The sequence below is a fragment of the Lactuca sativa genome, chromosome 7 (assembly GCF_002870075.4).
Source record: "Lactuca sativa cultivar Salinas chromosome 7, Lsat_Salinas_v11, whole genome shotgun sequence".
Lineage (NCBI taxonomy): Eukaryota > Viridiplantae > Streptophyta > Magnoliopsida > Asterales > Asteraceae > Lactuca > Lactuca sativa.
In genome coordinates this window covers 43,871,103-44,015,281 of record NC_056629.2, presented here as the reverse complement: position 1 = coordinate 44,015,281, position 144,179 = coordinate 43,871,103, and the positions used below count along the sequence as shown (strand labels likewise).

Genomic DNA, 144,179 nt, shown 5'->3' with positions numbered 1-144,179 from the left:
TTTTTTGTTAAATCGTATCCAAGAACTTGATGAAATTTTAATAAACCATTATATATTCTTTTTTAAATTCTAAATGTTATTAGGCTCAACAACTCGTGGGGTCAACAATACTTGTATTAGATGAAGATAGACCAGAGTTGGAAGAAGGCGACTTTTATGCACGTGATCTTGTTGGCATGAGAGTTACTCTTCAGGTATTTGATTATAATTATCTCATGTCAATTTTTAATAGTGGGAAATGGAATGATTTTTTTAATATATTCCTTTCTTTCCATTTTAGGAAACTGGTGAACCAGTGGGAACTGTTGTGAATGTTTTCGACAATGGAGGAAGTGATCTCTTACAAGTTAAGCTTAATTCATCTTTAGATATAATAGACAAAAATGGAAAGATAAAATCAGAAGCACCTCTTGTGTGGGTCCCATTTGTCGAAGCAATTGTTCCTCATGTTGATATGATAAAACGAGAAATGACGATTACGCCCCCTAAGGGACTCCTTGAATTAAATGTAAGGTCTGATGAAAGGTCAAAGAAAGAACGCCGACAACTTGTGAGTCAAACTTTTCTATCTTTCTATTGTTTTTTCAGATTCTTTATTTGGGATTTCTCATATTAATTGTTTTTTCAGGAATGGAAAGATAGGAAAAAGTTTCAGAAAAGGGTTATAGCAGCAAAAAAGAAACTGTGTGAAATGGAACAGAAGCATGTTTTTGAGGGGTTTAGATATGGAGAGAAGTCTCAAGGGAGTTTATTAGCTGAACAGATTGTTGGTGTTAACTCCCAACTGCTTCAAGTAGCATTAAAGACTATTGAGACACCTTCTGACAGGTGGCATTTCTCCGAGTTCTTAGCAGCATATAATAAAGAAACAACAAGACATGTTTTCAAGGTTTCAAAAGGGTGTCTTGTTAGTGAAGATAAGGAGTATACAAGTTCCAAGATAACAGAGAGGCGTAAGGCTCTGATATCCAATGGCAAAGTTGCAAATATTTTGGTTGTTGAGGGTAAAACTTCTGAATCTGAAGGGACTGATAGATTTATCCAAAGATTAGTCGAGGTAATACTACTAGGATTCGTTGACTTTTGAGGTCAAACACACTATGAAGTTGTTCTTTTCGCATTAAACTAAAAAAAAACACTCATATAGTCATATACATATGATCCTAATGATTAAAATTTTGTGTTTGCAGATGGAAAGCCATGGAACCACACCTTTGATTCTGGTTTGTCCTATTAACAAAATGGAAACATTTCAAAACTTGATGACAGATAATGACTACTTTGGCTTTGATCCTGAAAAGGTTATAGAATTCTTCTCTATTCATTACTAAAATTTTTCAATTTACCTTGAAAATTTTGTTATGTTTCTAATTATGGTTGAAAACTGATAACCAACATTTTACTTTCAGGTTTGGATTTTGGAAGAAGAAAAGTTACCAGTTGTAAGCTCTTCACATGGTAAACACAAGATCTTGATGAAATCCCCATGGGAAATACTCCAAACGCCAGTTGGATCTGGTGGTGTCATTAGCTTACTTTCATCACACAATAGCTTAGAGTCTCTTGCTACAATGGGTGTTGAGTATATTGAGGTAACACACATCTTTTAATAGTCTTTAAGTCTAAGAAACACTTGTATCCCAGTAACTAAAAAAGAAACAACACCTCTCTCGTGGGATTTATTTATTTATTTTAAATAAATTCTATCCTTTTGCAGATTTCTAGTGTAGATCAAAGATATATTGGTGGGGAGGATCTTGTTGGTTTGGTGGATTCAAGTGAAGCTGATGTTGGGATAAAAACCTTTGGTGGCATCAATGACGTTGATGATATTTTCAACATGGTATTTTCTATAAAATATATAACACAATTGACAAAAAATATCAACAAGTTGCTATTTGATGCTGTTTTGAGGCCAAACCAACACGTGGAGATGGCTGACAAAGAATGGGTGGATATAACACCTTCAACACATAACTCGTATGAGTTTCGTTCTTCAATTTATACTTGTTTAAAAGGTTGTTCTTTTGATAAAGTTTGTGTAATGGAGGTTGTGGATTAGATTTACATGATAATATCTAAAACCCTTTTGTTGTATTAAGTCAATAGTCACACTAAATATATTTCTACAACCCATATATTAATTGAAAATGGCAATTGTATCTACTTCACATATAAAAAACCAAATCCCCTACATACACACACACACACACAAGAACAATCATTCATCATGCCATCATCCTAATCGCTCAATATATCATCATGAAGATGATGATGATCCATGGATTTCATTCAAATTTTTGGTCTTGTTTGTTGACCTTGTTATTGGGTCAATGGCACACATTCAATCTCTATGACTATCTCACCACTCTCAACATTTTGCAATTTTAGAGAAACCTCTTGTTTTGCCTTTCTTTCTGCCAGTTTGACCACACCATTCTTGTTGACATTCGGCTTGTCTTTGTCTTCTGCCAACTTCTTTTCAGCTTCATTTGCATTACCATTCTCCAAAGCTTTTGCAGCAGAGACTAATGCTTCAATATCAACCTCAGCCTCACCCATATAATCATCCGTTGTAAACTTATCCTTATCAAAAACAACCTACAAAAAAAAATGGAAAAATTCTTACACAAAAATTGATTTTAGTTTGTTGTAATAAGAAATGAAAATAGGATGCTGTAATTAACAAAACAATGAAAGTATGTTGCTATATTTGACTTTACCACTTTCAAAGGCGGAATGTCATCAGGAATCGACAACATTAACTTTTCATTCCAAACAGGATTGAGGTTGTTCTTTATAACGCGTGTCTTCACTGACTGCACCCAAAACATAATTATTATTATTATTAAGGCATTGTACTTATAAAAAATTTCTTATTAGGACAATGTATTTGAAATTATAATGTTGTGATAGGAAGAAATGAAAGTAGGATTTTGTAATAAAAAAAGTTCATAAGGTTTTAGGCTTACTTGGTTTCCTAAACAGAGCATAACATAAGGATCACTACTCCTGACATCTCTGATAACAAGATCAATGCCTCTGACCACATTGACTTTTATCAAACCAACAAATTCCACCATACCTGCCTATAAACAAACATATCACACATCAGACAAATAACTTCATCAACAGTTTTCTAATGCAGAAGGGCATTCATGTCTTTTACACCTTTTTGAGTGCGACAAAAAATTGCTAGTCAGTATCAATATCAGTATGTGTATCAGGGTGAGTGTGATTACCGTTGAGTTACTTTTTCTGGCGGGCTTTACTTCAGCATCTTTTCTTTTCCTGGTGTTGAGAAAAGCTTGGCTAATGTTATGCATACACATACTGTTTAAATACTTCTTCTCCACTACAGAATTTAAGCCTGCAGAACTGCAGTTCAAAGCTGCTGGATTGAATGGGCAAGACAACTGTTCCTCCATGTTCAAAAACTGTTGCATTACATACTTTCTCCTGTATATATACAGATAAAGCTTTCAATAGTAGAACCAGTTTTATTAGGGCTAAATAGATACCAATGTATTATTTCTTATTAGGGCATTGTACTTTGAAAACTTCACCTGTTCTTATAATAAATATGAAAGTACAATGTCCTAATAGAAAATATTTGGTTTCCCTTTAGTTTACCTGATAAAATCAGAACGGTCTTCTATAGAAGAGTCTGGTTGTGGTTTTCTACGGTTTTCTGGAATGCTGTCTTCATATTTTGAATTTACTGCTTCATTTCCACCAAGTTTTATCACATTATCAACATCTTCTTCTGTCCACTCGTCTAGATTCACTGACAATATCTGTGCCAAAAACTTTATAGTTAGTTTATATAATTGATTATGATCAACAGGTAAAATGAAATTCAGATAATTTAAAAAATAGAAGATATGAAATGATTAATTACTACACCTTTGATATATGCACTCCGAGGCTTCTATGTACTCCTGAACACTTAATGCACACAAATGCTCCAAGATTTGCAGATCTAGTCACACCCACAAGGTCGAATTTTTAGTTGGAGAAAAAACAAAAATACAAAGTTAAGATCATAGAGTGTTTAAGAAATGATCAATCAAATTCAAAACCTCATTATTTTATATGCGGGATGAAAATTTTTGTATTGATAAATATTCAAGCTTAGGACTTACACCCATTTTGGACTTGGAGATCCACAATCTGCACATAACTCATTACCAGATTCAGATGAAAAACTTGCTAGCCTCTTTTTTGCAGCTGATGAATCTGACATTACAAAAAAAAAAAGTATGAATATGATATGTAAATGAATCATTAATGATTTATAATAAAAAATTAAACTTACTGGAGGATGATGTCTGTTCATCTGATTCATCGTTCCAGTTTTCTTTTGTATCTATATGTAAGAGGTCATAGAGGCAAGTTGCTGCAATAATAAGTGAACAAATCAGATTCAGAGGTAAAGCTTTAACAGCCTACTAAAAAGTCAAAATAGCACCAAGTCAAACAAAGCATAAACATAATTGTTCGTTTTTCATCATCAAATTGTTGGTCCTCTTGGAAAGGAATTGATTATGAATATAAGGGAACATTAATTGTTCTTATTGTGTTGGCATAACCCTAAAATCATACACAAAATAAGCTGCAAAGCTCAAGGAAAGAAGACGACTCGGTTATTACCTGATACTTGGTCGACATCCTTCTTCTCCTGATTCTTGGCAGACATTCTTTCTCAGCAATTAAAAGATAGAAACAAATGTGTAAACATTTGATCTCTCTGCATTTTTATCTGCATTATACGTAAATATTAATTTCACAATTCACCGAATCCCCTTCTGCAGAGGTTCATTTACCGTTCCCGATGACCACATATCAGCATCATATAACAAATGTGATAGGTTTTGGAGATTGAATTCGGAGGGAGATGATGATGATGATCCACAGGTCAAAATATTAAAAATTCGCAAGAAATTTGGACTTTTGGTGATTATACATCAAGATTTTTGAAGAACTTTTGCTACTTGTGAAATAAGCGTCGGAAATTATTGGGAAAAAAAAGTCAAAATTTGGACGAACAAAACCTAATTGTTGTTGGGTTTTGAAAGAAGAAGTTATTTCGGTAGTTGATGGATTGCATGTTGGGGGAAGATTTCGTGGTGTCTCCGCTGTTGGCTTGTCTTTATCATCTAGAAATTACATGTATTAACTTCAAGATTGTCTATATGGCAAATACACCCCTTACACACATGGTTAATATCATAAAATGACAATAAATAGTATTAAAAACAAGTTTGTTTTATGGGTCTATCTTCTAATTCTAGTCAATATGTCAATGGATTTTTTTTGGATTCTCATTACTATCATTGAAGTGTATTTCAACCGTATAATTCTGCCATATTGAATGACACAATGGATATCATATAAGCGTATGATATACATAAATTAACAAAATTTGTCAATATTACAGTTGACGCAACGTATGATTCAGTCGCAATTTAACGGCTTAAAATCACAACCATAATAGTGTAAGAAGAACCCAAAATTATTCGGACACGATGAAAAGATGACTGGCTTAAAGAGCATATATGTAAAGACCTTTTTGGTATCGTGCTTAATAGATTGTTATATAATTTAAAGTTGGATTGTTGCCCCTATGTTTCTCATACTTCCACTCATTTATGAACTTACGGGTCAGTTGCCCGACTCAATCCACACCATTTTGAGTTTAATATACGAGACCACTTAGCATCCATCATGATGTCTTGTTGTTAATAGTTAGGGAGGTAATGAGTACTATCTTTACTTTAGCTTTAAATAAAGACAACTTGGTGAATCGGTTGTCTTATATATTTTTTGTAGAAAGTATAATGCTCCTTTAGTGGAGATACCAATCGCTTGTCTTATAAATTTACAATTTTTAGAAAGATTTAATGCTCCTTTAGTGGAGACATCCTCTTACTTTTTCAACACTGGTGGAGAAATAACCTATCAAAAGTTTCCAATCTCATTAAACATCAATCATGAAGAACTAAAATGGTTTGCATAATTGCACTATCCATTAAGGAGTTATCTTTTCTAATATTTGGGAGTCTTTATTTCCTTATATCCAAGACCAAGGGGAAATGTGTTTTATTTTTGTCCTTTTATTATGTTATTTAATTCCTTCATATTTTTAATGTAATATATTTGAATAAATTTAACGACTAACACACCCACATCCACTAATTTTTTTTTTGTCTACAACGGTACCTGAACTCTCAACCCATTAAGAAAGGAACACATTTTCAACACTTTGATACCGGTAAACCAAAAACCCTTTGGTATACATGACACTGTCAGTAGATGTTTTCACCGACAAGTTGTTCGTCTTTGCTTTGGGAAATAAGAGTTTTCACCATTTTACTTTTAAAAATATCACTTTGACCCCTTCATTTTTTACTATCGACAATTTGCATCCTTCCAGAGGTTTTGGATTGAAGACTTTATGAATCAAGTGCTTAATGGGATATTCCATGCATTAAAGTTGTCATTAAGGACATTGGACTTGAGGTCTTGTCTTAGAGTGATGTCTCCATGGATAAAGTTGGAAACTTTATCCATTTAGACCTTGGGTTGAACCAGATCTGAGCTTTGGAGCTCATGGGATAAATGGTAAATGGCTTAACCCATTAAGCTGGGATAACCAGTTTTAACGACATGACCTCCTTACTGTCATGACGTAAGGACTGGGTTTTCCCGATTATTTTGGATTGATTTCCGTCACGATGTGATGACCTGTACATCACGATGTGACGACGGGTGGATTGAGATCAAGTTGATTCATGACTGATTTGGCCCGGGTCAAGTCCGTTTCCTACAACGTGAGGGTCAACTAATGGAAGAAGTTGATCGTAGTTAACTTGTTGAATTGGTTTGACTTCGGTCAAATGGCTAGTTTAGAGGTTAGACTAAGGTGCGACCTTGTTTGATTCAACATGTAGGTCATAACATTGTTCGTGTGGCAGTGAGCTGTGTTATTAGCTGATTTCGGGAGATTGGTAAGTCTTCTCACTATACTATATAGGATGCTAGTTGTCTTTATGACTCTCGCATTGTATACTGGGTTAGGCACATTTTTATGTATATTGGGCTGGGCCCATTTCTATGTATGTTGGGCTGGGCCCATTTTCATATTGGGTTGGGGCCATTTTCATGTTGAGTTGGACCCATTTGTATGTATGCTGGGTTGGTCCCATTATATGTTGGGCTGGGCCCATTTATATGATATGTGGTATTTTGGGGAACTCACTAAGCTTTATGGTTACGGTTTGTGGTTTGAATATTTTCAGGTACTTCCAGTTCTAAAAGGAAGGGACCGACTTGTGTAACGTCCCAAAAACCATGATAAATTTTTTCATTTTTATAAAAATTCCCATAAAACCATAAGATAGTAGACCATTGTTTTAAAATCAAATTCATAGAATCAGAATATCAAAAATCTCTCAAAACATAAATCAGCAGGAGGATGTGTACGATCACGCATTCGTCTTCCCACAATCAACAATGGTACTTGAAAAACATTTATAAACATCTAGGTAAACACAAAGTTTAGTGAGTTCCCCCAAAATACCACATACCAAACAAGTAATGGGCACAACCTAACATACATGCTTTCAGGCCCAGCCAATGCTTTAAGGCCAAACCATATAATCGGGCCCATCCCAAATAATCAGGCCCAACCATACAATCGAGTTCACCTTATATAATTAGGCCCAACCTATCATGCATACGCATGAAAGAGTTACAAAGACATACTAGCATCTTATAGTACAGTGAGAAGACTCACCTCACAACTATCAGATATCCATACTAATGGGTTTTGAGCATAATAAACAATCATATGTGTGCATGCAACCCTAAATAATTTGATCCACGTTTTCTCTAATTGAACATACAAATTGAACAACAAAGTAGAAACCCTAGTATACTAGTATATAATCAAAATACAAAATAAGGGTTAAGAAAACCGTACTTCAATTGTTATGTAGTAAAAACAATGAAAACCTTGTGTTGCTGAAGCCTTGAGAGCAATCGGCACAAATGTCGTGCCTCTAATGGTTCACACCCAACACTAGTAAAGGAAGAATGATTGAGAAAGAGGAAAAGGATTCAAAATTTCGGCTAGGCCTTCCAAAGAACAGGATGGCCAAAATCCATAGGGTATATCCCTATTTATAGTGCAGTCAGGAAACCCTAGATAAGCCCAAATCCAAGATTATCTTAAACCGGGTAATTATCCACTTTCCTGATTATCTATTAGGGATTATTCTAGAAACCCTTAGGCATCAAGAAATCATCCAATCCCAATGGAAAAACCGTCCATAGCCTATAAAGGGTTCTAGATGCCTCTTGCTCAACTATTGAGCAATTACAATTCAGTCCCTACACTTTTAATTTATTCCTATAATCACGAAATTAATTCCAATTAATTTCTGATTAAATATTAATTAAATATGATCATTTCTAATTAATATATTATTCTCATAATATATTAAGAATCATTTATTTCAATTTATTAATCAAATAATAAATTCAACCCCTCTCTTCAAAATCATATGTCCAGTTGCTAATTTTGAGGGCAACCTAAAAGGACTGTGCTACTATCAATTTAAGTATATATATCAATTATAGTTATGGACTTAGACACCTAGTCCAACACATACAACTCATTAGAAGTCAAGCACCGACACTACAAGTCACCTATTCATAAAATAGAGACAAATCCTCAATCTAGGATCTTAATTTCCCCAAGTTGACCAAAAAGTCAATGGTCAAAGGTCACTCAGTCGGTCGCCACGACATGGCCAAGCTTCTACCACTTCGTGGGGACTACAAGACAAAAAGTTGAAATTTAGAGCACCGCCAAGCTGTGGGCCTTCTTGGCCATGTCGTGGTCTTTGGCAGAGTACCCATTTTCTTCATTAAGAACTTAATTCCTAAAGACCAAGGCTCATAACATCAGATCTGTTAAGTAATAGCTTCATAATGGATAAAGTTTCCAACTTTATCCATTAGGGTGATCCAAACAACCAAGATCTAAACTTTTAGTCTCAAAGGGACCAAAAATGCATCCTTCTCAACTTAATCCATTAAGTCCAAGCTTCCAACCCTTAGATCTAATTCCTTATAATGTCTAAATGGATAAAGAATTAAAATCCTAGAAGCTCCAAACAAGCAAGATCTAAAATCCTAGATCATAAGATGTCCAAAACACACCTTTCTTCATGCATGGAGTAAAGAGAGCTCTTGCATACCCTCTCTACTCCACCAAATGACCAGATATGAACCCAAGAATTAGTCAAAAGATCAAGAGTTCTCCACACTCTATGGAACAAACCTCAAATGGGACCAAAACTCAATAAAATGAACCAAAACACAAAATACACCTAGATCCAAGGATGAAATGCAATAAAGCTTGGAGCTTAATGACTTACAAAGGTCCCAAGGAATGCTTGTATGCTTCCGGATTTCGGTCCGATGTCGGGCGATGACCGAGGAATGTTTATATGTTTATGTTATGTGATTATTTATGTGTACTTTCTGATATGTATATATGTATATCGAGCTTTGCTCGATGCTGGGTGGGGCCCGATGCCGGATTTCGGTCCGATGTCGGGCGGGCCCAATGCTGGACATTGTCTGATGCTGGGCAGGGCCCGATGAAGCAGGCAAGGCCCATGATATGTTATTATGTGACTATGTGATTATGTGTATGGTATGTGGTAGTTTGGGCAGACTCACTAAGCTTCGTGATTACAGTTTTCAATTTTGATTTCAGGTAGCAAATGGAAGAACTCGGGATGACTACAGTGCACACACCATTATGTTTAGCCCGGGATGTTTTTACTCTGATATATTGATATGAGTTTTGATACGATGTTTGAGATACTATGATTTACAATTTTATGAGAGGATTTTTGATAACTATGGTATTATTTAGTAATTTAAAATGAAATTTTTGGTCATGATTTCTGGGATGTTACATAAAGTATTTACCAATTTCAATCTTATGAAACTCCTAGACCTTTTGAGATTCATTGAACTATTCAATTTCATGTTTAATCTTGATTATGCTCTAACTTTGTGACTGGGATGTCGAGGATCACAAGCGAGATGTGAATAACCATGCAAATTAGCTTGGTACTCTCGATATCATTTATCATCTAATTAATGTGTCGGTTAGCCACACACACTCCATTAATCAATGATAATTTACGAGACACCAATTGCCAACAATATTAGTCCCACATTAGTGTGTCGGTTAACCACACACGCTTCACTAACGACTAATAAGGTGCAATGTGCAATTTCATGGGTTAGCATCAAATTCACATTTTTCCTAAAGTAACTAAGAATGAGATTTTAGAAAATGGTTTAGTTACTTTATCATTATACTTTTAATTAGGATTAATTGTCTTATCGAACCCGTTCGGCTATTACCCTCCACCATACAAGAGAGTGGTGGGTAAGAATGGATACCCAATGACGATCATTTTACAATCGCTTCCTTAAACTCCCTTTATATTATGGCTTCGTGAATGAGGCGTACTAGCGGTTCGACTGACTTTTCTTATACATATAATATATATTAAACTCTTAATTATATATATATATATATATATATATATATATATATATATATATATATATATATATATATATAGTATAAGGTGAATTTTAAACATTTTTAAAATTCCAAGGGTTTAATCTTTTAATAAATTAAACTTTTAATTTAATTAAATTTAAACCAGTTTATGGATTTATTAATTATCTTTTAATTAATCACTTAATTAAATGTATAAAATCCATGAGGATGTTGTAACATCCGGATTCCCAGGTATCCTATTTTGTTCTTTTATTTTTGGGAATTGTGAGGAGACTCGGCGAGTTGGCGTCTAAACTCGCCGAGTATGGTCGCGGATTCGTATGCGAGTTCACAGCTGGACTCGGCGAGTTCAGGAGTGGACTCGGCGAGTCCATGCTGTTTAATGAAACCCTAATTTCCAGGGTTTGAGACCTATTTAAAGGCCCTTAGGGCCGCCATTTGCGGCCACCAACCCCCAGAGAGAAACCTTAAGAGATCTAGAGCATTTGTGAGGAAGGAGAGGCCATTCTTGGTCCTTTTGTGGGTGTTTTTGCAAGAAGGAGGTGACCAAGGCAAGAGGAGGCTGAAGGAGGAGCGATTATGGTGATTTATGAGTTCTTAGAGATCATATTGAGGTATTTTGCTCGGACCTTCTTCAGTTTTGATGTTGATTCTTAGGGTTAGGGTTTTCTAACCCTTTTAGAGGATGAATAAGTGGAGCATTTGGTCCCTTCTCGAGTCTATGTTCTGGATCTGGACCCAAAGAGGTCCATAGACCTTAACCCTTGGAGCTTTATGAGTTATTTTGGGAGCCATGAGCTTGGGATGTCATTTTTGGGGATAAATCACCAAGTTAGACCATTTAGATGTTATATGAGTGTCAAGGTCTGGACTTTACGTGATTATCATGCTTGGGAAGGCCAGATCTATGAATGTATGGAACAAATCTGACCTCAGGAGGCCTATGGAGTTTGTGCATGGCATGAACTCGCCGAGTCCGAAGAACAGACTCGGCGAGTAGGATGAGGGTTTCCAGTAAATCACTTAGTGAGTGGACTTGCCGATTTGGGGAATATCTCGGTGAGTCAGGGGGACTGGAGTTCAAGGCGGAAGTCGCCGAGTTGTTCTTGAGACTCAGCGAGTTGAGTCGGGGTGGACCCGCGATTCATGCCAGGTGGAACTCGTCGAGTCAGGGGAAGTACTCGACGTGCCAAGAAAGGGACTAAGAGAGTTAGTGGACACGTGTAGACTTGCCGAGTCGCCCTAGTGCACTCCACGAGTCGGGTCAAAGTTTGACCGTTGACCTTGTTGACTTTTAGGGTTGAGTATAGTTGTATTTATGAGAGTATTACTTTATGTGATTAGGCGGAGGCTAGATCACATTTCTTCCAAGTCAGATATTTACCGAGGCACCGAGGTGAGTCTTCTCACTATACATTACCTAGAGTGGTATTATGCGATGACCAGAGGGTCTTATGTGTTATGTATGAGATTATGCGCTATGTGATATATGTATGTTGTATGATGATATAGACCGGACCGGAGGGTCCAACGAGCTATGACCGGACCAGAGGGTCCAACGAGCTACGGGACTGGAGGGTCCCACTGAGACACATTGACCGGAGGGTCGTATTATAGCCTCGAGTGGCGTATGTGTTGTATGCGATATTTTGGAGAACTCACTAAGCATTTATGCTTACAGTTGCCATGTTATGTGTTTCAGGTACCAGTGATGAGCGCGGGAAGGCGCCGACATGATTCGTACACACACATTGGAGTTTATATATTTTCTGTATCTTGGGGTTTTGTACTGATACAATGTTTTTAAAATGAATGTGACTGATATTTTATGGTTTTCAAAAGTGAAAAATTGTTTCAAATTTTTAGTGTTACAGATATATTTTAAACTTTTCAAAATACTAAGGTTTTTAATCTTTTAAATTTTCGAAATTAAAAACAATTTTAATTAAATTTAAAATAAATTTGATTTAATAATTATCTATTAATTAAAACTTTTAATTAATTTATTAAATCATTTAAGGATTATCCAATTAAATTAATCAAATTAATTTAACCTAATACCTATCCCTTAGATCTCGAAAATATGGGAGGGATCTTACAAAATCTTCCAATTATCTTAATAAACAAGAACAAGATAATTACCAAAAATAAAAAATCCCACAAAATCTCGGGATGTCATGTTCCGATACAGGCCAAAATCATAAACAGTACAAAATAGATCTTACAACAGTTATTTACAACTACTGGTCTATAATCCAAAATATCTTGATAAATCATCCAACTTATGCTCTGGTGCCACTACCTATAATACAAAGAAAACTGAGTGGGTCAGGCTTGGGAGCGTGGTGAACATATAGGGTTTTGAACCCACAAAAAATAATTATATTAATTTCATCAACCAACAATAACACAATTACTCATTCCCGTTATCCTCACTTTACGTCCCTAAAACAACTATCACAAGGGACTTAGCCTAAGGATTTTCATAGGGGCGACATGATGTGTGTAAAACGAACTAGTTTTAATCCTAACAAACTCAAATGTAAACAAACACACGCAGGCAGTGTACCTATCGATAGTAGTTTAGTTTAAGCAAGTAGGGTATCGAACACAGGGAATGGTAACAATCAAATTAAGTACTAGTATTACCTAATTAAAAACAATTAATAAAAGAGAGGGTTTCTCTAGTTTTGCAAGACTAGAAACTTAATCAATCAATTAACTTTCAAACAAAGACAATTAACAACTAAGAAGAACAAGAAAGGACAACTAGATTCAATGATAAAAGAGACTTCTGCTTAGATTCGATTCACTTATTCATATGGTTGATTTCGTGGCAGGTGCAATGAATTAATATGTCAATGGTTACTGATTCCTAATGTGATTGGGTTCATGTTCATTATTACCAATCCTTTAGTAGACAAGTTAATTCAAACATTGATCAAGTGATTAACTTAACAAGTTTCCTAGTGTTCAATTCGTATCAAGCAAGACTTATAATAATAAATAATCAAATTTGTTCAATTCAATCAACTCATGTATAGATGTTCATCACACATGCTTACACATTGATTTACATATTTTATAGTTAACCCTAGTTTCATATTCACTATTCCTAGGCATACAATCTTATATTCATAAAACTATATGAATCAAGTAATCAAGAAGATATTCATGCAACTCAATCACTTATTTGTTAACTAAAAACATTTATCATCAATACATAAGGATCTTTAATAAGCTTAACAAGATGAATAACCAAATTAATATCAATTCAACCACTCAATCAAACCATGTTCATAAGATTATCTCATCCAAACAGAAGTAAAAAGCTTTTAGCTCATATCTACAACAAGTAATAACCTAAAATCAAAATCTAATGATTCAAACATGGTTCAAAACAAAGATTAAGAAAAGAAAAATGATTATTTGCCTTTGATTCTCTTTGAAATTGTTTCTTAGGTTGAAATCTCGAAAATAATAGCTCCAAGAACCCTTTTGATCTTCAAGAATCGCAGCTAGCCTCCAGCCAAAGTTAGGGTTCGGGCCTATAAGTTATCTATTTATAGTTTCCAAAAATCGACCCAACTCGTCGAGTTTTTGAGAATAACTCGACGAGTTTCTCTAAAAATTCGCGTGTTCAGCATGTACGGCAAGGCATCCTTAAATCTAGAATATTCTAATAAACTCGTCGAGTTTATGGTAAAAACTCGTCGAGTTTCTTCTTTTATTTAGCTCCTTTTTTTAATCCTTGATCTCCAAGCTTCCAATCACTCAATCCTCTTCCTTTTTCATCCAAGCATGTCTTTTATTGCTGAAATTGAAATATTAAGCTAATTAAGTACCTTTTGTTCATTAAATGATATAAAATCAACAATAATTACTAAAATAATGAATGATTTCTATGACTAAATAAGCTCATATCACGACAACACTGCTTTGGGGGTTTCCCTGCAATTTATGTCAAATAAGGCAACAATGTGGGGGATGGAGTACAACAATTGAACACCCAAGTTCAATAACACCTACAGGTGGCGTGCCTGCCATCGTTCCACTGGACTGTCTAGAAGATTATGTGGTCGTCATCTAAACTCCGCTAGATGACTGAATCAACTACAACATCGAGGCCTCCCATCATTTTATTTAATCACACATCAACTATCTACCCATGTTTCACCCAACATATGTAACATCCCCTTTTTCACGGCCAGAAAAGACCGATTTATGCTTTGTTTTTAAATCAGAGTAATCGTTTAAAGAAAACTGTTGCGGAATTTGTTCCCAGAAAACATGATAAATACTTTATCAAAGCATTTCCGAAGAAATGTATTTTATTCATTTTAAAACATTTGAGATGTCTTGGTTAATATAGACACATAAGCATAAACAAAACTTAGATTTATTTACACTAATGATTTTCATCTCCTTTAATCTCTCAGTGAAATATGTCTTCGTATAGATACCTGTGATACAAAGAAAACCGAGTGGGTCACGCTTTGGAGCCTGGTGAGCATATAGGGTTTTCAACCCATAATGTTATATATATATATATATATATATATATATATATATATATATATATATATATATATATATATATATATAAGCAACTCTTATCCCACCCTGTCGATCCTCACGACGACGCGATCTATACTCTTGTATCTAAAATTTATCTCTTTACATAATCCATACTCACGGATGTAAAACTAACCTCTCTACCTAATCCATACTCCCGGATCTGGTATATCTGATCCATACTACCGGATCAATAATTGGGGCTATTCCATACTCTCGGACTAGGGACAATTAACTATGTCTTAATCAATACTCCCAGATTAATAACAAGTTTATCTCGTTTATTGACAGTATCGTTTTCGAGACCCCTCTCGCAATACATGTCAATGGGTTTTTAGAGTACACCAGTGAACATCAAGTTCTCAACACCTACAAGTTGTGAGCTTGCTAGTGTTTCACTAGACTGTCTAGAATAGTTTGTGGCTGTCATCCCTACTCCGCTGAATGACGGGGCCATCACTTGGGTAAAGGTTTCACTCATTTTCACTTTTCACCCTCATCTCAAGATCTATATTACCTCTTTGTCTCATCATCCAGCTCATCTTTTATCACACACCAACTATTTCATCTATTCATGTCCTACCCAACATATTTGTAGAGATAAAATACATATACGGTTTAACTCATTTAAAACCCTATATAAAACACTTATTCAACAACCATATCAAGTAAACAAACGATGTATAAACATATAGCACGTATTTGATAGCAAATACTTCATATCTATGCGGTAGAAGAAAGTAACTACACACTCACATGATTAGACGATGCTCAGACAACACTACGACTCTTAAAATAATATTTTTCGATGAAACCGGGATATCTTCACGAAAACCGGGCTTCTCGTGGGCAGAGTTTCGGCTCGAAACTCTTTTCTCCTCGGGATCTTTGAGGCTTCGGGACTCGCTTCGGGTGTCGGGATGATACCGGGGCTTTGGGGGTACTTCAAGACGGCTAGAGAGAGTATCAGGAGTGGGAGAGTGGGGAATTAGCAACCATGGCCGATTGCCTTTCAACTTCTATTTATAGGGCTGAAAATCTATGCTCACGTTGTGAGCTCGATAGGTCATGGCGTTCGTCATGTCCACTTGCCCCTGGAAGGTGTCCATCACCTGCTCACATCGTGAACACCGTGCTCACGTCGTGAGCTCTAACATAGGGGTTGAAGTTCGTACCCCGAACTTCATAAATTCATATATTTCGCATACAATCTCCGTTTTCGACGTTATTTATATGCACGCGTAGGTGAGATTACGTTCTACAACTCTCGTTTAGACTCCGTCGACTAACTTTGATTTTAACTTTTTTTATATTATTTTTAGTAGGCCAGGACAGAAAAACTCCGTTAGAAATTCATAACTTCTTCATCTGACGTCCGTTTTCGTCTGTCTTTTTACCGTTGGACTACTATTAACGAGATCTTCGATTCTCGTTTAAATTGTTTCGGCTAGAAACCACTCGATCTCAAATTCGAACTTTGGGTTGCATACCGCTAAGTCGAAACTTCGAAAAATCATAACTTCCTCATATGAAGTCGGATTTAAACGTTCTTTTTATGCACGCTCTCGGTTTAACGTAGTCTACGACTTTCGTTTAAATCACTAAAGCTAAATATCACTCTATCGTAATTCACTATTTACGTCACACAGTGTCGTATCAGTTCTGTCACGAAACTTCGACAGGTCACAACTTCTTCGTTATTACTCGGATTTCGGTAATTCTTTATATATCTGGAATCCTTGTCACGACCACTACAACCTAGTTAAGATTATTCATTCTAAATAATCTTTTATCAAAAAGTCACTTTTGATGTTTATCGTCTCTAAATTGACTAGCCCGGATCTACGGGCGTTACAACATAAATGTAGATAAAAATACAAATACAGCGTAAAACGTGTATAAAACATTCATTCAACACTTATTTCAAATAAACAAATAATATATAAACACATAGCACGTATTTTATAGAGAATACTTCGTATCTATGTGTTAGAACAAAATGAATATACACTTACTTGATAAGACGATGCTCAGACAACACTACGACTCTTAAAGAAATATTCTTCGATGAAATCGGGATGTTTTCTCAAAAACCGGGCTTCACCCGGGCAGAGTTTCGGCTCAAACACTCTTTCTCTCGGGATCTTCGGGGCCTCGGGACTTGCTTCGGGGCTTCGGGATGATATTGGGACTTCGGGGGTATTTCTTGCGAAGCAGAATAAATTTTAAGGGGTGAAGGATGGAAAATTAGCAACCATAAACGGCTGGACTCGCATCCTATTTATAGGAGGAGTCTAGCCTTCGGTACGCAGGGTGTTCCTACGAGGGACGTAGCGCGTTCCGGAACGCCGGGCGTTCCTTCGGACGTAGCGCGTAAGAGCGGGGAGAGGTCCTCTATCCGATGCCAACTTGTGTCAGCTACGACGTGGCTCATCCGAGGCCGAGCAAAACGAACGTGGGGAGTTCCCCTTCTGAACGAGGGGCGTTCCCCCTTCGGATAAGCTTCGAATTTTTATTTATATTTATTTAAAAACTTCAAAATTTCATATCTTTTGCATTCAAGCTCCGTTTTTTACGTTCTTTATATCTACGCGTAGGAAAGGGTAAGAAAAGAATACGATGGAAAAAATACAAGAACTTAAATTGAAATAATAGTAAAAAAAAGGACTTGTGTTGGATTGGCACTGCATATATACTAAAATTTTTAGTTTCTAAATAAAGAAGAAGTAGAAAAAGGATTTATGCAATCAATAGTATATTGAATTAATATAAGTCGAATAAAGAACTTCGATTCCTTGTGTCTTACTTGGTATTAGAATTTAGAATTCGAATGAAAACCACCCGATTGTAGGCAAGAATTTTTGATTTTGTGAGGATCAATCAAATAAGGTTTTCGTTAGAAAAAGATTCTATAAAAGAAATGATAAATAGATACTAATAGAGCAAGAAAAGAAGGAAGAGACTATGCTCTACAACTTTCGTTTAGACTCCGTTGGCTAATTTTGAATTTATTTTTCTTATATTATTTTTAGTAGGCCGGGACAGGAAAATCCGTTATAAATTCATAACTTCTTCATCCGACGTCCGTTTTCGTCTGTCTTTTTACCGTTGAACTACTATTAATGAGATCTTCGATTCTCGTTTAGATTGTCTCGACTAGAAATCACTCGATCTCATATTCGAACTTTGGGTTGCATACTGCTAAGTCGTAACTTCGAAAAATCATAACTCCCTTATACGAAGTCAGATTTAGACGTTCTTTTCATACACGCTCTTGGTTTAACGTATTCTATGGATTTCGTTTAGATCGCTAAGGCTAAAAATCGCTCTATCGTAAATTCACTATTTACGTCACGCAATGTCGTACCGGTTTTGTCGCGAAACTTCGACATGTCATAACTTCTTTATCATAACTCGAATTTCGGCATTATTTATATATCCAGAATCCTTGTCTTGACCACTACCTCTTTATGTACAAATATCGGGTTTATCTAACATTGTATTATGACGCTAATTTTTATCCTTAATTCATTTAAGTCACACAATTAAGAACAAAACACATAATACCCAAATAATACATTTTTATTATTTCAAAACGAGTTTCAAAGGTTAACCTAGACTATTACATCATCATTAATGCCTGGTCAAGAAACACGGGCGTTACATGCCATAATTTCAAAAATCCGTAGGGTTAGGAAACCCTAATTTTTGAATCTCGAGGGACAAGGGAAAGGGTTTTAGGGTTTTGGAAACCCTAATTGCAAAAATTCCAAGCCTAATGGGTTTAATTGCCATAAACCCTAATTGGTCAAATTCAATAGAAAACAAGCCAAGTCTCTGATACCACTGATGGGTTTTGAGCATAACAAATAATCTCTATGTGTTCATGAGACCCTGATATGTAGGGTCTATGTTTTCACTATTGGACATGCAAGTATTGAGCACAAAATAATAAATCCTAGGAGGCATCTAATATTTTCGAAAATAAGAATAAACTAGGGTTTAGATACATACCTTTAAGATTGTTATAGTAAAAAATCTTGAATCCTTGCTTGAAAGACCTTTGGTAGCAAGCGCCATAAGTGTCACGCCTCTAATGGTTCACAAAAAAACGTAGCAACCAAGGAAAACTATCTATATATATATATATATATATATATATATATATATATATATATATATATATATATATATATAGAGAGAGAGAGAGAGAGAGAGAGAGAGAGAGAGATAGAGAAAGAGAGAGAGAGAGAGAGAGAGAGAGAGAGAGGGAAGAAGCCAAGATTTCGTCCAAGGCACTTAGAAAGAAGGCTTAGACGAAATTCAACCCTAAGGATAGTTTATATAGGTGTTAGGAATGTATTCGATACGACAAGTATCTCCAAGATAACCCTAATCTCTTAACTTCATCCCTAAGGCATCCAAGACACCCTTAGAGCCCAAGGAAACCCTAGAGACACTCTAGATTTCGTTCCCCCTCTTTGGGGAGGTTCTAGAATTGCCTAATGCTTAAGTATTGAGGATTGTCACCTTTAGTCCTTGTACTTTTAATTAATTCATTTAACCCCAAAATTATTTCCAAATTAATTTCTGATTAAATATTAATTAAATAATATGATTTATAATTAATATATTATTTTCATAATACATTAATAAATCATTTATTTCAATTTATTAACCAAATAATAAATTCATCCTTCTCTCTCTAAAAGTTATCCTATTCAATTGTCAGGTTTGAAGGCAACCCAAAAGGATTGTGCTACCATCAATTAAAGTAGATACTAATTATATTTATGGGCTTAAACACCTAATCTAACATTAATAACATACGTATGGTCTTATGTTCATGTTCAATAGCCATAAAGGTAAGTTAACATAACAAATAACATCAAGTGGTACACATATTTGGTTGTTCCATAACAATATTAGTGTTCAAAAAGACTTATGCATGAATTGAAATAAAGAATTCCTGAACCTTATCATACTTCTCAAAGCTTGTCATATCATCTACTAAGGATCTCTTGTAAGAATAGCCGCTAACACTCTCTTTTATAAGATAAACAATGCCAAATCCCTAACTCAATGAGGTGTATCGTATCTCATTGGTTGTTGTGTGACAACAAGATTAATTGAAAATGTTTCTTGGAAGTTTGAACTATTGGAAATGGTGTCCATTTTCATTCTAAACTGACTGTAATCAAGCAAAATAATATTCAATTTAATAGGGAACCAACTCCCAACGAATCCCTAAGGGTTGTGACTTCCTTGCTACACGTATAGGTTCTGTGCTTTCAATAGTATGGGCCCATACTAACTTCCATACCTACCCATATTTGTCTCAAGGACCATCACAACGCCCTGACAATGTACATAAGTTTAGGCGAGCACTCAATCCTCACTCCTAGAGGAAGGCTAAATATCCCACAACTGGCCGACTGAGCCCGTACAACTCATCTATGAAACTTCCACCAACCCTGTAGCACTCGTGTATGCTAGCCATACATAACATTGGACCCTATAGACATTCGAATATTCGATCTTACCCTAAGCCCTTCATTAGACAAGAACATGTAATAAGGCTAAACCAAACATTCTCAGGCTATAAGATCTTAGTTATATACAACCGTGATGCATACACTAAGCAACCACAATAATGATGTCAACTTCATATAAGGAAAACCCTAGGCTATAAGGCATCATATAATCAGACAATTCTATCATGCAATTCCAGAAGATCCCTAACCTATCACTAGCATGTTGTTCTAACATATCACAATATCAAATAACAGTAGGGTATTTTGGGGTCTACTTACTGGCTCCTACTGATCGTACACTTCACATCCTCCTTTAGTATTTTGAAAACCATTTGAAAATCTTTTCCTTAGTTTGATACTGGATTCAAATGAATGTTCATCCAATTCACTCAAACCAAGGCTCTGATACCAACTTGTAACATCCATAAAATTCATAAAAATTTAAAACTTTTTCAAACATCTAAAAGCCATTAGTTATTAAAATGTTTTTAAAATAGTTTCATATCAGAGAAACCCATAAATCAAAATCATAAAATGTGAGGAGGTGCACGATCAAACCTTCGCCTTCCCGCGATCATCCGAATTACCTGAAAAAAAAATCCAAAACTGTAAGCCCGAAGCTTAGTGAGTTCCCCCAAAATACCAACACCATACAAACCAGAACAATATCATAACAAACAACATGCATATAGAGTCTTCAGTATGACTGGACTGCCTCATCGGACTTCAGTCTATCTGGCCCACTCTTAGAACCTTCAGCATGTTTGGACTGTCATACTGGGCCTTCAGCCTATCTGGACCGTTCTCCGGGTCTTCGGCCTGACTGGTACTCCCCGATGGGACTTTAGTCTATCCAGGCCGCCCTGGGTCTGTTGGCCTAGAGCATAAAACAGGACCGCCTGAACCCACCCGCAAACACACAGTCAACACATAGATATCAAATGTTAGCTAGCACGTACACACAGTCATACAGATCTAATAGATCACTAATCATAACATCATCCTATATACCATGATACAAATCTAAAAAATCACCAAGCATATTACCATCCTATATACCAGGATACAGATCCAACAGATCACTAAGCATATCACCATGAAATAACCAGGATAACAATCCAAAAAGAGCTGGCATTAGTGCCTTTGAACTTGTTACTATAGTGAGGAAACTCACCTCACAAGTAGTGCTGAACCAATAAAATTGAATCCCAACTCACAGCTCCGAAATCAACTGCCTTTAATCACCATATGACTAATTCTATCAAAATCCCAAATTACCGAAATACCCTCAGAAGTCAAACTTGGTCAACCATGGTCAAAGTCAAAGTCAACAGTCCATGTTGGCCCAACTCGTTGAGTGCATCTACTGACTCGTTGAGTTCCTTCATATCCCAGAAGATCGTGAAAAGCTTGAGAAAACTCGCCGAGTTACCAGAGCAACTTGTCGAGTTCTTCAGTGTTTAGAAAACCGGGAAAAGTGTAACGCCCGTAGATTAGGGCTAGTCAATTTAGAGACGATAAGCGTCAAAAATGACTTTTGATGGAAGATTATTTAGAAGGAGTAATCTTAACTAAGTTGTAGTATATGTTACAAGGATTCTGTATATATAAAGAACGTCGAAATCCGAGTTATAACGAAGAAGTTATGATCTGTCGAAGTTTCGCGACAAAACCGACACGACGCTGAGTGACGTAAAATGTGAAATTATGTTAGATTTATTTCTAGCCTTAGTGATCTAAACGAAAGTCGTAGAGTTCGTTAAACCGAGAGCGTGCATAAAAAGAATGTCCAAATCTGACTTCGTATGAGGAAGTTATGATTTTTCTAAATTTCGAATTAGCAGTATGCAGCCCAAAACTCGAATTCGAGATCAAGTGATTTCTAGCCGAAACAATATAAATGAGAATCAAAGATCTCGTTGATAGTAGTCCAACGGTAAAAAGACAGACGAAAACGGACGTCGGATGAAGAAGTTATGAATTTATAACGGAGTTTTCCTATCCCGGCCTACTAAAAATAAATAATAAAAATAAATTCAAAATTAGCCGACAGAGTCTAAACGAAAGTTGTAGAGCGTAGTCTCACCTACGCTTGGATATAAAACGTCGAAAACGGAGTTCGTATGAGAAAGATATGAATTTTTGAAGTTTATTAAATAATTAAAATATTTAATTTAAATATAAAATCCGATATTATCCGAAGGGGGGGAGTCATCAGACTTATCCGAGTTACGCCCAGCATAACTGGAGTATGCCCAGCGTACCCATATGCATGAACTGAAATGGGCCACGTCGACCTGACCCAATACTCGAGTGCATGCATTCGTAAGCGATGATGACTCCGGCCTGATCCGAAGCGTACGCCCAGCATAACCGAAGTACGCCCAACGTTAAAGCTGACAAAAACTGACCCAACCCACTAACCCAACCCGAACCCAACCCAAAATTAGCAGGTTGGGCTGAGATTTTCAACCCAATTATGTTAAATGGGTCAACCCGTCTAACCCATTTAATTAAATAGGTTGGGTCGAGTAAAAACTATCAACCCGTTTTCAACCCACCAAACCATTTAACTTTAATATATATTAAATTTAATAATTATTAAAATATTATCATGTATTAATCTATGTATTAGTTTATAAATTACAATATTTGTATTATTATTTATGTTTTGAAAAAAATAGAATCCTAATTTCTACCTTTTTGCTTGGCACCGACAACACTAACCACTCTAAAAAATCTCTTAGAAATTACATATCGTTAATGTTATTTGAATAATTTCTTTGTATATGTGAATTGTGATTGTGCTTTTGTCATACATTGAAATTTTATTTAAGTCTATAACTAATTTAAGTGGTGTAATCTTTAGTTAAATTATTTATTCTTTTTATTTTAAATGGGTCAAACCAAATTTAACCAATTTATTTAATTGGTTGGTTTGGGAATTACATAAACGGGTCAGCCCAGTGACAACCCATTTATCTAAAAGGTTGGGTTGGGTTGGAAATATCAACCCATTTAAATAAACAGGTTGAGTTGGATTGAAATTTTCAACCCAATTAATAAATGGGTTGAACCCGAACCCAACCCAGGTCGACCCATTGCCACATCTACCCAACGTACTCCGAAATTACGCCCAACGTAATCATCCTTTCAGCACCCTATAAATAGAATGCGAGGGCAGCCGATTCCTTTGCTCATTTTCTCTTCTCTCTCTCCCATTTTGCATCGATTTTCGTGCAAGAGATACCCCAAAGCCCCGATATCATTTCCGAGCCCCGAAGCAAGTCCCGAAGCCCCGAAGATCCTGAGAAGTGAAATTTCCAAGCCGAAGCTCTTCCCACGAGAAGCTCGGTTTTTTGTGAAGATCTCCCGGTTTCACCGAAGAATACTACTTCTACAAGCCGTAGTGTTGTCCGATCATTTTCTGATCAAGTGAGTGTATAGTTACTTTCTTCTAACACATAAGTATAAAGTATTAGCTATGAAATACGTGCTATGTGTTATATATTATTTGTCTATTTGAGATGGGCTTGGAATTGATGTTTTTATACGGGTGTTAAATGATTTAAACTGTGTTTGTATTTATATCTACAAAAATGTTGGGTAAAACATGGGTAGGTGGAATAGTTGGTGACGATGCGACTTCGTGCCTATTGAGTAAGCCTTGGTGACGATGCGACTTCGTGCCTATTTGATCAAACTTGGTGACGATGTCACTTCGTGCCTATTGAGTAAACCTTGGTGACTATGGAGTTAGCGCCTGATAGCTATGGATTTAGTATCCGATAGATAAATTTTGACAGCAATGGACTTTGTGCCAATTCCTTGGGTAAATCCTTAGGAACGAATGAATGAAGGATAGTTGGTTTTTAGGGTAAAACCTTAAGGAATAAAGGAGATAATGGGGATGGGTATTTGGATTGATTGTTTGATGATTGAATAATAAATGTATTATTGTGGGTTGAAAACCCTATATGCTCACCAGACTCCTAAGCCTGACCCACTCAGTTTTCTTTGTATCACAAATATCAATACGAAGACATATTTCAATGAGAGATTAAAGGAGATGTAAATCATTAGTGTAAATAAATGTAAGTTCTGTTTATGCTTATGTGTCTGTGTCGGAACATGACATCCCGAGATTTTGTTATATAATGAAAATACTTTTCTTTAAGAAATGCTTTAATAAATTCTTATCATATTTTGTTTTGGGGACAAATTCCGCAACAATTTTCTTTAAACGATTACTCTAATTTTTAAAAAAAAGAAAGCATAAACAAATCGGTATTTTCTGGCCGTGAAATTGGGGATGTCACAAAAAGCCTAGCCAACTCGCCGAGTCATCTCACCCAGTATCCAGAAGGCGGGGAAACGCTATCTAACTCACCGATTTGGCTAAGAAACTCATCGAGTTTTCCTGTCTTAACGTATTCAGCCCTTTCCAGTCGAATCCAAGGCCCCAAACTACAGATCTAGCCTCTTAGGACTGAGATACCACGTAAAGTTGCTAACTTTACGTGCATGTAAGGCATCAAAGGGATTAAAACACTCATATGAAGCTTATGATCGGTTTTAGAGCATGAAGAAGGCCCAAGACTTAATAAAGTTGGCAACTTTAAGTCCAATGAGGCCCTAAGATGCTCAGATCTAAAGTCACAGCTTCAAAGAATGCTCAAAACCAATAATGACTCGAAAATAAGCTACAAATGACCATAAACTCTCTAATGGAGAGATCTATCAAAGGAGTGATCAAGATGGCGACTTTTTACCTTCAAATGGTTGAAAAAACAGTGAAGCTCCCGGATCTAAGGCCTTCTATGCAATCCAAACTCTTCAAGCTTTTAGTTTCCTCCAAAAGAACACAAGATTTACTCTCCAAAGCTCACACACACACTCAAGAAAGTAATAAGGCACAACTAGGGTTTCTCTTTGGACAATAAGGTGGTAAAGGAGGCCAGTGATGGGGCTTAAGGTCCTTTAAATAAGGTGTAAACCCTAAAAATTAGGGTTTTCATGCACAACCTTAACTCGTCGAGTTGAGGTCCTCCAACTCGTAGAGTAGATTTCAAAACCATGTGACCTTATTAGTTTCTACACGACGAGTTGGGGCCTCCAACTCGTCGAGTAGGTCTTATGTGATGTACGAAAATCCTTAAAATTTCATACCTAGGAGTCAGGATGTTACAAGTGACTACGTATAAGGGAGCTACCAAGTTATAATCTTTGACATGGGCGTCTTTGAGGATGTGCGAGGTGGACAACCTTACAGGACCCATGTCATAGAAGGGGCTCTATTTTACATATAATTCAGTTTATTGTCTAAAAATCAGCAATCCAAAAAAAAAAAAAAAAAAAAAAAAAAAAAAAAAAAGACAAAAGCCATTTTTTTTCAATTCCAATAACTCACCCTACAACTAAAAATTACAACAAACTCACTTTTTGAAAAACTAAAAATTACAACAAACACATTTTTTGAAAATATAGATTAGAGCATGCATTATACCTAACACTGTTGTAGTGGTGGCCAGGTGGGGTTTGTAATTCAAAATACTTACAACACCATGTGGTTTACAACGGCTAATGACATAATGTTCGCATCAATTATTTTTTAGAATTTTGTTTCCATCACAAAGTTTCACTATATTGGGATCATAGGATGCCATCTTTATAGGTCTACTCGCGATGTCATCATTGTCATATATCCATATTTAGCATATAATCGAGATTTGATTTTATATCTTATAATATATTTTCATGTACCATAAAATAAATGGTGGTTGTCGAGGCCAACACAAATAATAACCCTAAATATTACACACTAAAATAGTGTATAGTGGTAAAGGGATCGAATCCACGGAGATTGGTTCAATTTATAACTCTATGAAAAATCTCTTTGTAAAAATACTTGTAAAATGACAATAAAAAAATAAAATGGGGGGTTTTGGTGTCTTGAAATACTTGAAACAAACTAGAATTAACTATGATTAAATAGACAAATGCAACAAAAATAAGAGTTTGATGTAAAATCAATGAGGGAAAGATGGTTGACTTAAAGTTTCCTCACTTTGACTTTTGATGAACATATCATTAGAATCCAATGGTGCAATACTTTGATTTAAATCCTTAATTTGGCTATAGTAATCCAAGGAGCTTGAGATTACCTAGACTTTTCTTAATTGTTGAAATGGCTAGAGAAGCTCATAACAATTTCCTTAGTCAAAGTCACTAATTCCAAATAGCATGTAATTAGTGAAAGTCAACTAGCATTAAGAACCAAAAAGTCACCAAATCCAAGAGGGGTCAAATGCTTTCACCACCATGTTGGAGGAAATGTTTTTATGATTGTGTGAAGCAAAAACAACACAAAAATCATTTGTTGCTTGCTAATTTGAGGATCCTTTACTTAATCAAGAAATTAGCCAACTAATCACCACAAACACATCTAAACTCATGAACTAAAACATACAAGTAGTGATAAGATGTTAAAACACAAAACATTCCCATAAAGATTTAAAAACATGTTCATGGATTCTTCAACATTCAACAAAAGTTCAAAGGATTAACCAAAAGTCAACCAAAATTAGTTTAGCCAAGCATGGCTAAACCTAAAGAAACAAAGTTAGAGAAAATTGTACCAAACATTAAGCGAGAATCAAGAGGTAAAAATATGATGTTCTTCAAGTGTTCTTGGCCTTCAAAAGTCTTCAAAACTCCAGAGAGAATCTCCAAAAATCGGATGTCTAAGAGTCTCCAAAAGATGGGCACCAACCTTCCACAAATAGCCTTCCAAATGGATTTCCGAAATTACCCCTGCAGAGCCTTGCGCGACCCGCGTGCTGTTGCGCGGGTGGGTTGCGCGGGTGGTCCCTGGATGTAACATCTTTGAGGTTTTGGGCCTCCATAGCTTAACCCACTTAGCCCAGATCGAATCCAATCACCTCCTAGCCCATTTTCTTCAAGTTTTTCATCATTTTAAGCCCAATTTGACCTCTCCAAATCCTCCAAAGCTCGTGCACTCTCCCGATTAACAATCTATGCAAGCTTGAATAAACTCCCGCATCTTGCAAATTTAAAGTCTATTTCTCTCCAAGCCTTCAAATAACCATCAAGCTCGCTCCATGCATCATCTCCACAATCACCAAGCCTAACATCATTTTTGTCTACCAAATCTCATCGCTTCCCATACGTCCCGAACACTCCAGCTCCGCTAGACCCGAAAACCTGCAATTATGCTCACAAGATTCGAAAGTACCCGAAATAGTCATAAAATAACAAAAGGGAAAATATGCATGGAAATTATCTAAATTATGAATGAAATATGCTAAAATAAACTATAAAAAGAAGTAAACAATATTAACTATCAAATCACCCCAAGCTTAAACCTTACTTGTCCTCAAGTAAGACAAGACTAAAATGAACTTGGGATGAACTATCCTAGAGAAAATAAAAAGAATGGATAGAGCCGCAGAACCTGATCACCGTTAGTCAACATGGTCAGAATTGATCTTGCTATTACCTCAGGAATTTTTCATCCGATGACAATGGTACCATAAACCATAGCCAGGACAACTCCTTTAGGTGAGTAAGGAGGGATGAGCAGTCGTAGCCTCAATGGAACATGCATACAATGAAGAATATCTGTAGTAGGGAGAAAGCAGCTGGATGGGCTCGGGTGGAGCTCTTCTTTAAATGGACACTCTGATCTCACGTTTGCCGGTTTCTCTCATGTGTAACTAGGTTTAATCGCTCGGGCACCGTTGTAGGAATCGGATCACTTGGTGTTGGCCCAAACCTCCCGTAGTATCTGACTCGACAGTCTCCCTAACATCACCAATTTGCGAAAAACAACTCGATCTATATACAATAAAACATACCTAAATAAATGAATATCAAACGCCGGGTGACCAAAATGTTGGAAGATTTAGTTCAATAATTGAACCGGTCACCCTTCTCAGATTTCTGCAGCTGGGAATTTGCCTGCCCCCTTTTTTTTTTTGTTTTTTGTTTTTTTTTTTATACTTGAAGGTAATGTAATAACAACCCTTTGACTCAAAATTTGGTCCCTAAAATGTGTAAGTGGAACCGAAAGGGTAGTAATATAATCCGAATGGTCTAAGCGAGAAAATGACCATGTGTGGAGCATAAAGATATAATGTAAGCTCCTCTTCAAATTTGTGAATTTTTTTTTTCAAAAATAATGAAAATGTCCACATGCGGACTAAAAGACTTCTCTAAAATCCTAAGAAAATCGCAAAAAGATATGGTGATGTAAAGAGACCGGATATGGATTCTACTCGGGGACAAGCACTAGTGCTTCATCCTAACGGTTCAAACATGATCAAGTGTGATCCTCTCGGCGGTAGTGACCGCAAGGCAAAGACATCCATTGCTATAGTATATCCTACAGTCATTAGTATTGTATGCATAATTCTTCATGAAAACTACCTGTCCATGATCACTTACCCCTTTAAGCTACCAGCATCTGATCCCAAGTATGAGATCCCAAACTGCAGCTAATGGTCCCGGTTCGATGGGTGAGATAACAACAAGATCCTGAACCAATAATGATACAATAACTGTGAACCTATTCCATGGCATCCAGGGGTGAGAATAAACAGACAACAAAAATGCATGAATGTTAATGCCTAAGCTAAATGTTATGCAAAAATATGAAAGGTGAAAAAGAAAAAATAAAATTTTTTTGGATTTTAAAAAAATGAATGAAAATTAGCTTAAATCTAAAATGTTATGCAACCTAATTAAAAATGCATGGAAAAAAAATATAAAAGGAAAATGAAATGCCCCACCCCAAGCTTAAGAACAAGCATTGTCCTCAATGCTTAAGGTAAGGGAAAAAATGACCTAAATCGGAGGATTGGATGACGGGAGATGTTTGTGGCGGTGGTTTCGTGAAATTACGACCGGTAGAATTCCGACAATCTTGAATTTTCCGGCGAGGTGGTTGCTGGAAGGTTATATAAGAGGAATGGAGTGGGAGGTCAAGATGATTAAATGAAGAAGAAGGGAAGTTGAACATTTTAATCTATGGGTCAAAAAGGGTCAATTTCGGTCAATGTTGGTCACAAAAAGTCAAAAGGTCAACTCATTAAAACCTTTGGTCAACACCTGGTCAAATAATAGCCAAAAATAGCCCAAATTGCCCAGCACAGTGCGCGGGTCGCGCAGAGTAGCACGCGGGTCGCGCAGACCTTGCAGTTAAGTCTTGGGCCAATGTCGCTTCATCACACCTGGCCGCGCAACCCACCCGCGCAACAGCACGCGGGTCGCGCAACCTCCTGATCCTGATCTTCATTTTTGCTTCATTTTTCTTCGTTTTTCATCCGTTCTTGCTTTGGAAGGCCCCAAACACCCAGAAACTCTTGATTTCTTAAAAAACAACTCTTTTAAATCCCAAAAACATCTTCAAAACTCATTTATTCAAATTAAAAACACAAAAACACAATGCTTTCCAAAAATGCCCTTCTTTAACGTCTTTGGCGAGACGCCTCCAAACTTCACTTTAACACTTTGGGGCATCCAAATGGATGACATCTTGGACATTTGAATCAAAACCTTCATTGAATGGATTAAATCGATGTCCATTAACCTTGCAAAATTTCCCCATGTCTGCATTTTTTAATTTCCACACCTCCATTGGGACTTTTTTTCTTATATTTGACTTTCTTTTTACGGGAGAACCATACCAGTCTTAGTCCTTTGATAATAGCAATCATCCAACCATATTCTTTCTTGTACATGTTCAGTAAGGTGACCAACTCTTCCCTCTTTGACATGGTGGTTGAGTAGGTGACCGGTTGGGCGTCTTCTTTCTCGGGATAGGTATCCTTTGAAGGGTCCGATAAATTTATCGCTTCCAGCTCTTGTGGTTGGTCTACCAATGGAGTTAGTTTCTTAATGGTAGTGGGCGGCTCAACCTCTCTTTTATTAACCCTTATTACTTCCTTTACAGTTTCATTGACAACATTCTTAATTTCTTCTTCCTCTTTGACAACTTCTTCCACTTCTACTTCTTCTACCTCTTCTTCATATAACACTCTTAGGCCCTCAAAAGTTTTCTCATCTTTCAAAGGAATGCAACATGCTTTATGACATGGGCTCTCTTCATATGGTAATTTATGTTGAGCTTCCACTATACTCAATGATTGAGCAATTTGTGTTATTTGTTGCTCTAAGCTTTTGAGGGTAGCTTGAGTTATTTCTTGGAAAATTTGGGTAGAATTGGCAATGCTTTTCACAATGTCCTCTAAGGACATGCTTGGTGTTTCAGTTTGTTGAGGAGGGTAAGGATAGGGTTCTTGGAACAGTGGAGTTGGTTGGTATTGGCTATTTCCCCATGTTTGGTATGGGTTTTGGTAATGGTTATTTCCCCAAACTTGGTTGTTATCCCACCATTGATCATGTTGAGGCTGATCATAACTCCATTGGTTTGAACAGTAGTAGCTTCCCTTATCTTGCACTTCTTCCCATTCTCCTTGTAAATATGGACACGTGTCGGAATGATGTCCATTTTGGGCACAAAAATCGCAAAGAAAAGGTGTGGACTGCACACTTTGGTCACTTTCAATCATCATAACTAACTGAGCTAGCTCAGAAAGTTGGTCTTCGGTGCAAGGATTGTTCATTTCCAAATCATACTTTTTTTTTTAATTTCGGGGTTTTAAATTAGAGTACCTGCACAATGAGATGTAGACATAAAGAAACAAACTGATAATATCAAAACCAATCCCCGGCAACGGCGCCAAAAATTTGGTGGTTGTCGAGGCCAACACAAATAATAACCCTAAATATTACACACTAAAATAGTGTATAGTGGTAAAGGGATCGAATCCACGGAGATTGGTTCAATTTATAACTCTATGAAAAATCTCTTTGTAAAAATACTTGTAAAATGACAATAAAAAAATAAAATGGGGGGTTTTGGTGTCTTGAAATACTTGAAACAAACTAGAATTAACTATGATTAAATAGACAAATGCAACAAAAATAAGAGTTTGATGTAAAATCAATGAGGGAAAGATGGTTGACTTAAAGTTTCCTCACTTTGACTTTTGATGAACATATCATTAGAATCCAATGGTGCAATACTTTGATTTAAATCCTTAATTTGGCTATAGTAATCCAAGGAGCTTGAGATTACCTAGACTTTTCTTAATTGTTGAAATGGCTAGAGAAGCTCATAACAATTTCCTTAGTCAAAGTCACTAATTCCAAATAGCATGTAATTAGTGAAAGTCAACTAGCATTAAGAACCAAAAAGTCACCAAATCCAAGAGGGGTCAAATGCTTTCACCACCATGTTGGAGGAAATGTTTTTATGATTGTGTGAAGCAAAAACAACACAAAAATCATTTGTTGCTTGCTAATTTGAGGATCCTTTACTTAATCAAGAAATTAGCCAACTAATCACCACAAACACATCTAAACTCATGAACTAAAACATACAAGTAGTGATAAGATGTTAAAACACAAAACATTCCCATAAAGATTTAAAAACATGTTCATGGATTCTTCAACATTCAACAAAAGTTCAAAGGATTAACCAAAAGTCAACCAAAATTAGTTTAGCCAAGCATGGCTAAACCTAAAGAAACAAAGTTAGAGAAAATTGTACCAAACATTAAGCGAGAATCAAGAGGTAAAAATATGATGTTCTTCAAGTGTTCTTGGCCTTCAAAAGTCTTCAAAACTCCAGAGAGAATCTCCAAAAATCGGATGTCTAAGAGTCTCCAAAAGATGGGCACCAACCTTCCACAAATAGCCTTCCAAATGGATTTCTGAAATTACCCCTGCAGAGCCTTGCGCGACCCGCGTGCTGTTGCGCGGGTGGGTTGCGCGGGTGGTCCCTGGATGTAACATCTTTGAGGTTTTGGGCCTCCATAGCTTAACCCACTTAGCCCAGATCGAATCCAATCACCTCCTAGCCCATTTTCTTCAAGTTTTTCATCATTTTAAGCCCAATTTGACCTCTCCAAATCCTCCAAAGCTCGTGCACTCTCCCGATTAACAATCTATGCAAGCTTGAATAAACTCCCGCATCTTGCAAATTTAAAGTCTATTTCTCTCCAAGCCTTCAAATAACCATCAAGCTCGCTCCATGCATCATCTCCACAATCACCAAGCCTAACATCATTTTTGTCTACCAAATCTCATCGCTTCCCATACGTCCCGAACACTCCAGCTCCGCTAGACCCGAAAACCTGCAATTATGCTCACAAGATTCGAAAGTACCCGAAATAGTCATAAAATAACAAAAGGGAAAATATGCATGGAAATTATCTAAATTATGAATGAAATATGCTAAAATAAACTATAAAAAGAAGTAAACAATACTAACTATCAATAAACTAATTATAATCTTAATTCATTTGGTAAGGGCAGGGAATCACATGATGGATCATTTGGTAAGGGCATTAGCTACCAAGTTATAATCTTTGACATGGACGTCTTTGAGGGTGTGCGAGATGGACAACCATACAGGGTCCATGTCATGGAAGAGGCCCTATTTTACATATGATTCAGTTTATTGTCTAGAAATCAGTAATCCATTAATAAATAAATAAATAAATAAGCTCATGTTCTTTTCAATTCTAATAACTCATCCTACAACTAAAAATTACAACAATGCACGTTTTAAAAATTAGGCTTAAAATTAAGAATTGCATTTTGACTAATGTAAATTTATAGCAAACAAGAGCTTATTTTTTGTTCCAATTCCAATCTTCCAAATTTGAAGCATGATTCTTGTTTTCTTATTCCACCGAACTCTACCTCTCATTTTTTTTATTGTACTACAGCTCTAGTTTTTATTTTTTTAATTTCTTTTTTTAAATTTTTTTAAATTTTTTTTTTTTTTGTTTTTTTATTGTCAATTGAAATCAAACAAGGATTTCATTATTCATAATTTCTAAATCTGACATCCTCTCATTTTTATATTCCGATTGTTGTGTTGGTTATCGAGTGTAACACACTAACACACATATTCTGAATGACTGGAATTCTAACTTCACCTTAGTGCATTACGAAATGTGAGATCTATTTTTAATGATTTCTCTAATTACTAGTTCCCCTTAATTTCTGTAATTATGTTCTTGTTTTGTGGCATCCGCGTATTTGATTAGAACAATATTTATGACCTTCATATTGTTGTTAATTTAATATCATATATAATTTTCAGAAATTGTGTCTCCTAAGCATTTATTGGATAGTGAAAAACGTAAAAAGAGAACGAGAATGAGAGAATGAAGAATTAAGGTCTTAGAGTATTTCTCTTGATAAGTTTATCCAAAAAAAAAACCTCAAGTTTCTTCTTAAAATCAAAACAGTGGTGATATTAATGTTGATATTGCAGGTGTTGACAGAGATTAAAACTAAAGTTGTTAAAGTCCTACTTGCAATACACAAAGTCACAAGAAATACTTAATGGATCGACAATGATAGCTATTGAAAATGACATATTGGAGAATATTGATTATGAAGAATTGGGAAACAATTTGGCTTCCAATATTGCTACGAGAGCCTTGCGATTCATGTAATAATGTTTGATTATATATATTGTATTATCATTATTTTGTTTCAGTTGTTTTTATAACATTTGTCAAGTTATTGTTGTATGAACAAATTTTGCTTTTTTATAAAATAAAAAAAAAAATATTTAAGAGGCATTTTAATTTTTCGCACAATCCCTGAATATCAATAGGAAGCCTCTGATCTTTGAGCTTCCATTAGGAATATATTTATGGGGTAATGAAATGTCTTTTTGAATACAAGGTAAGACATTTCGTATCTTCCCCAAAATGACTTTTTGGTTTTTATCCTATAGTGTTTCAAACCCACAAAATGTAAGAAAAATAGAGGTAGCACCACACAAGATATTGCGGAAACTTCTGTACTTACGACAACGAATTTGTACCCAAAAAAAGGAAAAAAAAATAATTGGTAAAAACTACAAAATTTTTAAAATATAAATAAAGATGTGAAAAAAGTTGTAGAAAAGTAATTTTGTAAAATATATATATATATATATATATATATATATATATATATATATATATATATATATATATATATATATATATATATATATATATATATATATATATATATATATATATATATTGATCTAAAGTTTCTAAAAAATTAATAAAATTTTGTTCGTGCATTTGGAAACGGAGTTATATAATATAATAAGATTTCTCATGATGAATGAGATATGACAAACCATACCACATTTTCTTTTGGGATCTTGTCTGATAGTTTTTTATTTATTTATTTTTTACTTTTACCATTTTGCAAGATATAAGGTGGTGTTTATGATTAGATTATGAGTAGGATTGTTTGCCGTTTAAAAAAATCATTTAATAAACTATTTTTGAAATTAAGTTTATTGTTTTAAAGATCTATATTCTGATCATATTGATGATAAATTAAGTGAATGAAAAGTCGATCCAATAATGAATTATATGATCAAAATCCATCCGATTGTGTGCATTTCACAAATCAACTTTACAATACAAACGGTATAACTAACCAAACAAAATCATACAAAACGACCAAGTATTGACAAACCCTAAGCAGCAGATTTAGGAATTTTGTATTGTTTCTTTAGGAATTGAGAAGCCTCTGAATCACCCCTGTGACACAATATTCTCAATAGTGTTTGTGTGTCAGCACCCAGCTTGCTTCTGTCTGTAGCACTTGCAGACTTTATGTCATCAATCAGCTCCCGTGTCTGCAAGGGTAAATGCGTAATTATACAACATTTCACATTTTCCGTAAAATTATATACAAATAGAATGAATATTCTAGAAGAACTAACCTCATAACCCTGCAGCTTTATCACCTGTCGAACACGTGCTACTTGGTTTTCAACAACTCCACGAGGAAGCCCGTCTCCACCAGATATAAAAAATTCCTAAACATAAATCAACCAAAACAAATGACAGCTTTTTGGCATCAGTCTTTTTATTTTTTATTTTTTTAGTGATCATAAAAAAAAAGTTATAGTTCAGTGGTATGTATACCTTTAAAACCTCTAAATCTTCTTCCAAGTATTTAGCATCAGAAGGCATGAACAATCGCGATGGACCTCCATCTAATAGCACTCTAAATAGACCATCCTGCAAAAAACAACAAATTTTCTTAAATAAATAAATAAATAAGGGACCATGAAGCATCTGAAAAAATAGAAATGAGACACACCAGTGATGCCTGAAGAAGACTTGTTACAATTCGATCTCTGAGTGGCTCCACAATGATATCGCATAGTTGATTTAGTTCCTGTAAACACATTAAACATTTATTATTATATGTAAATAATAATATCAAAAAAAATTGTTTGTTAGACATACCACATCAAGAGGCTCAATGAGTGTTGTTTCCAACCTGGACTCTGAAACACTAGGTCTATATAGGTTTTCAATGAAGGGTTCCCTTAGATCCCAGAAAATTATCTTAGTTCCTGTAAAATGTTAAAAATTATCATGGAAAAAATATAAAATCAGATCTTGAATATACTTAATACTTGACCATGATATGATGAATTTGAAAAATGTTCTCACCTGTGAACTCACAGATCCGGTCAATGGCTGCATTGATATCTTTCCTACTTCCATCAAAGCTTTCTTTTCTCAAGTTGTCATCTGTAGACCTCTCTGTAAAATACATCCTCAGATATGATTATGAATATTTCATTTTTAGATCGTATAAACACAATAATGATTTTTTTTTCTTTAAGAAAAATAAAGTTCACGTACTATTGGATTTTCCTTGCTTCTGCTTCCTTATCCAGCGTTCCCAAATGCTATCTTCCAGCTTGTTAAGATGACTAATGCCATACTATTGTAGAAAGTGATAAAAGATTCAGTCAGCTTGTTAAGTCCTAACTTTTTATAAATCTCAAATGTTTATATTTTTTTAACATCATTTATCGAGACAGGGGGAAAGGAAAGAGGAACTGACATAAAGGGTGTTTAACTGCACACATAGTGTTGATGTAGTCATAACATTGATGTCTCTAGACTTTCTCATATCAGGCAATGGCATCCTTGAAGTTGAATCATTCAACTCTTTCTTCACAAAAGCTTTGAATCCACTTTCACTCCTGTATCTTGTCAGAATTGGCACAGGAGGAACTATGTCTTCCTTGTTAGCTGCATGTTCATTCAAATTCACTATTATGAATCACATAAAAGGAAGAATCTTTTCTACATTAAATATGCATACCCAAGTTGTCAACAACATGCTTTGAATATACTTGAAGTGCATTATCAATGCCTCGGAACAGGCTGTTCATTTCTCCAGATCTCATAGGAATCTTTAGAGCGAAAAACTGATCAACAGTCTGAAGGAACATAAAAACAAAAGTATGTTATTCATAGTAATGGAAATGGATGCTTAAGACTAGATATAATAAAGAGAAAAAGAAATAAGAACCTCTTCTATAATGCGATAAACTTCAACAATGGAACTCCCATGTCGTTGCTGCATCGAAACTGGTTCCCATTTCTGAAATATTAAAATGAAAAACATAATTAACCAAGAAAAAGAACAGTAAATCATTAATGGCATTCAATTAGTCACCTCCTGTTGAATAGCTCGCTCAACCCAACCCAAAATTCTGCTTAGTTGTGAATTGACCCAACGCAACACCAGTGTTCCGGATATTGATTCAATCTGATAAAAAGTAAACAAAAAAAATATATCTGATTATAGTAAATGGGCAACCATTTTAAAAAGGTACTAGTAGTAAGAAATAATCTGAAAGTAGAATGCTATAAAAGAACACCATACCTTGTAAGGAGCAAGTTTTTTCAAGGAGACATCTGTTTGTCCCTCTCCACATGAAGAAGTGATAAGGTCCATAACATATTCCTCAAAACCATCAGCAGCAGGAAATACCAACACAACATCTTCTGTAAGTTGCTCAACACTACTAATGTAGGGCTTCTGTAAATTTATTAACACACACAAATAAAGTTTTTTATATTTTTTTTCATATTAAGCAGTTTTCAGCAGCAATGGCTGACATGAGAGAGGCTGTTCATACCAATTTGCTTCCATAGAGCTTGTGAAGGAGAGATGCTGAAACAACAACTGCTTGTGGATGCCATTGGGATAATATTGGCATGAATACGGTTGCATCTTTTTTCAAAAGCTTTCTAGTTTCTTCCCCTAATAGTGCTAGTGGATGTTCATCTGTTGCATTGGACATAGTCTCAACATCCTGCAATATCTGTGAAAAAGTATATGGATGCATACTTTATTATTTTTGGTCTCTAACATATCGAGTCAACTGAAAGTAAGTGAACCACTTACCCTTACAAATGCACTTTTGATGGATGATGATACATAGGACTCTATCTTCTCTCCATCTGTAACAGCTTCATGCTGCATTGCCACCAAAACAAATGATAGTTCCAGTTTATTTTAGATTCTGTAAATAATCAAGTTATTCAAAGGAAAAACTTTCAGATGAATGGGGTTTTACACACCGATCCATGTTCCTCTTGAAGAAGTCTCTTTGCTAGCATTGAAATTGATACCACATGTTCCATCATTGCCAATGCCTATACAGAATGGAATAAAAGCAATGTAAGAAAAACAAAGGGTTAACAAAACAGAAAGGATTACACATGATTTGATTATGAACCTCAGGAAAATGCAAATGGTAATCTGTAAGTTGCTTATCAGCCCACTTCTGAATAGGTATTATAAAGGACTGTATAAAGGATAGCTCTTGGGAGCCTTCTTCACTTTCATATTTGCAAAACAAGGTTTTCAAGTGCATTCTCTCTTGTGGGCCACGTTCTTCTTTCAAGGGTACTTTATGTAATTGCTCAATGGCATGTCGAAGAAGTGCATGCTCCCTAGTCATAACAAACTGCAAAAAAAAGAAGCTAAATTTATTATTTATAGCTCTTTAAAATATTATAATAAACTAATTTATGATCTGTTAGTACCTGGCGGAATAGCACCCATGCATAACAGGTGTGATGAATAGTCTCTGTTATTCCCAAGATACGCCACGTTGACTTTAGAAGTTCAAGTATTTCTTCCACTTCCTGCATACATTCATAAAATATAGCTGTTTGTTATGCATCATCATCATATATGCTACTTCCATTTCTTTCTTAAGGCTTGTTAAAGCTACCCAATAATGTTGCCACTTCTTGCATTTAACTCCACTAGTAAATACAACATTAGAAGTTTAATGTTAATCATGCTACCATGGTTTGTAAGGGTACAGGTGGAGGGAGGGAATTTAATCAATTTATAACAAAATCATGCTTAACCTTGAATATAAATTTACATACCTCAGTTAGTTTCCCCTCATCTAGAACATCAAAAATGCTGGAAAGAAGTTTCTCATATAATCTGACATTCAAATGATACCCATCTGCCCAATGACATACTTCACCAGTTAAATCACCACGAGCTGGCCTCTCTGCAAGTGCAATGGCAATCTCCCTTAGAGATCTCAAACATTCTATGCGTTGAAGTTCACCCACAGAAGGTGCAAATGACTGAAATAAGACAAATTTAAAAAATGATAAAGTAAGAGCAATAGAGCATAGCATATGTAAAAACTAAAAAGATCTCATTTTAACCTCAGATTCTTCAATTCTTGCCAATAGAATCCTCATTTCACTTGCTTTGCGACCAGATTCTCCAAATCCCACAACTGGGTGATTCACAAGTCCTTCCTCCAACATATTCAACTGAACTAACACAACATTGGATCAAACATCTTACATCAATATTAGTTAAAGTTGGAAATTTACTTACACATGCCCATGAATAATATGATAAGGCTACGAAACAAAACGGAGAGAGAAGGTACTGACTTGTCTCTTTTGCCATCTTATGTAAGCTTTTTTGTCAGAAAATTCGGTTCGAGAAACACAGGATAATAACTCGAGAGGAATCAAAAGAGCATCCATTCTTTTCCCCACTTTTCCAGCCATTGCATTGAGTAGCCCTTGTCTTGTTCTAATGTCCATCGCCTCAGAAATCTGTGTTTACAACAATCATTATTATTATCAAGCACAAATTTGTGGGGTCCACAGTCTACTAATTAATAACATGAAATAAGGAAGTAGCATATACTTTATATAACTAATAGTAATATCTGTAATAGAACTCCTATCTTGTAAGAGCAAACCTAAACTCGGTATGGTTTCTAACAGTCCCCATCAATCATGTCCAACATGCAAACAAACCATATATCATACAACCAAAATAGACTACTATATAAAACAGTGTATATATAAAACAGAAATATATAGTCTGTACCTCCATCTGGACACGCATTGTCTCCAGTAGGCCAGTCAAACCAGTCGATTGTTGGGATTGATTTGTAACTTGTTCACTCTTACTCCTTCCAAGCTTCTTCAACAATTTGGATTTCTTTTCTTTTTTCTTCTCCTTTGATGGCACTATAAGTCCCCTGCTTAAACAATCATTACATAATAGTCAAAAGGTAGTTTGGCAGATCTGTAGTCCAGACAGAATCAATCACAGCAAAATGGGAATTCAAAAGAAATGCTAAAACTATGTGTGTGTACAAAATAAAGTTCATGCAAAGAGCCAAAGACAGAAAAGAAAGAAAAGATACCCCGAAGCTCCTGCAGCAGCCAGAAGGATTTCATAGGCAGATTCACGAAGATCATCATCAGTTATACCTGAAGAAATGACCAAACACATAACTTTACACACCAATTTCAGAAGATGATACAATATTTTCATAAAACTTTCCATCATTTGTGTTTACCTGTTGCAAATGAAGGCAAACCCACAACAAGATCAGCAGTATCATTCATTGTTCTCCTTGAATACCTGCGACTATTCAGTTCCTCCAAATCATCATCATCCTCAAAATCATCAATGTCATCAACAGTTAAATTCTGAGCTGGGCCCGAGTTAAAAGATTTTGAGTTGGATATAACTGGTTCATCCTCTTCTGTTGCCTCAAAGGGGAGTGATGTTATGTCTGACATAATGGGTGATGGGGCCACAAAAGGAACAGCTGGTGGAGCCCTCCTTGGAGGTGAACCTGATAATTCAGGATTGGTAGCCAAAAAAAACTCACCTTCAGACCCTGCATTCTTCATTACACAGAAAAAAAAACAAATAAATGAATAATAAACAAAAAAGGAAGGTGATGCAATGTTCAATGATTCCTAGTAATAAGTGCCCAGTGATATATCTACTTCCATCCCCTCAAATCTGCAGCAACTACCAGTATGGGATGTCCTTTATTGATAACAATCTTTGTTCTTCAGAAGTTATCAGCTAAATTGGCATATTTCTCTATAACACTACAAAAGCATGTGTAATATAGATAATGGCCAATACATTTATTTCAATTAAAAATTTAGGAGGTATATGGATTATGGAAACAATTTTGCATATTGATTCATGATGTATATCCATAAAAAGATTATGTATTTATATGCACATGGGATCAATTGTTATTTCTAACAAGGGCACTTATGACTTATGAGTAATTTCAGTTACACACTAGATAAATACAGTTCCCGTTTTTGTCTATTCACCAAAAAGATATGCATTATTATATTTAAGATATATAGACATTAATTATTGGATTATGGAATATGGATAACCACTCTTCCATGAAAAATCCTCCCAACACTACCACTTTCATCACATATTATTATACTAAAAGTCTAAAATATCTTCTTGAAAGTCTTCCTTTTGGAAAACTCTCCTAGAAAGGAGTGTAATGGTAGTGGATTTCATCTGTAAAAAAATCAGATAAGAGGAAGAAGAGAGCATCCATTTGAATATATATATATTTCTTGATCCACCATCGTTTTTCAATTTATTTTAGCTGCCAACTTAATCCTTAAAAGTTAAAACATAGAATGTTCATATCAAGTTTGATGTTAGAAAATAGTTTGTTTAAAGCTCATAGACACATGCCACCTATTTTCTTTTGAAAAGGAAGGATATTCAACTTTCATCTTACCATATGAGGGTATCCAGTACTATCATGATAATCTCTAATGGCTTCTGAAAGCTCAAGCATGTCACCTGCAAAATAGTTCAAGAAACAGAAACTAGTGATTCCAATTTTAGGTCAAACAAAAAGAAATATAGCAGCAAAAACTCAGTTCCCCATTTACTTCAAAGAGCTGCATCTTGTTTTCTTGTCAGACTTGGTACTTTCCACTTTCCATACCCAAAATCATAAAGAAACTTGCTGCAAACTAATATCTTACACTTAGTGCTTACTATAAACTTTAACATAGTCGCAATTTTCCCTTTAAGTACTAAAACCCTCGATAATAATAAAACCGCCCAAAAGTAACCTTTTGACATTCGAAGTCAAAATGCAGCTCTTATTTTGGAATCTGAGGAAGTACAACTAATTAAATGAATCAATTGCAAAGCTACAAACCTTTTTTCACGGAATTCAGAACAAAATCAACACTAACTTGATCTAGATCCACATCATCCAACGAAACAGCACCAGGTGGCATCACAACTTTCTTAATCAAAGAACCAGATAGTAAGTAGTTAAGAAGTATCCGCCTATCTCGCCTATACCTCTGTAAAAGCTCCACTTCATTTTCCCTGTCAGAAATACACATACATGATACATATATCAACTCTGGTAAGTTCTAGGAAAATCGTTAAACTCAATGAGCATTTACACATACTCTTCCATCGCCGATGCGGAAGCTCGATGGTCGCTCAATTACCACCAGCTTATTCGGATTGAGACGAAGGAAAGTTGAATTCGATGAAAAGATATATGTTGCAGGTGAAACTTCAACGCGAGAAGTATGAATCGAAATGCAGTGAGAGTTCTTCCAAGTTCCAACTCCTTGGATCTCTGTTTCTCTCGATAAACTTGTCAATAGCGAAGGTTTTGTGTGTGTGAAAGAGGGAAGAGAGAGACTGGAAGGTATATATCAAACAATGACATATGAAGCAGATCAAGTCACCGCCGTATCTATAATCTTTTATTCAACAACTATTCTCCCTTTATGGTAAAAATAAAATAAAACGTTTTATTTGAACAAAATATAATACTTTCATAATTGTTCAATGGATCATTAAATCTCCATTTATCTTTTGAATATGACTCAGATTTTTAATCTTTCTAATCCATTAAATTCTACACATCTTAATAGACTATTTTATCAATGTCTTCTTTTGTAATTAGTTGTTATTTAAGGGGTTGTTTGGTATCAATTATATCGGATCTGATGAGAGGTTTATCCATTTGATACCAATAAAAGTCTTTTATTCATTTAGATTGTTTTATACCAATAAAAGTCTTTTATTCGGTTTTATACACAACATATGATGATTCAATCAGTTTTTGACTCAATCAAACATTATTTGGTCATAGACTATTAAGCAGCCTCTAACTCTTTTATACTTTATAAATACTTCAATATCATACAAAAATCAAATATTACATCAAGAAAAACTAAATTATAGATTATATGCGAAAAGATAACGTACTTATTTGTTTAATAAAATATTATAATGGTATTTTTCAGATGAAAAAAATATATGATTAATACAGATGATGTTGATTCTCTAAGACGTGAGGATCTCCAAGTAAATCTAACATCAAATCCAAAGGAATTGCCAACTACATAAAAGTGGACTATATGATTTAATATAGCATTTGAAAACGTTTTTTACAAAAATAAATAAATAAAAATAAAAAATGATATTCAAGTGGTCTTAATTTTATGGAGCTCAGATTGTAATACATTAATTAAATAATGTCGACTTTTGAATTTTTATGTGATATGTAATGGGACTTTTCCATCAGATTTATTATTAGGTTGTTTATTTATTTAAAAATCTGTATGTCTGTCTTCTTTTATAAAAAGAATACGGCAACAAGGTTTTATTTTTTTAAATAATTTATAAATCAATTCAAAACAAAATGTACTCAGTAAAAAAGTGAAGCTCCCAAATCCATAATATGTAGAATGATAATATGTAAACGCAACATACAACAAATAATATGCGATAAAATCAATCAAATACAATAATTTTGCCACTTTTCACATATATATATGTATATATTCTCAAGATCATGTTGAGATAATTTTATATGACTAAGTGAGGTCATCTTCATCAAGGGCCTCTCCATGCTCCACTGAGTTGATTTCCATTGCAATCACCTCCCCAGTAGGAAGCTTCCTTGCAAGTCTGATAATCTGCAGCATTGAAAACAAATAACAACATATTTTCATTTATTTGTGTAATATATTTAGCATCCCACTTTCATTTCTTTCAATCACAACATTCTATTTCTCTTACTATATATAGCAGTGAAAATTGCTTTGTATTTAGGATGAAATAAGAATCAAATCAATGAAAGTACATTGCTATAGTTGAGATTTGAGAAGGTTTAGGGTTTTTTTTACCACATGATCCAGGTTGGATACAGTACTCGATTTTGCTACACGTTGGATTTCTTCAATATCAGCTTCTCTGTAAGCAGAAAGAAGTTTACTAGCACAATGACTCTGATCACTGCTTAAAAAAGTATCAATCCTGCAAAACACAACCCAAAATATATATTTACACTTTAATATTATTATTTATTATAATTGTAAATTCTATATTCATAGTATAAAGAAAACTTACTGACAACAATCATTATAGCACTTCTCTGCTTCCTTGAAGTCATGAGCATAAAGGTATACGATAATTGCACTTAGATAAGCCTACACCCAAAAAATAAATATTATTATTAATTATTGCTAGCAAAATAGAATATGGCCTATTTAAAAAAAGGAAAAGGTTTTTTTTTGCACCTTGCATTGGCTATGAAGAGCATTGCATTTATTAGCTGCTACTGCCCATCTCAGAAGAAAAGTTGCAGCATCTGTATACCTTCAAGTGAAGCAACAAAAATAAGCCAATAAGAAAGAATGTCATATTAGTGTTTGGTATGATGGAATTGGAGACGGAATGGAATGGCTGATTCCATTGGAATGAAACTCCTTACTTTTCAAGCTTTATGTAAACACTTGTGATAGCACGATATATATCAAACACCATATTTTCCTTGCCATCTTCCTCAAGTAGCAAACAGGCATCAGTATACATTGTAATGGCCACTTCAGGCTTAGCATCTTCCAAAGCACTGTTCAATAAATTATATATTTATGTTCATACAATGTATAAAATAAATTCAAATTTAATATAAAATGTTAATAGGGAAATTGAGATGCATACCGAGCACCTTTTGCAAGTGCATCAGATGCAGGTTGTGACCTCCCACATTCATTATATAACTCAGAAGCCCTTCTGTAAAAATCAGCAACTTCATTCCATATGCTTAATTCAACTGCTAAAGCAGCAGCAGATTCCATATGCTTTGCAGCATCCCATGGTGTAATCTTTTGTTAAGTCTAAACAATTGTAATAAAACATGAATGAAATTTAAATAGAAATGAAAGATGAGTTGAAGTGTTGAAGGATATGAAGCGAGCATTTCTTGTCCTTTTGAAGCTTTCTCAAATGCTACTTTTGCTTTCTCGTGTTTTTTGGCAAACCTATATGCAGTAGCTTCAAGGAATAAAGTATATATATATTATAAACTTGTGGTTGATATTATATGTAACATAAGTTGCTTGAATTTATAAAGGGAAAATATTAATCTTAAAAACTTTTTACCTGCTTGTTCGTAATATTGAGTTGCATTCCTCCAGTCAGCACTCCACCGTGTTAAAGTAAGTTTTGTTCTGTTGGAGTATAAGAAAAAGAAATGAATCCAATTCTCCAAGCAATTACAAAAGAACAAGGTTATATAATTATTGAACACCTTTTCTCAGTAAACTAATTACATTAATCCAAAAGGAGTAATAGTGGTATATTGAAATGGATGCTTGCTAATTTAAATGTTTATATTTGTATTTCCAAATTCAAACAAACGTTCCCATGTCACATCTTTACAAGGATGAAAGTTTTGAAAAACTTTAAGCTTATTACTTATAAAAAAGTCCAATGCTTTGGTTTCAAAATGCCTTAATCAATACACTTGAAGTGTTTGATTTTTTTTTTTCTCTTGTTTTAGAGTGTAGAAAATTGTTAGTCAAAACTTGTGAGAGCATGGGTGTAATTTGGGGGAGGCTTGAGAGATTCGTCTATATGATTGTAACAATTTATCATATACCAGATTTTACTCTCGTGCTTTTTCTCTGGTTTTAGAGTTTTCCACGGTGTATTCTTGTGTTCAGTTATTTTCTCTATTATTATAGAGAGTTCTTAGGGATAATTAAGGCCATTTTCCCAACAGCAATGTCATCTGGTTCAACTAATGAGGCATCCAGGAATATGATAAAACCTGTAATTTTTTGTCCATCTGACCTAATAACCTATCAAGTTATGGACTAATGAGAATCTCTTATTCATTTCCAAGATTGCAAGTTTTCATTAATTAAAAAGGTGGAAAACACATTCCATTCGAATCCAGAAAAAGCCAGCTTTCACCACAACAATCAGATCACATAATCTAGTATTGGAAGTAACAGACGGACACTGATCTGTAACTACCAGATGCTATACAAGCTCCATCAACTTAACCTAATCACAACTTTGTTCAATTGGAGTCCAATAACCATGAATATCAAATGCAAAAACCTTAGTTACTTGAAATTATATGTTAATTTCAACCTACTTGAATTATTGCAAAGTTTAACAACCAACATGATCATAAATTTATATACTGATAAACGATAACAAACAGATTAAGAACGATGACGAAGAATGTGGACTGACAGTTTATCGGCTTTGGCGATCAGCTTTTCGGGATCGGCACCGGCCATGGCTGACTAGTCACACCTTTACTGCCTTCAGCAAACCCAAATCTCCTGTTCTTGTGATGGATGACGAATTGACGATGGCACGATGCTTCCAAAATGCTTATATGCATTGGCCCACAGCCATCAAAGATTCAAAGGCCTCTTTGTCCGGTCCAAGAAAAACCGTAAAAACACCCGGTTGGGTCGTATTAATAATTTGAACCGGTTCTTATGAGAGAAATAAAAGCAAGGTTTTGAAAACCGGACCGGAGACCGAACCGGTCGTCTTAATGGTTCGATGGTTCAAGTGGTCCAACCGGTCAGACCGGTCTCAAAAACCGGAAAAACCGGATGATGTCATAATTATATTTAATTATATAAAAAATACAAAAATAAAAAAAATAAATATTTTTTAAAATTTCCGGTTTTGACCGGTTTTACCGGTTCAACCGGACCGGTTATTACCGGTTTGACCGGTTTTTAGCGGTTTTCACCGGTTCAAACAAACACCGGTTTTTTGACCTATATGAACCGGATCCGGGACCGGTTCCCGGTTGAACCGGTCGAACCGGCCGGTCCGGTCCGGTTTTCAAAACATGGAATAAAAGTGAGTTTTTGGTTTGTAGGATTATATTTTTTAGAGTAAATTGCATGTTTGTTTCATGTGATTTGTTTTTTTGTAACATCTTTAGTCCAAAAAATAGTTAGTGTAAATTTGGTCTATAATCCAAACTATTGTTTTATTGTATGTATTGTTATTAGTAATCACGATTTTGTTATCATTTGGAGTTAATATCTTAGGGTATGTTTTGTACATTCTTAAATGTTTCCAAATTAAAGACGATGATAAGACAACATACTAGTTACAGTATAGGAAAGTTTCTTATAAGTTGTCTTGATTAAGGATCCAGATTCAACTCTTGCATATGACGTCCTACTTATGCAAGTCTCACATTATCAAATGTATATGTGGAGAATGTCTTCCACAACCCATCAAGGAGAAAATTGTTTGATACATAAAATGATGAGTAATTAAGAAAAGATATCTTCTTACAAGAAACGAATAGGAATTAGGTAGATCATGGAGAATTTTAAGAACCACATTATACAAAACATATCTTAAAGGTATTGTGTGTTGGTTTGCATATGCACAACAAAAAACCACTACGCATTCGGGTATCTAACAAGAATCTCGAATTCTTACTACGAAATATAGATTTTATGTATGTATTATGAGAATCTAGATAAAATGTTCACATTAAACATCTTTTACATTTTATCTGATGAATGGTTCAAAATGATGTATACATAAATACAGTCCATGAAAACAACAAAGTTTTCCACTTAGTTGGTTTTCTCTTAAAATCAAGCGTATTATGACATAATAGATATTTTAAGATAACATTATTTATGGACAACAAAGTACATGATTGTCAGATTAATCGGTCCCTTTTACTTAAAATATAGACTTTGAGGAAAATTTTCCTCATGTAACATACAATGTAAACATCTAGTTGTCTCATGTCATATATATGTAATACAAATTATCAAACATGAAAATTTTATTTACCAGAAACCATTGTTGAATAGCCTCCTGAGCAAGCAAGCATCTAGTGCTTCATCAAAATGTCTCTAAAGTATAATATATCCTGATGAAATGTACGAGCTTCATTGGAAGTAGGCATCTAAGAGCTTAAGGTTCTTTTCATATGGGAAGATCAAACCAATTGATCTTGCCTATTTTGAAACACGTAAATTTTGTCTTAGCATGACTATCACAACTCTTGCTTTTCCCTTCAAACATTGTCTTCTTGAATTCAATAATACTCTTGTCTCAAGACTCGCCTTCAAACTTCCTTTTGTTGCCTTGAATTTCCATCTTTCTTTGTCTCTTTCTTCCACGATCTTTTCAACCTTCCATTATCTTTTCAACTTTCCTTGATTTTCTCATTGCTAGATCCAAGGTTGTGGGTTCTCAAATGTTCAATTTGTAACTCCATAGAAACCTACTAACATAGATTAATATTTATGGCTTCGTATGGTGCTAATATTTTAGCAAAGTTCAATAGTTTGTGAAACTTGGAATTGCACTCCACAATAGTTATTTTTTTTCTTTTTCGAATCTAGGAAAAGTGATATCTTTGGGGCCCTCGGTATTTTGATGCTGACATTATAGTGATGGACCCAACCATGACTAGATTGATGTGTTCAATTGGTAGTCTAATGACTTCATCATAAAATGAGATTATCGGGAAACAGAATCTTGGACAAGAGATTGATTTTAATACATGTCTCTTGTTCATACGATATTAGAAAGAACGAAGGAATAATTGATCGCTTGTCTTAGGACCAACATAGTCTGGTAGTGTCTTGAAAACACTATTTACTGGTTATCCGGAGTTGTATGAGCAATTATAGTTAGTGACTTATCCAAGTGGAAAACTGTTTGAGTAAGGTGTCTGAGGTCCTAACTAAATTGGTATAATGTTGATGAATAAAAGTAAAATCTTTTTTTAGGCTGCCCTCATAACCAAAAAATTGCTTAGATTGATTTTTGAGAGTGATAAATGTTTTATTAATATATTATATGACTAATATATTAGTTAGAAATAAGTATAATTAATTTAGAATTAATTATAATTAATTTTGGGTTAAGTAGAATTATTAAAAGTTGAAGGACTATAATTGTAATTATTCAAAAGTTGAACAGAGGACATGTTCTAGAACCCTCCTTTGTGGGACGGTTTTAAGGCTCCTCTTGGAGTCTTTTGGAAGCCTTCATGTAGATAATCAAGGAACTACATAATTAACTTATTTGAAATAATGTTATTTTATGTTCAAAATATGTTTTCTAATCAGCTATAAATACAACCCCACACTTGGAATTTTCGGTCATGCTTTTCTAAGAGACCATAGCCGAAAATTTGATACCTCTCCTCTTTCTCTCTCTCTCTCCTAAATCTTCTAGAGTTCTTTGTGTTGTGGGTGTGAACCATTAGAGGTTTGCATATAGTTGAAGCTAATTTTCAAGAGATTATTGGATTGGTCAAAGGGTTTGTTTACAATAACAAATCAAAGATATGTAATTATACTTGTGGATTTCAATTTCTATTAGGGTTAGACTATTATTGTTCAATAGTATGTTGTTTCAATAGAGTTATGACATAGATCCAATTAGGTTGCATGTATCCTTAAGAGTTTAAGGTATTTTTTGCATTATTACATGTAAAATCCATCATATTTAACATTTTTTAGGATCGTCAGGTATTGATAAGGGAAAAAGACTGGAGTAACTACAAACAACATTCTCTCGAAGACTCTTATGAAAATTACTACTTTATGCCGTGTTGCATAGATCGGCCTTGGCGGCCGATTAATCGGCGATTAAATCACTTGGCGACCTCGAACTGATTACGATTAGAGTGCTTAGCGGAAATTGGTTAAAATCGGTCAAACTCGGGCTTGGCATGCCTTGGCGATCCTCGACGGTCATAGGCGGGAAATATTCAAAAAATTCAAAAAAAATAATTTTCAAATATTACCAAAATTTTAAATTTTTAAATTTTTATGCTTTTAAATTTTAAAATATTATACTAAAATTTTTAAAAATTCAAAATTTTAAAATTTAAAATTTTCAAATACTTAATTTTTTAGGAAATATTAATTTTTAAATAATTATATTAATAATTTAGGGTCCCCGATTAATCGCCAATTAATCACCACCGAGTCTGATTAATCGCTTATCGTCAGTCGACCGCCATTCTTACGTCGGGCGATTTTGTAACATCCGGACTTTCGGATACATTAATGTGTGTTTAACCTTGAGGCTTATAGAGTGACTCGATGAGTCGTGAGTCCGATTCGCCGAGTAAGGACGAGTTGCCAACGTGGAATTAATGAGTGGACTCGACGAGTTAGAGAGCTGACTCGCCGATTAGGTGTTGGACAGAGAAACCCTAATTTCTCGGGGGTTGGGGCCTATATAAGGGAACTTATAGCCTCATTTTTGGCTCACCTTCACTGAGAGTAAACCCTAACATCCTTTTGAGCTAGAGAGTGAGAAAGGAGCCAATTTTGGGGTCTTATGGTACATTTCTTTTGAAGAGGAGGGAAGGAGTCATCAAGGAACAAGAAAAGGGCCAGTGGATCAGTGTTGTTTCGTCCAAGAGCTTTTGGAGAAGGTAAAAAGTTCCCACCTTTCTCCTTGTGGTGATTAGATCTCATGTTTTGATGAATAGGGCTTTCTATCACCTTTTTGTTGAGATATGAGTACATGGAGTCCCTTTCTAGATCTAGACTTCAGATATGGAACTTGTGAGGTCTAGAGGGTCCAAAGGCTCAAGCTTTATTCAGTCACTTAAAGATTTAGTGTGTTTTGGTGCCTTGTTGGAGTATGTATTGGCATTATGAGCCTTATATGCCATGTTTGAACGTAAAGCTTGCAACTTTATGTGACAATCGCCCCTTAGAATGGGATATCTAGTGTTTGGAGTGATAGATCTGCCTTAAATCGTCTAAATGAGGAATCTGATCGAAGGGACTCGCCGATTCCATGGCCTGACTCGACGAGTCGGTGAGGGTTTGTCCCGATGGGTTTGATTGTGCGATAACTTGGCGAGTTAGGGGTCAACTCGACGAGTTGAGCTGGACTTTCATGAGACTTCTGAGGAAACGAGGGGACTCGACGAGTCGTGAGAGTGCACTCGACGATTCGGTTCAAACATGGATTGTTGACTTGATTTTGACTTCTGTTGACTTTAGGGTTTGGTCAACATGAGTATTGGAGACCATGGAGGGGTAAAATGGTCTTTTACCCAATTCAAGAGTTGGATAGAGAAGAATAACATTTGGTTATTGAGAGTCGAGAATCGAGTATTAATTAGAGATATTTACCCTATGTGTTAGGCAGTAGCTAGCTCGAGATTCGAGTTTGAGGATAATTGCTTGCCGCTTACTAGGTGAGTCTTCTCACTATACTTTACTAGAGTGGTACTGATGTGTGATCGGAGGGTCTTATGTGCTTATATTGAGTATCATGTTATCCTGCCTTATGTTTTGTGAATCATGTTGTGCATTATGTCTTTGTGATTTATGTTATGCGGAGCTTTACAAACCGAACTAGAGGGTCCAACGAACCGTAGGACTGGAAGGTCCCAATGAGACACATTGACTGAAGGGTCTTACAGTGATATAGCCTCCAGTGGCTAATGAGTTGTGTGTGTGGTATTTTGGGGAACTCACTAAGCTTCGTGCTTACCGTGTTATGTGTTATGTGTTTCAGGTTTTCTCAGGATCGCGGGAAGGCACCGACTTGATTGTACACACTAGTGAAAGAGTTATGCTTTTGAGGATCCTGGATTTTAACCAAACAATTATGGAGTTGTGAATTGTAAATTTAATAAATAAGATTTTCGTAAAATGTGTTATGAGAATTATGTGATTTTAAATGAGAAATTTGTTTTGAAAATTTCCGGTGTTACAGATTTTTACAACCTTGACGTTATGTTTTTAAACCTGAGATGTTTTCTCCTTCCGCAATGTTTTTAAAAAAATTATTTTATAAAAGAGGTTGAATGTTTTTTGAAAACTTTAATTATATTTTTAAAAGGGTAATGATTGGTTTTATTTTTTGTTTATATTAAAAAAAAATGGGTCGTTACAGTTTTTGATCAAATTATTGTATGGTTCTTGTGTTTTAAAAATAAAAAATTTTACCGGTATTTTTTGGGACGTTACATATAAGTGACACTTAAAGCATAGTAAGTGCAACTTAACTTAGAGAGTTTTCTAGCGAATCGTTGCATATAAATTGATTTGATTGATCTAAGTTCGTACAATTTATTATTTATTAATATTTTCGTTTGGTCAATCGTTGAATAAAATCAACTGAAAAGGGGGAATCGTTCTCTAGAACATCCTTTTTTTATTTAATCACACATCGTACAAGACTTCTTCGTCAAATTACGACTCCGAATAGTTCATATTCGGATTCGATTACCAATCTAAACCCAATATTCATTGAGGGGAAAGTATGATTATGATATAAATGCACCAAACGGGAATTTTAGGAAAAAGATCTTTGAGATCTCTTTCCTTTTTTTTTATCCTCTACTCTAATATCAATATTGTAATCTTTATTGTAATCTTTTTTTCTATTACTCTAGATCATATATAGTGTAGTTGGGTATTTTCATTCCCTAAGTCAATTTTTTTAGTCACACAACATTGCCTTAGGTTAAACTAAAAAAAGACTATTTAGAAAACTAGTCAATGGTGGCCCTCCATGGATTCACCTATATAAGCCGCAGCTAAAGTTGCAAAAATAAGAGCTTGAATACCACTTGTAAATAATCCAAGGAACATGACAGGGATAGGAACCACTGAAGGTACTAAAGAAACTGGTAATTGCGCAAGCATAACTCCGAAACCGAAAGCTCTATTTCTCTGGGCTGTCTGATGCTCCAGAGCTTCGCTGCTAACACTTAAGAATACCTACAGTCAGGATTCATGGTTCCAAGAATATTTGGGAGAGTTTTAGAAAGGAATTGGGGTGCAAATGACCAAAAACTCGGACGTATTTATAGGCTAGAAAAAGGGACACACTGCAAACTAAGCCAGAGTCGCGTCGCGCCTCATCGACGCAACTCTTCTCATTTTTTCTACAATGTGTCGTCATTCTAGTGATCCACATCGCTTAGTCTGCTGAAGGAGGTGCTCGCCTGACAAGGCCACGTGGCACCCTCCGGGCGGTGACACATCATTGCATTCACAGGTAAAGTTTCCAATCTTCTAATATTCATAACTTTTGCATATGACTTCTGTTTTCGATGTTATTTATATCCACACGTAGGTATTTTAGAGTACTACAACTTCCATTTAGACTTTGTAGGCTAATTTTTATTTCATTTTAAATTCACTGTCTATGAAGATTATACTGCAAAGACCGTATAAAATTCATAACATCTTCATATGAACTTTGTTTTTGACGTTCTTTAAATAAAAGGTTTCGCATTTACAAGAACTTTGAATTTTGTTTAGATTGTTTTGGATAACAACCAATCAATTTTCATTTCGATTTTTGTGTAGGACATTGTTATATCGTGTCGCACCAAAACTTTGAAAAATCATAACTTTCTCATACGAAGTCAGATTTTGGTGTTATTTATATTGAAAATTTTGTATTGACGAATACTACGACTTTCGTTTATATGATTTATCTTGAATATGCTTTTATTTTTAATTGTTTTTTTAAAGATTTTTCGTTATGTTTTTAACTGTATTTTTATACAAACATCATGTTGTTATAATATTTTTTTCGTATAACAAAAATATAGTATTATATACATAGAACACGTTGTAAACACATAACATGTAAGAAAATTTTTCATTTATTAATTTATTTATAATACAATTTACATTAATTTGATAATGTAAACGAGGGTTTATCCGCGATTTGTCTAACGAAAAATGCGGACATTACACTACATCCCGTCAAAAGTATAAATGTTTTTTAAACAAACAAACCTAGTTCATAACATTATACATTGAAACATAAATTCATAACATCATATATCCAAACATAAATCCAAACATAACAAGTACTTCATAACATAACATCAAAGACATATCATAGTCAATTTCCATTGGGTTTTGCACCACTATTTTCTTCCCTATCCTAAACTTCAACCCTCTTATCTTGTTCCATCTTCATAGTTCATTCATATTTTTACCCTTTTACCTTTACCTTCTTTCCCTTTGTTTTCTTTCACTCCTTGCTCCATTGGTTCTGATCCACTTTTCCTTCATCGTCTGTAATGTCCCAAAAACCATAGTAAAATTTTTCATTTTTAAAAGATATTTCTATGGAATCCATAAAGTATTCAAAACATTGTTTCAAATCAAAAAGATGAAAATCAAAGTATCAATCCCATCTCTCAAACATAAATCAACAGGATTATGTGTATGATCATGCCTTCGCCTTTCCTCGGTCCTCTAAAGTACCTGGAACATTTAATTCCACAACTGTAAGCAAAATTTTAGTAAGTTCCCACAAAATACTCCACACAACAATACACATACAATGCATGCACACATGAGCCTTTAGTCTGCCTGGACCACCTCGCAAGGCCTACAGGATGCTTGGACCGCTCTCCCAAACCTACAATCTAACTAGACCACCTCGTAAGTCCTACAATATAGTCGGACCACCCCCTTGGGCCTATAGTCTGACTGGACCTCCCAGGTATCTTGGCCTACAACATGAAGCATGACCATCTTAGCCCATCCACAATATATCGACATATGCAACAAAGAAACTGTTAGATTAGGTGTCTAAGCTCATAACTATAATTGGTATGTACTTGACCCGATAGTAGCATGGTCCTTTTTGGTTGCCTTCACCATAGCAACTTGACAGGATGAATTATGAGAAAAGAGGTTGATGAATGATTTATTAATATATTATAAGAATAATATATTAATTGAGAAATCATATTATTTAATTAGTATTGATCAAAAATTAATTTGGAATTAATTTAGTGATCAAAAGAGACTGATTAAAAGAACGGTGACTGATTATGTAAATCAATGATAGTTTTGTTTTGGGCTAATGGACCCTATTGATAAGGGGTGGATGAAAATCTATGGGAGCCCATAGAGTTTTCGTCCAAAGCCTGTCATTGGGGGTATGTGGATTGCTTAGGGCCTAAGCAAGGGAATTAGGGTTTTCAGTTGAAAACCCTAGCAACCTCAACTATAAAAGGAACCCCAAGGCTCTTGAAATAGGCACTTGATTCCCTAGAAGAAACCATGGCCGAATCCTTGTAGCCTCCACCTCTCTCTCTCTCTCTCTCTCTCTCTCTCTCTTGTTCATCCATTGCTAAGTGGTGTTTGTGACTCCATTAGAGGTGCAACACTTGAGGCACTAAGCTCTTGAAGGTCAAGATCAAGGAAATGATTGCTTGTTACTACCAGCTAACAAGAAATGTATTCTTATATCTATTGTTTAACTGTTAAATATGAAAATTGTATGCTAGATTAGGGTTATTGCTTTGGAAAATTAATTTTCATGTATAACTTGATAAAAACCTAGATCCAAAGCAAATAAGGTTGCATGTGCACCATAGGAATGTTGTAATGCTCAAAGCCCATCAGTGATATCAGAGCTTAGGGTCTTTTTCTGTTATATTTGATGCTATTGTGTTCTGCCAAAGCTGGAACAAAATCGGTTTTGGCTCTCTGGCAGCAGAACTCGACGGGTCCATGCCCTGACTTGACGAGTTGGTTCATTTGATGGCATTTTTTTCGGCCTTCAGCCCAAAAATTAGATAAGGATCATTACCTTAAATTGTTTTAACTGTTTAAATTTGAATTTTCTGATTTGGTAATTAATATCCTCATCCAATTAAAAGATAATGATCAAAATTTAAGATAATGTGCACAATTATGTGATTAGTTTTATTATTTGAAATTTGATCTAGAAGTTTTGAAAAGTTTCAAAATTTGCCCTCAAGTTTTGGAATTTAAAATTTGATTGAAAAGTTTTTAATTTGAAATATTAAATTCTAAAACTCTAGTGTTTTAAAAGTTTAAAATACAACCCTTATACTATTATAATATTAAAAGATTAATATGTATATATATTATATACGTATAAAGATGAGTCCAATCTTACCGTTAGTAGGCCTCATTTACGAAGTTGATCTATAGGGGGTATAAGGAAACTGCTTATAAAATGGCGGTTGAATGGGTGTCCACTCTCACCTACCGCTTCCTTGATTAATGGAGGGTCGTTAGCTGAACGGATTGGATATGACATTAATTCCTCATTAATAAGTATAATAAAAGTTATTGTAACATCTCGTTTATTAATAAATAAATATATAAAGATTAATAAATGAATAGTAGCCCTAAAACCCATAATATTTATCGAAGTGTTGGTTTCGAGGAGTCCAATGACATGATTTGGAGTTTTGGGGGTTAAAGTATAATTTCAGGACTTATTTTGTAAAGATTTTAAGTAGTCAAGGGGTGTTTGGTATCATTTGGACTTATATTGAATAGACTCTTAGGGGCAGGGGTTGAAAGGTAAATTCTAGACCTAAGTTGAGAAGGTTTTGTAGAGGAGGGGCCATTTGGTAACTTTTAGATTAATTTGAAAGAAAAGGGAGAAGTTAAATTATTATTTCCTACTTGTTTACACACTGCACGATATTTTTTTTACCTACCTTTGTCTTGCAATCCTTTCAAATGCATCATTTCTTTTGTTGATTGTTGGTTTGGCTGACATTATTCTCTTTAATTGTGGAAAAAATGGTATGTAGTTCATAGTTGGCTACATATTGCTACCATCCATCTCATGCAATGGATACGTATACGTGTTCCTGTAAAAGGTTTCGTAGTACATTGGATCCACATACGAAGCAACATTTCTATTCAAATATGAGATCATTGCCACTGAATGTACACATCCATTGTCATTAAGTTACTGGTTCTGCAAGTATAAGTTTTCTTATTTAGATCCATAACATATGACTTTTCTAGGTTATTTTTTCAAAATGGTTTAGACCACTTGATAAAACATGCCATTACCTATTTAACAATGTACAAAAACTAGTATACACATTTACAATAAGGACATTGAAGTATAAAATATACCTTTGTGCTTTTTGTAACTTATTGAGTGGGAGTATAATTGTTGGAAAAGGTTTTATAGCCAGGCCATGAACTACCTTTGATAATCAAATTGAATAGTCTCTCCATAATATACAATCTAATTTCCTCCAACATTATGATGGTTGGATTTTTCCTTGCATCCCTAGTCACACTATTAAAGCTCTCAGTTTATCCATTTTCAACAACATCACACATCCATCCCTCAACAAAGAATGTTCTACTCCATGATTTGGGGTTCTTATCCAAAAGGTATGCAAATGTTGCAAGATTAAGCAGTTGGATTTCCTTCATGGTTGTATTGAATAAAGGTTCAGTGGAGGCCTTTTTTGCCTTCTAAAACATCTTCTTATAGTGTACACCAGTGAATAAAAATGAAACATATAGCTAGTATAACTGAAATTGGATAGTATATGACATACCATATCTGACAACAATGTATACCAAAACCATTTGCCAATCCTAAGTCATCTTTAAGCTTTTCCAAAAACCATTTCTAGTTTTCTTTATTTTCCACACACACAATGCCCTTGCAATTAGGAAAATATGATTATTACTATTCCTTCCTACAACACATATTAACTTTCCCCTACATAAACCCTTTAAGAAAAACCATCCATATTTATTACTCTTCTACAACTCCCTCTCCAACCTTGTTTTAGGTCCTCAAAAAGTATGTAAAACTTGCTAAAATAAGTCTTACCATCTAGTATATTATTGACATCCATTTTGATTGTTAACCTTGGATTTTATATTCTTATGTCTTTACAATAAGACCAAAGCTTTGCATAGTGTTCCACAAGTATTCCTCCACATAGACGAATTGCATGTTTCTTTGCTCTCTTACACTGTCATATACTCACTTTTATACCAAATTTCTTTTTAACCTCAACCTAAGTAGCCTAACACTTAGTTTTTGTTTGTGTAAGAAATGTGTAGTGTAATGGCTATCAATCCAAGCATAGCTAACAACTGATCCTGATTTGAAATTTATTGCACATTTATGCTTATCTGTGAGGGACTTAATCTAGAAAGAGTGTTCTTTACTCATCCATGAAGTCTACAATCTAAACTTGCACTGACCAGAACAACATTTAACAAAAAGTCTCCTACTATCATTTTTTTATAACATAACTGATAACCATTAGCAACATCATAATTACACATCATATGTTTTAATCATTTAAGACTTTTAAATCTCATACTTAGCACATGCTTTTTCTTTTTCTAGTGAGCATCTCCATTATAAGTTGTTTGCTCATCAACTATTGCCTCATTGTCATCCATCATCCATCTGAACATATGGATCTTCATGGGGCAGACTGTCATTAAGTTAATCCTAAAGATTCACATCAACATGATCAATGTAAACAGGAAGGATACAACTACAAGCATACCATATTTCAATGAAATTCATATAGTCTATATTAGTAGCTATTATAACAGAGTACCTAGTAAAAGCTCATTGGAAGTGAAGATCGTGTTTCATGTAAACAGCCATAGCAAGAATCCAGTTGATCAATTTTGAAGAGAAACAAGGAAATATAGAACGTGAAAGTGGCATCGAGATATTTTCTTGTTCTTATTCAACTTCTAAAAAACATCACATTAAGTCCATTATTGTAACATTAGATGGCAATTGAGGTGATATGTTATTAATTGATATAATATATTAAACATGTTGATTAGGAAGGGTTCATGGTGACCCTTTCAATTTTTCTCAAAGTGACCTTTTAAACCCTTTTTGAGTTTTGGTAAATATATTTGATAAATATATTTTTTTTAAAACACTTATTTGATAAAAAAAATTCAAGAATTTCAACGATATGCTACAAAAAACCTAACTATGTATATTATATATTGTTGTTATCCTATCAAATAAATAGTTTTGTTTAATTTAAATGAATTTAATCAATTTATATAAATGTATCTCTGCTCGATCCGATCCGAATAACGACATGTGAAAAGAACATATAAACAGCAGGCAGCAGCTTTTTCAATCCACCCTGCCCCACTCTCACATCACCTCACCCACCTCACCCTACGACTAACGTATCTACTAACATGGAAGTACAAATTCAGATTCATTTATTCCGCCATTAATGTACGCAGAAAATCGACACACACCAGAGGAACGAGAAGGAAACTGTAAGACTTGGTCTCCTTCAAGAACACAGCTATTCTTCTTCTTCCACAATTCTTGGTATGTAATGTATCTCTACATTTCAATCTCTCATCGTGTTGTAGTGTTTGCATTTATTAGCTTTACCCTTTTCTGCAACCCCACTCAATCAAATAATGACGTGTGTTGAGAGGTCAATTGCAATTTTTAAAGTAGTATGGATCTCCACTTTTTGCTACCTTTTTAAGCTACCCCATTTACTTGAACATTAATCAAAAAGTTTTCACTCGACCCAGTTTCTCTTGCATGTTTGCATTTTGATTTTTGTCCCTGGAAATCTGAAATTAAAGTAAATATTGGTTTAGATCATATACGTAATACGATCATGCTCTTGAATGCGATTGTCGATTGATGATTGAGCTTTTGTCAAATTTTCTGCCCCCTTTGAAGTGGTATTTACTTCAATCAGCTTTACCCTTTTCTGAATCTTCACTCAATCAAATCACGACATATGCGAGTTTCAGTGTCCCTTTTGCTCTCTTTATAATCTTCCATTTTCTTTTTCTTTCATAGACTTATTGCACTCAGTTCTTTAGATTTTTTACCTTTTTAAAGGTACCCCATTTGCTCAATCGTTATACAAAACTTGCATGTTTGAATTTCAGTTTTTTGTCATCGTCTTCATATAGGCAACAACCGATATTTGAAATCAATTCAAGTGTAATGATCTCATGAAGATCTAATGTGAATTGCAATATTGCATCCCCCTTTAGAGTTAGATTTTGAATTTCTTCTTCTATATCTCACAATTGATAACAATTTTTTTTTTTCAGAGAGGAAGAATTCATTTGCAAATGTTCAACTTCACCAAGTCAAGAACCCGGTCTAACAGACCCAGTTCTTTAGGAGGTAACTTCACAATCACAATCTCAGTCACTTGTTATCTCATTAGATTTAATGTTTTATAATCCATTTATTATATCTTTAATCTTTGCATTATTAGGTATGAATGTTCTTCCTTGACTTTTTCTCCCTAATTGCAAACAGTTGACTTGATGATATCAAGTTGATATTAATAAAAGTTTAAGTGCATAAAGTCCAGACAGGCAGGCCAGCCGGCCTGATGAATATTCTTTTCTCTTGATTACTTTATAAGTTTATAATTTATACTATGAAACTTTAAAAGGTTGAAGTTATTTCCTTTTTGCTGTTTTTTTAGGCATGGATTTTGTGGATCCAGTGAAGAAAAGTGGTCTTGTAAGAAAGATTATATTTGCTACAAGTCTTGTAGCTTTATGCATCACAATAATAAAGTTTTCCCCATCTCTCAGCAGCCCTAGCCCAGTAAGTTCAAAAAAAAAAAATGTTCAGTTATCTTTTTGTTTTTGATCCACACATTTGTTGCTTCTACTTTGTGTTAATGTAATGAGTTCAATCCAATTGGTAGTATCCTACTTTCATTTCTTCCTATTATATGCACTGTACTTTGAAAAATCTGCATAATCATAGCAAATTGTAACTTTATAATTTTGTAGACAATGTCTGGATAAAAAAATTGAAAGTACAATGTTGCAATAGAAAGAAATGAAAGCAAGATGCTATAAATATAATAAACAAAAAGTATGAAAGTACATTGCTATTACATAAGTCCACCATAGTCTGATTATCTAACTTTTTTTTTTTTTTTTATGTTTCTTGTGTTGAAGTTCTCTAGTCATGAAGCAGGGATTACTCACGTGTTAGTAACAGGAGGTGCTGGTTATATTGGTTCACATGCTGCACTACGCCTTCTAAAAGATTCTCATCGTGTCACTATAGTGGTACTTTTGTAATTTTTGGCTAATTCTTTGTTTAACTACAAACATCTTTAATGGGGACATGACTTAATCTGGTCAGCTATGTATGAGTGTTTCTTTTTGACTATTACAAAAAGAACGACATAACAGAGAAAGTCAGGGTCCCCATTAAGTCCTAACTTTTTACAAAGCTTTCCTTTATTTAATTTTTACAAATTTGCCCTTATGGGTGTTTCTGTTTCTAGGACAATCTTTCGCGTGGAAACCTAGGAGCAATCAAAGTTCTACAAAACCTGTTTCCGGAACCTGGAAGACTTCAATTCATTTATGCCGACTTGGGGGATCCAAAAGCTGTATCCTTTGAAACATAGGATAAAAAAAGATCGATAAAATACAAAGTAACATTTTTTTTTTTTTTACAAACAACCATACATGAATACTATAATATCTTGTTTCCTTGATAAAACATTTTAGGTAAACAAAATCTTCTCAGAAAATGCATTTGATGCAGTTATGCACTTTGCAGCCGTTGCATATGTTGGAGAGAGTACCCTTGATCCCCTAAAGTAAGTATATTAGGACAACGAGGCTTTCCCTATTGAGTTCTGACTTTTTACGAATTTGCCCTTGTTTATTTTTTTTACAAATCTAAATTTTTGTCAGGTATTATCACAACATTACATCGAATACCCTTTTGGTATTGGAGGCTATGGCAGCACATAATGTGAATACTTTGATATACTCTAGTACATGTGCGACATATGGGGAACCTGATAAGATGCCCATTACAGAAGAAACCCCTCAGGTACTAAATGACCGTTTTACCCTTACAAAATTGAGGCATATGGTATCTTTGTTAACATCTTGTTTTTCTGTTGAATATTTCAGCACCCGATTAACCCTTATGGAACAGCCAAGAAAATGGCGGAAGATATTATCCTTGATTTCCATAAGAACTCAGACATGGCAGTCATGATTCTAAGGTTAGTTTCTCAAATAATTTTATAAAATACCATTTATCCATATAGAATCCCTAAAATTTTGTCAAAGCACGCATTTTCTTATTTTTTGTTCAATAATTTCTAGATACTTCAATGTGATTGGATCTGATCCAGAGGGAAGATTAGGAGAAGCACCAAGACCTGAGTTACGTGAACATGGAAGAATATCGGCTGCATGCTTTGATGCAGCACGTGGAATTACCGATGGCCTCAAGGTTCGAGGAACCGATTACAAAACAGCAGATGGGACATGTATACGCGACTACATTGATGTGACCGATTTAGTTGATGCTCATGTAAAAGCACTTGCGAAAGCACAACCAGGGGAAGTTGGAATCTACAATGTTGGAACGGGTCATGGTAGATCCGTTAAGGAGTTTGTTGAAGCTTGTAAAAGGGCAACCGGTGTATCGGTCAAAGTTGAATATTTGCCACGTCGCCCTGGTGACTATGCGGAAGTGTTTAGTGACCCTTCAAAGATACTTCGTGAACTTAATTGGACTGCTAAGTATACGGATCTTGAGAAAAGTTTACGGGTCGCGTGGAGATGGCAAAAGTTGCATCATAATGGATATGGTAATCATTAAAGGTGTTACTAAAGTTTTAATTCTTTATTTCTTATAGAAAATGATGATGAGTTAATACACGTTTGGTTTGTTGATTTTCATATTGGGGAAAGGGGTGGTTTATATTTTGTTTTGGTAATTGTTGTTTTGTTGAATAGGGTTGGAGTTGTAGGAGAGCAACCCATAAGTCATATGGATTTGAGAGTGGGTAGGGGAGAGATGTCCATATTCAATAACACATGTTGCTTGTAATTTCATTGTTATTTTGCTATATAAGAAAATTCAGCTTTATGGTTTATTAGCAGTGAGGGTTAATGTTACTCTAGCCCTTTAAACTTTAACTTGATCCTTCAACAAAATCCAGTACAGTTTCCCAAAAACAGTATATCAAAACATAGTCAAAATTTAAACAGAACACACAAAACTATAATTAAACAAAAGAGAATTTTACAAATTATGAACTAGAAACCAAAATCCAAACAATTCAAGAACCCAAGAAATAAACTATTGCAAACCATAAAACATACAAAGTCGTAGTGATCCTGAAAGTATGATGCAGTTACAAACCATTATTTATCACACAAAAAAACACTCTTTTGTCAGTATCATAAACCAAGTTCAGATTAGGAGTGATCCTGCACCATGTTGTTCACATGAAAGTTCCCATCCTTGTCCTTGTGCACATTCGCCTTAAACTTCTCTTCCTTATCACTCCTTTTCACCTTCAACACCAGATCATATTTCGCAGTTCCATCCACAGTCTGCCACATTGTTTTAATTTTAAATATGTTAGGTCTATTTTCAATGACAAGGGCATTTACGTCTTTTGCACAGACAAGATTGAGATCGAGTTCCCATAAAGGTGGGACATAGATACACAGTTGCAATTTTTCACCCACTGACATCAGTCTGGAATCCCAGTTCAGTCAAGTCAAGTCAAATACTGTACAAGTACAACCTGTTTTGTCATGTTATAATCAGAATCTGATGACATAAAAAGAAAAGGTTAAATAAATTACCTCCGCTTTTACATGAACAACTTCTTGCAGTTCGTAAGGAAATAACGAGTTAGACCTTTGTTGCAGTGTCTTGAGGGCATGACTTGCAGCATCCTGGAAATCTCCATGAATAGTCATCGACTCATCATCTGCTTTCAAGATTTTGGTTAATAAATAGATAATGGTTAGAAAAATCTTGAAAATTGGATGCAATATGTTACCTTTTTGGACATCAAGATTAGGTGAAGTGGTGGTGGCATCACCAATATGTGTGAATTCTTGAAGTTCCTTAAAGTTCAACCATGGCTTCACCCAGATTTTGGCAAGATATAATTTCTTCTCACCCACATCAACAACCTCCAAAGTAAGATGATGCAAAGTCCCAGAAACCACTTGCTCTTGCACCTTTACCACCCTTGCCAACTCCAACATTTTATTCTGAAAAAAGAAAGGGTTAAATGCAAGAAATAGCAATCTACTTTTACTGGTTTTTTTATTATAGCATCATACTTTTGTTTCTATAGCAATGTCATTTAAATACAAAACAATGTTCATTGCTATAATAGGGTAAGATCAAGATATCTCTTTGCATTCCTTTTGAATCCATAAGAAATACAAATTAATCAAAAAGTACCCATTGATTTATATTTTGAAATATTTCACCTTAAGCGCTAGTTTTGCAATTGTATTATGTTCTGATTCCGAATATCTTACAATTTTCCTTAAAAATATAAACCAACTCAAATCCTAATCAAAATTTATTTGCATGATCATGTAATGTAACCTTCCTCAAATCCCTAGTTATTCCTAAATCATCATTTTTGCCTAAATAATTCAATTGTTCACAGCCTTTTTCCTATTTTGCTAAAAGTATCTTACAACCTTCTTGCCTCTGTTAAATCTGGTTGAAGGCTGGGGCTTTTCTATAAAATTGGTCTCGGTTTCATGTTTGATTTCAATTTCAAGATGTCGACTATTCAGCAGAAGCCTAGGGTTTTTTGCAATGGATGTTTATCGATCCAACTCCAATTTTGCCCTAAAAACGAACACGAACTCAAAAACTGATAAGCAAATATTCCAATGATCGTACAACCTTCCTCAAAACCCTAGTTTGTTAGTCGTAAGAAGTGATTTAATAAAATAGAACACAGAGCCATGGTGTAAAACTAAGATTAACTATTAACAGATAGAGATCAAACACAACACAAACACAAACCTCTTTTTTGTTATGCTCATCGACGGCAAAACGAGCGAGACCATCGATCTCGGCGCTGTTGGAAGCAGGTGAATCCTTTATACCCCCAAGAGTTGCCATTGGATTCGACTCGAGAAAAACTTCTTCGCTGCTACAAAAACTGGATTGTTTGCTTGCTGATGATGGATTCAACAACGATGATGCTATCAGTAATAGCAGAATATAGTTATAGCGTTGGATTTGCATTTGTTCTTTTTATCTTTTTTGATTTTGTTGGCTCCCTCATGATTCGGGGCAGTGATGGTGACATGTATCTAGTGAGGGTTTGTCGACGACACGTGGTGGCCATGTAAAGCATAGGTGTAAATCTCAAGGGAAACACGTATTCGTAACGATCCACACGGATAAATTAACGGATCCGTTATCCTTTTACATAGGTCCGACTTAATTTAACCGGTCGATAAATATCGGTAGTTCTTCGATGGGTATCTACATCGGATAAAAAGCAAAACAATCTTGTTCATGTTATTCAGAAATTACAATCCAATTATTATCCAATTTCCGATTAATATAAATTTACTGATACATATATTTATATGTCAAAACGTAAATAGTTCAGCAGAGAATTTATGGTAACTTTTGTTAGTCGTAATTGAATGCTATTAGATCATCAATGGTAGATATTCAATAGATAAAATCTATCCAATTCGATATGTAATTGATCATATTAAATAGAATTGATTGATCATAGTCAATTGGATTCGTTATGTTGGAAATATTTAGACAATTGGATTATAAGTTATATCTAAAAAGGCAAAAACGTTGGATGTATATCGAGTCGATGACATCTCTAATATATATTAGAAAAATATGTGTGAAACTCATGTATTACATAAGTTTATTTAAAAAAAAAAAACTAAATACAAAATTCTAAACATTTGAAATTATGAATTTATAAGAAAAATGAGAAAGTTATTTAATTATAAAATTTAAAGTGTTTTATTTTTCTTTTAAATTTAAACAAATAATTTAGATAAATAAATAAAGAAAATTAATGAATCTTTAATTTGCTAATTTTGATATTAAAAGTAAAGTTCATTAATGAAATTGATATGCATTTATTATTAAACTAGTTGTGAGATCCGTATATTATACGGGTTGATTAAAACAAAATGTTAAGGACAAACGATTAAAGAAATTTTATTTGAATTTGAAATTGAAATAAGTGAAAATTACAAGAAAAAAAAAACGTGCAAAAAATAAATAAATTAAAATTATGTGTTTAGTGTGTACTAAACGAGTTAATTATAACAAAATACTAAACATAAAAGTTTAAACTGTAAATTTATTTGAAATTGAATTTGAAATTTAAAATTTGAAATTAATAGTTATTATGGTAGATTTAATTTATGGAAACTAAACTAATGATATATTGAAAATGAAAATTGAAGTAATGACAAGTGGAAAATAAATATATCTTAAATTATGACAAAATGACATGTGACTAATTTTATTAGAGAAGGACATGTGGCAAATTTATTTTCATTTATTAGGAAAGATATAAAATACTATCTACAATTTAATAAAATGAAAGAAAAAAAAACATAAAAAGACACGTGGAATAAAAATTAATTTAAAATAACCACAAAATTACATGTGGCAAAATAAATAAAAATATGACATTTGATAAAAATATCTTTATTTATTAGGAATGATATGAATATTTATGAAAATGACCCGATGGTTATTGAGTGTTTGAGTTAATAACCTATATTTTCGGAAGCTATCGACATGACCACCATAATTTAAAATGGGATCACATATATAATTTGTAAAATTTAATTTGCACCAAACACTTTGAAACTTCTTTCTCGTCCTACATTTGAAATAATTAAAATTAGTGAATTTTCGATCAAATGACATTTATATATTTGTATTTAAATCTACTTTAATTTTAGCAAGTTTCTTTGATTTTTTGTGTTAGGTCCGGAAGTTATTTAGCATTTTGGAAAGTCCAAAAATGCTATACTTTTAATGTTTATTTTCAAGAAAACGTTACATATGTTTCTGTGTGTGCTATATTTCATAGGGTTAACCTAAAAGTTATTTTGAAGCATAATATATGTGTACTGAAAAATTAGATTCTCTACGTGTTCATTGGGTTTTGGATTTTAGACATATTCTTATTCTTACAGACTTCCTTATCTTGCTTAAGAAATTGTAATGAGTTCTTAATATAGATTTAGGTGTTTTACAACATTATATTGGTAAAAATGTGTATTCATACTAGTGGTGTATTATAGCATTTCAGGCGTGTTCTTACTGTTTAGGACATAATCCTTGTATTTCAAATTTCATGACGGTCCATTTTATTTAACTTGGTGTTTCTTTTATTTTATTGATACAGGACAGTAATAGTCGAAGCAAAAGGAATCTAAAAAAATGTCGTTTATCAAGAATGAATTAAAAGTCATCGTATCAGTGTTGCATTTTAAATTATCCCGGTCCTATACCTTGGTGCTCCTGATAGTAACTTGAATGGGACGACTTTGGAAACTTAGAATGCTTACTTTATAACCATAATAAACATTTGGTAATCATCCAAGATGGTGGTAAAATAAGGATCGTGTCCACTTATAAATAAGAACAATTACAGTTTATTCAGGATGGGATATGTAAGGCCCATGCTTATGCATGCACCTCAAGTGCTTAGGTTGCACCAATAATGCCGTGGACGGGCACTTACAGTCTCGGTGTCTCATGTATTGTATCCCTTAGGTGCATGTTCCATATAACTCCTTATAAAGTGTTGTTTTCATCAAGACATTGATCATATCGTGCATTAAGCTCCATGTTATGCAACCCTAATAATATCAAGTTGAGAGTTTTCTTGTGGCGTAAATAGGTCATGTTAATGCATATACACTGATCGAAAAGATTTAATAGCATAAACTAACAGCTTTTTGACATAAGTTTGAAATTGTAAAAACTTGGTAAACAGTAAACACATTAGATTTGTATATAGGAGGAAAAAACTATAGAAAATGAGAATAATACTTAATGAATTGCATAATATTTCAAACAACTAAGAATATATAAGAGTGTATAATGGTCAAACAAAACAAGAACTACATAACTAGAAACATTAAAAGGGAGTCATGCATATTTACATAACTAACAAATCAAAACCACAAACAAGACTTCTCTTTGTTACATGAAATAGTATTGCAAGACAGTAAATACTAGAAACCTAGTCACATAGAAAATCGAGATGCCAAAGTGACAAACCGGAAAGAAACAAGAGCTTGAGTCATTATAGAGATCACGTAGTATAAATCACCGATGCCATCATATCAAATGAGTGTTTGATATACCAAATTCGTCAAATCTAATGGAGAACTTGAAATTAAGAATAAATTGACGAACATATTTAAGATTTGTGATTATGTTGGGGTGATGATCATGTTATAAATGTACAAGGGATACATGTTAGGTTAAGGTAATTTAGTGTGCCATGTTTTTGTTATATGAATAGAGAAGCAGTCTCCAACTAATATAGAAACAAATATGAAATTGTTACAACAATTTTGAGAATATTTGGGCCATCCTAAGGATTGGATGTAGCATTAATGTCCATGTATCATCTTAGACCACAAAGATCATTTAAATATGTAGTATTAAACATTTAAGTCAAGTTAGTTACCTAATCAAACATCATTGTTATACCATTATTGAGCCATGTCCAAGGTAGATGGGGTCACTTGAACCGATCACAAAGGATTACAAACTTTGAGGAGGTCCAACAACCTAGGTTGTTGGGTTTTCTATGCATCAAATACACTCTAAACTAGGCAGCGGAATAATTGAAACCACAATATACCTAAGTGTACATGCATCCAATGGATCTATGGCTTCATGCTAATTACATTAACCCTAAAAAACATAAAAGCAATGAAGAAAACATACCTCTTATGTAGCCCTTGGTCTCCATGCTCGAGATCTTGATCCTCCATGAAGTTGTTTGGATGAGAGGACCCAAACCAGAATCCCTCTAATGGTATCACACCCAATGACACCAAAGAGTGGAATAAAAATAACTAGGTGAAGGTTCAATTTCCTAAACCCAAAGGGGTTAGAAATCGTCCCTAAGAGGGGAAGAGCTTTCCATTTGACTGCGGAGGAGGTCCGCGCAACGCTTGATATTGTTGCTGGTACGTATTGTTTTGAGATTTGTTTATGCTTACATTGTGTTGTATATAGGTACTTTTCTTGTGAGTTTTGTGCCTGCTTTGGTGTTATTTGACTCGAGTGTGAGTCGATCTTTTGTATCTTTATCCTTTAGTCGTCACATTAGTGTCATACGCGAGGTGTTGAGTCGACCACTGAGGGTTTCTATAGCCGACGAGTATGCGGTTTTTGCCACCGATGCATTCCGGGGATGTGTGTTGGAAATTTTCGGTGTTAAGTTCCTTATAGATCTGGTACCGATAGCGATGGGTGATGTTTATGTCATAGTGGGCATGGACTGGTTGAGCCGGGTTGGAGCTGTGATTGACTGTGAGCGTCAAATGGTGACCATACGAGACCCTAGTGTGGGAGTGTTTATTGTGTATGGCGAGGGGACCATATCTGGATCAACTTTCTATTCTGCCGCCAAGGCGAGACAAAGTTTACAACAGGCATGTATGGGCTATCTAGCATATGTGATGGATACAAGAGTTGCCACTGAGAAGTCGAGTTCTATTTCCGATGTTCCATTTGTGTGTGAGTTCCCCGATGTTTTCCCCGAGGAGTTGACGGGTGTACCTCCCGAGAGGCAAGTGGAGTTCCGGATTGATTTAATTTCGGGTCCGGCGCCTATTGCTAAAGCACCTTATCGCCTTGTGTTAGGCGTGTCAAGCCCAACAAATAAAGGGGTATGATATACTCCAAAAGAATCCCACTATATTGCACTAAAAGGTAGTACAAGGCAAGTAGGGTCGATCCACAGATACACGGGACAATTGGTCTATACCTCTTTGCACAAGGTAGTCATCAATAGTAAAGAGAGGGGGGTTAAAATGCAATGATTAAACAAACAATTAAAAACACAAGTAATCAGCTAAATGAGTGAATTAAATGCAGAATTTGTAAGGGCTCCAACTCTATGTATGACAACTTAGCAATGTGATTCCAATATAACATGATATTTGCTCGATTCTATCTAAGTTGGTACTTGAAAGTGTTAACAAGCTCTAACACATCCCATTCACCACATTAATTAACCAAAACAAGCTCTTTGATTAACCTTACCTTACTAACATAATCTAAACAAGCTCTTAGAATTAGATTAAAAGATTGCATTAAACTTTATGTGAATGTTCCCAACAACACTCAATACTCCTCACGAGCTCGGGAGTGTAAAAGTGTGTGAAAAAATTTACACTAAATTCATTCAATGGAAATCAATTTAATGTTTGTTACTTAGTCCAATTTATTAAATGTGACAACCCGATATTTCGAGACAATGTAATGTAAAACCAATCAAATTTAGGTCAAAATATAACTTTCCTAAAATCTTATTTGGGTTAAATAAAGTAGTAGGAATCGTATCAAGGTTTTCGTACAAATAAAGAACCCTAAAATCCGAGTTATAACGAAGAAGTTATGACCAACCGAAGATTCTCGGCAAAACCGGCATCACCGATTAAACGAAAAACACGAAGTTTCAATACAATAGGTTATAGCCTTAAGTATCTAAATGAAAGTTATAGATAACCTCAAACCGTGAGCGTACATATAAAGAACGTCCAAATCTGACTTCGTATGAGGAAGTTATGATTTTTCCAAGATTCGGGTATAGTAGTAGACAGCTAAAAACTCGAAATAGAGCTCGAGATACTTTTGACCAAAACAACCTAAATGAGAATCTAAGGTCTCAACATTAGTAGCGCAATGGCGAAAAGTCTGACGAAAACGGACATCGGATGAAGAAGTTATGGAATTTTAACGGACTTTTCGTGTCCCGGCCCGTTAAAAATAAATAATTAAAAATAAAGTCAGAATTTGCCGATGAAGTCTAAACGAGAGTTGTAGATCATGTTTTTAGCTACGTGTGCATATAAAGAACGTCGAAAACGGAGCTCGTACGCGAAAGTTATGGATTTTACAAGTTCGAGGCCCAAAATGCGAGGTTGTCAGGCCCCCACGACGTGGCACAAGCTTGCCGCGACCCGACAAGTGACTGAGGGCGTCCAATCAATGGAAGAGGATAGGTTTGACTCCCCACGACGTGGCCATCACTTGCCACGACGTGGCACACCCCAAAAAATGCCCCTATAAATAGATTTCAAGGGCTCCGAGTTCCATTGCTCAGTTCCCTTCTTTCTCGCGCCGAAACTCTGCGTTTAAGCCCCCGAGACCCTCCCAAAGCCCCGATTTTCACCTTCAAGTCCCGAAGGAAGGTTTTGTGTTCTCGAGATTCCCGAGAATCCCGAGATTTTCCCGCGTTTTCAACTCTTCCTGTCGAAGTTCTGCTCGATTCTTCTCTCGACTTCTTCAAATCAACCACTTCAATCAAGTGAGTTCATACCCCTAATCAATGTTTTAAATGATTTTAAATGCTTTAATGGGGGGGGGGGGTGGGATACAAGTAGAAACAAGCATGTTATTAAATCATTGATATGTATCTTATAACTGTGTTTGTCATTTAACAGATTTCACATGCTACAAAATGTGATGCATGAAATGGTTTTACATCCTAAAAGCACATTGTTACCAAATGTTTTACTTTTGAAATGTTTATTCAAATGACATCAAGTCATTGTTATTTATTGTTCAAAACCCATAAGATGTCTTACAAAACCATTTTACATTCTTGAACTAAACTATGCATATCACTTATATATTCTTATATATGTATTGATGTTATAGTTTGCATCTTTCATTTAGTTTCTCACACCCTTGAGTAGTAAGAGAGTATAAACCTACATGATCAACCATTTATATTACAGTAGATTATCATAGGGATAATGGGAAGATATCAAACATTACTTCTATTACAAGGATTCACACAAGAGTCAGTTCATTCATGAGTCTTTATTAGTACATTACCTGATACATGAGTACCTTTACATATGCTTACATGATACATGAACACGCTTACATGAACACATTACATGAATACTTTTACGTAGATACATCGACATGTGTTTACTTACATGGATATCTAAACTTCGGTTCGTTAGGATGAATTATTAGTACCTTCAGTAAATCGTCCTGCCCATCCCAGTTCAACGGGAGTCAGTTACGGGACTAACCATTCCTGAAACCTATTGTTCGCTACAGAGGTTAATTGGACAATCTTCGGATGTTCACTAGGTTATCTATTTTGCTTATAGCAAGGTAGAGTCAGTTACGGGACTAACCATTCCTGGAACCTACTGTTCGCCACAGAGGTTAATTGGACAATCTTAGGATGTTCATTGGGTTGTTATTACATATATTAGGAGACAGTTACGGGACTAACCATTCCTGGAACCTACTGTTCGCCACAGAGGTTAATTGGACAATCTTCGGATGTTCATTAGGTTATTTACTTCGACCACATCGATGTAAAGTCAGTTACGGGACTAACCATTCCTGGAATCTACTATTCGTCACAGAGGTTAAATTGAACAATCTTCGGATGTTCATTAAGTTATATCTTCCGCGTCAGCGATGTTGTGTTATCCCCGGGTAACCCAAGAGTAATACTTTCATGGTTATATTTTCCTATTTACTTTATGTTGTGATACATTCACATAAACGATGAGTTAGACTAAGCACTTTTAGTACTAGTCAATACAAAGGAAAAACTATCATTTTACAAATAGAACATTCGGGTCTTGGTAGAAGACTACACTTCATACTTACAAAACATTCTAGTCTTGGTAGAAGACTACACTGCATACGTACAGAACATTCGGGTCTTGGTAGAAGACTACATTTCATACTTATAGAAAATAAGGGTTTTTTCTAGGGATTTCATACTTACCTCAACATTTTCATTTAAAGGTTTACATGGCTTTCATAACAGATTTTCACAAACAAGGCAATGACACTTATATACTTATGAATTCACCAGCTTTAAAGCTGATACTCTCTTTCAAAATTACTTGTATCCTCAGGTCATCATAGACAGGTACCGATGCAAGGAGAAAGGAAGATGGAGCTTGTTCAAGACTTATCTTTCATTTTGATTTATGCTTTAGTGTTTATCAAAATTTGACAGAATACAATTGTATAATAATTATTTTATTAATGCAATGGATGTTGTTGTTGCTTGTTTACTACTTTACATTGTTGTTGATATTATACATGACGTCCTCCACCCCAGAACGTTTCCGCCGTTCTCGGTTTTGGGGTGTGACATAAAACAATTACGGATTTTGTAAAATGAATAACTTGAATGACCTAACCCTGATTCAAATGGCCAATAAGAATCATAATTAGAATCAAACATTCAATTGAAGCAAAATCAATTTCACTAAATAGAAATTAAAAGCAAACATCAAGTCATATGATTGAAATCACAACCAATAAGTCAAAACATGATGTTGGAGAAACTAGGGTTCTAGCCACACATGGCTAGAACAAAATCACAAGTTGTAAAGATGGAAATGATGTGCAATTACAACTTACAAATAAGAGAAATAATGTTTCCAAATGCTAAATGATATAATCCTTGCAAAAACCTTCGAAATTCCCTCACCAATAGTGCTATGATATGTTGTGTGTGTGTAAAAATGACCCTCATCCTGAAATATGAAAGATAGGACAAATTGTCAAAAGACAGTTTTGGGTCGAACACGGCCCGTGTTAAAATAGGCTAAACTGACACGGGTCGTGTTCAGCAGTCAACACAGCCCGTGTTAAAATAGGCTAAACTGACACAGCCTGTGTTCAGCATGGTAAACACCTTCTTCTTGGTCAAATACGCCCCGTGCCCACTTTTCAGTGTAAATCCAACACGACCCGTGTACTCCTCTGACTCCGGGTCCAAACTTGATTTTTCCAACTTTTCCGTTTTGCATCCAATCATCCCAAAATCTTCACCTGTGCTTCCCGGCACCTCCCAAAATGCGTTTCAATCTCCGGTTTACCTGAAAAGCCCATAAAAGCGTGCAAATAAGGTTGTTCTAGAGACTAACATGACTTTGATGGAATACAAGAAAAATGAAAGACAACTATGCTAAATGGATGCACAAAAGTGACTAAAAGGTGTGTAATGGACCATTTAGTTATTTTTTTAGTTTTAGTGGTTTAAAATTATAAAAATGTTTATTAAATAATAAAAATTATTAAAAGAACTGATTTGGGCAAATTTGATATTTTAAAACATTAAGAAGGACAAATATGATATTTATAGTTTAGGTCGAGCAAATAAGATATTTAGATGTTTAATAATGATACATACGAAATTCTCCCTATTTTAACAGTAATTGTTTGTCGACTAACCATAGAGAGTTTCTCGGTATTTCGAGTTGGGGGGGGGGGGGGAGGGGTAGTCTAGTCATGTAAAATAATTGCTAGGTAATATTTGTTAATTTATAATCACATACTCTCCAGAAATGTTCTCTATCATGTATAAATAAGAGTTTTGTTCTGAATGAATAAATCAGAGTTATGATGTGTAAGACTCGAGTACTATCAAAATCCTCTTGTTCAAATTTATATTTATGAGCAATAGAGTTCATTCATCACCCAAGATCGTATCCAAAACCATCCATTAAAAATATAATATTCAGGTTAGTCACCCTATCATCATTCATTTATGTATTTACTTTTGTTTATGTGGGTTGTCTACTTTTGGCAATCGAACTAAGTGGTCACTTTCAAACCACATTGCACCCCATTCTTCGCAAATCCTTATGTGTTTTGGATGAGAATTGAATTTGGATTATTCTTACTTAAATGCTTGCCAATACGCTATCATCCTCCATAACACTAGACCATCCATATGTTTTTTAATAAGGGATAATGACTTAAAAGGGTAATATATTTTTTGATTTGTACACATTTAGTCACTGAGTTTTTTTTCGTCTATATTTACTCCTTAAACTTATTAAACTGTACACATTCAGTCTTTATGACCGGTTACTCTAGGTTAGTCAGGAAAATGACTTAATAGGGTAATATATTTTTCATTCTGTACACATTTAGTCCTTAATATTTTTGTACACATTTAGTCCTTAATATTTTTGTGTTTCAAAATAAGTCATTTTTGCTTTTGTACTCATTCAGTACTTATGAATGATTTCTTTAGGTTATCTTACGTGAGACAATTATTGATGAAGTGTGTGCGACTGTTGATGTTTATGTGTAACATCTCATTTTCACAACAAAACATTTTCATTTTTAAATAAGGAAAAACTCCCTACTGTTGATGAGTGTGTACAGTCGTGCCTTCGCCTTCCCACGATCAATGATAGAACCTGAAAACATAAACAATTGGGTAAGCATAAGTTTTAGTAAGTTTCCTCCAAAATACCCGATACAACAAACGTATTATCATGCATAACGAACCCACACTCATCAGATTGGAATACCTTGGCTCAATCGGTCATCCAACTGGAATGCCAACACACAACAGGTCCAATCAATCATCGGACTGGAATACCCAGGGTTTGTCGGCATGTCGCCTTAACCCAACTGCTATTCTCGAGCCTCCGTGCCTGCAACTTACAGCTGATCCACACCAGGTATCTTGGCCTACAACATATAGCAGGACCACCTCAACCTATTTTGCCACTATATGGCTTAGCCTACAACATATAGCAGGACCACCTCAACCTATCTCGCCACCATATGGCTATCCTGCTTAAGATGTGAGAAAAACCTAAAGAAATCATTTATAAGTGTTGACGAGTACAAAAACAAAAATTACTTATTTTGCAACAAAAAAAATATTAAGGACTAAATGTGTACAAAAATATTAAGGACTAAATGTGTACAAAGTGAGAAATATATTACCCTATTAAGTCCTTTCTACCGGCTAACCTGGAGTAGCCGGTCATAAAGACTAAATGTGTACAATTTAACAAGTTGAAGAGGTAATGTGGACGAAAAAAAAAGTCAATGACTAAATGTGTACAAATAAGAAAATATATTACCCTTTTAAGGCCTTGTTTGGTAGCCTCTTAATTGGAGAATTAAGAGGCAATCTCTTAATTTTTTAAGATCCAGACCGTTTGGTAATATCTGAATTTATAGCTCTTAATTTGGGAGTTTCCTCTTAATTTTTCAGATATTGGGGCGTGTCTGAATTAAATAAAACGATGCGCATTCCTCTTTTGCCCTGCTACTCCATTTCTTTCCTCATCTCCTTCTTTCACAAATGTCGACCCATCCTTCCCACTCCCACTGCATCTCCGATCGTACGACTACAACCCTCTGCTTTCCCCTCGACGTCAGCCGCCCACCGCTACTGCTTGCGTGGCCATTTCTAATGACAATCAACCCCTCCTACATATCACCTATCGGTTCTCTCTCTCTCTCTCTCTCTCTCTCTCTCTCTCTCTCCTCTCAAGCTCTGCGCATAATCGCATAATCGACTCTCCGCTTCTCTACATCATCTCTCTCTGGTCGCTACCGCTATTCCCTAAACCAACTTCGTTCTTCTCCGAAAACCCCTCCGGTTGCAGGTGAGACTTTCTTCCTTTTTACCCTAAAACTTGATAATAAGAGTTGAATATGTTTTTTCTGGAATGTTTTGCTTCTACCCGATTTGGATTGGGTTTTAAGTGTTGGTGTATGTATAAACTGTTATTAGGAGCATCGATTTTAATTTCTTTGCCTATAAATTGATTACTAACTTGTGTATATGTTGCTAATCGACAATTCTTGCTGAAATTGATAATGTTTTGATGGAACTGTGTGCTGATTTCATCTGATGGTCATATATTCTCTTTATCAAAATTTTGATGGTCTAATTTCTCCACATCTGATGGTATGATTTCTCTTGAGATGTGCTAAAAAATTTGCTGCTGAAATCAATAGTTCATGTGACTTGTTTATGGGGAATCATTAGTTCATGTGATTTTTTACTGTTATGTTTTGGTTAATTTTTGCATATAAAAGAGTGATAAAATGTTTGGTTGTTTCTTAAATGTGCAGGAAGTAGGTCCCTGGTTCAAAAATTCCAAGACATTTGGGTTCAAGACATATGGAATTGGTGGTGGTGTTTTTTTTTGTTATTGTATGGTGTTTGTGTTTCCACGGATTGAAATAAGTGGATTTGGAAGAATTTATGTCTAATTTGGTTATATTGTATAATGTTTATGTTTCAATAGATTGAAAGAAGTGAATTTGAAAGAATTTATGTTTAATTTGGTTATTGTATGATCACTTGTAATTTTTATCAATCATGTATTTATCGTTAGCACAACACATGACTACAGAAGAGTAAATTGTTATTTTTATCATTCAGACTAAAATTTAGAGGTTTCATCCAAACAACGTGTTAAAAGTTAAGATCTTAAAAATTCAGACCTTCTTAGAAATTCAGAACTCTTAAAAATTTAGATTCTACAATACAGTCCAACCCCAAATCAATGAATCATTATGCCTTTTAATAACCATACAACATAATGTAGTTTATTTTTAAAACACTAAGCAAACTACTATACTAATTTAGTTTATGCTACATAGATATAAATAGATATCTGAATATAAAGATTCTCGGAAAATTCCAATTCGGCAAATTTACGGATCCAAAACCCATAAAAAATATCATCGGTATGTACAATAGAACCAATTTGTAAGCAAGCAACAACACATGGCCTAGCTGGATAAACACCATAGCTGTTACTTTCAAAGTTTGAGCCCTAATTTAATAACCTCCCTTTCTTTAGCAACTTTGAAATTAATTTGGAAGATAACTACTCCCATTTTTTAAACATTATCATAATTACGTACACACCCTCTTGCCTCCTGGTGCCATTGTTTAAAAGATTCTCTCAATTCAAGAAAGCAATGAGTAGGTTTAACCCAAAAAGGACCCCACGTTTCGAGTTTTTCAACAAGACTAAAAGAAGGGTCTTTGGGCAGAGAGATATTTGATTGTGTGTATTAACAGTAAGCGACCACCATGTGCGCACTCTCTTTGACCCCTTAATTAAAGCTGGTATTTTAGGTTTAAATTTTGGAATCTTGTGGTGGGTTTTATGTCAGAGCAGCAATAATGGCTTCAAGTGGGTAGTTGTTCTTGTATTTGTGGAGGGGTTGACCTAAATTTATTGTCTTGATTTGGGTTTTCATATAGTTTTCTCAAGTGGGTTAGAGTTTTCATTTCGCTTCGTTTTCGTTTCGTAATGTGGTTTCTTCCGATTGATTGATGCTAGATTTGGGGTCAGGGTTTGTGAATTTGAGTTCTGTTAAGTTGTGCGATCTTTTAGGGTTTTTGGAGTTTGATTTGTGTTCCGTTGACTTGTCAACGTGCATTGGTGAAACAGTGGGGTTTATTGTTGTCGGTGATTAAAGGTTTGCAGTGTGTAGAGGGTTTGATTTTGTATCTTCAACAGCAAAAATGGCTTGTATGAAGTTGGGATCTAAAGCAGATGCATTCCAGAGACAAGGCCAAGCTTGGTATATTCTTTATTCTTAGTAAAATTTTCTTATTCTTTCTGATCTATTGTGTGTATATATATATATATATATATATATATATATATATATATATATATATATATATATATATATATATATATATATATATGTATGTATCTGTATTACTATATACAATATGCATGTGTATCACGAGGTGCAACCGAGTACTTGTGCTGTTCTGTGTGTTATTGTGATACATTACTCTGATATGTGACTTGATCTCTGGACATATATCATATTTGTTAGAAAATGGTACTTAGATGGTGTTTCTTTTTTGAGTTAATCTGGTCAGCTATTTCTTTCAATTCTTATGAATTTTGAGGTTCATGGTTTGCAAACTCAGAACTGTAGATAACCGATCTTCATTGCCATCTTTGAACTTTAAAGCCAAATTTTGTATTGTGAAGTTTAAAATTGTGTTTATAGAAATTTAAAGAACCCGGATATGAATATTATTGTAGGTTTTGCACAACTGGTCTCCCAAGTGATATTGTGGTTGAAGTAGAGGATATGTCCTTCCATCTCCATAAGGTAAACTTTACTACTCCATTTGGTCTATTTGTGATTTTGGTGTGATATTTTGACTTTGATCATCAACCGAACAACTTGTAGTCTTAAAATCGATCTACACGTAATTGACCTTCAGAGTCAAAGGATCCTGACTATCAAAAATCCAAATCAAGTTGTTCATAAGTGCATACTAATCTCATTTTTTTATGTATATCGAATAAAGCTATGATCTTTTTGATGTATATCGAATAAGGCTTTGATCTTTTTGATGTATATCGAATAAAGCTTTGATCTTTTTGATGTATGTCGAATAAAGCTTTGATCTTTTTGATGTATGTTGAATAAAGCTTTGATCTTTTTGATGTATGTCGAATAAAGCTTTGATCTTTTTGATATTGAATAAGGCTTTGATCTTTTTGATGCATATGGAATAAAGCTTTGATCTTTTTGATGTATATCGAATAAGGCTTTGATCTTTTTGATGTATATCGAATAAGGCTTTGATCTTTTTGATGTATATCGAATAAGGCTTTTATCTTTTTGATGTATATCGAATAAGGCTTTGATCTTTTTTATGTATATCGAATAAGGCTTTGATCTTTTTGATGTATATCGAATAAGGCTTTGATCTTTTTGATGTATATCGAATAAGGCTTTGATCTTTTTGATGTATATCGAATAAAGCTTTGATCTTTTTGATGTATATCGAATAAAGCTTTGATCTTTTTGATGTATATCGAATAAAGCTTTGATCTTTTTGATGTATATTAAATAAAGCTTTGATCTTTTTGATGTATATCGAATAAGGCTTTGATCATTTTCATGTATATCGAATAAATCTTCAAACTTTGTGATTTTTTCATTTTTTTACAGTTCCCTTTGCTCTCAAGAAGTGGGGTTATGGAAAGATTAATAGCAGAAGCTTCCGAACAAGAAGACAAAATATGCACCATAACCCTCCCCAACATCCCCGGTGGGGCCAAAACATTCGAACTCGTTGCCAAATTTTGTTACGGTGTAAAACACGAAATCACCGCCTCAAATGTCGTCCACCTCCGGTGTGCCGCCGAACACCTCGAAATGACCGAAGAATACGGCGAAGACAATCTAATTTCACAAACCGAAACATTCTTCAATCAAACCGTTTTAAAAAATTGGAAAGATTCCCTAAAATCCCTCCAATCCATTCCCGATCTCCCACACGCCGAAGAACTCAACATCACAAAACGGTGCATTGACTCGTTGGCGGTCAAAGCAAGCACTGACCCAAATCTATTCGGTTGGCCTGTGGTGGACCACCGTGGGCCCATGCAGAGCCCCGGTGGTAGCGTGTTATGGAACGGGATTAGCACTGGGGCCCGCCCGAAAAACGTGAGCTCCGATTGGTGGTACGACGATGCTTCATCTTTAAGTTTACCACTTTACAAACGGTTAATTTCGGCTATGGAAGTCCGTGGAATTAAACAAGAAATCATCGCGGGGTCTCTTGAATATTACGCGAAAAAGTACTTACCCGGGTTGACTCGCCGGAAAAGTGCTCCGGCGGGCCACCAGGCGGAGCCACCACCAGAGGAAGATCAAAAGATTTTACTCGAAGAAATCGACCGTTTACTTCCAGTCCAAAAAGGGCTTGTGTCAACTACCTTTTTATTCGGGCTTTTACGGACCGGGTTGATTTTACGGGCCAGCCCGAACTGTGTATCGAATTTGGAAAAAAGAATCGGGCTGCAACTTGATCAGGCGACACTTGAGGATTTATTGATGCCAAATTTTTCTTATTCGATGGAGACTTTGTATAATATTGATTGTGTGCAACGGATGCTTGAGCATTTCATGGCTATGGATCAAGCAACGGGTGGTGCATCTCCTTGTTCAATTGAAGATGATGAACAGTTGTTGGGTTCACCTTCTTTGACCCCGGTTACAATGGTGGCTAAGCTTATTGATGGCTATTTGGCTGAAGTTGCACCCGATGTTAATTTGAAGCTCCCAAAATTTCAGTCTCTTGCAGGTGCGGTTCCCGAGTATGCTAGACCGTTGGATGATGGATTGTATCGCGCAATTGATATTTATTTGAAGGTAATAAAAAGTTAGTGTTTGGGTAATGTGTTGTCTGGATAAATGATGTTTAAAAATTTTTCAAGAAAATTACAGCACGCGTAGGGAAATGGAGATATAAATGAGGGCAAATTTGTAAAAAGTTTGGACTTACTAAGGAAAACCCATCTCCCTTGCTTTCTCTGTTAAGTCGTTCTTTCCATTTTAAGTAAAATTGAAACACCTTTTATATAGTTTTATAGCTTATCGGATTAAGTCAAGGACTTAATCCAGTACTCTATATATGGGTGTTTTTTTTTTTACTTAATACAGAAAGAACGATTTAACAGAGAAAGCAAGGGAGATGGGTTTTCCCTGGTAAGTCCAAACTTTTTACAAATTTACCCTCATTTATTTCTCCGTAAATATGTTTTCTGAATGGTATTTGGGAAGGGTATAATGGTCCAATCTTATTCATTTCATTTTTTCCGAATGCAGTCTCACCCATGGTTAGCAGATTCGGATAGAGAACAACTCTGTAGACTCATGGATTGCCAAAAACTATCATTAGAAGCTTGCACACATGCTGCACAGAATGAAAGACTGCCATTAAGAATCATAGTCCAAGTTCTTTTCTTCGAGCAGTTGCAGCTCCGGACATCAATCGCCGGATGTTTCTTGGTGTCTGACAATCTGGCGGACGGGTCACGGCAGTTGAGAAGCGGGGTGGTTTCCGCCCAGGAGGGCGGCGGTGGTGGCTGGAACACGGCGGTGAGGGAGAATCAAGTTCTGAAAGTTGGTATGGATAGTATGAGGATGAGGGTGTCTGAGCTTGAAAAAGAGTGTTCGAATATGAAGCAGGAGATTGAGAAACTGGGCAGAGGTAAGGGCGGCAGCGGTGGCGGTGGTGGTGGTGGTGGCGGCAGTGCGTGGGGTAACATGTCAAAGAAGTTTGGGTTTAAACTTAAGTCTCAGATGTGTAGTGCACAAGAGGGGAGTGTTAGCAAGCAGAATAATGGAAGTGGGAAGATTGAAAAGGGTAGAGAGAAGCAACATAAGCATAAGAAAGATTTGTCTTGGGCAGGGTAAAATTGGAAAAAAAATGTTGAAATTGGAGAAAAAAGATATTTGTTTGGCAATTTTACTATCGAGTAGAATGATGATGTGGCATTGGTGTCTGAAATGTTGGTTTTTGGTTGGAAGGTAAGAAGGGTGGGTAAATGGTGATCATAATATCTGATATAATGATCAAATAAGTAAATTTAACAATACAATTAGTATAATTGCTAAGCAAATATCTTTTTTTTTTTTTTTTTTTTTTTTTTTTTTTTTACTTGTGAGCTCTTTGTATGTTTTATTAGCTCTCTTGTTGATTATGTTTAGTTTGAGTTATAAATGTTATGTGGTCATAGTAACTTACTTGTAAGAAGACTTGTGTGTAGAGTAAAAGTTATTTGTTTGGGATCTTTATTATCAAGGAAAATGGAAATATGTATTTGGTCATTTTGTTGTTGATATATTTTTTTCTGTAATATTTTGATGGGCTTGTTTTAACTTGAAGAAAATAACCTCTTTACTTATAAAAAGTAGTAAAAAAGTTATTCTCATTTCATTTTCAGTATATATTTATATTTCTCTTTCTAAAATGGTTACAAAAATCATTTCCATATTTAGTACATATTTATATTAAAATTTTTCTATTAATAAAATTGGAAAAAAAATAATTTCCAATTTATTCTCGTATATATTTATATTTCTTTATACATTAGATAATGAAATCAATTTTCTTTTTCCAACTTAATTTTTTTTTGAAGAAAAAGTAATTAATTATATTTTGTATTTTGTGAGCATGAAATTATTGGACATATTTTGGATATAATAAGTTTGGAAGACAAGTAAATCATTTTACAATTTACACATCTCTTTGAACCGTTTTTGTTAGTGTTTATATAAATAAGGGCCAAAGTTGACAAGTATTGAAAGCTGAAGGTCCTCAAGAACACTGATAAACTATTTTGCCACATCTCTTTGAACCGTTTCAAGAACTGCCGAACAAACATCTTGCTCGCGTTCTCTCCATCTGTTGATATCTCCGATCTCCGATCTAGATCCGATTAACAATGGCGATGGCACCCGATGTGTTGTTCAATTTGAGAAACAACTTCTACTTGGGAGCATATCAAGCCGCAATCAACAACAGCGATATCCCCAAACTCACGGAAGAGGATTTAATCGAACGAGATTGCCTTGTGTATAGATCCTACATTGCCCTTGGAAGCTACGAAGTATGTGATTTCTTCGTTATCTATCTATTATTTTTCTCATTTGTTTGATTTCATGTGTTGTAATTGAATTGATCTTCGATAGCTTGTGATTAATGAAGTCGATTCATCTGCGGCGACGCCTCTGCAAGCCGTGAAATTACTCGCCTTGTATCTTTCCAGCCCCGATAACAAGGTAAAATTTGTTGATCTCGTAGTCATGTCGATAGCTATTAACTTGTATGCAATATGGACATAATCATTGTCTACAAAAATGAAACACGTTGCTTTTTCTGTTCCATGGAAATTGCAATAATTCCCCTTTTGAGGTTTCAGTAGCATTGCAATTTGCAACCTTTGTTGAAAGTTCCTATTTTGAAGTGAAGGACAGCATCACTTTGAAACAAACGGAGGATTCTTATATCCTGTAGATATTGCAATAAGTTTTGTTTTTGAGATTCCATACAACTTGGGAAATCCTTTGTTGAGAGTTCTAATCTTGAAGTTACTATTTCCCTTACTCATTGCTAAAATCATATGGTTTAAGTCTATAGATGATTCCTTGGTTTTGTATTTACTGCATGATATATTATATACTCAACAAATTTGACAAATAATTCAAAGTTTTGTGCACAGCTTAGTCAAAGCTTTCAATTTTATTGGCAAGAAGTAACATGAATTATTGTTGTCATCTTGGTTACTTGAAAGTCTTGTTCTATTCATGAATTGTTCTTCAGTGATTTACATTAGTCAAATAATATTAATAAGTTCTATGTCTGCAATTAGGTCAAGTTTTCTTTCATAAACTGCAACATGCACAATTGAAATTTGAAAGCAAGACGTGTTCTTAACGAATAAAAGCATGTATGCTGTATGCCATTTGTGTACATGTGCCTCTGCTGTCATTTCAGGGATAAAATGGGCCATTTCTCTAACTAGTAATTATTATATGATCTGATAGGAAAGCATCATTTCAAGTATAAAGGAGTGGTTGGCAGATGATGCCATTGGGAACAATCCAATTCTCAGGCTTATTGCAGGCACCATATTCATGCATGAACAAGATTACAATGAGGCTCTCAAACACACAAATGCTGGAGGGACTATGGAACTGTTGAGTTTTACTTTTTCTCTCTCTCTCTCTCTCTCTCTCTCTCTTTATGATGTTATTTGTTATTAATTTTATTTCTTTACTACTCCCCATAAAAGATACACATACACTCAATACCCTACATTCTAATCTTACATCAGTTATATTTTGCCACTCCTAGTTGCACACAGCTCCATAACTACAAACAATCAAATATTTTTGGTTATAAACAGATCTTGATTTAACAGGAATTATTGCTCTTTTATTCTGTTCCTAATGCATTATGTCCCTTTCAGATATGCCTTGAATGTCCACATTTTCCTCAAGATGCACAGATCAGATTATGCTGAGAAGCAATTAAGAGTTATGCAACAGATTGATGAGGATCACACATTGACTCAGCTTGCAACTGCATGGCTTAATTTAGCTGTGGTATGTGTTTTTTCAACCTAATTGACTTATTGGGGACATGACTTAATCTGGTAACCTATATATGAAAAACTGTTTTTTTTTATGAAGTGTACAATTTTATGAAATAGGGTGGTTCAAAGATACAGGAAGCATATCTCATATTCCAAGATTTCTCTGAGAAGTACCAAATGACTAGTCTGATCCTTAATGGGAAGGCTGTGTGTTCCATGCAAATGGCCAATTTTGATGAAGCTGAATCATTTTTACTAGAAGCACTCAACAAGGTAAATTTCCAATTTCCAAACGAGGCCCTGTTTTTCATTACATGACAATACAAAACAGGTTGTACTGCATGTGGCATGTATTGAACTGACACTGACACTGATGTCAATGGGACAAAAGTTGAATAAGTTAATTGTAATGTTTTCAAATAGGATGCAAAGGATCGAGAAACACTGGCTAATCTGGTTGTATGCAGTCTCCATCTTGGGAAACCTTCTTCACGGTTTTTAAGGTTTGCAGTCATTTTCTTAAATATTTTTTTAAATATTATTTATATAGACAGTAGTCTTTTAGAAACTGAGTTTTGTGTGTTTTTTTTGGTTGCAGTCAGTTAAAACTGTCGGATCCAGAACACATGCTACTCAAACGGGGTTTAACTGCAGAGGAGAATTTCAACAGAGCAATACAAACGGTTGCTTAAAGATGTTGATTTTTGAAAAGGAAGTCAATTTTGAATACTTGTGTGTTTGAATATATGTGACTAAAAGTTCAGAAAATAATTGATTTTTGTTTTTTTTCTAATAGAGGAAAAAGTAATAGTTTTGTCGTGGAGTAGTTGGTCAAAGGGGGTCTCACATGGGGTTAATTTAAATAAATGGGATTTAACTTTAAGAGAAGTATTAATCAAGTGATCTCACATGGGAGGATGCTTCCACATGGTACTAATAAAAATCAGATCTTTGACTTCCGTAAATATGGATTGTTGGATCATCCAAAAATAAGATACATAAGAAAAGAAAAGGCTTGTAGGAGAATATAGTAATATACGAAAAGAACAAACACGACTGAGCAAACGATTATATTATGTTTGGCGTACTAGCTGAAAAGCTAACTGTTAGCTGAAAATCTAGCTGATAGATGAAAAGCTAGCTGTAAAATAAAAAGCTAGCTGATAGCTGAAAAGTTAGCGATAAAAAATGACATTTGGTAAAATTAACTGAAAGATATAAAATTACATAAAATGACATTTAAGAGAATGTGTTTCTATAATTAATTAAGTGGTATATTTGAATTTAAAAAGAAAAACTCTTAAAAACTATTCTAAATAGTTTTTTAAAAAGCTAGTTTATAAACGACTTTTTAGTTTGACAAAGTGACACGCCAAACACAACCTATGACTTGCATTTTAATATAATTTTCTTAAAACAAATATGTCCTCTCATGTTTGTTTCTAATGACGCAATAGCCAAAAATAGGTCTTGGAAACCAACTAATGTAGCTAAGTTTAGATTTTACCTTGTGAAAGCTTCAATTCCATTAGCAAGGGAGAGAAAAGAGAAAACATTAAACATGCACTTTGTTGTGGAAATTTTTTTGATTTTTTGATTTTTTTTTAATAAGAAAAGTAAATTTTGGAAACATGTTTGTTTAAGATTTTTTTTTTAAAAATTTCAAAGAAAAGAGAATTTTTTGTTTTTCAAAATTACATGTAACTTAATTATTGCTTTATGTATTTTTTTTTCATTTATAAAAGTTTCTAAAAGATAAACACACCCTACCCTCATATCCACCTTAACACTAACCTACCTTACATATCCTATCTACATAGCCATACCACCGGTCCACCACCCTACTCCACCCATCCACCCACCCTACTCCTACCACTCCTATCCTATCGTCAAGTATGTATGAAGAATGTAACCCCCATGGATTCGGACTAGACGTTTAAAATATAATAAGTGATAATTATTTATAATTAAAATCATCGAAAAGGTTGTTCGTCGTATGCGTTACGAGTGATAATAACGTTTTTAATAGAAGATTATTTAGGATAAATAATTATAACGAAAGTTTTAGTAGTTGCGATGATGATTCTGTGACGTATAAAGAACGCTCAAATCTGATTTCGTATGAAGAAGTTTTGATTTTTTTAAGTTTCGCTACGACACAGTACAACAAGGTACAACATAGAAATCGAAAGTAAAATCAGTTGATTGGTAGCCAAAACAATGTAAATAAGGGTTGAAGATCTCGTAAATACGAATCGGTCGATATAGAGATAGTCGAGAACGGAGTTCATATGAAGAAGTTATGAATTTTGCACGGTTTTTTGCAGTGTAATATTCATAAACTGTAAAATTTAAAATAGAATGAGAATTAGTTGATGAAGTCTAAAAGAAAGTTGTAGTACTTGGAAATAACTACAAACAACGTCAAAAACAGAGCTCGTATGCGAAAGATATGATTTTTTTTCGAAGATTCACGATTTCACCTGCTATAGGCGATGCAACACCACTCACCACTCACCATGTGTCACGTTTGGAAGAGATGTTTGCCGCCTACGCCAAGGCACGACACACATGGGTCAGGGACTCGCCCTCCATTCTAGCAGACTATAAATAGCTAGTGAATGTTGTTCATTCCCACACAAATATTTCATCATTTCTCTCTAGAACCTCCCCCACTCTAAGCCCGATTCTCCTGAGTTTCTGACTACTTTTTCGAGGTTATGAGGCATCAAATATCCTAACGAGAAGGAGTGTTCGGAGTCAAAGTTTTGCCAGTGCAGTTTCTGGTTTTCGCTTGAAACTCTTTACGTTAAACTGCACTTACTACGCTTTAATTGTAACTTATATCTATATTCATAATCGTTATTATGAACCTATAAATAAGATTTATCAGTGACTCCAAGTCAAAATACCGATTGATCTACTTACGGTAGTGATGTCTAGGCTAGATCCAATGAGGTGTTTAAAATGGATTTTCAAAATAGTATACTCTGTATACCAAACAGATCCTACCTTCGATATGATCTTACTTGGTTGTTCCTTATTCAATAGAACTCGAAGTATTCCTTGGGATTGCTGAGGAATGTGGAAATAGTTAATATAACATTATAAAATATGAATGAAAACTGAAGCATAGTAATATTCATACTTAGATTGTTTAAAAGGGATAAGTTGAAGTATTAGCCGAGGAGCTTGCTTTCCTGAGGATCTCCAAACTCAATCAGGTGAGTGCATAGCTACTTTAATGAACATGATTTTAATGCCAATATTTATTAAAATTATTAAATATTTGTTGAAAGTTTATATGTAAATTATATGCTTATTGGCTGGAATATGTGTTAGATGTATATTTGATGACACACGCTGTGCAGACCAGATATGGTTCTGTATGTGTTAAGATATATATATATATATATATATATATATATAAATATATATATATATATATATATATATATATATATATATATATATATATATTATTTACATGATAATAATAAAAGTATTATTATTAATGAGAAGATTTATAATAAATACTCAATCCTCTGTGTTAAATATATATGCTAAATTAGGATAGCGTTGACTAAACAGAGATGATATTGGATGTAGATTATAGAGATTGTAGTTTGTTCTAGTTTCTAAACTAAAACGTACAAAGGATGTTTAGATCCAATTAAGTTGGATAATGAACCGGTCTAGTTATAATTTAAGGTTTGTCAAGGACATTTAGTTTGAGTTAGGTTGAAAGAGTGTTAGTTATATCTTGTATTGTAAAGATATTACACAGGCAGGTAATTTGTGTTGATCTTGTCTAAATAACAGACTAAGACCCAAAGAGACACTTAGTTCATTTAAGTTGGATATCGAGCATCATTATATTAAAGGTGTGTGTGTGTGTGTGTGACACAAAGAGTAGAACTTTCTTCACTTGTGATATGGCGGGGTACGGGTGCGTATAGGAGTGCTATATTAGTATTCCCCTTCCTCTTCTTTTTAGATGAGCTTCATGAGTTATCGTTTTAATTTATGAAGTGATTAGATGAGCTTCGTAGACTACCAAATAGGGTGTGTCTGTATCACACTACTGTTAGGTATGCCTGATCCATTTTCTAGTCAGTCAAATAGGTATGTCTGATAGCCTGTCTAATTCATCTAGTGGAGTATAGATGACCACCCTTGACTTAACTGTCTTGCGGTGTTAATGAACATTGGTTCATTCGAGTACTCAATCCCTCTCATTTGTTGTCTTTCTTGATCCTAACTTGCTGTTAGGGAATCCCTAAAGCAATATAGTCATTCGTTGTTTATAGTGATCCATCTGAATAAATCTCATAAGATTGGTGTATATTATCAATATGGGAGAATCGACGAGATGGGGTGGATTTTTATAGATATGATATATCTGTATTGTGGATAACAATTGGTTTTGCAGGTTTATTGATTGTGGATTATTATCGTAATAAGAGTATGGGATTGAAAACCCTATGTATCTCACCAAGTTTCCCAATCCGACCCACTCATTTTATATGCATCACATGTAGCGGTGCTAAGACTGATGAAGACTTGAATAAGATGCAGAGTGGTTAAAGAGAAGATATGTAATTGTGTTTAGGACCGTTAGGTCTTTATGTTGTAGAATATATTATTTATCGATTATGACATCCTTAGAGTTTTTGATATTTTGAAACAATCATTTGTGTTCAAAATGTTGTAATTTACTAGGATTTTCCGCAAGTAAAGATATTATTATTTTGAAAGCGTAAAGATTTTTTTTTGGTGTTGAAAAATAAGGGATGTCACAGAGAATCAAGCAACAAAGGAGAAGTCAGATGAGGGTTGGGTATGGAAATTGGGGATAAAGAAGGGCGTAATGGTATTGGAGGTTTCCAGGAGAAAGAGGAATGGTATCAAGGGGAGACTGCTAAACTGATCTTCAATATATATAGTAAAGATGTGGAACGAATTTCTTCCATCTATGTATCTAACTTCCCAAATTCATTGGATTCCAAGCGCTACGTCATGTGTTTTCTAAACACGAGAAGATGCCCGCAACAACATTTTAACTAATTGGCGCCGTTTCCGGGGTACATGGTATTGCTAATAGTTTTATGCCACGATCTTTTCGTATAGATACACCAATAAAATTTGATCCAAAGATAGAGAGGTCTGCGAGTAAACTGAAGAAAGAAGTAGCTCAACAAAACCACTCAATTAAATATATACTCAATCCTCTGTGTTAAATATATATGCTAAATTAGGATAGTGTTGACTAAACAGAGATGATATTGGATGTAGATTATAGAGATTGTAGTTTGTTCTAGTTTCTAAACTAAAACGTACAAAGGATGTTTAGATCCAATTAAGTTGGATAATGAACCGGTCTAGTTATAATTTAAGGTTTGTCAAGGACATTTAGTTTGAGTTAGGTTGAAAGAGTGTTAGTTATATCTTGTATTGTAAAGATATTACACAGGCAGGTAATTTGTGTTGATCTTGTCTAAATAACAGACTAAGACCCAAAGAGACACTTAGTTCATTTAAGTTGGATATCGAGCATCATTATATTAAAGGTGTGTGTGTGTGTGTGTGACACAAAGAGTAGAACTTTCTTCACTTGTGATATGGCGGGGTACGGGTGCGTATAGGAGTGCTATATTAGTATTCCCCTTCCTCTTCTTTTTAGATGAGCTTCATGAGTTATCGTTTTAATTTATGAAGTGATTAGATGAGCTTCGTAGACTACCAAATAGGGTGTGTCTGTATCACACTACTGTTAGGTATGCCTGATCCATTTTCTAGTCAGTCAAATAGGTATGTCTGATAGCCTGTCTAATTCATCTAGTGGAGTATAGATGACCACCCTTGACTTAACTGTCTTGCGGTGTTAATGAACATTGGTTCATTCGAGTACTCAATCCCTCTCATTTGTTGTCTTTCTTGATCCTCACTTGCTGTTAGGGAATCCCTAAAGCAATATAGTCATTCGTTGTTTATAGTGATCCATCTAAATAAATCTCATAAGATTGGTGTATATTATCAATATGGGAGAATCGACGAGATGGGGTGGATTTTTACAGATATGATATATCTGTATTGTGGATAACAATTGGTTTTGCAGGTTTATTGATTGTGGATTATTATCGTAATAAGAGTATGGGATTGAAAACCCTATGTATCTCACCAAGTTTCCCAATCCGACCCACTCATTTTATATGCATCACATGTAGCGGTGCTAAGACTGATGAAGACTTGAATAAGATGCAGAGTGGTTAAAGAGAAGATATGTAATTGTGTTTAGGACCGTTAGGTCTTTATGTTGTAGAATATATTATTTATCGATTATGACATCCTTAGAGTTTTTGATATTTTGAAACAATCATTTGTATTCAAAATGTTGTAATTTACTAGGATTTTCCGCAAGTAAAGATATTATTATTTTGAAAGCGTAAAGATTTTTTTTTGGTGTTGAAAAATAAGGGATGTCACAGAGAATCAAGCAACAAAGGAGAAGTCAGATGAGGGTTGGGTATGGAAATTGGGGATAAAGAAGGGCGTAATGGTATTGGAGGTTTCCAGGAGAAAGAGGAATGGTATCAAGGGGAGACTGCTAAACTGATCTTCAATATATATAGTAAAGATGTGGAACGAATTTCTTCCATCTATGTATCTAACTTCCCAAATTCATTGGATTCCAAGCGCTACGTCATGTGTTTTCTAAACACGAGAAGATGCCCGCAACAACATTTTAACTAATTGGCGCCGTTTCCGGGGTACATGGTATTGCTAATAGTTTTATGCCACGATCTTTTCGTATAGATACACCAATAAAATTTGATCCAAAGATAGAGAGGTCTGCGAGTAAACTGAAGAAAGAAGTAGCTCAACAAAAACACTCAATTAAATATATACTCAATCCTCTGTGTTAAATATATATGCTAAATTAGGATAGTGTTGACTAAACAGAGATGATATTGGATGTAGATTAGAGAGATTGTAGTTTGTTCTAGTTTCTAAACTAAAACGTACAAAGGATGTTTAGATCCAATTAAGTTGGATAATGAACCGGTCTAGTTATAATTTAAGGTTTGTCAAGGACATTTAGTTTGAGTTAGGTTGAAAGAGTGTTAGTTATATCTTGTATTGTAAAGATATTACACAGGCAGGTAATTTGTGTTGATCTTGTCTAAATAACAAACTAAGACCCAAAGAGACACTTAGTTCATTTAAGTTGGATATCGAGCATCATTATATTAAAGGTGTGTGTGTGTGTGTGTGACACAAAGAGTAGAACTTTCTTCACTTGTGATATGGCGGGGTACGGGTGCGTATAGGAGTGCTATATTAGTATTCCCCTTCCTCTTCTTTTTAGATGAGCTTCATGAGTTATCGTTTTAATTTATGAAGTGATTAGATGAGCTTCGTAGACTACCAAATAGGGTGTGTCTGTATCACACTACTGTTAGGTATGCCTGATCCATTTTCTAGTCAGTCAAATAGGTATGTCTGATAGCCTGTCTAATTCATCTAGTGGAGTATAGATGACCACCCTTGACTTAACTGTCTTGCGGTGTTAATGAACATTGGTTCATTCGAGTACTCAATCCCTCTCATTTGTTGTCTTTCTTGATCCTCACTTGCTGTTAGGGAATCCCTAAAGCAATATAGTCATTCGTTGTTTATAGTGATCCATCTGATTAAATCTCATAAGATTGGTGTATATTATCAATATGGGAGAATCGACGAGATGGGGTGGATTTTTACATATATGATATATCTGTATTGTGGATAACAATTGGTTTTGCAGGTTTATTGATTGTGGATTATTATCGTAATAAGAGTATGAGATTGAAAACCCTATGTATCTCACCAAGTTTCCCAATCCGACCCACTCATTTTATATGCATCACATGTAGCGGTGCTAAGACTGATGAAGACTTGAATAAGATGCAGAGTGGTTAAAGAGAAGATATGTAATTGTGTTTAGGACCCACTCATTTTGGTGTTGAAAAATAAGGGATGTCACAGAGAATCAAGCAACAAAGGAGAAGTCAGATGAGGGTTGGGTATGGAAATTGGGGATAAAGAAGGGCGTAATGGTATTGGAGGTTTCTAGGAGAAAGAGGAATGGTATCAAGGGGAGACTGCTAAACTGATCTTCAATATATATAGTAAAGATGTGGAACGAATTTTTTCCATCTATGTATCTAACTTCCCAAATTCATTGGATTCCAAGCGCTATGTCATGTATTTTCTAAACACGAGAAGATTGTGGATGCGTTTATCGCTCGGAAGCACTCCAAGATATGTAAAAGATCTGGGTTTATCAGATTTATTGGACTTGAGGATGATAGGGACGTGGTTCGAAAAATGTCATCCATATAAATTGATAAGTTTCACTTGGTCGTTAATAGCAAGATTAGTACTTTTCATGTACTCAATCATTAGAATTGGTTTTTATTGTGTGATTCTTCATAGGATTTAGGTAAAACAAATAAACTTAAAACCCTTAAGTTCACATTCAACCTAAGGATCTATGTTTTCACTATTGAAACTATAACTATGGAAATTAAATAAGAAACCCTAGGTAATTTTCGAAAATTAACACAAAAAGGGTTTAGGATTACATAACTTATTGATATTATAGTAAATAACAAGAATCCTTCACTTGCAGATCTCTTCGAAGCAAACACCATAATTTTCGTGACTCTAATGGTTCACACCCAAGCTAGCAAGAAAGACGACTATAGAGAGAGAGGAGAGGGGGTGTAAGAATTTTGGCTTGCCTTTTGGAATAATGGGTGGCCGAAAATAAAAGGGCTAGGGTCCTTTATATAGTGGTACAAGGAAACCCTGGATAATCCTAATTGGAATATAACAATAATATTTCAAATTGGTAATTATCCAGCTCGTTATTTATCCACATATGATATACTAGAAACCCTAGAATATCCCCCAAAACCGTCCAACCCTTATGTTGGAAGGTTCTGGAACCTTTTGCTCAACTATTGAACAATTACACTTTAAACCCTTCACTTTTAATTAATTCTATTAATCCTAAATTAATTCCAATTATATTCTGATTAATTATTAATTAAATAATAGCTTTTCTAATTAATATATTATTTTCATAACATATTAATAAACTTTTTATATGGATTTATTAATCACATAATAAATTAATCTCTCTCTCTCTAAAAGTCATCTTGTCCAATTGCTAGGTTTGAAGGCAACCAAAAAAGAATGTGTTACTATCAATTCAAGTATATACCAGTTATAATTATGGGCTTATACACTAATCCAAAAATTATATCTAGATATTTTAGTTTTTATCTTAATGAATGTTTGATTTTAGTTTTTTTGGCCCGATCAACTAATTTAGGATTAAATCAATCTAGTTAGTTAGTTGTTGAAATCAGTAATTGTTTTGATAAACTGGTAACAAGTAACAAGTAACAAACCGGTTCCGTGTTGGGATTTGACTTTGTTATAAACTGAAATATCATATTTTTATGCTTTCTTGCTTGTGAGAAGTATTAAATATTGCTGAGAATTTTACATAGATCATAATATTGTTTTTCTAACTTGATTAAGAGCTTATTTAATTAGGTTAGTAAGAAGTTAGGATTAACTGAAGATCTTGTTTTGGTTAATTAACTAGGTAATAGAGAACTTACTAGAACTTGTTAGTAGTTTTCAGTACCAGCTTAGATAGAACGCATCTTAAATAACCAAGCTTGTGTTGATTGCATGATTAGGAAAGTCGCAGCAAAACTAAATTCGCTTTTTATTACTAAATTTTATTTACTTTAGTTTAAATTAATAATAAAAAATCCCCACTTTTTACATTTTCTGTTTTATGACTATTATCTACCGTATGCAAAGAGGCATTGGCCATTAGGATGTGTCACTGTGGATTCGACTCTGCTTCCATGTGTTACCTAATAGTGTAACCAAGCAGTGCTATTTTATTTGTATAAGATGCCCGCAACAACATTTTAACTAATTGGCGCCGTTTCCGGGGTACATGGTATTGCTAATAGTTTTATGCCACGATCTTTTCGTATAGATACACCTAGAATTTGATCCAAAGATAGAGAGGTCTGCGAGTAAACTGAAGAAAGAAGTAGCTCAACAAAAACACTCAATTAATTTCTATGCTTCATCATCTTTTCTAGCCCAAGGATGAGCATGGGATGGAACTGGTACCATTCCCGATTTCCTGAAAACCAAATTTAATTAAAAGTCAATCCTGAGTACCGAACCAAATTTACATTAGCGGTACCAATACCGGTTTTCGGTACTAGTAACGTGTAACACTCGATTCCAGGTACTTTTAATTATGTCTTTGGTTTTCAAGTTTATTACATTTTTGGTCCTTACGCTGAGCGTAAGTGAGAACTACGCCCAACATAACTCATTTAAAACTGATTGCGGAACCTAGCTCGTATGCTGGGCGTACATGGAAGTACGTTAGACGTATGAACGCCAGACTCAAACCCTAATTTTTAGGGTTTCGCCCCTATTTAAGTGTCATTATGGACTCAAGACCACTCCCCCCATCAACCTCCTTCCCTCTAAAGATTCCCTATGAAATTCTACCTTGTTCTTGAGTGTTCTTGGGCTTTGGTGGTAAAATTTTGGTGTTTTTGTACACTTTGAAGAAGAAGGAGCTTGGTGTTCAAGCATTGGTTGGAGTGGAGCTCATAGATCAAGAGTCTTTATCCATTTTGCTAGTATCTGAAGGTATAAAGCTTCTATCTTGATGACTCTATGTGTTAGATCTAGTTTAGGTCTTTGTTTTGAGCATATTATGGTCCCTTGAGTCATCCTTGTGAGTTGTGAGTATGAGATACTCCAGGAGCTTAGAATGTTATATCTTAGCATTTAAGATGTTGTTAGTGCATGAAAATGTCATCTTAATGGGATTTGATGAACCATGCAATAGTTGGTGTTCATATTATGGACTAAGATGGATAAAAATGGGTATTAGGTCCCATTAAGACATGCAAAGGAGTAAAGTTTCCAAATTTATGTGTTAAGACCTTAAAATGTAGTAGATCTGTTGGTTGGACATTAAGGGTTTAATATATTAAGTCAAAAAGTTGAAGAATGGCTAACTTACCAGTACGTTGGGCGTACTTCTTAGTACGTTATACGTATTGGGTCAACACACGTACGTGGGGTGTAAGGGTCGGGTACGTAGGGCGTACGCTGTGTAGTGGACTTTTTTTTTTTTTGATTTTGGGACACTTTTGGACTCTAGCATTTTGGGACCTTGTTGGACCACAAGTCTTTTTGAGTTGGGCCATTGTTAGGCCTTGGACCTTTATAGTTTTGGGCCGATATTGGGCCTTGAGTATCTTTTGGATTTGGGCCATTATTGGTCTTTAAGTTCCATTGAGTTTGGGCCACGGTTAATTAGGCCACTTAAGGGAAGGGTAAAATGGTCTTTTAGCCAAGGAGTAGGGGCTAGTGAATTAAAGTCTCAATTATGGTTTATGACCTAATTATTAATTAGGTATTATTTGATTGATTAGCGTAAGGATTCTTCGGTTCGATAGCCCGTGCATCTATTTGTTTAGCAGCAAACTCACTATACTGTAGGACACTAGGGATTGTTTGTGCTTGTAGTCTTTATGACTCCTTTTGTATGTTTGTATGTATGTGTGCCTATTTGCTATATGTATGTGGGGGGTGAAATAGACCCGATACAACCTTGTGCTGACACATGAGTTAAAATAGACACGGGGGTGACATAGACCCAGCACAACCTAGAGCTAAGATATGAGTTGAAATAGACTCGTGGGTGAAATAGACCCGATGGTGAAATAGACCAGGTACAACCTTGCACCGACATATATGTATGGTATACGATATTTTGGGGAACTCACTAAGATTTGTGCTTACGATTTTTAGTTTATGTTTAAGGTATTTCTGGTTTGAAGGGGAAGATGTAACATCCCGATGTTGAGGTATTTCCAAATTTTAACCCTAAGTGTTACACCCATAAAATTTAAGCCAATTTAAAGCTTTTCAAAACATTAAAAACCAAAAATTATTATAGATTTGTTTTCAAAATAGTCTATATCAGAGTTTTCCCAGAAACATAAACAAAACATGAGGAGCTATATGATCATGCATTCGCCTTGCCGCGATCCCCTGATGTACCTGAAACAATAAACTGAAACTGTAAGCCCGATAGCTTAGTGAGTTTCCTAAAATTCCGATACACTGCACATAACACATATACAAATAACAACATATACTGGGTCCACAACTTACAGACTGGATTACCCCTAGGCCCACAGTGTGAGTCCGGATTGCCTTCCGGGCCCACATCTCACATCTAGATTGCCACCGATCCCACAGTACGAGTCTTCCTCAGCTCGTATCTGGAATGCTCCTGGATTTGTTGGTTACCGCACGGAGCAGTATCACCTCAACCCATTTCACATAATATGTCGACATATAACACAACTAATGCACATACATATAATCACATGGTACTACAGGTAGTCCTACAGATCTACCTAACTGGCATATCAACTAACATGCAACACAAACTCATACTCAACATACTACCAAATGCTAGGAAATCATATCCAATGGGCCGGCCTTGGTGCCTTAGACCCCTTAGTATAGTGAGAATAACTCACCTCGCAACTGTCGACTCGAAAGATAAGCTCAAACTCTCGGATCACCGCCACAAACTCCACCACCTATATTCGCCAAACAACCATGTTCATAAATTCTCAAAATTCCCCAGAAGTCCAATAGTCAACCCTTGGTTAAAGTCAAACTCAACTGCCAAGGTCAACAGTCCATGTTGACCTGAACTCGTCGAGTACAACCAGCCACTCTCCGAGTTTCTTGCATAACTCGTCAACTCGCCTAGTCACTTGAGTGACTCGTCGAGTTCCTAATGTTTGTGGCCGTGAACTCCTTGGCCAACTCGTCGAGTTTTCCTTGCAACTCGCCAAGTTCACATGTGTCCAAAGGTTGGGAAAACCCTAGCTGACTCGCCGAGTCACTCTACTGACTCGCCGAGTCTACGGCAATCTTCATCGGACTCGCCGAGTTGACCATGCAACTCGCCGAGTCCCTTCAGTCCTTCAACCAACAGATGCTTTTTAAGCCATGCTAAGGTTCCATATTGCAGATCCAAATCCCCAAGGCATGTTTATCACGTAAAGTTGCAAACTTTACGTGCATGCAAGGCTTTAGAGACTCTAAATGACAAATCCAAGATTGAAATGGAATTTTACACCTTAGTAGATTCTCATTCTTGCAAAATCTTGAAGCTTTATAGACTTAGAGACCCAAGGGAGTTTAGATCTGAAGTTGCAACTTCAGATCTTGGCTCAAACACAAGAAAGGCTTCCTAATATCCTAGAAAAGCCATAAAATCCACTCAAATGAGATCTAAAATGAAATGAGGTCAAGATAAAGGCTTAATACCTTCCAAAGGATGCAATCTGAGGTAGATCTCTGATTCCCACACGTTCCTTGCTTCTATTCACTTGTTCTCCAAGATTTTCTCACCAAAAATCCTCTTCCAAAGCTTGAATACACAAATGGAGCACACTCACACAAATTAGGGTTTATGGAATATCAAGAGGTTGTAAGGGAGGTTGAGGAGGACAATGATCCTTTAAATAGGGTGCAAAACCCCGAAAATTAGAGTTTCATCCTCCAGCTCCTACTCGTCAAGTCCCTTCTTGGACTCGTCGAGTAGGTCACTTAAACACGTGGACCAACCCATTGCTACTCGACGAGTCAGGGCAACCAACTCGTCGAGTAGACCTTGAAATAAAGAAAATCTTGATGGGTTTTAGTATACTACAACATCCTATGGGGCACATACAACCCTAAATACCTTGGATCTATGTTTTCACAAATTATACATGCAAATCGTTTCCAAGGCATTAATCGTATAACTAGCATGCAATTGACATAAACCATATTAGATACTAGTTAGGGTAACATACCTTTTATGTAGTTTGAAGTCTTGATGTATTTGGCCTTAAGAGCTTAGCCCCTATCGTGTGGAAGCCTCAAATGAAGTCTCAACTTATCATGGAAAAATGATGAAACTTGAGAGAGAATTCATACACACCAAAACTGTCCATATCCTCCAAGAATACATTAGTCATGATTTTGGCTATGAAGTAACATATTTATATGTGGAATTCCAAAGGTCATGGGTTAACTGTGACATCCCCAAAATCTCGGCCAGAACAGACCGATTTTCATTTATACTTTTAAAATATATTCAGAGTAAATCCTTTTGATTTGAAAGAGTTGCGGAATTTGTTCCCAAAAACAAAACATGATAAAACAATGTTTACCAAAGCATTTCATAAAAGAAATGTATTTTCATTATAATCAAAACTCAGGGTGTCATGTTCCGATACAGACCAATAAGCATAAACGATAACATTACAAGTCATTCAACAAATATATACATATACAGACTTGTAAACAAAACAACTGATGGTTCATCCATCTCATGCCCTTGCGCCACTTCCTGTAATACAAATAAAACTGAGTGGGTCAGGCTTGGGAGCCTGGTGAGCATATAGGGTTTTCAACCCACAATAAATAATCATATTTAATTTTTCACCAACCAACAATAACCCAATTACCCATTCCCGTTATTCTCACTTTATGTCCCTAAGACAACTAACATAAGGGACCTAGTCTAAGAATATCTCATCGGGGCGACAACACATGCTTCGGGGGTACCTCAACAATATAAGTCAAATAAGGAAACCATGAGGGGGATGGAGTACAGCGAATGAACACCCAAGTTCATTAACACCTACAGGTTGCGAACCTGCTAATGTTCCACAAGACTATCTAGAAAAGTATGTGGTCGTCATCTAAACTCCGCTAGATGACTAAATCAAACAACAACGAGGCCTCTCATCTGTTTATTACACACCAACTATCTACCCATGTTCTACCCAACATATTAGTAGATAAAAATATACATTTTATACCTACTTTAAAAACCTGTATAGCATGCTTTAATCAACACATATTTCACATAACAGATGAGGCACACACACACATAACACATATCTCATAGAGAATAAATCATATCTCTGAGTTAGAAGAAAGTGAATACACATTCACACATATAAACAACAATATACTTAATACACTCGAACCGTACTTGTATTATTATCGTGTTTGTGAAAGGTAGTATACACTCACTTGATCAGAAGATGATCAGACAGCACTACGGCTTGCAAAAGTAGTAATCCTCAGCAGATCTGGAAGATCTTCACAAAAATCGAACTTCTCGCGGGCAGAGCTTCGGCTCGGGAATCGCACTTCTCGGGATCTTCGGGATCTCGGGACTTGCTTCGGGGCTCGAGAATAATACCGGGGATTCGGGGTATTTCTAGCACGCAAATCGATGCAAAACGGGAGAGAGAAGAGAGAAAATAGCAAAAGAACTCGGCTGCCCTCGCATCCTATTTATAGGAGGCTGGAGCCTCGGAGTACGCGGGGTGTACAGATCCGAAATTGTCATGGCGTTCGTCATCCGAAGCCACTTGCTGCGAGGGTCGTCATGCTTCGCTGTACGCGAGGCGTACTTCAGATCAGATCAGTGACTCCTTCGGATAATGCCGAATTTTCCATTTAAAATTAAATACAAATTATTTAATAAACTTCGGAAATTCATATCTTCTTCATACGAACTCCGTTTTCGACGTTCTTTATATCCACACGAAGGTGAGACTACGCTCTACAACTTTCGTTTAGACTTCGTCGGCTAATTTTGACTTTGTTTTTATTATTTATTTTTAATAGGCCGGGACAGAAAAACTTCGTTATAAATTCATAACCTCTTCGTTTGACGTCTGTTCTCGCCTAACTTTTTATCGCTTCGATACCAACAATGAGACCTTCGATCCTCGTTTAGATTGCTTCGGCTAAAAACCCCTCGATCTCAAATCGAGTAAAACAGGCTGCTCACCGCTAAGCCGAAACTTCGATAAATCATAACTTCCTCATACGAAGTCAGATTTGGGCGTTCTATATATATTCGGAAACCTCGTTTCAACTACTACAACATTATTCAAAGATATCAAGTTTATATTACACTTAAATTTTGACGCTTATTTTTATTCTTAATTAATCAAACCACATAATTAAGCAATTAAGCACAAAACACACAATACTTAAATAATACAATCTTATTATTTCAAAACGGGTTACAAAGGTTAACATAGACCATTACATTGCTAAAAATGGCAAGCCCGGAAACACAGGCGTTACATTAACCTAAACCCATACCCATGGGTTTATGATCCATGGTTCATGTGGCCCAACTCTTTATGTATCCATACATAAACTTGGTCTAACATGGATCATAAGCCCAACACATATAAATATAACTAATTACCATAATCAGTCCCCATAGATTTAATTAGTCTTATTTGATCACTAAATTAATTCCAAATTAATTCTTGATCAATACTAATTAAAACATATGATTTCATATTAATATATTAGAACTTATAATATATTAATAAATCATATATAACCTTCTCTCAAGAGTCTATCCTAACAAATTGTCCTGATGATATGCAACCCAAATGGACCATGCTACTCTCAGGTCAAGTATATACCAATAATAGTTATGGACTTAGACATCTAATCCAACAAATATTATAGCCAAAAATCAATACCTGAGAATCGGGGCGTTACACTAAGTATGAAGGTTATTGCATTTTAGCCCTTGTGTACGAGAAGTGTTGCAAAATGGACCATAGTGACATTTTTATAAATAATGGGCGTGGGGCACGTATGCTAGGCATACTCATATCGTACGTGGAAAGATCCCAAACCATAATTTTTAGGGTTTAGACCCTATTTAAACATATTTATGGCCTCCATTTCTTTTCTCTCATCAGCCTCCATCACTTCACTTAACCTTAGCAAAGCTTAGTTACTTGTTTGAGCATTCTTGACCTTTGGTGTGCATTTTGGTGACCTTAAAGGAGAACGAAGGAAGTGGAATCACCTTGGAAGCTTGAAGAAGCCATGGATTTGGAATCCCCATCTATCTAGCAACCTGTAGGAGGTATAAAGTTCTGAACTTGGCTTGCATTTCTTTAAATCTTGTTATCTCTTGAGTCTTGAAGCATTTTGGTCCAAAATCTTGACATTTATGAGTATGGCATACTCTAGCCCAAATAAGTCGTCCATTCAGACGTTTTGAGATGTCTTGAAGCATAAAAATATGATCTTGGTTCTAAGTTCTTCCCCATGCATCTGCTAGGATGTCCTTATGGATTAAGAAGTTAGGATTTGTTGGTATTAAGCACTTCTAGTCATGCAAAGTCTTGGGAACTTAATGACTTATAATGATATTTTCGGCCTAGATCTGGATTTGGATGTAAGGATTTGATGGATTAAGCTCTTAATAAGAAGTTAAGGTGGCCAGGTGCATACGCTTGGCGTACCAAATGGTACGTTGTGCGTACGTAGTCAAAATCCTGACTTCTTGGTCAAGCTGAGTATACCCCACGTACAGATGAGTATGCCCAACGTACTCAACTAAGTTGACTTGGCTGGTTTGTTGACCTTGACCTTTGACCTAGGGTTGACCAAGGTTGACCTGAGGATAGTTTGGGTATTTTAGGTCTTTTGGGGTTATTAACTAAGCTTAGGTCACCGGTTTCGTTTAGGTAATCGGTAGAGTTGGTACCAAAGCCGGATCATTGGATTGATATCCTGTTATATACTGATTGATGATATGTTGAGTATGAAGTAGATCTGTATGATTATATGATAGGTACTGATAGGCGTTAGACTAGTAGATCTGTAGGACTACCTGGGATTATTGGATGTATGATTATCTGTCTGTTGAGTATGTTTGTTATCTTTTATATGTCGACATGTTAGGTTGGGGTTGAGATTACTGCTTTGTGCAGTTAGTCAACAGAACGGGGCAATCCAACCAGGTGGTTGTGGGCGAGTGCAATCCAACCGGGAGGTTATGGACCCAACATGCTGAATTATATATGTTATGTGTTGCGTGGTGGTACTTTGGGGGAACTCACTAAGCTTTGGCTTACAGTTTCAATTTATTGTTTCAAGTACTTCTGATGATCGCGGGAAAGCAAAGGCGTGATCGTACACATCTTCCTGTTTTTATGATATTGGATCTTGGGAAAAACTCTGATTATGTTTATACTTTTGAAACAAAGGTTTTGTAAACACTTTATGAATGAAATGGGTTGTTTTTGAAAATTTTAAATTTTTATGATTTTTGGGATGTTACAAGTTGGTATTAGAGCCCTAGTTTGAGAGAATTGGATGAACACTCGTGTGAGTCTAGACTCAAACTAGGGAACTGTAAAAGTAATAAAAATGGTTTCTGAAAATCGTTTTCAAAAGTAACCAAGGAAGGATGCGATGTATATGATCAGCCGGAGCAAGAAAGTATACCCCAAGTTACCCCACTGTTGTTTGATATGATTTTTATGATAGAACTGATGGGTTTTGAGCATTCTAACACTTCCTAAGTGTACATGCAACCCTAATAACCTTGGATCTATGTTTGTCTAATTATCATGCTAAGTTGAATTCCAAGGCTATATTCCTATCTAGCATACATGGGGAACAATTTTAACTTGAATAATAGATAGAATAACTTACCTTGTTGTTGCTTGTGTTCCTTGAAACCTTGTGAGCCTAGCACCCCAAATGTGATGCCTCAAATGCTTCACACAACACCAAATGCTCTTGGAAAAACTTATGAGAGAACACACACTTCTTGAAATCGGCCAAGCCCTCTTGTTTTCTTAGTGTAGCCGTTTTTGGTGGAGAATATGATTCTTATATAGTGTTGACACATCTAGGGTTACACCATGTAAACCCTAATGTGTCATGACTCTTCATTTCCATGACCCATGGGTTTGTAACTCCCATGGAGCATCCATGGAGCATCCTATGGGTAGAACCCCACTTGATAATCCATGGAGCCTCTTAGCCCACTATACAAGATATGGATGATTTACATAATCAACCCATATATTTAATTAGTTCTCTTTTGACCACTTAATTAATTCTAAATTAATTATTGATCAAACTAATCAAATATTATTATTAATATATTAGAACTTATAATATATAAATAATCTCCAAATGCTATTTCTCTCATTTAGTCTATCCAATTGCATGGTGCCATGCAACCCAAATGGACCATGCCGGGTCGGGTCAAGTACATACCAGAAATAGTTATGGACTTAGACACCTTATCCAACAGTCTCCCACTTGGATAAGTCTAATAACTATTACTGCAAGTATGACTTCAGGAACCGATCGACAATCGTAGCTCTTTTCAAGGTTTCTCGGAACTGAGAAGATGATGGTACGCCATTTAAGATAAGTGATCATATAATCCTCCGTTCTAGATATCAGCCGGACAAATACATGGATCTTGGGACTTGCTTCGGTGCTCGAGAATAATACCGGGGATTCGGGGTATTTCTGGCACGCAAATCGATGCAAAACGGGAGAGAGAAGAGAGAAAATAGCAAAAGAACTCGGCTGCCCTCACATCCTATTTATAGGAGGCTGGAGCCTCGGAGTACGCGGGGCGTACGCCTGTATGCGGGGCGTACAGGTCCGAAATCGTCATGGCGTTCGTCATCCGAAGCCACTTGCTGCGAGGGTCGTCATGCTTCGCTGTACGCGGGGCGTACTTCGGATCAGATCAGTGACTCCTTCGGATAATGCCGGATTTTCCATTTAAAATTAAATACAAATTATTTAATAAACTTCGGAAATTCATATCTTCTTCATACGAACTCCGTTTTCGACGTTCTTTATATCCACGCGAAGGTGAGACTACGCTCTACAACTTTCGTTTAGACTTCATCGGCTAATTTTGACTTTATTTTTATTATTTATTTTTAATAGGCCGGGACAGAAAAACTTCGTTATAAATTCATAACTTCTTCATTTGACGTCCGTTCTCGCCTAACTTTTTATCACTTCGATACCAACAACGAGACCTTCGATCCTCGTTTAGATTGCTTCGGCTAAAAACCCCTCGATCTCAAATCGAGTAAAACAGGCTGCTCACCGCTAAGCCGAAACTTCGATAAATCATAACTTCCTCATACGAAGTCAGATTTGGGCGTTCTATATATATTCGGAAACCTCATTTCAACTACTACAACATTATTCAAAGATATCAAGTTTATATTACACTTAAATTTTGACGCTTATTTTTATTCTTAATTAATCAAACTACATAATTAAGCAATTAATCACAAAACACACAATACTTAAATAATACGATCTTATTATTTCAAAACGGGTTACAAAGGTTAACATAGACCATTATATTGCTAAAAATGGCAAGCCCGGAAACACAGGCGTTACAATTCTCTCCACCTTAGAATGATTCCGTCCCCGGAATCACACATCAACAAACAAATGCGGATAGCGACTCAACATGTCACTCTCTGTCTCCCAGGTGAGATTCGGCCCATTCGTGTGTTTCCATCGGACAAGCACTAACCCAACCATTTTGCGTCGCAAATTCTTAGTCTTTCGGTCAACAATTGCCTCTGGTTCCTCAATCAACCTTTTGTTCTCATCAATTCTCAATTCAGAAATTGGAATTATATCGGGAACTTCTCCCGTGAACTTCCTCAAATAACACACAAGAAAAGTGTTGTGAATTCCATTCAGTTCTTCAGGTAATTCGAGCTTGTAAGCTTGGTTCCCAACCCTCTGAAGAACTTTAAACGGTCCAATAAACCTTGGACTCAACTTTCCCCTTTTACCAAATCTTATAAGTCCCTTCCATGGCGAGACTTTAAGCAAAACCGAATCTCCAACCTCAAAAGTCATCGGTCTTCGCTTCTTGTCAGCATAGCTCTTTTGACGATCTTGAGCTGCTAACATTCTTTCCCTAATTATTTTCAACTTTTCAGCAGTTTGATGAACCATCTCTGGTCCCATAAACTGCTTTTCCCCAGCCTCAAGCCATCAAGACGGCATACGACACTTCTGTCCATATAAAGCTTGATAAGGTGCCATCTTAATGCTCGAGTGGAAACTATTATTATAGGAAAATTCTATCAAAGGTAAATGTTCATCCCAATTACCTAGGAATTCCAAGGTACATGCTCTCAGCATATCTTCAAGTGTTTGTATCGTTCTTTCACTCTGACCATCAGTCTGCGGATGGTAAGTTGTACTTAAACATAACTTGGTACCCATTTCCTCTTGTAGACTTTTCCAAAACCTTGAGGTGAAACGGCTATCACGATCCGATACAATCGTTAACGGAACACCGTGAAGCCTCACAATTTCTTTCACGTAAGAATTTGCAAGCTTTTCCATAGACCATTTCTCCTTGGCTACTATGAAATGCTCACTCTTAGTGAATCGATCAACGACCACCCAAATCATTTCGTGACCATTCTTTGTTCTGGGCAGTTTAGTGACAAAATCCATAGAAATGTCTTCCCACTTACCCATAGGCACATGCAATGGTTCTAAACTCCCGTAAGGTTTCTGATGTTGTGTCTTTACTCTCGCACAAGTCACACACTCGGCCACATACTTTGCAACATCAAGCTTCATTGTCGGCCACCAGTAGTAGGGTTTCAGGTCCCTATACATTTTAGTGCTACCAGGATGAATTGAGTACTTGGTTTTGTGAGCTTCTTCCATCAGAAGATCCCTAATTCCTCCTGACTTAGGTACCCAAATACGATCTTGGAATACCTTTAGTCCATGACCGTTTGTACCAAACACCAACGTTTTACCCAAACGTTCATCCTTTCGGTCATTTTTCTCAGAAGCTTCCTCTTGAGCTTTCTTTATACTTTCCACAATAGTCGAGACAACTTCAATTCTCAACGCTCTTGGTCTTTTCCTTTCAAGATTGACTTTCCGACTGAGAGCATCAGCAACAACATTAGCTTTACCGGGGTGGTAAAGTATCTTGCAGTCGTAGTCTTTAAGTAATTCTAGCCAGCGTCATTGCCTCATATTCAATTCTTTCTGAATAAAGAGATATTGGAGACTCTTATGATCAGTAAAAAGTTTGCACTTCGTGCCATAGAGGTAATGCCTCCATATTTTCAGAGCGAAAACTACCGCTGCCAACTCCAAATCATGAGTTGGGTAGTTCTTTTCATGCTCTTTCAGCTGTCGAGACGCATATGCTATCACCTTTTCTCTTTGGGTCAAAACACAACCCAATCCAAACCTAGACGCATCGCTATAAACAACGAAGTCCTCAACTCCATCGGGTAGAGAAAGTATCGGTGCCTCGCATAACTTCTTCTTTAACTTCTCGAATGCTTCTTTATGCTTATCACTCCAAGCATAAGTAGCTCCTTTGTGGGTCAAAGCTGTTAATGGAGTAGCAATCGAAGAAAAGCCTTGGATAAACCTGCGGTAATATCCGGCTAATCCTAAAAAGCTTCGAATCTCCGTGGGACTTTTCGGTTGTTCCCACTTCATTACAGCCTCAATCTTTGCTGGATCAACCATTATCCCTTCTTGGTTGACCACGTGACCCAAGAATTGGACTTCACGAATCCAAAAATCACATTTGGAGAACTTTTCATACAGCTTCTCCTGCTTCAAAACTTCTAACAGTTCTCGCAAGTGTCTGCCATGCTCGTCTTGGCTTTTCGAGTGAATCAGAATGTCGTCTATGAACACTATCATGGATTTATCAAGGAAAGGATTACAAACCCTATTCATTAAATCCATGAATGCTGTCGGAGCATTGGTTAGTCCAAACGACATAACCAAGAACTCGTAGTGTCCATATCTAGTTCTGAATGCAGTCTTCTCGATATCTTGCTCTCTTACTTTTAGCTGATGATATCCTGACCTTCGATCGATCTTCGAGAAATAGCTCGAACCTTGCAATTGATCAAACAGGTCATCAATCCTTGGCAATGGATATCTATTCTTTATTGTTGTCTTGTTCAGCTCTCTGTAATCGATGCACATTCTCATACTTCCATCTTTCTTCTTCACAAATAACACCGGAGCTCCCCAGGGCGATGAAATAGGTCTAATGAAACCTTTGTCCAATAACTCCTGAAGTTGCATCATCAGCTCCTTCATCTCCGTCGGTGCTAATCGATAAGGTGCTTTTGCTATTGGCGTGGTTCCTGGTAACAAGTCTATTTTGAACTCCACTTGTCTATCTGGTGGTAATCCAGGAAGATCCTCGGGAAATACTTCCGGATAATCACACACCACTGGAATGCTCTGCATCACCTTCTTTTCTTTCTTAGCATCAATCACAAATGCTAAATATGATGTACATCCCTTGGTCAAACACTTTCTGGCTTTCATTAGAGAAATGATTCCAGAATTCACTCTGCGTTTGTCCCCATACACCATAAACGAATCTTTACCAGGCGGGTTTACTTTAACTATCTTCTTCTTGCATAAAATGACGGCATCATTGGCGCTAAGCCAATCCATTCCCAACACGATGTCGAAACCATTAAGTTCGATAGGCAATAATTCCTCGTGAAACTTATTCCCATTAAGGTCGATTAAGATGTTTTTCATACGATGGCTAACAGGTACAAACTTGTCACTAGCTACTTCGACTAATAAGGCACTATCTAGTTTATCAACAGGCATAGCTAGCTTTCTACCAAACTCATGCGAAATAAAGGAGTAGTTGGCTCCAGAATCAAACAAAATTTGAGCAGGTAATTCGTTTACGATAAAGGTACCTGAAGCAACATCAGCTTCATCTTTAGCAGCCTCAAGTGTCATTTGGAAGGCTCTCGCCTTCGGCTTTGGTAGAATGTTGGGCCTAGCTGCCTCCTTCTTCTTCGGACAGTCTTTCAAAATGTGCCCCTCTTCATTACAACCAAAACACATCCTTTTGTTGTTCGGACACTCATTGGCAAAATGTCCAACCTTTCCACACTTGTAGCAGGTTACATCCTCGCTACATTTCCCAAAGTGCTTTTTCTTACACTTATCACACCACTTCGCTTCGCCTCCCTTTCCTCCAAACTTTTTTGAATCAGATTTCGAAAATTTGCCTTTCTTACCGGAACCAGATGTTCCCTCAAACTTTCTTTTCTCACCAACATCAACCTTGTCGGTGGTTCTCCCCTTAATCATGTTCTCAACAGACTTGGCAGCCCAGATAGCTGCCTCTAGAGTATGTGCCTGACGTACTGGCACCTCGTACTCCTATGGGAGTCCCTTCGCATACCGGTCCACCTTTGTCAGCTCATCTAGAACGACGCGCAAAGCAAACTCCATCTTATCGGTGAAGTTATTGGTGTATTCATCAACTGACATGTTGCCTTTCGTCAATGTCAGAAACTTGTTCTCTAGTTCCAATAGATTTTGAGCCGAGCAGAACTTGCGCTTGAACTGCACTAGGAACTCTGCCCATGACAATTGCAGTGGCTCATTAGGGCTTAACGTCTTCCCTAGAGTGTTCCACCAACGAATGGCTCCACCTTGGAATTGACGCACGGCATAGATAGTCTGCAACTTGCCTCTGCAGCCACAAGTCATAAAGGCTAACTCCATTTCGTAGATCCAATCCATAACCCCAATCGGATCCTCCTTTCCATTGAAGGTCGATGGTTTGCAAGTTAGAAAGTCCTTGTACTTGCATCCCATTCCATCATTCCTTCCATCATGGTTATCTTGCCTAACTATCGGTGGGTTGGCTTGACCAACAGACCCACTGAAGTTTCCACCTTCCGAGTGCCCTTCATTTAATTCAGGCTCTTCCACCCGAATTGACAGTTCTTCACGATTCTGTTGAAGCAACCGTCTAGTTTCATCCATCTGAAGATCCAACATCACCTGAATCATCATTTGCACACCAGCCATGGTTATTGGCTCAGGTGCTGCTGCTACGACAGGTATTTGTTCAATCACTGGTGGTTGATTCCTGTTTTCATCAGCATTTCCAACTCCACTTCTTGTTCTCACCATTTTGATCTACACACCGAATAAGGTGAAATTAGATCCTCAATCACGATAGATATTCAAATCATCCTTATCACTCCGAAACGTTTACATGCTAGTTCTAATATCGTATACGTACGCTTAGAATCCTACACACATAAGGTTTCTAGATCCGGTCGGCAACAAACCATAGATCCGAACAAATAATATCATATATGGCAACATATAACATTTAGCACATAAAGCATTTTAGGCAACTTTCCTAAAATAAACTAGTGCTCGTGTGTAAAACATAACAGACACACATCTCAAAATTTCACTTAGCATTCTAAGTTTAAGTCTAGAAATCCTACAAATTCCTAGTTCGCTTAAACTAATGCTCTGATACCAACTGTGACATCCCCAAAATCTTGGCCAGAAAGACCGATTTTCATTTATGCTTTTAAAATATATTCAGAGTAAATCCTTTTGATTTGAAAGAGTTGCGGAATTTGTTCCCAAAAACAAAACATGATAAAACAATGTTTACCAAAGCATTTCATAAAAGAAATGTATTTTCATTATAATCAAAACTCGGGGTGTCATGTTCCGATACAGACCAATAAGCATAAACGATAACATTACAAGTCATTCAACAAATATATACATATACAGACTTGTAAACAAAACAACTGATGGTTCATCCATCTCATGCCCTTGCGCCACTTCCTGTAATACAAATAAAACTGAGTGGGTCAGGCTTGGGAGCCTGGTGAGCATATAGGGTTTTCAACCCACAATAAATAATCATATTTAATTTTTCACCAACCAACAATAACCCAATTACCCATTCCCGTTATTCTCACTTTATGTCCCTAAGACAACTAACATAAGGGACCTAGTCTAAGAATATCTCATCGGGGCGACAACACATGCTTCGGGGGTACCTCAACAATATAAGTCAAATAAGGAAACCATGAGGGGGATGGAGTACAGCGAATGAACACCCAAGTTCATTAACACCTACAGGTTGCGAACCTGCTAATGTTCCACAAGACTATCTAGAAAAGTATGTGGTCGTCATCTAAACTCCGCTAGATGACTAAATCAAACAACAACGAGGCCTCTCATCTGTTTATTACACACCAACTATCTACCCATGTTCTACCCAACATATTAGTAGATAAAAATATACATTTTATACCTACTTTAAAAACCTGTATAGCATGCTTTAATCAACACATATTTCACATAACAGATGAGGCACACACACACATAACACATATCTCATAGAGAATAAATCATATCTATGAGTTAGAAGAAAGTGAATACACATTCACACATATAAACAACAATATACTTAATACACTCGAACCGTACTTGTATTATTATCGTGTTTGTGAAAGGTAGTATACACTCACTTGATCAGAAGATGATCAGACAACACTACGGCTTGCAAAAGTAGTAATCCTCAGCAGATCTGGAAGATCTTCACAAAAATCGAACTTCTCGCGGGCAGAGCTTCGGCTCGGGAATCGCACTTCTCGGGATCTTCGGGATCTCGGGACTTGCTTCGGGGCTCGAGAATAATACCGGGGATTCGGGGTATTTCTAGCACGCAAATCGATGCAAAACAGGAGAGAGAAGAGAGAAAATAGCAAAAGAACTCGGCTGCCCTCGCATCCTATTTATAGGAGGCTGGAGCCTCGGAGTACGCGGGGTGTACAGGTCCGAAATTGTCATGGCGTTCGTCATCCGAAGCCACTTGCTGCGAGGGTCGTCATGCTTCGCTGTACGCGAGGCGTACTTCAGATCAGATCAGTGACTCCTTCGGATAATGCCGAATTTTCCATTTAAAATTAAATACAAATTATTTAATAAACTTCGGAAATTCATATCTTCTTCATACGAACTCCGTTTTCGACGTTCTTTATATCCACACGAAGGTGAGACTACGCTCTACAACTTTCGTTTAGACTTCGTCGGCTAATTTTGACTTTGTTTTTATTATTTATTTTTAATAGGCCGGGACAGAAAAACTTCGTTATAAATTCATAACCTCTTCGTTTGACGTCTGTTCTCGCCTAACTTTTTATCGCTTCGATACCAACAATGAGACCTTCGATCCTCGTTTAGATTGCTTCGGCTAAAAACCCCTCGATCTCAAATCGAGTAAAACAGGCTGCTCACCGCTAAGCCGAAACTTCGATAAATCATAACTTCCTCATACGAAGTCAGATTTGGGCGTTCTATATATATTCGGAAACCTCGTTTCAACTACTACAACATTATTCAAAGATATCAAGTTTATATTACACTTAAATTTTGACGCTTATTTTTATTCTTAATTAATCAAACCACATAATTAAGCAATTAAGCACAAAACACACAATACTTAAATAATACAATCTTATTATTTCAAAACGGGTTACAAAGGTTAACATAGACCATTACATTGCTAAAAATGGCAAGCCCGGAAACACAGGCGTTACATTAACCTAAACCCATACCCATGGGTTTATGATCCATGGTTCATGTGGCCCAACTCTTTATGTATCCATACATAAACTTGGTCTAACATGGATCATAAGCCCAACACATATAAATATAACTAATTACCATAATCAGTCCCCATAGATTTAATTAGTCTTATTTGATCACTAAATTAATTCCAAATTAATTCTTGATCAATACTAATTAAAACATATGATTTCATATTAATATATTAGAACTTATAATATATTAATAAATCATATATAACCTTCTCTCAAGAGTCTATCCTAACAAATTGTCCTGATGATATGCAACCCAAATGGACCATGCTACTCTCAGGTCAAGTATATACCAATAATAGTTATGGACTTAGACATCTAATCCAACAAATATTATAGCCAAAAATCAATACCTGAGAATCGGGGCGTTACACTAAGTATGAAGGTTATTGCATTTTAGCCCTTGTGTACGAGAAGTGTTGCAAAATGGACCATAGTGACATTTTTATAAATAATGGGCGTGGGGCACGTATGCTAGGCATACTCATATCGTACGTGGAAAGATCCCAAACCATAATTTTTAGGGTTTAGACCCTATTTAAACATATTTATGGCCTCCATTTCTTTTCTCTCATCAGCCTCCATCACTTCACTTAACCTTAGCAAAGCTTAGTTACTTGTTTGAGCATTCTTGACCTTTGGTGTGCATTTTGGTGACCTTAAAGGAGAACGAAGGAAGTGGAATCACCTTGGAAGCTTGAAGAAGCCATGGATTTGGAATCCCCATCTATCTAGCAACCTGTAGGAGGTATAAAGTTCTGAACTTGGCTTGCATTTCTTTAAATCTTGTTATCTCTTGAGTCTTGAAGCATTTTGGTCCAAAATCTTGACATTTATGAGTATGGCATACTCTAGCCCAAATAAGTCGTCCATTCAGACGTTTTGAGATGTCTTGAAGCATAAAAATATGATCTTGGTTCTAAGTTCTTCCCCATGCATCTGCTAGGATGTCCTTATGGATTAAGAAGTTAGGATTTGTTGGTATTAAGCACTTCTAGTCATGCAAAGTCTTGGGAACTTAATGACTTATAATGATATTTTCGGCCTAGATCTGGATTTGGATGTAAGGATTTGATGGATTAAGCTCTTAATAAGAAGTTAAGGTGGCCAGGTGCATACGCTTGGCGTACCAAATGGTACGTTGTGCGTACGTAGTCAAAATCCTGACTTCTTGGTCAAGCTGAGTATACCCCACGTACAGATGAGTATGCCCAACGTACTCAACTAAGTTGACTTGGCTGGTTTGTTGACCTTGACCTTTGACCTAGGGTTGACCAAGGTTGACCTGAGGATAGTTTGGGTATTTTAGGTCTTTTGGGGTTATTAACTAAGCTTAGGTCACCGGTTTCGTTTAGGTAATCGGTAGAGTTGGTACCAAAGCCGGATCATTGGATTGATATCCTGTTATATACTGATTGATGATATGTTGAGTATGAAGTAGATCTGTATGATTATATGATAGGTACTGATAGGCGTTAGACTAGTAGATCTGTAGGACTACCTGGGATTATTGGATGTATGATTATCTGTCTGTTGAGTATGTTTGTTATCTTTTATATGTCGACATGTTAGGTTGGGGTTGAGATTACTGCTTTGTGCAGTTAGTCAACAGAACGGGGCAATCCAACCAGGTGGTTGTGGGCGAGTGCAATCCAACCGGGAGGTTATGGACCCAACATGCTGAATTATATATGTTATGTGTTGCGTGGTGGTACTTTGGGGGAACTCACCAAGCTTTGGCTTACAGTTTCAATTTATTGTTTCAAGTACTTCTGATGATCGCGGGAAAGCAAAGGCGTGATCGTACACATCTTCCTGTTTTTATGATATTGGATCTTGGGAAAAACTCTGATTATGTTTATACTTTTGAAACAAAGGTTTTGTAAACACTTTATGAATGAAATGGGTTGTTTTTAAAAATTTTAAATTTTTATGATTTTTGGGATGTTACAAGTTGGTATTAGAGCCCTAGTTTGAGAGAATTGGATGAACAATCGTGTGAGTCTAGACTCAAACTAGGGAACTGTAAAAGTAATAAAAATGGTTTCTGAAAATCGTTTTCAAAAGTAACCAAGGAAGGATGCGATGTATATGATCAGCCGGAGCAAGAAAGTATACCCCAAGTTACCCCACTGTTGTTTGATATGATTTTTATGATAGAACTGATGGGTTTTGAGCATTCTAACACTTCCTAAGTGTACATGCAACCCTAATAACCTTGGATCTATGTTTGTCTAATTATCATGCTAAGTTGAATTCCAAGGCTATATTCATATCTAGCATACATGGGGAACAATTTTAACTTGAATAATAGATAGAATAACTTACCTTGTTGTTGCTTGTGTTCCTTGAAACCTTGTGAGCCTAGCACCCCAAATGTGATGCCTCAAATGCTTCACACAACACCAAATGCTCTTGGAAAAACTTATGAGAGAACACACACTTCTTGAAATCGGCCAAGCCCTCTTGTTTTCTTAGTGTAGCCGTTTTTGGTGGAGAATATGATTCTTATATAGTGTTGACACATCTAGGGTTACACCATGTAAACCCTAATGTGTCATGACTCTTCATTTCCATGACCCATGGGTTTGTAACTCCCATGGAGCATCCATGGAGCATCCTATGGGTAGAACCCCACTTGATAATCCATGGAGCCTCTTAGCCCACTATACAAGATATGGATGATTTACATAATCAACCCATATATTTAATTAGTTCTCTTTTGACCACTTAATTAATTCTAAATTAATTATTGATCAAACTAATCAAATATTATTATTAATATATTAGAACTTATAATATATAAATAATCTCCAAATGCTATTTCTCTCATTTAGTCTATCCAATTGCATGGTGCCATGCAACCTAAATGGACCATGCCGGGTCGGGTCAAGTACATACCAGAAATAGTTATGGACTTAGACACCTTATCCAACAGTCTCCCACTTGGATAAGTCTAATAACTATTACTGCAAGTATGACTTCAGGAACCGATCGACAATCGTAGCTCTTTTCAAGGTTTCTCGGAACTGAGAAGATGATGGTACGCCATTTAAGATAAGTGATCATATAATCCTCCGTTCTAGATATCAGCCGGACAAATACATGGATCTTGGGACTTGCTTCGGTGCTCGAGAATAATACCGGGGATTCGGGGTATTTCTGGCACGCAAATCGATGCAAAACGGGAGAGAGAAGAGAGAAAATAGCAAAAGAACTCGGCTGCCCTCACATCCTATTTATAGGAGGCTGGAGCCTCGGAGTACGCGGGGCGTACGCCTGTACGCGGGGCGTACAGGTCCGAAATCGTCATGGCGTTCGTCATCCGAAGCCACTTGCTGCGAGGGTCGTCATGCTTCGCTGTACGCGGGGCGTACTTCGGATCAGATCAGTGACTCCTTCGGATAATGCCGGATTTTCCATTTAAAATTAAATACAAATTATTTAATAAACTTCGGAAATTCATATCTTCTTCATACGAACTCCGTTTTCGACGTTCTTTATATCCACGCGAAGGTGAGACTACGCTCTACAACTTTCGTTTAGACTTCATCGGCTAATTTTGACTTTATTTTTATTATTTATTTTTAATAGGCCGGGACAGAAAAACTTCGTTATAAATTCATAACTTCTTCATTTGACGTCCGTTCTCGCCTAACTTTTTATCGCTTCGATACCAACAACGAGACCTTCGATCCTCGTTTAGATTGCTTCGGCTAAAAACCCCTCGATCTCAAATCGAGTAAAACAGGCTGCTCACCGCTAAGCCGAAACTTCGATAAATCATAACTTCCTCATACGAAGTCAGATTTGGGCGTTCTATATATATTCGGAAACCTCATTTCAACTACTACAACATTATTCAAAGATATCAAGTTTATATTACACTTAAATTTTGACGCTTATTTTTATTCTTAATTAATCAAACTACATAATTAAGCAATTAATCACAAAACACACAATACTTAAATAATACGATCTTATTATTTCAAAACGGGTTACAAAGGTTAACATAGACCATTATATTGCTAAAAATGGCAAGCCCGGAAACACAGGCGTTACAATTCTCTCCACCTTAGAATGATTCCGTCCCCGGAATCACACATCAACAAACAAATGCGGATAGCGACTCAACATGTCACTCTCTGTCTCCCAGGTGAGATTCGGCCCATTCGTGTGTTTCCATCGGACAAGCACTAACCCAACCATTTTGCGTCGCAAATTCTTAGTCTTTCGGTCAACAATTGCCTCTGGTTCCTCAATCAACCTTTTGTTCTCATCAATTCTCAATTCAGAAATTGGAATTATATCGGGAACTTCTCCCGTGAACTTCCTCAAATAACACACAAGAAAAGTGTTGTGAATTCCATTCAGTTCTTCAGGTAATTCGAGCTTGTAAGCTTGGTTCCCAACCCTCTGAAGAACTTTAAACGGTCCAATAAACCTTGGACTCAACTTTCCCCTTTTACCAAATCTTATAAGTCCCTTCCATGGCGAGACTTTAAGCAAAACCGAATCTCCAACCTCAAAAGTCATCGGTCTTCGCTTCTTGTCAGCATAGCTCTTTTGACGATCTTGAGCTGCTAACATTCTTTCCCTAATTATTTTCAACTTTTCAGCAGTTTGATGAACCATCTCTGGTCCCATAAACTGCTTTTCCCCAGCCTCAAGCCATCAAGACGGCATACGACACTTCTGTCCATATAAAGCTTGATAAGGTGCCATCTTAATGCTCGAGTGGAAACTATTATTATAGGAAAATTCTATCAAAGGTAAATGTTCATCCCAATTACCTAGGAATTCCAAGGTACATGCTCTCAGCATATCTTCAAGTGTTTGTATCGTTCTTTCACTCTGACCATCAGTCTGCGGATGGTAAGTTGTACTTAAACATAACTTGGTACCCATTTCCTCTTGTAGACTTTTCCAAAACCTTGAGGTGAAACGGCTATCACGATCCGATACAATCGTTAACGGAACACCGTGAAGCCTCACAATTTCTTTCACGTAAGAATTTGCAAGCTTTTCCATAGACCATTTCTCCTTGGCTACTATGAAATGCTCACTCTTAGTGAATCGATCAACGACCACCCAAATCATTTCGTGACCATTCTTTGTTCTGGGCAGTTTAGTGACAAAATCCATAGAAATGTCTTCCCACTTACCCATAGGCACATGCAATGGTTCTAAACTCCCGTAAGGTTTCTGATGTTGTGTCTTTACTCTCGCACAAGTCACACACTCGGCCACATACTTTGCAACATCAAGCTTCATTGTCGGCCACCAGTAGTAGGGTTTCAGGTCCCTATACATTTTAGTGCTACCAGGATGAATTGAGTACTTGGTTTTGTGAGCTTCTTCCATCAGAAGATCCCTAATTCCTCCTGACTTAGGTACCCAAATACGATCTTGGAATACCTTTAGTCCATGACCGTTTGTACCAAACACCAACGTTTTACCCAAACGTTCATCCTTTCGGTCATTTTTCTCAGAAGCTTCCTCTTGAGCTTTCTTTATACTTTCCACAATAGTCGAGACAACTTCAATTCTCAACGCTCTTGGTCTTTTCCTTTCAAGATTGACTTTCCGACTGAGAGCATCAGCAACAACATTAGCTTTACCGGGGTGGTAAAGTATCTTGCAGTCGTAGTCTTTAAGTAATTCTAGCCAGCGTCATTGCCTCATATTCAATTCTTTCTGAATAAAGAGATATTGGAGACTCTTATGATCAGTAAAAAGTTTGCACTTCGTGCCATAGAGGTAATGCCTCCATATTTTCAGAGCGAAAACTACCGCTGCCAACTCCAAATCATGAGTTGGGTAGTTCTTTTCATGCTCTTTCAGCTGTCGAGACGCATATGCTATCACCTTTTCTCTTTGGGTCAAAACACAACCCAATCCAACCCTAGACGCATCGCTATAAACAACGAAGTCCTCAACTCCATCGGGTAGAGAAAGTATCGGTGCCTCGCATAACTTCTTCTTTAACTTCTCGAATGCTTCTTTATGCTTATCACTCCAAGCATAAGTAGCTCCTTTGTGGGTCAAAGCTGTTAATGGAGTAGCAATCGAAGAAAAGCCTTGGATAAACCTGCGGTAATATCCGGCTAATCCTAAAAAGCTTCGAATCTCCGTGGGACTTTTCGGTTGTTCCCACTTCATTACAGCCTCAATCTTTGCTGGATCAACCATTATCCCTTCTTGGTTGACCACGTGACCCAAGAATTGGACTTCACGAATCCAAAAATCACATTTGGAGAACTTTTCATACAGCTTCTCCTGCTTCAAAACTTCTAACAGTTCTCGCAAGTGTCTGCCATGCTCGTCTTGGCTTTTCGAGTGAATCAGAATGTCGTCTATGAACACTATCATGGATTTATCAAGGAAAGGATTACAAACCCTATTCATTAAATCCATGAATGCTGTCGGAGCATTGGTTAGTCCAAACGACATAACCAAGAACTCGTAGTGTCCATATCTAGTTCTGAATGCAGTCTTCTCGATATCTTGCTCTCTTACTTTTAGCTGATGATATCCTGACCTTCGATCGATCTTCGAGAAATAGCTCGAACCTTGCAATTGATCAAACAGGTCATCAATCCTTGGCAATGGATATCTATTCTTTATTGTTGTCTTGTTCAGCTCTCTGTAATCGATGCACATTCTCATACTTCCATCTTTCTTCTTCACAAATAACACCGGAGCTCCCCAGGGCGATGAAATAGGTCTAATGAAACCTTTGTCCAATAACTCCTGAAGTTGCATCATCAGCTCCTTCATCTCCGTCGGTGCTAATCGATAAGGTGCTTTTGCTATTGGCGTGGTTCCTGGTAACAAGTCTATTTTGAACTCCACTTGTCTATCTGGTGGTAATCCAGGAAGATCCTCGGGAAATACTTCCGGATAATCACACACCACTGGAATGCTCTGCATCACCTTCTTTTCTTTCTTAGCATCAATCACAAATGCTAAATATGATGTACATCCCTTGGTCAAACACTTTCTGGCTTTCATTAGAGAAATGATTCCAGAATTCACTCTGCGTTTGTCCCCATACACCATAAACGAATCTTTACCAGGCGGGTTTACTTTAACTATCTTCTTCTTGCATAAAATGACGGCATCATTGGCGCTAAGCCAATCCATTCCCAACACGATGTCGAAACCATTAAGTTCGATAGGCAATAATTCCTCGTGAAACTTATTCCCATTAAGGTCGATTAAGATGTTTTTCATACGATGGCTAACAGGTACAAACTTGTCACTAGCTACTTCGACTAATAAGGCACTATCTAGTTTATCAACAGGCATAGCTAGCTTTCTACCAAACTCATGCGAAATAAAGGAGTAGTTGGCTCCAGAATCAAACAAAATTTGAGCAGGTAATTCGTTTACGATAAAGGTACCTGAAGCAACATCAGCTTCATCTTTAGCAGCCTCAAGTGTCATTTGGAAGGCTCTCGCCTTCGGCTTTGGTAGAATGTTGGGCCTAGCTGCCTCCTTCTTCTTCGGACAGTCTTTCAAAATGTGCCCCTCTTCATTACAACCAAAACACATCCTTTTGTTGTTCGGACACTCATTGGCAAAATGTCCAACCTTTCCACACTTGTAGCAGGTTACATCCTCGCTACATTTCCCAAAGTGCTTTTTCTTACACTTATCACACCACTTCGCTTCGCCTCCCTTTCCTCCAAACTTTTTTGAATCAGATTTCGAAAATTTGCCTTTCTTACCGGAACCAGATGTTCCCTCAAACTTTCTTTTCTCACCAACATCAACCTTGTCGGTGGTTCTCCCCTTAATCATGTTCTCAACAGACTTGGCAGCCCAGATAGCTGCCTCTAGAGTATGTGCCTGACGTACTGGCACCTCGTACTCCTATGGGAGTCCCTTCGCATACCGGTCCACCTTTGTCAGCTCATCTAGAACGACGCGCAAAGCAAACTCCATCTTATCGGTGAAGTTATTGGTGTATTCATCAACTGACATGTTGCCTTTCGTCAATGTCAGAAACTTGTTCTCTAGTTCCAATAGATTTTGAGCCGAGCAGAACTTGCGCTTGAACTGCACTAGGAACTCTGCCCATGACAATTGCAGTGGCTCATTAGGGCTTAACGTCTTCCCTAGAGTGTTCCACCAACGAATGGCTCCACCTTGGAATTGACGCACGGCATAGATAGTCTGCAACTTGCCTCTGCAGCCACAAGTCATAAAGGCTAACTCCATTTCGTAGATCCAATCCATAACCCCAATCGGATCCTCCTTTCCATTGAAGGTCGATGGTTTGCAAGTTAGAAAGTCCTTGTACTTGCATCCCATTCCATCATTCCTTCCATCATGGTTATCTTGCCTAACTATCGGTGGGTTGGCTTGACCAACAGACCCACTGAAGTTTCCACCTTCCGAGTGCCCTTCATTTAATTCAGGCTCTTCCACCCGAATTGACAGTTCTTCACGATTCTGTTGAAGCAACCGTCTAGTTTCATCCATCTGAAGATCCAACATCACCTGAATCATCATTTGCACACCAGCCATGGTTATTGGCTCAGGTGCTGCTGCTACGACAGGTATTTGTTCAATCACTGGTGGTTGATTCCTGTTTTCATCAGCATTTCCAACTCCACTTCTTGTTCTCACCATTTTGATCTACACACCGAATAAGGTGAAATTAGATCCTCAATCACGATAGATATTCAAATCATCCTTATCACTCCGAAACGTTTACATGCTAGTTCTAATATCGTATACGTACGCTTAGAATCCTACACACATAAGGTTTCTAGATCCGGTCGGCAACAAACCATAGATCCGAACAAATAATATCATATATGGCAACATATAACATTTAGCACATAAAGCATTTTAGGCAACTTTCCTAAAATAAACTAGTGCTCGTGTGTAAAACATAACAGACACACATCTCAAAATTTCACTTAGCATTCTAAGTTTAAGTCTAGAAATCCTACAAATTCCTAGTTCGCTTAAACTAATGCTCTGATACCAACTGTGACATCCCCAAAATCTTGGCCAGAAAGACCGATTTTCATTTATGCTTTTAAAATATATTCAGAGTAAATCCTTTTGATTTGAAAGAGTTGCGGAATTTGTTCCCAAAAACAAAACATGATAAAACAATGTTTACCAAAGCATTTCATAAAAGAAATGTATTTTCATTATAATCAAAACTCGGGGTGTCATGTTCCGATACAGACCAATAAGCATAAACGATAACATTACAAGTCATTCAACAAATATATACATATACAGACTTGTAAACAAAACAACTGATGGTTCATCCATCTCATGCCCTTGCGCCACTTCCTGTAATACAAATAAAACTGAGTGGGTCAGGCTTGGGAGCCTGGTGAGCATATAGGGTTTTCAACCCACAATAAATAATCATATTTAATTTTTCACCAACCAACAATAACCCAATTACCCATTCCCGTTATTCTCACTTTATGTCCCTAAGACAACTAACATAAGGGACCTAGTCTAAGAATATCTCATCGGGGCGACAACACATGCTTCGGGGGTACCTCAACAATATAAGTCAAATAAGGAAACCATGAGGGGGATGGAGTACAGCGAATGAACACCCAAGTTCATTAACACCTACAGGTTGCGAACCTGCTAATGTTCCACAAGACTATCTAGAAAAGTATGTGGTCGTCATCTAAACTCCGCTAGATGACTAAATCAAACAACAACGAGGCCTCTCATCTGTTTATTACACACCAACTATCTACCCATGTTCTACCCAACATATTAGTAGATAAAAATATACATTTTATACCTACTTTAAAAACCTGTATAGCATGCTTTAATCAACACATATTTCACATAACAGATGAGGCACACACACACATAACACATATCTCATAGAGAATAAATCATATCTATGAGTTAGAAGAAAGTGAATACACATTCACACATATAAACAACAATATACTTAATACACTCGAACCGTACTTGTATTATTATCGTGTTTGTGAAAGGTAGTATACACTCACTTGATCAGAAGATGATCAGACAACACTACGGCTTGCAAAAGTAGTAATCCTCAGCAGATCTGGAAGATCTTCACAAAAATCGAACTTCTCGCGGGCAGAGCTTCGGCTCGGGAATCGCACTTCTCGGGATCTTCGGGATCTCGGGACTTGCTTCGGGGCTCGAGAATAATACCGGGGATTCGGGGTATTTCTAGCACGCAAATCGATGCAAAACGGGAGAGAGAAGAGAGAAAATAGCAAAAGAACTCGGCTGCCCTCGCATCCTATTTATAGGAGGCTGGAGCCTCGGAGTACGCGGGGTGTACAGGTCCGAAATTGTCATGGCGTTCGTCATCCGAAGCCACTTGCTGCGAGGGTCGTCATGCTTCGCTGTACGCGAGGCGTACTTCAGATCAGATCAGTGACTCCTTCGGATAATGCCGAATTTTCCATTTAAAATTAAATACAAATTATTTAATAAACTTCGGAAATTCATATCTTCTTCATACGAACTCCGTTTTCGACGTTCTTTATATCCACACGAAGGTGAGACTACGCTCTACAACTTTCGTTTAGACTTCGTCGGCTAATTTTGACTTTGTTTTTATTATTTATTTTTAATAGGCCGGGACAGAAAAACTTCGTTATAAATTCATAACCTCTTCGTTTGACGTCTGTTCTCGCCTAACTTTTTATCGCTTCGATACCAACAATGAGACCTTCGATCCTCGTTTAGATTGCTTCGGCTAAAAACCCCTCGATCTCAAATCGAGTAAAACAGGCTGCTCACCGCTAAGCCGAAACTTCGATAAATCATAACTTCCTCATACGAAGTCAGATTTGGGCGTTCTATATATATTCGGAAACCTCGTTTCAACTACTACAACATTATTCAAAGATATCAAGTTTATATTACACTTAAATTTTGACGCTTATTTTTATTCTTAATTAATCAAACCACATAATTAAGCAATTAAGCACAAAACACACAATACTTAAATAATACAATCTTATTATTTCAAAACGGGTTACAAAGGTTAACATAGACCATTACATTGCTAAAAATGGCAAGCCCGGAAACACAGGCGTTACATTAACCTAAACCCATACCCATGGGTTTATGATCCATGGTTCATGTGGCCCAACTCTTTATGTATCCATACATAAACTTGGTCTAACATGGATCATAAGCCCAACACATATAAATATAACTAATTACCATAATCAGTCCCCATAGATTTAATTAGTCTTATTTGATCACTAAATTAATTCCAAATTAATTCTTGATCAATACTAATTAAAACATATGATTTCATATTAATATATTAGAACTTATAATATATTAATAAATCATATATAACCTTCTCTCAAGAGTCTATCCTAACAAATTGTCCTGATGATATGCAACCCAAATGGACCATGCTACTCTCAGGTCAAGTATATACCAATAATAGTTATGGACTTAGACATCTAATCCAACAAATATTATAGCCAAAAATCAATACCTGAGAATCGGGGCGTTACACTAAGTATGAAGGTTATTGCATTTTAGCCCTTGTGTACGAGAAGTGTTGCAAAATGGACCATAGTGACATTTTTATAAAGAATGGGTGTGGGGCACGTATGCTAGGCATACTCATATCGTACGTGGAAAGTTCCCAAACCATAATTTTTAGGGTTTAGACCCTATTTAAACATATTTATGGCCTCCATTTCTTTTCTCTCATCAGCCTCCATCACTTCACTTAACCTTAGCAAAGCTTAGTTCCTTGTTTGAGCATTCTTGACCTTTGGTGTGCATTTTGGTGACCTTAAAGGAGAACGAAGGAAGTGGAATCACCTTGGAAGCTTGAAGAAGCCATGGATTTGGAATCCCCATCTATCTAGCAACCTGTAGGAGGTATAAAGTTCTGAACTTGGCTTGCATTTCTTTAAATCTTGTTATCTCTTGAGTCTTGAAGCATTTTGGTCCAAAATCTTGACATTTATGAGTATGGCATACTCTAGCCCAAATAAGTCGTCCATTCAGACGTTTTGAGATGTCTTGAAGCATAAAAATATGATCTTGGTTCTAAGTTCTTCCCCATGCATCTGCTAGGATGTCCTTATGGATTAAGAAGTTAGGATTTGTTGGTATTAAGCACTTCTAGTCATGCAAAGTCTTGGGAACTTAATGACTTATAATGATATTTTCGGCCTAGATCTGGATTTGGATGTAAGGATTTGATGGATTAAGCTCTTAATAAGAAGTTAAGGTGGCCAGGTGCATACGCTTGGCGTACCAAATGGTACGTTGTGCGTACGTAGTCAAAATCCTGACTTCTTGGTCAAGCTGAGTATACCCCACGTACAGATGAGTATGCCCAACGTACTCAACTAAGTTGACTTGGCTGGTTTGTTGACCTTGACCTTTGACCTAGGGTTGACCAAGGTTGACCTGAGGATAGTTTGGGTATTTTAGGTCTTTTGGGGTTATTAACTAAGCTTAGGTCACCGATTTCGTTTAGGTAATCGGTAGAGTTGGTACCAAAGCCGGATCATTGGATTGATATCCTGTTATATACTGATTGATGATATGTTGAGTATGAAGTAGATCTGTATGATTATATGATAGGTACTGATAGGCGTTAGACTAGTAGATCTGTAGGACTACCTGGGATTATTGGATGTATGATTATCTGTCTGTTGAGTATGTTTGTTATCTTTTATATGTCGACATGTTAGGTTGGGGTTGAGATTACTGCTTTGTGCAGTTAGTCAACAGAACGGGGCAATCCAACCAGGTGGTTGTGGGCGAGTGCAATCCAACCGGGAGGTTATGGACCCAACATGCTGAATTATATATGTTATGTGTTGCGTGGTGGTACTTTGGGGGAACTCACTAAGCTTTGGCTTACAGTTTCAATTTATTGTTTCAAGTACTTCTGATGATCGCGGGAAAGCAAAGGCGTGATCGTACACATCTTCCTGTTTTTATGATATTGGATCTTGGGAAAAACTCTGATTATGTTTATACTTTTGAAACAAAGGTTTTGTAAACACTTTATGAATGAAATGGGTTGTTTTTGAAAATTTTAAATTTTTATGATTTTTGGGATGTTACAAGTTGGTATTAGAGCCCTAGTTTGAGAGAATTGGATGAACACTCGTGTGAGTCTAGACTCAAACTAGGGAACTGTAAAAGTAATAAAAATGGTTTCTGAAAATCGTTTTCAAAAGTAACCAAGGAAGGATGCGATGTATATGATCAGCCGGAGCAAGAAAGTATACCCCAAGTTACCCCACTGTTGTTTGATATGATTTTTATGATAGAACTGATGGGTTTTGAGCATTCTAACACTTCCTAAGTGTACATGCAACCCTAATAACCTTGGATCTATGTTTGTCTAATTATCATGCTAAGTTGAATTCCAAGGCTATATTCCTATCTAGCATACATGGGGAACAATTTTAACTTGAATAATAGATAGAATAACTTACCTTGTTGTTGCTTGTGTTCCTTGAAACCTTGTGAGCCTAGCACCCCAAATGTGATGCCTCAAATGCTTCACACAACACCAAATGCTCTTGGAAAAACTTATGAGAGAACACACACTTCTTGAAATCGGCCAAGCCCTCTTGTTTTCTTAGTGTAGCCGTTTTTGGTGGAGAATATGATTCTTATATAGTGTTGACACATCTAGGGTTACACCATGTAAACCCTAATGTGTCATGACTCTTCATTTCCATGACCCATGGGTTTGTAACTCCCATGGAGCATCCATGGAGCATCCTATGGGTAGAACCCCACTTGATAATCCATGGAGCCTCTTAGCCCACTATACAAGATATGGATGATTTACATAATCAACCCATATATTTAATTAGTTCTCTTTTGACCACTTAATTAATTCTAAATTAATTATTGATCAAACTAATCAAATATTATTATTAATATATTAGAACTTATAATATATAAATAATCTCCAAATGCTATTTCTCTCATTTAGTCTATCCAATTGCATGGTGCCATGCAACCCAAATGGACCATGCCGGGTCGGGTCAAGTACATACCAGAAATAGTTATGGACTTAGACACCTTATCCAACAGTCTCCCACTTGGATAAGTCTAATAACTATTACTGCAAGTATGACTTCAGGAACCGATCGACAATCGTAGCTCTTTTCAAGGTTTCTCGGAACTGAGAAGATGATGGTACGCCATTTAAGATAAGTGATTATATAATCCTCCATTCTAGATATCAGCCGGACAAATACATGGAACATTGTCTTGCTTATTGTCCAACATTTGTTTCCCGATTTCCGATTTGTTTGACATAGAACTTAATTGAACACATCAACTTAGTTCTGACCGGGCCTGGTACATAGGTCAAAACAAAATCATCGAGGGGCCCAGATATCAGCTTCTAATCCAAGAAGGAACAGATAAACTTCGACTCATATGTTTGTTCTACCACTCATTGAATTACACACAAAATCACGTTTTATAACATCGAGTTACCAATGCGTTTTCGTACAGTCAATGCATAACCAACTTGTAAGTAACAAATCATATCTCTAGGTTTGAAGACTTATATGATATTATCGTCTCACGATCACTTGAGATAGAATTCCATGAAGTGATTCCAGTGAGCGTGGGTTGAGTCCAATGCTCAGAACTTATGAGCACTCATGATTGCTGTAGCCTTGTCCAAGACCTCTACAACCAAACATGACAGTCTTGATTCATACCTACTTCCGACATATGACTGACTGTGGAGGTTTGAATAATATGTTATTCCAAACAAAAATTATTCTGGAAGTCAAAACATGCAAAAGAAATATAGTAAACGATCGACAAGAGATAGCAACACCTTACTCATAAATAAAACATTTTTTATTCATCATCAAATGTCAATTACACTTTACAAATTTCGAGGTTATCTAACTACTAAATCTAATATCATCCTTCAACCCTATGCTCCGAGCATGCTGAAGATGCTTAACCCGAGTCAGTCCCTTTGTGAGGGGATCTGCCGGATTCTCATCTGATGATACCCTCTTTGCCACGAGGAGTCCTTCTTCGATCCGATGTCTGATGAAATGGTATTTTCTGTCGATGTGTGTGGATCTCCCGTGATCCCTTGGTTCCTTGGCTAAGGCAACAACACTTTCACTATCACAGAAAATTTCCATTGGCTCTTTAATAGCTGGTACAACTCCAAGGTCTCCAATGAAGTTCTTCAGCCATATCGCCTCCTTTGCTGCCTCGCTAGCTGCAATATACTCTGATTCACAAGTAGAATCTGCCACTGTCTCTTGCTTGGAACTCTTCCAAGAAATTGCTCCTCCGTTTAGGGTAAAGACCCAGCCTGACTAAGAGCGGAAATTATCCCTATCAGTCTGGAAGCTAGCATCACTGTACCCTACTACTCTCAAGTCATCACTCCCACCGAGGGTAAGGACCCAGTCCTTAGTCCTTCGTAGGTACTTGAGGATATTCTTTACCGCAGTCCAGTGTGCCTTGCCAGGGTTCGCCTGATACCTGCTAACCATGCTCAGGGAAAAGGCTACATCGGGTCGAGTACACGTCATAGCATACATGATCGATCCTACAGCCGAAGCATAAGGTGTTCGACTCATTTCTGCTATCTCAGCCTCAGTGCTAGGGCTTTGTGTCTTACTCAATCTGGTGTTACTCTGGATGGGTAACTCTCCTTTCTTGGAATCCTGCATGCTGAATCTCTTCAGCACCTTATCCAAGTAGGTACTCTGACTAAGTCCAATTAGTCTTTTACTCCGATCTCTCAAGATCCTTATCCCTAAAATATAGGCAGCTTCACCAAGGTCCTTCATAGCGAAACACTTCCCAAGCCAGGACTTTACTTCCTGCAGGGTTGGAATGTCGTTTCCTATGAGTAGTATGTCATCCACATACAATACCAAAAAGCTAACTATACTCCCACTAGCCTTGACATACACGCAAGACTCATCTTCACTCCTAGAAAAGCCAAATTCCTTGACCTTTTCATCAAAGCAAAGATTCCATCTGCGAGGTGCTTGCTTCAATCCATAAATGGATTTCTCAAGCTTACACACTCTATCAGGGTACTCGTTGCTGACAAAACCCTCTGGCTGACTCATGTAAACATCTTCAGCCAACTTTCCATTAAGGAACACGGTTTTGACATCCATTTGCCATATTTCATAGTCATGAAATGCAGCTATGGCCAACAGAACCCGAATAGACTTAATCTTGGCTACTGGAGAAAAGGTCTCATCATAGTCCACTCCAGGAATTTGAGAGAAACCCTTTGCAACCAGTCTAGCCTTATATGTGTGTACATTTCCATCCATGTCGGTCTTCTTCTTGAAGACCCATTTGCACCCTACTGTCTTACGACCTGGTACATTCTCAACCAAGTTCCAAACTTGATTGTCATACATGGACTGTATTTCACTGTCCATTGCCTCTTTCCACTTGGCTGACTCAGGGCCTGCCATGGCTTCCGCATAACTGTTAGGTTCATCCAGACCTATCAGTGTCTCATCACTGATAAGTGTATCTCCTTCTGCAGTAATATGGAATCCATAGTAATGCTCAGGAGCATTCCTAACCCTTGTGGAACGCCTCAGAGGTACAGACATGTCAATTGGCTCAACAGGAGTTTCCTCCTCAAGTTGAGGGCTAGTGTTCGAAGTTCCTTCACCGCTTGACTCCTGAATTTCTTCAAGATCAACTTGCCTCCCATTGTTTCCTTGGCATATGAACTCTCTTTCTCTAAAGAAAGCCCTCCTAGCTACAAAGACCACATTTTCACTAGGTCTGTAGAAGAGGTAACCAAAGGACTGTTGTGGGTAGCCGATGAAAATACACCTCTCGCTTCGGGGTTCGAGCTTATCATGAGTCTCGCGTCTCATGAAAGCCTCACAACCCCAAATCTTGATGTGGTCTAGCTTAGGTACTTTGCCAGTCCACATCTCGTGAGGAGTTTTGGCAACTTTCTTTGTAGGGACAAGATTAAGAATATGGGCGGCAGTCTCTAAGGCATACCCTTAGAATGAGATTGGTAGCGAAGCTCGACTCATCATGGAACGAACCATGTCTAACAAGGTTCGATTACGCCTCTCAGCTACACCATTCAACTGTGGTGTCCTGGGAGGTGTCAATTGTGAGACTATCCCACATTCCCTTAGATAGTCAAGGAACTCTGAACTAAGATACTCACCACCACGATCGGATCGAAGCATCTTAATGTTCCTGCCCAATTGATTCTCGACTTCCTGTTTAAATTCCTTAAACCTTTCAAAAGTCTCTGACTTATGCTTGATCAAGTAGACATATCCATATCTACTGTAATCATCAGTAAAAGTCAAATAATAACGATTAGCATCCCTTGTGGCATGTTTGAATGGTCCACACACATCCGTGTGTATAAGGTCCAACAAACCTTCACCCCTTTCACACGAGCCTTTGAAGGGTGACTTTGTCATTTTTCCAAGTAAGCATGATTCGCAACTATCATCTGACTTAAGGTTAAACGACTCCAAGACTCCATCCTTTTGGAGTTGGCCTATGCGTTTGTTGCTTATATGTCCAAGGCGACAATGCCATAATGATGCTTTATCCAAGTTATTATTAGTAGTAGAATCAATACACAAAACATTATTTCCTAAGTTATCTACAACAGACACAGCTTCATACACACCATCACAAGGTAATGCTTTAAAATAAAGAACATTATTAAAGAAAGCATCAATAGAACCATCTTCATTATTAAACGAAAAGGTAAACCCTTGTTTGTACAAAGCATGAAAGGAAATAATATTTCTTGCCATTCCTGGCGAGTAACAACATTTATTCAAATCTAAACTAAACCCACTACTTAGCGATAAAGTATAAACTCCAATCTTGGTGACAGGTGAAGCTTTCCTATTCCCCATGATCAAGTTTATTCTTCCTTGCTCCACATCCTCACTTCTTCTTAGTCCCTGCAAGTCACAACAAATATGAATACCACAACCGGTATCAAGGACCCAAGATTTAGAATGGGGTGAGTTATTAGAAATGATAGTGTAAATACCTGCATGGTTGGGTTTAACTTTCCCATCCTTCACATCCTGCTGGTACTTTGGGCAGTTCCGCTTCTAATGAGCCTTTTCATGGCAATAGAAGCATTCAGCCTCTTTTGGGTCAGAAGAAGGAGTAATGAAACCTTTCTTGGTTCCACTTGAAGAAGAGCCATCAAGGGTCCGAGCCTTGGTACCCTTCGAAGATCTCTTTCTCTTCCTCCCTCAACTTTTCCCGATTGCCAAAACCGGAGTTGAGTTTGGATTAGGAGTGATAGCAACCGACTTCCCCTTAAGACCTGATTCTGCGGTCTTGAGAAGTCCCTGAAGTTTGCTGAGGGTGACTTCTTCCTTGTTCATGTGATATGTCATGCGGAATTGATCATAGCACGATGGTAAGGAATGTAAAATGATATCTATTGCAAGATCCTCCGGGAAGTTCACATTAAGCTTCAGCAAACGATCCACATACCTTTGCATTTTCTGCATGTGGCTCGTGACGGATTCCCCGTCCTTCATCATGGTTGTTATCATGGAGCAGATGATTTCATACCTCTCTTGTCGTGCACTTTGATGGTATCTTTCCATCAAATCTTGGTGCATTTCATAAGGGTAGAAATCCTCATAAGACTTTTGGAGTTCCGCTGTCATCGTGGCCATCATGATGCAAGCCACTTTCGTAGCATCCCTTTCATGTGCCCGAAATTCAGCGATCTCCTGAGGAGTTGCAGTGGTCTCATCAATCTCCTTAAGCTCCTTGTCAAGGGCATATTCTTTGTCCTCGTAGCGGGTAATCATCCTGATGTTTCTGATCCACTCATTGAAGTTGGATCCATCAAAGGTGACTTTCCCACACAAGTTCATAAGGGTAAAGGAGCTATTAGGATTAGAGCCAGAAGCATTGTTGAAAGACATCTGAAGAAAAGAGAACAAGATTAGTTTAGATATAAGAGAGTCCTTAATAAAACACCCAAATGTAATATTAAGGCTAGGATCCAATCACAATATAATATAACTTAGAATAGGTATGCCGTAATCTAAGCTATATCATATTTGAAAGGTAGGTGAATGACGATTCACCAATTTCCACCACGAAAACCGCAATATTTTAGTATTAGGTTTTTGAATGGTTCTTAGAAATTCCTAGATTCTTTGAGATTCAATGAACTTTTCAAAGGCATGTTTCAATCTCGAGTGTGCCCTCCAAGTTTTGTGACTGGGATACCGAGGATCACAAAACGAGGTGTGAAGTAACCATGCAAATCACTTGGTACCCTTAAAGTTTATCACTCAATCGATGTGCCGGTAAACCACACACGCTCCATCGATACTATAATAAACCCTAAGTCACCCTTTACCTACCTTGTTAAGTCCAAGTTAGTGTGCCGGTTAACCACACACGCTCCACCAACGACTTAATCAAAGTGTAAAGTGTAATTTCATGGAATAGCACCTTATTCACATTTTTCCTAAAGTAACTAAGATTGGGAATTTAATAAAACATTTAGTTACTTTATAATATTCATCATACTTTGAATGAGAATTTGTAAGTCCTTGTCTTACCCGTTCGGCTAACGACCCTCCACCGGTCAAGCAAGCGGTGGGTGAGAGTGGACACCCATTAAGTCACCATTTTATAGACAACAACCTTATACCCACCTTATAGACCGGCTTTGTGAATGAGGCGTACTAGCGGTAAGACGACTTTGTTCTTATACATATATATATATATATATATATATATATATATATATATATATATATATATATATATAATTATTAAATCATAATAATATAAGTATAAGGGTTGAATTTTAGCTTTTAAAATTCTAAGGGTTGGAACTAAAGTTCTAACTTAACTTTACTTGTTCCAAAACTTGAGGGCAAGTTTTGTAAACTTTCAAAACTTTTCATTTCTTGTAACTTATGAGTTTAATAGAGTAATAAAATGAGGACTTTTCATTTTTCCTAACTCTTGTGTTCTTTTAATGGTTTTTAATCCAAGAGACTTTTGGTTTTCCATAACTTGAGGACAAGTTATGGACTCCATTAAAACACATTATGATCAAGAATTTAACTACCACATAGGTTACAAATAATTCCTATGATCATCTAAACATCATAAGAACAAGATCATGAACATGAACACTTTCATATATCAAAATCACACTTTAATCTTTGTAATTTTGATAACTAGTTGTTGTAAATGAATTAGAAAAGACATTACACCATCTAAAACAAGTTTTCAAGTACCAAAACAATTTAGGGTAATGTTTCTAATCCATTTCCAGCAACTAAAGTCGAAAATCTGCACTCTGTCGACCCTACTCGCCGAGTGCATAAATCTACTCGCCGAGTAGGTTGAAGATACAAGTGGACTCGACGAGTCCTCCCCATGGACTCGCCGAGTCCATCAGTCAGTCAGCAAGATTTTCGACTTTCTTCAACTTTTAAGCACAAATAACAAACAAACAAGCCTAGGCTCTGATACCACTGATGGGTTTTGAGCATTCTAACACTTCCTAAGTGTACATGCAACCCTAATAACCTTGGATCTATGTTTGTCTAATTATCATGCTAAGTTGAATTCCAAGGCTATATTCATATCTAGCATACATGGGGAACAATTTTAACTTGAATAATAGATAGAATAACTTACCTTGTTGTTGCTTGTGTTCCTTGAAACCTTGTGAGCCTAGCACCCCAAATGTGATGCCTCAAATGCTTCACACAACACCAAATGCTCTTGGAAAAACTTATGAGAGAACACACACTTCTTGAAATCGGCCAAGCCCTCTTGTTTTCTTAGTGTAGCCGTTTTTGGTGGAGAATATGATTCTTATATAGTGTTGACACATCTAGGGTTACACCATGTAACCCTAATGTGTCATGACTCTTCATTTCCATGACCCATGGGTTTGTAACTCCCATGGAGCATCCATGGAGCATCCTATGGGTAGAACCCCACTTGATAATCCATGGAGCCTCTTAGCCCACTATACAAGATATGGATGATTTACATAATCAACCCATATATTTAATTAGTTCTCTTTTGACCACTTAATTAATTCTAAATTAATTATTGATCAAACTAATCAATTATTATTATTAATATATTAGAACTTATAATATATAAATAATCTCCAAATGCTATTTCTCTCATTTAGTCTATCCAATTGCATGGTGCCATGCAACCCAATGGACCATGCCGGGTCGGGTCAAGTACATACCAGAAATAGTTATGGACTTAGACACCTTATCCAACAAGAACAACATCTTAGTGATAGACTAGGGATCTTTAGGGATTGCATGATATAATTTATTGATGTATGATACCTGATAGCCTAAGGTTACTTCTTGTATGAATTTGACATCATTATTATAGTTGCTTAGTGTATGCATCATAGTTATTCATAACTAAGATTTTATAGCCTGAGAATGTTTGGTTTAGCTTTACTTTCAGTTCCTTGTTTGGTTGTGGGCTTAGGGTAGAATCAAGTATTCAACTGTCTATAGGATCCAATGTTATGTATGATTAGCACATGCGAGTGTTATAGGGTTGGTGGAAGTTTCATGGATGAGTAAATGTGTGAGTAGTCGGCCATATGAGGAATGTTTAGCCACTCTCGAGAGAGTGAGGATAGGATGTATGTGTATCCTAGTTGTTGTATTTGTGTTGGGTGGTTGTGATGATCCTTGAGACAAATACGGGTAGGTGTGGAAGGTAGTATGGGCCCATACTATTGAAAGCATAGGACGCGTATGCGTAGCAAGGAAGTCACAAACCCCAAGGGTTTAGTCTCGTCTTGCAATTGTAGCAATGTGTATTGTGACATTTTTGATATATTCTGGTTTATTTTTAGTATGGTGTTTACGAGAGGATCTGGATCCAAGTCTGGAGCGAGTGGTCAGGAGAGGGCAAGGATGACTGATGATCAGATTTGGGAGATCATCGCCACTGAGGTGGCTGCTGCTGTCCGGAGGTCTATGCCGAAGATGTTTAGGTCTATCAAGACCGCCATGATTGAGCTGTTTGAAGATTGCTATGCTGCTCTTACTGAGGTTGTCGCTGTTACAACTACCATAACTGTTGCTGCTGCGAGAATTCGAGGGGAAAGAGTCTTCCAGTATCAGGACTTTGACAATACGAAACCCCCAGAGTTTGATGGGATCAGGGACTTGATTGCAGCAATGAGGTGGTTATATGATGTGGAGGGTTGTTTGTTCATATGCTCTTGTCTTGCTGACCAGAAGATCAAGTGCGCCCTGGACCTTCTTTAGTTAGAGGAGAAGGATTGGTGGAGATTAGTGACTGGCTCTTACACTCCTAAGTAGAGAGCTGTTGTTACTTAGGAGCAGTTCTCGGAGATGTTTCACTAGAGGTATGTTCCCTTGGTGGAGAGGGAGAGGTTGGCTCAGGAGTATTTGGATCTAAGATAGGGGACTGAGACGGTGACGGGGATCACCAAGATGTTTGTTGAGAGGGATCTTTTCTGCCCTGAGTTTGGTACTTCCGAACAGGCTCAAATGACTCAATACTTGAGCATGCTCAAGACGGATATCCGACAATTTGTGTCCACCTAGCGTTATGGTTCCCTCGCCGAGCTTTAGGAGGCGGGAGATTGAGATGGAGCTCTTGTTGAGGGAGTTGATGTTGGGTTTTAAGCACTATAACACTCCTATGGTGCACATGCAACCCTAGATGCTCTGGATCTATGTTTTCTCTAATTATACATGCAATTTCAATTTTCTAAAGCATACACCCTAACTAGCATACAATAGAGGATATACAACATAAAAACCAAGTTAGATGAATACCTCTTGATGTAGTTTGTAGTTCCTGGCCTTAGAAAGCTTTAGCGCCTCAAGTGTGATGCCTCTAATGTGTCACAACCACCACATGCAAAAAGAGGCTTGAGAGAGTAGGCCAGTTAGCTCAAAATCGGTTATCACTCTCTTACAATGAATGATCAACTGATTTTGGGGCTAGGGTTTTGCTTTTATAGTGTAACAAAGGCTAGGGTTTCATCCATGAAAACCCTAATGAACCATGACCCTTCATATTTCTTAGGCTTCATGGGTTAAAGCTCCATGGACTATAATATTGGTTTAGCCCATCCTAATCAACCATGGATCATAAGCCCACACTATAAGAATCATTGATTTACTTAATTAGTCCCCGTATATTTAATCAGTCTCTTTTTGATTACTAAATTAATTTCAAATTAATTCTTGATCAATACTAATTATATAATATGATTTCTCAATTAATATATTGTACTTATAATATATTAATAAATCACATATAACCTTTCTCTCAAAAGTACATCCTATCAAATTGCTCTGGTGAAGGTAACCCAAAAGGACCATGCTACTATCAGGTCAAGTACATACCAGTCATCCGGCCGGGTAGTTCACAATGGGGAGCGTCGATCTTGTTTGTGAAGAAAAAGGATAGGTCGCATCAGATGTGTATCGACTACTGGTTAGGGATGAAAGTGGGTCTAAACCTGGACTGGATGGAACCGAACCCGGAAAACCCGGAACCGGTTAACGGGATTATGTAGAACTGGAAACCGGACAGGTATATAGGAACTGGTTTCGGTTCAGTTCCAGGTACACTACCGGGTAAAGTGGGTCTAGAATCGGAAAACCCAGAAACATCAAAGTGGGTAGGTTGGAACCGGATAAAGTGGGTTTAGAACCAGAAAACCCGAGAAAACCGGAATTTTTTGGTAATTAATTACTACTTAGTGGGTTGAACTTTGAAAATTTTCATATTGACATCCTGACTTTGGGGGACTGTAACTCATTGAATATGAAACCAAAATTGACAAATATATAGTCTAAGATCTTGTACTAACTCTAAACTACAATCTGGAAAAAAACTACACGTCAATCCGACTTTAAACGAATGAGATATGCATGTGTTAACTTTTTCACAAAATACAAAGTATAAAAACAAATAGCTGAAAAGTTGAAAATTTTCAGTTTTGATATCCCGACTTTCGGGGACTTTAAATCATTGAATATTAAACCAAATTGACAAAATTATATTCTAAACTCATGTACAAACTATAAACTACATGTTGGAAAAAACCACATGTCAATCCGACTTCAAACGAATTAGATTTGCATGTTTTAATACTTTCACAGAATATAAAAAAACTAAAAAACTAAAAACTTTCAGCTTTGATATCTCGACTTTGGGGCATTGTAAGTCAATGAATATAAAACTAAAAATGGTAAATTTATAGTCTAAAATCATGTACAAACTCCAAAGTACATGTTGGAAAAAACTGCATGTCAATTGGAGTTGAAACAAATGAGATATACATCTTTTAAACGTTTCACAAAAACCGGTTTCGACCCTAAAAGTGGTTCCGGTTCCTAACACCGATTCCGGTTTTTAGACCCGGTTTAACCGGACCCGATGGACCCAAACTCGGATTACTCAGAACTCGGATAAAGCCAATTTTTAAACCAGGAACCGGAATTGGTTCTATATATTCCGGTTCCGATCCAGTTTTCCGGTTCTAAATCTCATCCCTACTACCGGTAGCTGAATAAGCTAACGGTGAAGAACCGTTATCCGCTCCTGAGGATTGACGATTTATTTGACCAATTTTAGTGTGCATCTTAGTTTTCTAAGATTGATCTGCATTCAGGTTATCACCAGATGAGGGTCAGAGTGGAAGATATGTAAAAGATGGCCTTCTAGACTCGTTATGGCCATTACGAGTCCATGGTGATGCCCTTTAGGCTTACTGATGCTCCAGCTGCATTCATTGATCTCATGAATCGCGTATCCATGCCTATGCTGGATGAGTCTGTGATTGTGTTTATTGATGACATTCTGGTATATTCCAAGACTCAGGAGCAACATTACGAGCATCTGAGAGGGGTATTAGAGACTTTGAGGATGGAGAAGTTTTATGTGAAGTTCTCCAAAAGTGAGTTTTGGTTGCGCGAGGTGCAATTTCTGGGACACCTTGTCAACCAGAATGGTATTCTGGTCAATCTGGCCAAGGTAGAGGTGGTGATGAGGTGGGAAGTTCCGAGGTTTCCATCTGAGATTCAGAGTTTCCTTGGATTGGCAGGTTACTACCGGAGATTTATTCAGGATTTATCCAAGATAGCGGTTCCTTTGACCCGATTGACAAAGAAGACCGTCACTTTTCATTGGGGGCCTGAGAAGTAAACATCTTTTGAGACTCTGAGGCAGAAATTGTGTGAGGCACCGATTCTCACCCTGCCTGAGGGTGTTGAGGATTTTTTGGTATACTGTGATGCCTTAATCATAGGTTTTGGTGCGATGCTGATGCAACGGGGTCGTGTGATCGCTTACACTTCAAGGCAGCTGAAGCCTCATGAGGCAAACTACCCTACACATGATTTGGAGTTGGGGGTTGTGGTTTTTTCCCTCAAGATTTGGCTACGTTACCTCTATGGGGTTCGTTGTGCTATTTACACGGATCACGAGAGTTTGAGGCATCTGATGGATCAGCCGAATCTGAAAATGTGGCAACGTAGATGGTTGGATGTGGTTGAGGATTATGATTTTTAAATACTTTATCACCCGAGGAAGGCCAATATGGTGGCCGATGCTCTCAGCTGCAAAGCGGTTACTACCCTGGTCAGAGATGTATGTGTGAGGATGACCATGATTACCCCAATTTTAGAGAAAATCCAGGAGGATCAGGTTGAGGCTATGAAGGAAGAACATTGGGAGAGTGAGCACATAGTGAGACATGTGGCTTCTTTTGATTATGATAGTCGGTGGTTATTGACCCTTCATCGGAGGATGTGGCTCCCATATCGGGGTGGTGCGCGCCAGGTTTTGATGGAGGAGGCACACAATTCGAGGTTATCTATTCATCCCGGAGTGACAAAAATGTATAGAGATCTATGGCTTGACTATTAGTGTCCATGCACGAAGCAAGATGTGTCCTGATATGTAGAGAGGTGCTTGACTTGCAGGAAAGTCAAGGCTGAGCATCAACAACCTCACGACAAAATGGAGCCGTTGGGCAGTGGCGGACGCAGAACATTTGAAGAGTGGTGTCACTCGTATACGAAGGTGGTGCACCTAACACGACTTTTTTATTTTTTTATTTTTTTATTAATATTTTTACACTACGGGGCGGAATCGGAGTAGTGGCACAGGATCCCAAATGCTCTTCACAGGTCCGCCACTGCCGTTGGGTGTTTCCTTATGGAAATGGGAAGATATTACGATGGATTTTATCACAAAGTTGCTATGGACAACAGGCAGAGTGGATTCAATATGGGTCATCGTAGATCGATTGACCAAGAGTGCACATTTTCACTACTAGAAAACAGCCCTTTAATGACGCGCAAACAATGACACGCGCTGATAGACGACGCGCATTTGTGCGTGCCCTAGAAAATAATGTCAGTTTAGCAAAATTTGAATGATAGTGGACACGCATTTTTGTGCGCCCCTAAGATTAGTGTCCAACAAAAAAAATTAAAAACACGGAGGGCACCTATCCTAAGAAGCGTGTCGTGTTACCGTGTCGCTTTATAATTTTAGTCTATAAGCGCGCGTTTTCGTTTTTTGGGGGGATTGAAATCCAAAAAATTAAAAACCCTAATTTCGTCTCCTCCTTCCAAAGGAACGCTCACCTCATCAGACTCACCATCTCTCTCTCTCTCTCTCTCTCTGTTTCTCTCTCTACAGTTCCCCTCCATGGTATAGACCACCACTATCTTGCACCACCGCCATGGTCGTCGCAACTACATCTCACCACCTGCAACCTCAACACAATCGACCATCACCACCATTCCTACCATCCATCGCTGCCCTACCATCCTCTCCATCACTACCTCTTTCTTGTTCCATGTGAAACCCTAAAATCGGTACCAACAACTAATTTGGTTTGGAGAAAAAGTTGATCTAAGAAAAATCAAAGCAAACGACTTAGAAGATTTTTCCATATACTCGTACAAAGCTGCTCAGGTAGGTTATTTCCTAAATTTTGTCTTTAATTGTAAAGATATTTTCTTCGATTTTAACCCTAGTTCATCCCCCCCCTTTGGATTCAGGTTTTTTGTGTGATTGGAGATGTTTCCTTTTTTACATTGGATTCAACCATCGATATAATCAAATTGATTCATATTCTGAACCACCATATCAGATGATGTAGTGTGCTACTGACCGACTTAATGAGTCAATGAGTGAGATGCTTGATTGACTAAACTGGAAATGGTATGTGGTTCAGGTGGCTCATCCAGGCAAAATTACAATTGGGGGACATTCTTACGGGGCATTTATGACTGCAAATTTGTTGGCGCATGCCCCTCATCTTTTCAGTTGTGGCATTGCTCGCTCAGGAGCTTATAATAGAACACTTACACCTTTTGGGCTTCAGGTAAGACAAACAGACTTTGATTTGGTCTTTGGTTGGTTTTTGCTCATTTGTAATTTATTATGTTGTTGAGTAGAATGAAGATAGACCCCTCTCTGTGTGGCGCTATACTTAAAAATAGATGCATGCATATGATTTGAAATTAAACCTAGTGATTCCTAAATATGTAAATGAAAAGGATATAATAGCAAGCTCATCACCATAACTCTTCTACTTGTCAAATTTCTTAGAAGTTGAACATGACCATCTATTATATTAATAAAGTCTACAAACAAGATGAATTAAATTTACGCAAACATTAAATTACCATTTCAGTAGAACATTAGATTTGGTTTCTGTTGAGTATTCAACAACCCTGATATTATAGCTTATCAGTTAGATAGTTTCATTTGTACAATTTATGAGAGTATATTAATGCACAGTATATGTTGGATTTTATTAATGAATATAACAAAGAACTAATACAATCCTTACAGAAAACACAAACCTCATATAATTTATAGATTTAACCTCTTCAATTTCTGCTGCATATTTCTTGCATCCTGTATATGATTTTTAAGAAAATGTAAAAACCTGATTACATCCATTTTTTTGTTTAAATTGATTTATGTTCTTTGCTTCTGTAGTAGAAGGCTAGAAGCAACATGACTTATAGCTTTGGTGAAGAGGGCCCTGCCATTGTCAATCCACTGAGTGCAGCAATGAATCCCTTGAACATATGCCAGATGTAGATAGTGGAGAATGGTTTCAATGGGGCCCATCTAATGATGCAAAGCATTAAACCGACACCTAATATTTTTGACCATTTTGATATGACCCGATGATCATTAGTTGACTGTTACTATGTAACAAAAACAATCTTTGAGGGGAGAAAAGCATACGGAATCACATCTGCTTCAGTAATGTCAGGGTGCGTATGTAGAATGTGTTCCAATTCTGCAGGAGGCACCTACATGTCACGTGATTTCAATAACTTAGAAAGATCATAGACCCTAACCAACATGAAAATTGAATGATCAATGTACCTGATAACCTTTATATTTGATCAACTCTTTTAATCTTTCCACAATAAATAAGAAGCCTTCATTATCAAAGTAAAAAGATCACCCGTTCTCAACCATCCATCCGAGTCCACCATTGTATCGGTAACTTCTTTATCCTCCAAAGCCTGATGATAATACAAGAAAAGATAAAGACGACAATAATAGCATTTCCACCAATAGGTAATTTATTATATCTCTACTTCCTAATTAATTTTTCATGCATATGGAGTATTAAATACCACATATTGTGATCTAGAATATTCTTGACAAAGTTTGGAAAAGTTTCAAATTAATCGCTTTAGGTTTTATAGTTTAAATTAGAACTCAAAAGTTTTGTTTTGAAATTTAAATAGTTGAAACCTTAATGTTTTGAAAAAGGTTTCAAAACTTGCCCTCAAGTTTTGGAATTTAAATTTTGATTGAAAAGTTTGATTTTGAAATATTTAAATTCTAAACCCTAATGTTTTGAAAGGTTTCAAAACTTGCCCTCAAGTTTTGGAATTTAAAAGTTGATTAAAAGTTTAATTTAGGAATGTTAAATTCTAAAACCCTAGTATTGTTTTGAAAAGTTCAAATCACACCCTTATGGTTTTATTAATTAATTAAAGTGTATAATTAAAAGAGATTTAGTAAATCCATAAAGTTTTGGTGTACAATTTAATTAAAAGTATAATTATTAAATTAGAGCACCTAGTATTTTAAAAGTGTAAAATACACCCTATACTATATATAACATTAAAAGTCTAACATTATATATATGTATGAGTAAAATTCAGTGTTACCGTTAGTAGGCCTCATTCACGAAGCTGGTCTATAAGAGGTGTTTAAGGAAATTGCCTATAAAATGGCGATTGAATGGGTATCCACTTTTACCCACCACACTCTTGACTAGTGGAGGGTCGTTAGCCGAACGGGTAGGATAGGACAGAAACCTTCCATTATAAGTATAATGAAGTATAAAAGTAACTAAATGCTTTCATAAAATTCCCAATCTTAGTTACTTTAGGCAAAAGTGAATTGATGCAATTCCATGAAATTACACTTTGTGCCCTAGCGAAGACGTTAGTGGAGCGCGTGTGGTTAACCGGCACACTAAATGGGTCTGAGCAAAGGTAGCAAAAGGTGACTCAATGTTTGTCATAGTTCGGTGGAGCGTGTGTGGTTAACCGGCACATCGAATAGGTGACTGTAACATGTGGGGGCACCATGTAAGTTTGGATGGTTATTCACACCTGCTTTGTGATCCTCGGCATCCTAGTCACAAACTAGAGGGGCATATCGAGATTTAAACATGCCATTGAAATGTTCAATGAATCTCAAATGATCTAGGAATTTTCATAGATTTAAAACTTAAAATTCTTTTTCGTTTATTATGGTGGAAATTAGTGAATCGTCATTCACTTACCTTAAAATATTATGCAACTAGATTATGGCATCCCTTTTCTAGGTTATAGCGTATTGTGTTGGGTCCTAGCCTTAATATCTCATTTGGGTGATTTACTAAGGACTCAATCGATCAACTAACTTGAATTTGTTTTCTCCCGTTTTGTAGATGTCAAAGTTCGACAACTATGGTCTTCCCAAATCCCGTGGAACAAGCATTCCACATGAAGATGATATTCCACGATTCGATCGAGGAACAAGAAATCATGCTTCACTTCCTCCTCCTCCTACCGTTGTTCTCCCTAACCCACAAGATCGAAGAATTGAAAGGTTCAATGTCACTAAAGCCCTATTGGAAATGAAATATGAAGATGGTAAACCCGTGTGTGCCCACATTCTAGGAATGAAATCGCACATCGATAGGTTGATAATGTTGGGTGCGTCATTCCCGGATAAGTTGGCTGTGAACTGGGTTCTGCAGTCACTTCCCGAATCATATAATGAGTTCAAAAGAAAGTATTATATGATGGATCATGACGAAAACCTCATTGACCTAACTTACATGCTCATCGCTGCTGAATCAGAAATGATTTGGCAAAGCAATGGAGCATATTTGTTGGGAAAGTCAACCGACCATGCTTCCGAGGACGTTCTAGGAGAACTGGCCTGCGTTTGTTGCGAAGAGAAAGGGCGTTGGATACAAGTCTGCCCTAAGAGCCTGAAGAGTCCAAAAGATGGGAGAGTCAAAGAGTATGGCTGTGCTTCAGGTAAAATCCACTATCTAACTCCATTAAGTTCCTATCCGTTGATCCCTAATACACGATGTGATAAGATTGCATTTGAATGTTTTGCAAGATCACTGAAAAGAGAGGAAGCTTGATGAAAGAGCAAGATGAGTCTGATCACGAAGAAATGGATCTCGATCGCATGGATTCGAAGATTAGATTCTGAGCTTAGAAAGTTATGATAGAGTTGTTAGGAATATTTATTACATAGTTTTTTCAATTGATTTTGCATTGTAAGGACAAAATGTTTTCCGCTGCTTTTATGAATAAAATAAATTTTGTTTGAAGTGTTTATTTATTTATTTATTTCCTTACAATGAAATCATTATGAAAAATTGAAGTTTGCATATTTCTACAACGAATGGATGTGATTCTTAATCATGTTATTTTGTGGAAAGGTCAAGAATTTACCAAATAGGGAAAGTTTCTCATCGCCCAAGTTTCAGTTGGATAGAAACTTGGAATCACGCAACTTGGTTGCACGATGAATGAAAAAGTTTCACATTTGGGAAAATTAGAGTAATTCGTTGACATAATGTCAAGTGAAGGACTAGGAGATCGAGTACACAAAGTTGTGTGTTGATCAAGTCCACCACAAGAGTAACAAAGATATTCGTCATTCACTAAAGGTTTAGTAAATATGATTATACTTATAAGATTAAGTATAATTCTGAATTGATTGAAAAGGTTTAAATCAATAGCAGAACGAATGAGAAGAATCAAGTAGGCAGAAAGATAAAAGTTTCTCTATTCTAAGAAGAAGGAGAGTACCTTTTATTATGTTTTATGATAGGTCTTAATGATTAAGAACGATGTCTCAATTGATCCTCTAAGTGAGTCTTAGTGCAATTGTATGTCTAAGAAGAGGAATCGAGAATTGAAGAAATGGTTAAATCAAAAGGGCAATCATACTTCATTCCAAAAACAAGTCTTAGAGTTAAGATTTTGATATTAAATGACAAGTCTTAAAAAGGTTTATAACATTCATCAAATGTAGAATTTGGAAAAGGATTTTCTTATTCTTGTACATTTGAAATTGGTAAGTTGTGATGTCTTGGATAAGACAAAGACCAACTAAGACCAATTATGTGAAGTGTTTTGTCTTGATAAAAGCTACACTAACTCCTGAATATTTGTTTGTTAAGAAATGCTTATTGACAAGAGAATCTTATATGTCAAAGAGTCAGTGGGAG

The 144,179-nt window shown here is 36.3% G+C and overlaps 8 protein-coding genes across 15 annotated transcripts in view; 4 read left to right on the top strand and 4 right to left on the bottom strand.

The window, feature by feature from the left end:
- Positions 1 to 2,101, top strand: part of LOC111906602 (uncharacterized) — a 3,185-nt gene extending 1,084 nt beyond the window's left edge. For both annotated transcript variants that reach the window (XM_023902362.2, XM_042896587.1), the window contains 6 exons: positions 84 to 194; positions 281 to 550; positions 629 to 1,057; positions 1,191 to 1,301; positions 1,410 to 1,592; positions 1,718 to 2,101. In XM_023902362.2, coding sequence (XP_023758130.1) covers positions 84 to 194; positions 281 to 550; positions 629 to 1,057; positions 1,191 to 1,301; positions 1,410 to 1,592; positions 1,718 to 2,062 — 1,449 coding nt within the window. In that variant the 3' untranslated portion in view covers positions 2,063 to 2,101. The remainder of the gene's footprint in view (positions 1 to 83; positions 195 to 280; positions 551 to 628; positions 1,058 to 1,190; positions 1,302 to 1,409; positions 1,593 to 1,717) is intronic.
- A 20-nt stretch (positions 2,102 to 2,121) lies between these two features.
- LOC111906603 (probable ADP-ribosylation factor GTPase-activating protein AGD11) lies at positions 2,122 to 5,127 on the bottom strand. 2 transcript variants are annotated; one of them, XM_023902364.2, is made up of 10 exons: positions 4,827 to 5,127; positions 4,654 to 4,762; positions 4,319 to 4,399; positions 4,146 to 4,239; positions 3,907 to 3,982; positions 3,634 to 3,797; positions 3,243 to 3,459; positions 2,973 to 3,089; positions 2,724 to 2,819; positions 2,122 to 2,601 (listed from the first exon to the last, which is right to left on the bottom strand). In XM_023902364.2, exons 2-10 carry the CDS (start codon positions 4,697 to 4,699, stop codon positions 2,323 to 2,325), a joined length of 1,170 nt encoding a protein of 389 aa, XP_023758132.1. In that variant the 5' UTR covers positions 4,700 to 4,762; positions 4,827 to 5,127; the 3' UTR covers positions 2,122 to 2,322. The 2 variants fall into 2 exon arrangements, with proteins under 2 accessions (XP_023758132.1, XP_023758131.1); XM_023902363.2 differs by having other exon boundaries at positions 4,654 to 5,127.
- A 30,052-nt stretch (positions 5,128 to 35,179) lies between these two features.
- LOC111906604 (protein unc-13 homolog) lies at positions 35,180 to 42,705 on the bottom strand. Of its 2 annotated transcripts, XM_023902365.3 has the most exons (26): positions 42,432 to 42,705; positions 42,170 to 42,345; positions 41,738 to 41,802; positions 40,520 to 40,853; positions 40,364 to 40,430; positions 40,042 to 40,195; positions 39,594 to 39,761; positions 39,357 to 39,467; positions 39,063 to 39,272; positions 38,709 to 38,810; positions 38,399 to 38,629; positions 38,241 to 38,315; positions 38,065 to 38,136; positions 37,796 to 37,981; positions 37,540 to 37,695; positions 37,330 to 37,422; positions 37,183 to 37,254; positions 36,973 to 37,090; positions 36,709 to 36,899; positions 36,504 to 36,585; positions 36,309 to 36,401; positions 36,099 to 36,208; positions 35,950 to 36,027; positions 35,772 to 35,867; positions 35,567 to 35,662; positions 35,180 to 35,479 (listed from the first exon to the last, which is right to left on the bottom strand). In XM_023902365.3, the coding sequence occupies exons 1-26, from the start codon at positions 42,437 to 42,439 to the stop codon at positions 35,318 to 35,320; spliced, it is 3,306 nt and encodes a 1,101-aa protein (XP_023758133.2). In that variant the 5' UTR covers positions 42,440 to 42,705; the 3' UTR covers positions 35,180 to 35,317. The 2 variants fall into 2 exon arrangements, with proteins under 2 accessions (XP_023758133.2, XP_023758135.2); XM_023902367.3 differs by lacking the exon at positions 42,432 to 42,705 and having other exon boundaries at positions 41,738 to 41,804; positions 42,171 to 42,289.
- Positions 42,706 to 43,691: 986 nt separating this feature from the next.
- Positions 43,692 to 46,689, bottom strand: LOC111906605 (gamma-soluble NSF attachment protein). The gene is made up of 9 exons (XM_052765533.1): positions 46,531 to 46,689; positions 45,427 to 45,494; positions 45,235 to 45,318; positions 44,986 to 45,145; positions 44,756 to 44,893; positions 44,562 to 44,640; positions 44,392 to 44,471; positions 44,169 to 44,298; positions 43,692 to 43,958 (listed from the first exon to the last, which is right to left on the bottom strand). The coding sequence occupies exons 1-9, from the start codon at positions 46,575 to 46,577 to the stop codon at positions 43,857 to 43,859; spliced, it is 888 nt and encodes a 295-aa protein (XP_052621493.1). The 5' UTR covers positions 46,578 to 46,689; the 3' UTR covers positions 43,692 to 43,856.
- A 12,551-nt stretch (positions 46,690 to 59,240) lies between these two features.
- On the top strand, positions 59,241 to 63,007 carry LOC111906606 (probable UDP-arabinose 4-epimerase 2). 4 transcript variants are annotated; one of them, XM_023902369.3, is made up of 9 exons: positions 59,241 to 59,427; positions 60,180 to 60,255; positions 60,566 to 60,690; positions 61,053 to 61,166; positions 61,388 to 61,495; positions 61,617 to 61,708; positions 61,806 to 61,947; positions 62,031 to 62,125; positions 62,229 to 63,007. In XM_023902369.3, exons 2-9 carry the CDS (start codon positions 60,201 to 60,203, stop codon positions 62,728 to 62,730), a joined length of 1,233 nt encoding a protein of 410 aa, XP_023758137.1. In that variant the 5' UTR covers positions 59,241 to 59,427; positions 60,180 to 60,200; the 3' UTR covers positions 62,731 to 63,007. The 4 variants fall into 4 exon arrangements, with proteins under 4 accessions (XP_023758137.1, XP_023758138.1, XP_023758139.1 ...); XM_023902370.3 differs by lacking the exon at positions 59,241 to 59,427 and adding an exon at positions 59,622 to 59,798; XM_023902371.3 differs by lacking the exon at positions 59,241 to 59,427 and adding an exon at positions 59,940 to 59,961.
- A 106-nt stretch (positions 63,008 to 63,113) lies between these two features.
- Positions 63,114 to 65,201, bottom strand: LOC111906607 (cysteine proteinase inhibitor 6). Of its 2 annotated transcripts, XM_023902374.3 has the most exons (4): positions 64,924 to 65,198; positions 63,929 to 64,145; positions 63,729 to 63,856; positions 63,114 to 63,470 (listed from the first exon to the last, which is right to left on the bottom strand). In XM_023902374.3, exons 1-4 carry the CDS (start codon positions 65,146 to 65,148, stop codon positions 63,333 to 63,335), a joined length of 708 nt encoding a protein of 235 aa, XP_023758142.1. In that variant the 5' UTR covers positions 65,149 to 65,198; the 3' UTR covers positions 63,114 to 63,332. The 2 variants fall into 2 exon arrangements, with proteins under 2 accessions (XP_023758142.1, XP_023758141.1); XM_023902373.3 differs by having other exon boundaries at positions 63,729 to 64,145; positions 64,924 to 65,201.
- Positions 65,202 to 77,787: 12,586 nt separating this feature from the next.
- On the top strand, positions 77,788 to 82,578 carry LOC111906608 (BTB/POZ domain-containing protein At1g30440). The gene is made up of 4 exons (XM_023902375.3): positions 77,788 to 78,507; positions 78,990 to 79,059; positions 79,912 to 81,117; positions 81,574 to 82,578. The coding sequence occupies exons 1-4, from the start codon at positions 78,449 to 78,451 to the stop codon at positions 82,162 to 82,164; spliced, it is 1,926 nt and encodes a 641-aa protein (XP_023758143.1). The 5' UTR covers positions 77,788 to 78,448; the 3' UTR covers positions 82,165 to 82,578.
- Positions 82,579 to 83,106: 528 nt separating this feature from the next.
- LOC111906610 (coatomer subunit epsilon-1) lies at positions 83,107 to 85,667 on the top strand. The gene is made up of 7 exons (XM_023902376.3): positions 83,107 to 83,360; positions 83,443 to 83,532; positions 84,298 to 84,449; positions 84,723 to 84,858; positions 84,966 to 85,121; positions 85,272 to 85,351; positions 85,447 to 85,667. Exons 1-7 carry the CDS (start codon positions 83,196 to 83,198, stop codon positions 85,538 to 85,540), a joined length of 873 nt encoding a protein of 290 aa, XP_023758144.1. The 5' UTR covers positions 83,107 to 83,195; the 3' UTR covers positions 85,541 to 85,667.
- The last annotated feature ends 58,512 nt before the right edge of the window (positions 85,668 to 144,179 follow it).

Excerpts from the sequence above, each read along its gene's own strand:
- LOC111906603 (XM_023902363.2), bottom strand. The coding sequence starts at position 4,699 with ATGTCTGCCAAGAATCAGGAGAAGAAGGATGTCGACCAAGTATCAG. Across the intron at positions 4,400-4,653 it reads GGATGTCGACCAAGTATCAG|CAACTTGCCTCTATGACCTC; the intron begins GTAATAACCGAG and ends TTATTATTGCAG. Across the intron at positions 3,983-4,145 it reads TCTCCAAGTCCAAAATGGGT|ATCTGCAAATCTTGGAGCAT; the intron begins GTAAGTCCTAAG and ends GGGTGTGACTAG.
- LOC111906604 (XM_023902365.3), bottom strand. Across the intron at positions 37,091-37,182 it reads TTTATCGCATTATAGAAGAG|ACTGTTGATCAGTTTTTCGC; the intron begins GTTCTTATTTCT and ends ATGTTCCTTCAG. Across the intron at positions 36,402-36,503 it reads GAAGCAAGGAAAATCCAATA|AGAGGTCTACAGATGACAAC; the intron begins GTACGTGAACTT and ends TGTATTTTACAG.
- LOC111906605 (XM_052765533.1), bottom strand. The coding sequence starts at position 46,577 with ATGGCCGGTGCCGATCCCGAAAAGCTGATCGCCAAAGCCGATAAACT. Across the intron at positions 45,146-45,234 it reads AGGACAAGAAATGCTCGCTT|CACCATGGGATGCTGCAAAG; the intron begins CATATCCTTCAA and ends AACAAAAGATTA. Across the intron at positions 43,959-44,168 it reads TATCCAACCTGGATCATGTG|ATTATCAGACTTGCAAGGAA; the intron begins GTAAAAAAAACC and ends TCAATGCTGCAG.
- LOC111906606 (XM_023902369.3), top strand. The coding sequence starts at position 60,201 with ATGTTCAACTTCACCAAGTCAAGAACCCGGTCTAACAGACCCAGTTCT. Across the intron at positions 61,167-61,387 it reads CTCATCGTGTCACTATAGTG|GACAATCTTTCGCGTGGAAA; the intron begins GTACTTTTGTAA and ends TTCTGTTTCTAG. Across the intron at positions 61,709-61,805 it reads AGTACCCTTGATCCCCTAAA|GTATTATCACAACATTACAT; the intron begins GTAAGTATATTA and ends AATTTTTGTCAG.
- LOC111906607 (XM_023902373.3), bottom strand. The coding sequence starts at position 65,148 with ATGCAAATCCAACGCTATAACTATATTCTGCTATTACTGATAGCATCA. Across the intron at positions 64,146-64,923 it reads ATGAGCATAACAAAAAAGAG|AATAAAATGTTGGAGTTGGC; the intron begins GTTTGTGTTTGT and ends TTCTTTTTTCAG. Across the intron at positions 63,471-63,728 it reads TTGTTCATGTAAAAGCGGAG|ACTGTGGATGGAACTGCGAA; the intron begins GTAATTTATTTA and ends ACAATGTGGCAG.
- LOC111906608 (XM_023902375.3), top strand. The coding sequence starts at position 78,449 with ATGGCTTGTATGAAGTTGGGATCTAAAGCAGATGCATTCCAGAGACAA. Across the intron at positions 79,060-79,911 it reads TGTCCTTCCATCTCCATAAG|TTCCCTTTGCTCTCAAGAAG; the intron begins GTAAACTTTACT and ends ATTTTTTTACAG. Across the intron at positions 81,118-81,573 it reads CAATTGATATTTATTTGAAG|TCTCACCCATGGTTAGCAGA; the intron begins GTAATAAAAAGT and ends TTCCGAATGCAG.
- LOC111906610 (XM_023902376.3), top strand. The coding sequence starts at position 83,196 with ATGGCGATGGCACCCGATGTGTTGTTCAATTTGAGAAACAACTTCTAC. Across the intron at positions 83,361-83,442 it reads TTGCCCTTGGAAGCTACGAA|CTTGTGATTAATGAAGTCGA; the intron begins GTATGTGATTTC and ends GATCTTCGATAG. Across the intron at positions 84,450-84,722 it reads GCTGGAGGGACTATGGAACT|ATATGCCTTGAATGTCCACA; the intron begins GTTGAGTTTTAC and ends TGTCCCTTTCAG.